At 43.0% G+C, this 140194-nt stretch overlaps 9 protein-coding genes and 1 long non-coding RNA gene across 12 annotated transcripts in view; 5 read left to right on the forward strand and 5 right to left on the reverse strand.

Moving 5' to 3' along the window:
- The first annotated feature begins 4071 nt into the window (after window positions 1–4071).
- On the forward strand, window positions 4072–10000 carry LOC138632917 (uncharacterized). The gene is made up of 6 exons (XM_069718815.1): window positions 4072–4150; window positions 4812–4930; window positions 7510–7555; window positions 8077–8184; window positions 8385–8406; window positions 9227–10000. The coding sequence occupies exons 2-6, from the start codon at window positions 4819–4821 to the stop codon at window positions 9776–9778; spliced, it is 840 nt and encodes a 279-aa protein (XP_069574916.1). The 5' UTR covers window positions 4072–4150; window positions 4812–4818; the 3' UTR covers window positions 9779–10000.
- A 4952-nt stretch (window positions 10001–14952) lies between these two features.
- On the forward strand, window positions 14953–36419 carry vps37d (VPS37D subunit of ESCRT-I). Its single transcript, XM_069718816.1, has 4 exons — window positions 14953–15166; window positions 20940–21111; window positions 31626–31708; window positions 35678–36419. The coding sequence occupies exons 1-4, from the start codon at window positions 15044–15046 to the stop codon at window positions 36221–36223; spliced, it is 924 nt and encodes a 307-aa protein (XP_069574917.1). The 5' UTR covers window positions 14953–15043; the 3' UTR covers window positions 36224–36419.
- LOC138632919 (uncharacterized) lies at window positions 26861–27327 on the reverse strand. Its single transcript, XR_011311841.1, has 4 exons — window positions 27261–27327; window positions 27135–27184; window positions 27023–27104; window positions 26861–26894 (listed from the first exon to the last, which is right to left on the reverse strand). It is a non-coding gene; the product is annotated as an uncharacterized lncRNA (long non-coding RNA).
- A 9872-nt stretch (window positions 36420–46291) lies between the features above and the next one.
- Window positions 46292–50937, reverse strand: LOC138632912 (ATP-sensitive inward rectifier potassium channel 1-like). The gene is made up of 2 exons (XM_069718807.1): window positions 50538–50937; window positions 46292–49279 (listed from the first exon to the last, which is right to left on the reverse strand). The coding sequence occupies exons 1-2, from the start codon at window positions 50552–50554 to the stop codon at window positions 48148–48150; spliced, it is 1149 nt and encodes a 382-aa protein (XP_069574908.1). The 5' UTR covers window positions 50555–50937; the 3' UTR covers window positions 46292–48147.
- Window positions 50938–53692: 2755 nt separating this feature from the next.
- On the reverse strand, window positions 53693–61267 carry foxred1 (FAD-dependent oxidoreductase domain containing 1). Its single transcript, XM_069718817.1, has 11 exons — window positions 60976–61267; window positions 60369–60589; window positions 60067–60177; window positions 59145–59263; window positions 58963–59057; window positions 58647–58748; window positions 58311–58387; window positions 56302–56462; window positions 55757–55886; window positions 55563–55667; window positions 53693–55038 (listed from the first exon to the last, which is right to left on the reverse strand). Exons 1-11 carry the CDS (start codon window positions 61130–61132, stop codon window positions 54784–54786), a joined length of 1533 nt encoding a protein of 510 aa, XP_069574918.1. The 5' UTR covers window positions 61133–61267; the 3' UTR covers window positions 53693–54783.
- Window positions 61268–63266: 1999 nt separating this feature from the next.
- Window positions 63267–85870, forward strand: LOC138632911 (F-BAR and double SH3 domains protein 2-like). The gene is made up of 20 exons (XM_069718806.1): window positions 63267–63374; window positions 66184–66281; window positions 68023–68068; window positions 72931–73007; window positions 73763–73907; window positions 75524–75657; window positions 76247–76301; window positions 76390–76518; window positions 76591–76713; window positions 77904–77999; window positions 80345–80461; window positions 81100–81198; window positions 81647–81799; window positions 81892–82026; window positions 82128–82211; window positions 82304–82487; window positions 82575–82798; window positions 83193–83403; window positions 83493–83557; window positions 83658–85870. The coding sequence occupies exons 1-20, from the start codon at window positions 63354–63356 to the stop codon at window positions 83739–83741; spliced, it is 2280 nt and encodes a 759-aa protein (XP_069574907.1). The 5' UTR covers window positions 63267–63353; the 3' UTR covers window positions 83742–85870.
- A 1076-nt stretch (window positions 85871–86946) lies between these two features.
- On the forward strand, window positions 86947–99188 carry rsf1b.1 (remodeling and spacing factor 1b, tandem duplicate 1). Its single transcript, XM_069718803.1, has 16 exons — window positions 86947–87101; window positions 88800–88891; window positions 88983–89075; window positions 89792–89997; window positions 90099–90205; window positions 90643–93602; window positions 93709–93984; window positions 94451–94555; window positions 94646–94725; window positions 95127–95181; window positions 95265–95377; window positions 95771–95838; window positions 96206–96419; window positions 96514–96719; window positions 97046–97225; window positions 97915–99188. Exons 1-16 carry the CDS (start codon window positions 86948–86950, stop codon window positions 98589–98591), a joined length of 5586 nt encoding a protein of 1861 aa, XP_069574904.1. The 5' UTR covers window position 86947; the 3' UTR covers window positions 98592–99188.
- A 5250-nt stretch (window positions 99189–104438) lies between these two features.
- On the reverse strand, window positions 104439–106443 carry LOC138632913 (aquaporin-11-like). Its single transcript, XM_069718808.1, has 3 exons — window positions 105852–106443; window positions 105380–105496; window positions 104439–104678 (listed from the first exon to the last, which is right to left on the reverse strand). The coding sequence occupies exons 1-3, from the start codon at window positions 106441–106443 to the stop codon at window positions 104569–104571; spliced, it is 819 nt and encodes a 272-aa protein (XP_069574909.1). The 3' UTR covers window positions 104439–104568.
- Window positions 106444–110142: 3699 nt separating this feature from the next.
- On the forward strand, window positions 110143–119616 carry LOC138632922 (glycerophosphodiester phosphodiesterase domain-containing protein 5-like). Of its 3 annotated transcripts, XM_069718819.1 has the most exons (15): window positions 110143–110355; window positions 111662–111765; window positions 112538–112631; window positions 112849–112908; window positions 114854–114952; window positions 115062–115155; window positions 115292–115437; window positions 115991–116073; window positions 116206–116356; window positions 116989–117213; window positions 117724–117881; window positions 118053–118200; window positions 118337–118419; window positions 118537–118616; window positions 119177–119616. In XM_069718819.1, the coding sequence occupies exons 1-15, from the start codon at window positions 110194–110196 to the stop codon at window positions 119257–119259; spliced, it is 1770 nt and encodes a 589-aa protein (XP_069574920.1). In that variant the 5' UTR covers window positions 110143–110193; the 3' UTR covers window positions 119260–119616. The 3 variants fall into 3 exon arrangements, with proteins under 3 accessions (XP_069574920.1, XP_069574921.1, XP_069574923.1); XM_069718820.1 differs by lacking the exons at window positions 111662–111765; window positions 112538–112631; XM_069718822.1 differs by lacking the exons at window positions 110143–110355; window positions 112538–112631 and having other exon boundaries at window positions 111669–111765; window positions 115296–115437.
- Window positions 119617–120160: 544 nt separating this feature from the next.
- The window catches only part of myo7ab (myosin VIIAb), a 30527-nt gene continuing 10493 nt past the window's right edge, over window positions 120161–140194 (reverse strand). The window contains exons 8-49 of the mRNA XM_069718818.1: window positions 140008–140150; window positions 139780–139893; window positions 139160–139313; window positions 138977–139053; window positions 138631–138750; window positions 137920–138062; window positions 137593–137803; window positions 137362–137497; window positions 136673–136779; window positions 134592–134729; window positions 134004–134162; window positions 133639–133731; window positions 133136–133230; window positions 132813–132897; window positions 132478–132696; window positions 130863–131180; window positions 130462–130686; window positions 129867–130046; window positions 129690–129779; window positions 129338–129465; window positions 129111–129237; window positions 128803–128922; window positions 127944–128117; window positions 127590–127817; window positions 127326–127496; window positions 127135–127252; window positions 126903–127029; window positions 126186–126355; window positions 125905–126095; window positions 125605–125729; window positions 125369–125526; window positions 125096–125249; window positions 124790–124945; window positions 124610–124715; window positions 124107–124220; window positions 123736–123823; window positions 123532–123638; window positions 123003–123188; window positions 122606–122722; window positions 122386–122469; window positions 122132–122251; window positions 120161–121543 (exon numbers count right to left, since the gene is read on the reverse strand). Coding sequence (XP_069574919.1) covers window positions 121451–121543; window positions 122132–122251; window positions 122386–122469; window positions 122606–122722; window positions 123003–123188; window positions 123532–123638; window positions 123736–123823; window positions 124107–124220; window positions 124610–124715; window positions 124790–124945; window positions 125096–125249; window positions 125369–125526; window positions 125605–125729; window positions 125905–126095; window positions 126186–126355; window positions 126903–127029; window positions 127135–127252; window positions 127326–127496; window positions 127590–127817; window positions 127944–128117; window positions 128803–128922; window positions 129111–129237; window positions 129338–129465; window positions 129690–129779; window positions 129867–130046; window positions 130462–130686; window positions 130863–131180; window positions 132478–132696; window positions 132813–132897; window positions 133136–133230; window positions 133639–133731; window positions 134004–134162; window positions 134592–134729; window positions 136673–136779; window positions 137362–137497; window positions 137593–137803; window positions 137920–138062; window positions 138631–138750; window positions 138977–139053; window positions 139160–139313; window positions 139780–139893; window positions 140008–140150 — 5969 coding nt within the window. The 3' untranslated portion in view covers window positions 120161–121450. The remainder of the gene's footprint in view (window positions 121544–122131; window positions 122252–122385; window positions 122470–122605; window positions 122723–123002; window positions 123189–123531; window positions 123639–123735; window positions 123824–124106; window positions 124221–124609; window positions 124716–124789; window positions 124946–125095; window positions 125250–125368; window positions 125527–125604; window positions 125730–125904; window positions 126096–126185; window positions 126356–126902; window positions 127030–127134; window positions 127253–127325; window positions 127497–127589; window positions 127818–127943; window positions 128118–128802; window positions 128923–129110; window positions 129238–129337; window positions 129466–129689; window positions 129780–129866; window positions 130047–130461; window positions 130687–130862; window positions 131181–132477; window positions 132697–132812; window positions 132898–133135; window positions 133231–133638; window positions 133732–134003; window positions 134163–134591; window positions 134730–136672; window positions 136780–137361; window positions 137498–137592; window positions 137804–137919; window positions 138063–138630; window positions 138751–138976; window positions 139054–139159; window positions 139314–139779; window positions 139894–140007; window positions 140151–140194) is intronic.

The following is a 140194-nucleotide window of genomic DNA, read 5'->3' on the forward strand; positions in this document are numbered from 1 at the left end:
TGGAAAGTAAATTTGGGTCTAAAGATGTCACATTCTGGGAAACTCTGATGGACAACTGAGGAGAAAACGCTGCATGTATTGTTCAACGTTTCTGTTTCTTTCGTCATAAAAGAAATAAAAATATAAACATTTATATCCCAGACATTTGTCTGTTAAGTCCATAACTTTGTGATGTAGTTTAGACTTTCAGGAGCTTTCAAGCAATATGGTCACTTCCGAAGCCTGAAGACTAAACTGACCTGAGTTTGCACCTGACTTCCTTCATCTCTTATTTAAAGACTCGGACTCGTGGAAACATTTACGAGCACGAGCGGTCCGGCACGACTCCACCGGCGGTCATGTGACGGCTGAACACAGATTCCATAACCGCACATTCACACGGGCTCCTCGTGGGCTTTAAACACGGCGAACGTTAAACTGAAGACACGTGATGCGCTTTACTTCCAGGGTTTAAAAAAAAAAAAAAAAACCTGACTGTCTGCCCGGGTGTGAAAACGTCAATCATTCAGGAGGGCACAAAGATCGCATGACTCACTACGTAAACAAAGGCGGCGACGAACCGACAGGCTGCTGGACACCAATTCAGTGAAGCTCAGTCTCACTTTGTTTTTCCAGCAGCTGACATCTCATATCATCAAGAACTGACTTCACCTCGGAGTATTTATTCTAGTATGGGTCATTTTTTTTAACAAATATATTCGGGCATGCTATAAGTCTCACACTTGCTGCGTTATTACCTGATTAAAAAAAAAAAAAAAAGGAACATTTTGGAGTAGTTTTATAGAGTTTCAACAGATTAGCAGTCAGTTTAATTGATTAATTGACAGACGGATAACTGCAGGAAAAATATACTGGAAAAACTAACGTAAAAAAAAAAACAACACCTATTTAAACACCATCAGTCTGTTTCTCCAGATAGGTTGAACTTCATCAATAAAGATCTGGGATTTAATCAAATCAGCAGCTTTCTTAAAAGTTATTTAACTGACGTAGAAATAAAGATATTTATAGAATAATCTTGAAAGAAAAATAATTACTCCGATAAGCTGTGTTAAATTCTGCTAAAACTACTACAAGAGGCTCCATTTCCAAATATTGATTGGGGGGAAAGCGCTCAGAAAACCTGCGTGTTTTAGGTTTGTGCGATGATACCACGGTGTACTGAAACATGCATCACACTCACTGAAAAATGATTAACAAACTAAGAGCGCTTGTCGGAGCAGAACTGAACTGCGAAGGTTAGGGAGCTTTTTAATGTTCGCAAAAGTCACTTAAAAAAAAAAAAAAATCACTTTAATTTGCAGTTTTCTCGTGTTTCACTGCACATTTAAATTGGGACCAAACCTGCATGTAGAAAAAGATCTTTGCTGCTTTTAGAAATTGCACGTTAAGCGGCAAAAATTAAGCTTATGAGCAAAATAATATTTCTTTTATGCTTAATACATAATTTGTCACTAAAAACGTCCAACGCCTTCTCATATCACCAACGTACACGGGTAGAAATTTGACGAATCTGAAATTTCTACCTGGAAGCTGCGACTATCCTACAAAATAAAAGCCCACAAGTAGAGTGACCAGATCTCAACAAACCATATATGGGGCATATAATATATATATATATATATATATTTATTTTTTTAAATGCAAACTGAAACTAAGTTTAAGTTTTCACACTAAATGTTCTTACTGTGTGACGGTTTAATTTCTTCACAGCCTTTTGGACAAAAGCTACATTTTTAGAAAAGTGTTCGTCCTGCAGGGTGGAAAACTAGAGCCGGTCAAAATGTGGGACGTCGTCTCAATATGTGGGACGCAGGACGAGGGAGCCGAACGCCGCACAGCTCCACATAAAGTGGGCCACTTGGTCCCCCTACAAATACATTCACTCCAGTACTGCACTTGTGTACAAATTAGAGGTAACTGTACTCTTACTTGAGTATTTTTATTTTATGCAACTTTTGACTTCCAATCCACTACATCTCTGATTTTTTTTTTATGATAAACTGAATGATTAAATGTTCCTCTATGGGTTGAGGAAATAATTATACTTCTTATGGTTAATTTAACTATTTAAAAAAAAAAAAAAAAGCTTCTTGGATCAGCTGGAAAAGGCATCGCTTTTAAATTTGAATGAGACGGTTGAAGTTGTTTTTTTTAGATATGTGTTTTTCGCAAGACACACGTGATGATCTAATAGATGATGTATTACTGTAGATTCAACTATCATAAAGTAATTCAAATTATATTAATCTTAAATAACTATAAGCCATATTCAATAGTAAAACACTGACACAGTGTGTATGTTTACATTTAGCACCTTAAGTACATTTTGCTGATAATACTTACTAATACTGTAGTATTTTCAGTGTGCTAGTAGTATTATTAGTAGTATTATTATTAGTATTAGTAAGAAGGACCTTCTTGCACCAGTAACACAAAAGATCAAACCTCACTTTAAGCTGCTGCATACGTTCCCCTGTAGGACCTCAGGAGGGTCCCCGGACCCCCGTTTGGGAACCAGAGGGAAAAGCCCTCCTGCAGGGGACACAGCAGAGTCCCCCCCCGCCCCCCTCCCGCACACAGCGCAACAGTACCGGACCGATAAGACCCGTACGAGCCGTGTTAAAGGGCTGGCCGAGCCGAGCCGAGCCGGGCCGGGCTACCGGAGGGAGGCCGGGGCCGACCTGTGCGTCCAATTAGTCGCGACTAGCCGAAAGCTAACGAGACAAACCCAGACACGGTTGTTATAGTAACGAGCGATTACGCGCAAGCTTCAGCAAAACGTCCCAGAAACGGAGAACCGAGCCGCCGCCGCGGAGAGAGTTTTTAAAACACTCTGTAAGGAGCCAGCGACACGTCGCCCCCCTCCTCCCCTCCCTCCCCCCACCCCCTCCTCCGGATGATGCTAACTAGCTCGTGTTGACAAGGATGCGGAGGCCCGCTTCGTTTCGGGGGCTCCCGGACAACCGACAACCTCCCGGCCGCCCGAGACGCCACAGACAACACGGTGTGGGGTGGGGGACGGGACGGGACGGGACTCACCGTCGTGTTGGGACGGCAGAGGGGATCCCGAGGCCTCCTCGGCCATGGTTTCCTGAGAGGGGGGCTTGAGGCTATTACCAGGGCGGCGGGGTAAAGAGCTAGGAGTGTCCCAAGAAAACAGGCTAACATCACAACTAGTGCTTAAAGCTGGCGACGGAAAAACAGTGTCGGCTTCCGGGTAAACTTTCAAAATAATATAAAAAATATATATAATTAAACGTTTGGTGGCGTTTGTTTCGAGTAGAAACGTGTACCGATATTACAATGAATATGGAATAATACAATGAGAAATTATAACATTTATAGCGACGAGTCGAGCGTTATGATGACATTTTTACACGATTTAGCATTTGTGGGCTTTTATTTTGAAGGCGGAAATCCTATTTCCTGTTATTGTTAAATAGCGCTAGTTAAGCGATTTCCGGTGTCATCTTTTAAAATAAAAGCAAAATAGAGAGACGCATTCAAATATATATATATTTTTCTTTTCAACACAAAAAATAGATAACATTGATTTTTCTCTAAAGCAAAACTAGAATATTTATTAACATAACACACAAAAAATAATTATCACGCACTTGCAGCTGCACGGTAATCTTTCTTTCTCATCTATTCCCTAAAGACTATGCAGTGATAAATTAACGAAACATGCAACAGTAAGAGGAACTGAAAATATGAGACACTTGCAGTCGAATGTAATGTTTAAACTGGGTTAGACGCAATTTACTTCACTGAGTGTCAGTTTTTGTGTCAAAACTGATTAAAAAAAAAAAAAAACGGATTAAAAAAAAACTGAATCATTTCCCACAAAGAAACCTGACAAATTTCTCAACGCTTTGTTCACACATGCATAAATTTAGTTTTGCTTATCTGACACTCCCAGACAAACACCCACATGTTGTGGCCGCTGGAGCATAACAAGGGGAGGGGACTGTGCAGCCTCAGCCTTCACTTTCTTTTAGTTTGCTAAGAAAATTAGTAGTTGTTATGCAAAAATGCAGTATGACTCCATATCTCGACATCCACTTTTGTCTTTCACTTGCTGACTTACTTCACATACCGCCTCGCTTTAACTCAGCCTCAGAGCCGTCAGCTGTTTCCTGAAAAGGTTAGAAATATTCAAAATATTTAGAAGTTGAAGTGTGGACTTTATATATTTTTCATTAATATGCCTCTATTTTTATTTAACATGAGAGAATTACCTTACATCAACTAAGCGAGTCGAATTGTTTCAGAAGAAAGTTTAATGTATGAGTTTTCTGAGTGTTCAAGTGCAAAAAAAACATTCCAATATCCTGCAAGGCTTCATGCTGAATCAGCAATATTGGTATTTGGAAGTTGACAGGAAGATGCCACAGAAGAGAGGATGTGGGACATAAAGATAAACAGAATAAAGAACGTTGATATCACTCTGCTGACAGAGATAAAGGTACAGAAATATGTCTTTTCTAGCTGAAATAAACAATTAATTTGACAGAAATTAAACGAAGACAGTCAAATTTCTATCATTGGCAGAGTAGGAGGTCAACTTCCTCACAAGAACACAGGTTACCGAGAGGCGTGTTAAGATTCTCAAAATGCGAATCTAAACACCAAAATAACCATAAGAATTAGTCAACGCAGAAAAAGAGGAAGTGGTGAGTGGTCCTCTTTCCGATCCACAGCTGTGTATGCTGAAAAGCAGTGGCTCAGATGTGCTCAAGTTGTGAAGTCAGACTTTAATTGGATTTCTTGTGTTTTTCTTTCTTTTTTTTTGTGCTGCAATCAAGAGAGCCCATGAGTCTTTTACGGAAATACATCTGGTTATGGGTGATAGTGGGGATGATTTTTGTGTCTGGGATCATCAGCCTCATCTTCATTCTCATCAACAAATGTCTATCCAGACGAGGTAGGTCGAACCAGGAGTTACTGGACAGTAGAAATGTTCTCTTCTCTCTTCTCTCTTCCTGTTCCTGCGCAACATTTCTACTTTTCTTTTTGTCAAAACTACTGAGATGAATGTTTAACGGTCAAAGATCTTCAGAGAGTTTCCGACAGTGTTTTCCTTTTAGCTTCTTGTACAGACTGGCACATTCCAGGCAGTGAGGATATTTCTTTAGACCATTTTATAAAGAAATAAAATGTCCATAAAATGTTGTAATATAATGAGGATTTACATTTTTAAAATGATGGGTTTGTAAAGTAGGAATTGCGAATTTATTTTCAACATTTAGGTCATCTTCTATAATTTTATCTCGACAATAAGTGTTGTAAAATACATTTAAGACTCAGTTCAGATATGACAGGTGTCGTTTGAATGAAAGCTAGAACAGAAATGAAAGTATTTTGTGCATTTAAGCAGTCAATCAAAAACAGGCAAAACACAGGATGTGCAATGAAATGCAAAGTAAACAATACACAGAATTATAATAAAATATTCAAAATACAGTACTCTTTCCAGTACTTCTTCCCTACATGTGGACAGTAATAAAGTACATATATAGTACAATATTTATATACTCTAAATTCTCCACTTTATCACACTTGTTCGACAGCTTTAGATACTGATGCATTTACAGATTAAGATTATCAATACAAATTTAAATATACCATACCAAAATGGCAAATTTGCATCGGTTGTACTTTTACTTTTGCTCTATTAAGAATAATTTTTAATGTAAATACATGGTGGTATCGCGACTAAAATATATTTCTTTCGCCACTGCTTTTTTTATGGTGCACATTTTTTTTTTTTATTAAAAATAGGAGGGCAGGAGGACTTTCCCCTCTGGTTAATTTAAATCCACTGAACTGACTGATGTGGCATGAAGGTGGCATGTCCAGAGGAGTACAGTTGACCTAATGAGTCATTGAGATAGAGGAAATGGAAAAAAACACAAGTGAATCAAATCTCGATCTATCAGCCAAAATGTAATCTAACAACTACAGGTTTAAAGGGTTATTTCACCTAAATCTTAACATGAACAAGTATGACCACGGGGTAGGGGGAAATAATTTAGTTTGGTCTGCATTAAGCAGTAAAACCATTATTATTGTTGTTCCTCTGTTTGTGTCTGTTTGTCCTGAAAAGGGGAATCCCTCCTCTGGTGCAACCACTTTTCTGATGAGTCAAAAAAAATTTCTTTATATTTATATTTTATTATGGCGTATTCCTTTTCTGTGAAGTGTATTGGGACCATACGTGTTGATGAAATATCATAATCCTCGTACGTTGGTGGAAATTATCTTCCAATGAAACTTTTTTAAAAAACAATCATAATTGTGAAGGGACTATTCTGATTCTTTTTCTTTAGTAAAATGTGCAATAGTCCAGTTTAAGGATACATCATTACAAGTCAAAGTTCAGCACTGAAAACATCACCAAAGTAAAAAATGCCGCCTGGTATCAGGGGAAAGCTTGAAATAGACACGTCGGTCCGCCACAGCAAAACATGAGATAGCCACGCTTTGCGCTTGCCAGGCATGAAAGTTACACATTTTCATGTAGGTTGAAAAATAAGAGAAGTCATAATGCAGAAAATTTGACTTCAGACTCTGATCCATCGATGTCTCGGAGGCCTTTTTCCTTTCAGACAAAGTGAATTATAGCTATTTTTGAATGTTTTAACAATGGATCGTGTCGTAGCTGTTTATATGCAGCACGGAAACACGTCGGTGCCATCAGCCAGCAGAAGATCAGCAGCATAAAGCAGAAACCAGCAGTGATACACAGGATCAGAACTAGAACCAGCAAAACCGCATTTCATATAAAAGAGTCAAACATGGTGAGCAGTAGGCACTGGTTTCATTTTCAACATCAATAACTACCCCTTTTTCTCAACCTAAAAAAACAACACATGCTTGTTTCCACTTGTTTCCAATGTCACTATCAAAGCATTGCTCCGAGGAGCTCGTGGCAAAGCAGAAAAAAAAAACTATTATAATTGTATGAATTGCTATTAATAGTGGCACCCTCTGGATTTGATTAGCTTAGATGAAACTTTAATGATCCCTGTGGGCAAAGTGAGCTGCAGAGTGAGGCTTCGTGCTGGTTTAGAGTGTGTGGATAAAACAAAGACCAAATACAGGGAACATAACACAAACACTAATCATAAGTAGCATGTGTAGAGATCAAAGGAGATTGTACATAGACTATGTGACTATTGTATGTTAAAAATTCATTAAATGTGCTTTGTCAAGGATTATAATTTTATGTTTTCATGATTTTGACGTACTTTCGCTTCAGGTAAACAAAGTCCCTGATAATATGGTTTTAAATAATAATCCTTGTTGGATTCATTTTCATTTTTTGTCCTCATTTAAACAATATATTCCAGTCCTGCTGAGCTGCTGATGAACTCACTGAAATAACAGCAGTCCAGTCACACAATACTCTAATTTTTGACACCAATTCTTAATTTTGTGAGCTATTTAAAGAAAAGAAAAAAAATTCAGCTTAAATTAACATGTTCTCTTTTGTTTTTACAGGCAAACTCCGACTTTTACAGCTTCAGAGATCGGACATCAAAACCGAGTAATACACAAATATACAATATATTTCTTCATGTATTTCTCAGTTGGATCGTAGTGTGCTTCAATTCTTAATTTAAATAAACTTGGCTTCTTCCGTTTCTTGTTGAGAGTTTGATGATGGATAATGGCTAAGCTAAAATAACTCCTTTTCCTTTCTTCCCCTCTCACCCCACATATCTGAACCCAGAGTAATCCAGTTAATATTTAATCATAATCATCACTTTATGACTCTAGAAACAGTTGTAGTTAAAATTATTATTTTAAATTTTTTTTTTTATCTAAACAAAGCGAAAACCAGGCTCACTAATTCCCCTGCTTTCTTGTCTTAAAGGAACCATGTACAATTAATAATAATTAATTATTATTAATGTATTAAGCTAGTGTATTAAACTAGAATTGTCTTGAGCTAATTCACATTTGCATACCTTATGCTAAGCTAAAAAGCTGATTGTATTTTCACAATGAAAAAACAGCTTCCTCCCATGTTACCCAAAAACTCTCACTTCAACATTTCTCTTCCAGGAGCAACAAATACCAGCAGACAAGTTGTGAAACTCCTCCTCTACCCCCTCGGACACAGTTTATCACAGCAGGCAAGGCTCCTTCTCTTCTTCTAAAGATACCTCGATCGTCCACTCACTTTCACACCATTTAGCACAAGAACTGAATCAAACCCTCTGATGATCTGATGTTTGACAATAACCCCAAACTTGAGGGCAACAATATATTATTTATATTTGTGGAAGCCAAACTAACATGATGGAAATTAGACTGTATAAGAGCAATGAAAAATCTCCCTCTGTGATCTTTTTCTTTTGCAAAACCTCAAGACTCAGATCCAACAGAAAAACCGCAAATTCTGATCCAAGCTGAGGTTTCTGAACCCAAACTTCATCAAATCCAGTTTTGTCAAAAGTTCAGATGTTATCTGTTCTGTCAGTGGTCGGACCAGAACAAGAAAAGTGCCAATAAGTTTTGCAGATCGGGCCATAACAAATAAATGGTTGGCTGCATAACTGCAGCTCTACCACAAACTGTGGAGCCTGTAAAGGAGTGACAGTCTGCTTTTCCTGCACTTTTTATGAGCAGAAATTCATTGAAAATGAATTGAAATAACATTTATAATGCAAAATCAGCTGTCAACACAAGTTCAATAAACTCAAGATATTAAGCTGAATCAACAACTGATCAGTCTTTCTGACGAACACGGCAGACAGATTTGCCTTTCATTTCTCAATTTGAATTGTTTCTTCTTTACTTTAGGTGTGGCGCCTCTTTGTACCCGTATCACTTCAAGGACATTATGTACTTGTGTTTAATTGCTTTATCAACTTAAATCAACAGTTATTTCAGTCAGACAATAGGTTTCCATCACGAATCGAGTTCTTGAAACTAAAAAAACCTAAAATTTTGCTTCGAAAAAGCATCGTGGGCATCTAAGATTTTCGAACAAATGAAACATATAACTCATTAACCAAGGTGTATCATAGATGTGTGAAATGAGAAGCTCAAACTTCCCACGGTTTTGAGAAAATTACGGAGACACCACACAGCCCCCATGTGGTATTGTTTCTCTTAACTGATCGTTCACGTCTTGCCGAGAAATATTATTGTCTTCTTGCAAGAAGCTTTGGTGGCAGATATAATAATACTATAATATTCTGAGAAACAGTTGTGGTATTCGTGGTCATCCAGTTTATCAACAGTTGAACAATTTGTTATTTCAGCAGCCCAAAGTTACGAGAACCTGGCTGAGGATCACGACTACGAGGAGACCACAGACCAACAGTCCAACTATGTGAAGGAGGAAAATAAGACCGAGATCCTCCGTCCTCTGCCACCCTACGACGATCCAGATCCAGACATGAAATTGGGGGTTTCCGTGGGCCAGAGCTACGAGAACCTGGCAGAGGATCACGACTACGAGCAGTGTACGGATGAGCAGCCTGACTATGTGAAGGTGGACAATGAGACAGAGATCCTCCGTCCTCTGCCACCCTACGACGATCCAGATCCAGACATGAAATTGGGGGTTTCCGTGGGCCAGAGCTACGAGAACCTGGCTGAGGATCACGACTACGAGCAGTGTACGGATGAGCAGCCTGACTATGTGAAGGTGGAGGCCGAGGATTCAGCGACAGACAACGTGTCCACAGAGGACTACGATGACATCGGATGTGAAAAGGATGACCAGAGCGAAGAGGACTACGACGATGTGAATTGAGACCGCAAGAGGCCGAGACACTTTAGACTGAATCCTGCTGAGCAGATATTTTTTATTCACCACAGATTTATTGATATTATTCATGAAAATAAAAATGCGTGAAGCACTTGAAGACGCTGAAATCTGCTGAATGGTATTGAGACGTCTGGTTTGATCTTTAAAGGCTTTGATTCTTCTCAATCTCATTTGCGGATCAGTACTTGGTGGTCTACCAAAATAAAATGAGGCTTTTAATGTTTTTGATTTAAAACGCTTTTATTTCATCTTTAATCTTTTAATGAATGTGCTAAATTTAAAGAAAATCTACCGAGGTGTTCCTGAGATATCATATTCAAAATAATATGACAGTCGTGAGAACAAAGTGACCTTCACCTTTGACCTTTAACCCCCACAATCTCATCTATTCATTCTTGAGTCAATGGAAATGTTTGGGCGTTCCTTGAGACATTACGTTCATGAGAATGAGGGCGGATGGGAAAGCACAGTGACCCTGACCTTTGACCTTTCAGCCCAAAACTCTTATCAGTTCATCCTTGTGTCCAAATGAATGTTTGTGCCAAATGACAATAAAGTGCCTCAAAGTGTTCCTGACATATCGCTAAGTGAGGTAACAGTGGCCTTGACCTTTGACCTTTCACTCCCAAGAATCTTATCACTTCATCCTTCTGTCCAAATAAATGTTTGTGCCAAATTTTAAGTAAATTCTCTCAAAGTGTTCCCTATGGTGCTCAAGAAAACGTGACGTGACAGTGACTTTTGACCTTTGACCTTTCACCCCCTAAAACGTAGGCTATTAGTTTATCTTTGTGGCCGAGTCAAAATGTGTTCAACCAAGTTCTATTTTATTTTCATATTTTTGGGGGATCATTGGTGACAAGGATGCTGTGAGGGTTTCTTTAAAGAATGATGACCAATGATCCCAAAAAATATAAAAATATAGAAATAAAATAGAACTTGGTTGAACACAGCTGCGGGTCATTTTGACTCGAGGACAACACGAGGGTTAAGTAAAAATGTAATTTTTAATGTTGAGTCATCACACCGACCAAAACGGGAACAAACTGCTGCATTACACCCCAGTTATGAATAATTCAAGTGGATAAAATTGGTTAATGATCCTTGAAATGTAAACTTGTCTCTTAATTATCAAGCTCTTCAGCAAAGATAAATACACGAGCAAATTAAAAAAAATACAATCTCCTCTATGATTAAAGAGTTTTGGGAAGAAGGACTCCAACTTCCTGTTCACGGCTGACTTGTCCTTGACATAATTCCTCAGTCGGCGGAAAACAACAAGAGCTTTGCCCACTGAAACCAAAAGTTTACGCTTGTTACCGCCGTTTGGCAGCAAAAGTCAGCAAAAGTGGCTGTTTGGGTCTCTTGCTGCCAACGATGATGCCAGAAACTAAACCTTGGTTCATTTCCTGATGGCTCAGAAAAGTCAAATGTGCTGTCAAACAGGGGATTTCTACGAACATGAAATCAGCGGTGGAAGAGGAACTCAGTGCTGCTAATGTCGACTAAACTGTCCAAGCGCTCATCTGCAGAAAAATGTGACCATGAGAGGAATTTATAACATAATGAGGTGTGAAAACTGATGCGTCAACATGTATGTCGTATTTTATTGGTGTATGAGGTTGAGATTGAGCTACTTTCAATTGCTATATGTGCAGTAAGATAGTCAAATGGTTCCCAAATAAAGGGTCAGGGCCTCAGAAAAGGTCACAATATATGTAATAAGGGTCATAAAATGATTTATAATCTAGGACAGAAGAAAATACAAAGAAAAGGTGAAGCAAAAGACTCCATTAACTGCAATTAGACATGTTTAATCACTTATAAAAGGGTCTTATAATAAAGTCGACAGTTGTATATTGATAAGTTCTTGATCAAAAAAGGGTTGAGACACTTTTCAAGGAGGAAAAATGGTCAAAGAGTCTGTTGGAGGAGTCTAAAATGATCAAATGAATGCAATGCTTGAGGAAGATTTGTCCACAACCTCGCAACCCCAAAACCAGTCTAATTAATGGATGTTATCAATGGTCTATAAAAGCATTAATAAAGCTATTAATTTTTGCCTGTACATAAATCAAGCAACAAATTGATATCCAAAAATATAGATGTACTTTTCTGGCTTTTTGTGAAATAATTGAATATTTTTGGAGCCTCTTTGAGTAATTTGTGTACAGTGATCCAAGTCCCTGTTTGTGTTGGGGGCCCCCTGGTGGCTTCAGTGGCCCTTCAGCTGCCTCCAGCTGCGGAGTCCAATAAGATCGCAGAGGGGCACAGACGAGGAAAAAAGAAATAATTTGAACCTCCCAAGCCAATAGTTTGGTGACCTACATACAGCTAATAATCCCTCATTCTGGCCACATAATAATATCTTGTCAGTCTTCAGTCGCTGCTCACTTGCGGCTGAGATGTTTCAAAGAAATAAGAGGATTTAAGAAGAAGAGTTGACGCAGGCTAAAAAAAAGAGTTTATAAAACCTTTGATAAAACAGCTCAGATGCATGAAAAGTCATTTTTATTATTTCTGCACTTGTAATTTCTAGCCTATTTTACTCAGCAGCTATTCACTGTGCAAGAATATATTGGAAGAATGAAATATCAACACAATACAGATTGTTTAATAAACCCAGCTATTGAGCATCTTTAAATAACATAGGAAGGTTTAATAACGGATATTCAGATATTTTAAAGTGTTTATTCATTTACAGAATAAGTCAAAAAGTATAACATCTCCTCTAAAGGCACATTTTATTTTCATATAATTGTACCTAATACAATAATTAATACTAAATCTGCTTACATCTACTTTGAAGTATGTTACAATATTCATTAAATGCTTAAATGTTGCTAGTAAATGCTAAATAAGGTTCATTACCATTGCTTTTTGATTAATTATTAGAATACTGTCAATGATATGTACATATTTCACATGAAAAATAATAGCTGTGTTATTACTATCAATGAATGGCTCTCAACATCTAGAGTTACACTGAACACGTTTTTTTCATGACAACTTTAATATTGAAAAGTCTAAAACGGAAGTCAAGCCAGAGCTAAAGTGGCAAGTTTGACACAGATAAAAAGCGACAATTTTTGAATAAAGAAACTCCTATTAGATTAAACAGTGGGAATATTCGATGATATTAGTAAATATGAGCAGACAGGAGTGTTGCAAAATAGAAATTAAGAAGATTTTATTTTAGTATCTAAAATGTATTGCTCATAGGACCTGCATGAACTGTTGATTTGAAGAAAAATAGGAGAAAATGTGCATGAAAAAATTATGCAAAAAAAATAAAGAGTCAAAATGCCCAGGGTTAAATTGTTGTTTTAAAAGCCACACAGTCAGAAAAAAAAGAAGAAAAAACCCACACAAATAACAGACCACAGAGTTGTCAAATTAAATATTGACTTACAAGATTGTTTTGGATCAGCCTTTAATCTGAAGCCTCAATCATTGTTTTTTTTAGTTTTTTTTTTAAAGACACACTCTCAAGTTCAAGGACTGGATTAGCAGCTGAGTGTCACGACTCACAGGACCGAGACGCACGACGGAGACGCAAGGCGACAAAAGAAACTTCACTTATGATTGTAACAAAACTAAACAGGAAGCAAATACAGAATCCAAGACACCAGGAAAGAGAGACAAGGTGGCTGCATGTGGTTTATATACACAGAGTGACTGATTAAAGAAAGGCCACAGCCTGTTTGTGGCTTTTCGATTACCTTTATTTAAGAATATGGACCACTAAAGCAAAGGTTAAAGGGGATTTCAGGCACTGATGAGACACAATCCAGGAAGTTATCACAGCAGAAATAATTCCCTTCAAAAGGTTAACAGTAGAAATATGGAGTTTGTGTTACACGGTGGTAATCTAGCAGGAATTGTTCTTGCACTTATTATCCAATACTTTTTTCTGGATGTCCTCGCATTGCATCACTTGACAAATTTTAAGCCAACTTTTTTTGCAGCATTACACCCTGCATTCTTTCCTAAGAGGCCTCCTGCGTCTGCTCCACTGCAGACAGCTCATTGAAATGAATGAAGGGGTGCAGCAGTTTTGCAAATGCTGGTGTCTGTCTGTCTGTCTATCTGTCTGCACACAGCCTGAAGGTGGTTTCCGCTTTATTTGCCTGATGTTGAAGCCAAGTGCTCAAGAAATACATCTTTAAAGGGAAATGTTGTGGTGAGATAAAACAAAAACAAGAAAAATGGCAACCAGGTGTGTGAGAAGATATAATCTCCTTTCACCACAGAGGACACTTCTTGCGACAATGTGCAGGCTGAGATGGTGCTTACTCCTGAATTAGTTTAATCAGATTAACACACTGCAACCCCGAGGCCACATTAGATTAATAATGTACATCATACACGGAGAGAGAGAAGAAGAAATGTAGGTTAATAAAAGGGTGCTAATATCCTGTTTAAAAGCTCGTTGTTTAGCTTTAAACTTTCACATGCACCCAAACTCCCCTGAATACAGTTTGCAGATTATTTGTAACTTCATCGGAGTCGACGTAAAAGCTGGAAGGGCAGAATATTATATTACCTAAATCTCTGTACACATAAAACATCATTAGCTGGTAAATTTGTCTGAGAATAATCACAGTTCTTTAAAGGATGCTGTGGGAGGAACCGTCAAGAAAACATCACAAGCAGCATTTGGTTTATTAATGGTTGTTGATGTGAGGTGGACAGAAATATGCAGTTTAATAACTTTAATATTATAAATCACTTTGAGTGACTCTGCAAGGAATACATTTGTGCACGTTTTAAATAGAAAACAATTGAAGACAATGTTGTTGCTAGTATTTACTGCTATATGTGATGATGATGATGAAAGAGTTTAATTACATTTTGATTTTATGTCCTGTTACTTTCTTCTTCTTCCTAAATGCATTCTAAAGTCTTAATCTCAAAAAAGATTAAAAATTTATATATTATATAATTTTTTTATATATAATTTTTAAAGCACATTCTGACTACTGCTATATAGACAAATATATAATAATAATTTCTGTAAATAAAGAGTGTTATTTCCACGTGTTGACTGCAAGTCCGATGTTTTGTCCGAGCGACGTTGCTGAGAAGAGCAGTGTTTTATTTTGAAGGCGTTGACAGGAAGTGTGCCGGTTGACCGATTGACGCCGCGTGCGGTCTGATCGCAGCGCATTCCAATGTGAGCGAGATGTAACCGCTGTGCGGACTTTGTGTCTCCAAAACCGTCTCCAGGCGCAATTTTGAAGGACTAAAATGTCCAAGTTGAAGGAGGCGAACACTTGTCCTGACGGCTACAGGGCTTTGAGCACCAGCGAGCTGCGGGAGCTTTTACAAAACGACGACAAAATGGACCAAATCATTCGACTCAATGAGAAGGTAAGGAAGGGATCCTCCGCTCCCCCCAAGAACCAAAGTGCCGTGAGGGGAACATTTGCGCTGTATTTGCGCTTTGTTGTGCGCAATCTCCTCTTTTATCGGAGTTAACGTGCGTTTTCTGGCTGTGCTTTTTTATTTTTTTTTTTCCTCCTCTCCTATTGTTGCTGAAAAATCAACGTTTAGGTGTTTCACGTTTGATGTGCAGCGTGTTGAGGCAAACATGGCTCATCGATTGTCTGCGTGGCGAGTGGTCGGATTTTCCAATCGGTTTCCATAAACCTCGGTCTCCCTAATATTCGCAGTGAATGACTCGTTACTTCAGCGCAGGTAAAACACCAAGTAATTGGTGCCCCGTGGTCCGGACGAGTGGTTCTTTCAGAGGACGAGCGGTCTCTTTGCGCAGGAGGCGCCGTGTCTGGGTGTCGAAGCCCCCCAAAACGCGCCGTTATGTGGTTTGAGTTCCAACACCGAACTCCCTTTAAAAAAAAAGAAAGAAAGAAAGCTGCCATTGTAGAGTTGCCTCATTCGTCTGAGGATCTGCAACCCAGTTAGAAGATGACTCGGTGGAGAGGAGGGGGGGGGGGGGGGAGAACATTTATGACCTTTTATTTAATTCGGCATTGCATTAATTTATCACAACGACACCTATCTGAATGAAATTCCAACTTTTATAAGCGGTCCACGGTCCTCTTCGCTCCGACGACACTCCACGGCGCAATTCCTAGTTGGACGTTAACTCTTCACTAAAAGAGTAAATTTACTGCAGTAAATTACGTCCTATCGTATTGTAATGAATGCCGAATTGAGTTGTGGTACGTGACCTTCAGAAAACACTGTCAGTCGCGCACTTTAGTGTGTGTTGGTTTGCGTGTAAACATGGCAAATCAAAATTGACACCCTTTTCGGATGGGATTCCGCGTGCCCTTTCTGCATGCCAGAAAGGCACGTTTCGAGGCTACGCGGTGACCTTCCTGGCTTCAAACGACACGGTATCCCTCTGAGTTATTCACACTCACACGCACACACACGCACGCACACACACACTCATAGAAACATACACCCCCGGTCATGTTTCCCTGACTTCAGAGGACATTACACAGACTGCCATTCATATCCTGGAGACTTACCATGACCCTAACCATAACTACTACCTCCCTGAAACCATGTCTTCATCATGCAATTTATTGATTTACGTTATGGGGTTTTGAATTTTGTCACACAGAGATGGGAGGTGTGTCCTGGGTTCCCAAACTTTTTTTGTTTTTTTGTTTGTGGTTTCACTGTCACGTTAACCAGATAGCGGCTCGTACGGGCCACGGTGAGACCAGGCGGTGTTCCTCGAGGACCATGTGCTTCATTGAGCAACGCAAGAGGTCACATGTGCAAACATGTGCAAAACGCCGTGGAGACAGCACACCACAACGGGACAATAGGACAGGGGAAAAAAGGACAGTGAGGCGCCGACCGGTGTCAGTTCTCCAGCTTTGCCAAGACGAGGTTTGCCTTCGGCGTCGCTCTTAAAAAGAAAAAGCCTCCGCCTGCTTCTGTAGAATAACAAAGCCTATTTTCCCGGCCATGGGTGGGGTGATAACAACAGTGTGGGCAGTGAAACATAACTAGGTGGCTCCGTCATACATGTTCCCACTGCGTGAACACCCAAGCAGTTAAATACCGGACCGGACCGGACCGGACCTCAGCCGTGTCATGTTGAAGTTCCTCATCACTCACACGGCAAAAAGCTGAATGCCAGGTGCTTCTTTTTTTCTTTTTTTTTTTTTTTTTTTTGCTTAGAAACAGAGGGAGACATTAGTTGACATTTTAAAACATGGTGCTGTGAATGAATTGGGGATGATGGAGCCAAAGAAGTTGAGGCTCACCAAGAGGTTGTACAGCTCTCCTCCTCCGTGGTGGTGGTGGGGGGGGCGGTGGAGGGTATTAATCTGTCATTAGCTAATAATGCAGAACTTGTGGTGATGTCGTTTACAATTTACAATCAAAACACGGAAAAGTCTTTGTGTTGTCACGGCCGCCGGGTGAAATTGACGATTTCGCAACCCACTTCACGTACCCCCCCCCCCCCTCCTCCTCCTCTTCCTCCTCCTCCTCCCGCCCCCGGGCTCCCCGCCCCTCCCAGTACGGGCTGTGGGGAGCAGCACGCTTCATTAATTCATGTTAATGATGAATGTTCTGCAAACCGCAGAGGTTAATCATGGATAATGATTCATTATCGTGAGCGCTGCAGCCCCGCTTGCTGCAGCGTTGCCGCTCTTGTTTGCATTTCCAACTCGGCTGCACAACAAGCGACGTGTCTTGTTGTGGCATTTTATTACACGTCGCCGCGGCTTCGAAACAAAATGTGACTTCAGGGTTGTTGTTTTTTTTTGGGTGTCGGTGTTACAGCAGATCCTTTCACTTCGGTGGGACCGATTGATTGATTGATTGATTGATTGATTGATTGATTGATTGATTGATTGATATCTGCGTGGAAACTCTGGTTTACCGGGAGAAAGACCTCGTGTGACCTCTCGGCAGCTTCGAGTGTGACGCTAATCTAGGTCATTCGAGGTAAATGGGATTTGGGGATTGTGATCGTACGGAGCTAACCGTTATTTACTTATTCTTTGAACTAATACATCTGAATTTAGCATTTTAAGGCTATTTTATTAAGCCAAAGTTTTATTTGTGTCTTCTCATATTTAGACGACATTTAAAGAAATAGATTTGTCTTTTTTTTCTGCGATCCGTGCCACATCAGCCACTTTGTGATTTGATCCATTATTATTTGACGAATATTGATCGCAGCCCCTTTAAAGTCCTCCAAAATGGCACGAGGAGCGAGTTTCCCTTCGTTTCTGGCGGTCGGACTCGGTCGGCGCCACACGGAGGATTCTCTTTCACAGAAACGACTTTTAGGCCGTCAATTTAACCCGAGACGACCCGTTAAATGAATACCTTCAGCCTCCTTCTACAGAGAGAAGAGAGAAACACCTATTTACTGCATCTCACGTGGCCAGAACCGCAGAAAACAACAGCGCTGCACCTCGTCTGGATCTCCTGACTCCTAAATGCTCCCAAAGTGCCATTTGTCGTGCGAGCCGAGGCAGGAAACCGATTGTCCGTTTGGATTCCTGTTTTGGAGGAAACGGGACGGACGAGTGTCAAACAAACCGTCTTATCAAAGACCAGCCGAGTGCCTTCTTCTTTTTTCTTTTTTCTTTTTTCCTGCGCTCAGACGGCCCTTCTTTTAACTACAGGGCACATTCTGCAGATTCCTCTAAACTCGGGACTCGTACATCCTTTTGATGACCCGGAAAATGTGAGACATATGCACCGTCCAGAACGCCGGGGACTCCATGAGATTTGGCCTTCGGGCCCGCGAGCGACTGACTGACTGCTGAAAGAAAGCAAGTCGAGCGAAGAAAAGCATCCGGGTCGCAGGAATGCCGAGACCGATGGAATAATCAAATGAGGATTCAGACTATTATTATTATTATTTATTTTGTTTTTTGTGCTTTGTGAAGCTCACAGAGTGCCATTGTGTCTGTCGGTAACGCCGGGACTGGATGGTAAAAAAAAAAAGAAAAAAAAGGGAGTGGCATTCATTTTAAATAATTTATGGCTTTTCTTATGGTCTGGTGACAGTGTCACATTCCCCCCCCCCCCCCCCCATACACCTAATCTCTCAATCCCTCAACAGCATGACGACTCCATTCAACAGCATGGTACAGAATGCTCTCTCTCCCCGTTATAATACAAACAAACAAACAAACAAACAAACAAACAAACAAACCTATTTGCTCCTTCAGTGGCATCTAAGCCAACCCCCACCCCCCCCCCCCCTTCCCTGCCTCATGTCTGCAAGGTGAGAGCCAAATTCCACAAATACAGAATTCAACTAGTTTCAAAGCTTTAGAAATAACAGTTTAAACTCAATTTTGGTGTTAACTTAAGCCAGCATGGTTTAGTGGACTTTGAAGCACGGCTTACGTTAACATCTTCCAGCTGTCAAAACTCTGCTCCTTCAAGTTTTTTTTTTTTTTTTTTTTAATATATATATTTATATCCTTCCTTACATCTGATGTCTCGCCTGTTTTTTTTTTTTTTTAAGTAACTACCTGTCAAAGCACCGATCTCACACCTTAAGACCCCGTCTGCTGGTCTACCAGTGTGCCACGCTACAAGACATTTTATTCTGACAAGTGTTTTGATCGGACTTCCTATCGGTGCCGGTGACCTCCTGCTGACACCCGTCCCTGTTCGTCAGCCGGAGGGTTGAAGTGTGAGGATCACGGCGACGCCACAGCTGATGGATGCTGACAACGTGCTGGCTGGCTAATTGGCGATCTGTTATTCAAGCTGTCATCCGTAGTGCAAGTTTTTCTTTTTTTTTTTCATTTGGAAGTTAAGTGTCTTGATGTTTTTGTCGCTAACGGGCCACCGTAACTCAGAGAGAGACCGGTGTGGGGGGGGTCGATATCCGGTTTAACCCCGAGGAGAACTGAGGACACCGATGTGGATGCCAGCACTGGCTTTGCTTGGCTGGGCTGGAGGTGGAAGATGTGACTTATTATTATTATTATTATTATTATTATTACTCCCCCCCCTTCCTTTCAGCAGGTACTCAGCCCCCCCCCTCTCTCCCAGCCCCCTCCGAGCATGTCACTTTAACTTCCAGGTGATTCTGCATTCTGTTCGGTTTCCATTTGCCTGCAGTGGAAGATAAGCCGGTCTGCCTTGAACAGCGATTGTATCGGGCAGCTCCAAATCTGGCTCGACTCAGAGCCGCATGAACTCGTGCAGCTGCACTGGCTCTAAACTCAGCATCGAGTCGTATGCGGCAAAAAAAAAAAAAAAAGGACCACCAGGACTTGCCCCTCAGCGAATTTCCTGCAAGACTTCCCATCACAACATTCCTGCAACTGCAGAGAAGTTGAGCTTTCGCGGGGCACGGCCTGTCATGCATAAAACGCTCTTATTTTGGCTCCGCAACAGCATTAACACAGTCGATTGAATGCACCATGCCAGACAACGTGGTTACTGTGAGGTCACACAGCGGCCCTGCAACACACTCTCTTTTAATCAGCAGATTTATGTATGAAAATAAATTAAACGCACAAAAAACACAACTGAATTTTACACTTGTTCTAAAATAACTGTCACGAACAGTAGAAATAAAGTGTGGATACTTTCAAATACGATGCCAGGAGTTGTTTTTTTGTTCATTTTACTTCATACGAAGTGCAGTAAATGGAATAAAAAGTGTAAATCAAATCAACATTTTCCTTTAAAATTGGCACTACACACTGTATGTTGCAGGATGAAGCCAGAACAGATCGGACGCCTCCGTGATGGTATTGCTTGGTGGATAAGAATCTAAATCTGAATTTGAATCTCTTTATTATTTTCTCAGTAAATTGTTTTGTCCATAAAAATATACAAAAACTCGAGGAGCTCAGAGCTCCAGGCGACGTCTTCAAATGTCTTTTGTCCAAACCCAGAGATATTCAATCAATGAGATAGAGTCGAGCACTGATGATCAAGATAGTTGGAAATTCATTTGGCCTTTTTTCTAGGAAACCATACGAAATGAAAGTCTCTCCCTTGTACGTTACGGGAATTTATAATCCTCTGTGCACAAGTCAGTGCAGCAAACGTTGCGCACTGTTTCCCAGCTGCTCCACATGCAGGACGGTCTGGTTGCCATGCGAGTCTGACAGAAACCCCATTATGCAGTTAAACAGCTAATTTGACATTTAAAGTTTTTGTTGTTCAGTTTCAGGATCTTCAAGAGGACAGGGAGACGCTGCTGACCTCCAACCGCAGCCTGGCGGAGGAGAGCCTCGCCCGGCGACCCCGCCTTAATAACGGCAAACTCCAACTGGCGGAGAAATACCGGGAACTGTCCAACCTGGCAACCGCCTGCTGGGAAAAGCAGAGTCGGCTTGGTGAGTTTACCCCATCGCTGAGGAGACAAAAGAGGGGGGGTGGGTGGGGGCCAGGGGTGGGCCGAGTCTGGTTTCCAATAGATTTGATGGACGAGGAGTGTGGTCGTGATGACAAGGTCACGGGTTCAGATTCCAAGACGGGAAGGGTATAAAAAAACCCAAAAAAAACGGCCTATTTTTTAATTTATTGTTTTAAGTGGAAGTGAAGCACTTTCTAATCAGGATTTTCTTTTCTTATCTGTCTGTGTGACCTTAAACTTACATACTTCGATTGGCCACGGAGGTTTTCAAAAGGTTCAGTGAAGACAACCAGAAGACGAAGTTGCTCCAAAAACCCAGAGAGGAGGCTGCGTCCTCACCACTTAAGGTTAAAACTAATTACACCCGAAAGCCCACAGTGGCTCCTCATCGTCTTCCCCTTTGTAATTGCAGTCACACACACACACACACACACACACACACACACACACACACACACACACACACACACACACACACACACACTCACACGATATTGCACACTCTGAGACATAGAAAGCAAAACTGAATTTAAGTCACGTTTGACTCGCTGGGACGCTCTCGCTGGTCCGGAGAACGAAGGGGAAACTTCACATCAGAGCACACACAAAAAAAAAAAAAAAAAAAAGCTGGAGTGTCAGACGGAGAGAGAGACGAGGCCTTCAGCCACTCGGTGAGAAAAAGCCTCAGCATGACTGGAGGTTTGGTCATGGGAACGAAATGGAGCATATCAAATGCCAGCAGGAAGCTAGCAGCAGTTGTCAAGGAATTTTTTTGGCGGGGTGAAAGGAGAGGGGGTCGGGGGGGTGTCGTCTTTGTTTAGGCGAGTCATGCTTTTGACGGAGCAGCTATGAAGGCAGCACCGGGAGGATGTCTTTCTAAGCCTGGGCCATAAACTTTTAAGCCTCGCGAGCAAGCTATAGAAATTCCTTACGGCGTGAGAACAAACCGAGAACAGGTGATAAAATAAATCCATAGGTAATGTCCGACTGCTACTTATTTATAAGTCCCAGTGTTGGCTTTTATGGATCAGACGCGGTGCTTGTTGTACTCTAATAAAAAATAAAAAAAAAGGCATTGTCAGATTTCGGCCTCAGTGATGGAAGTTGGCTGGAATGTTAAACTTCCTGTAAAAATGTGTGCGCGCACCGCACAGATGCTGTCCTACCTCCCCAGCAGACCAGGATGGGAGGAGGGGCGGGGTGGGGAGGGGGGAGGCATCCTTCCTCCGCACAAAAAACAACAAAAAAAACATCTGACTCTCATTTGGTGCAACAAGAGAGAAGAAAAAAAAAAAAAAAGATGAATGAGAATGAATTTTCTTGAGGCGAGTAATCGTAGCAGAGACAAACTGGAGTGGATCGAGGCAGACAGCTGTATTGTTTGGTACATCCTGCTGGTGGGGGTGGGGGGTGGTTGTGGTTGTTATGGTCCCCCAGGTGAAGCTGAAACCGTGAGTATTTCTGCTTCAGGCTGTTTCTCACAAATATTATTGGAGTGGTTTCCTCCTGCTTCGCTAATCGTTGCCAATTCGCTGACTGTCAAGGTTTTAAAGACAAAAGATTCTCAAAGTTTCACGCACAAGAGACTCTTCTTCTTCTTCTTTCAAAACAGCCTGACCTCGTACGATTCATGCCAAACATGTTTTGAAGGAAACTTAATTTTATTGCCGTGTTTTGGCACCAGTTTACTGTCCGTAGAGGAGGTTGGGGTGGAGGGGGGGGTGCACACAGCTCATGACTAAACAAGATGTTTTGGGCCCAACAAAGTCCTTCCTTCCTTCCTTTTATTCCACATTCACACCGGCAGGTCTGTCCTCTCTACCTACGAGCTTTTTAGCCTTCCCCTTCATCCAGAGCCGGCGGCCAGACGGCTTAAACTACCTGTGAAGTTAGGTACTTTCAACACATAAATGAGCCATTACTTCTGTGGCTATTCAGTATCATAGCAACCGAAATGGCTGAAAGGTCCCAGCTGGGTGTTTCCAGCACTCGGGCCCTGAAGGTTAGAGAAAGATCACGGTTTCATTTAAATGAAAAGTTAACACTTTGTTTGTCTGAACAATAAAACCTGTAAAAATATTTGTCAGATATATTCAATATGAATGTTGATGTCATGTGACACGTTAATCTCTAAACATGTCTTATTGTTGCAAATGAGCCGGTTTTAAATCTAATTTTGGTGGGCAGGGGAATAAAACCTCCTCATTATCAGACAATGACTGGCAGGCCGCGGTAACTACGTCTTGTTATTTCGGTTAGAGGTCTGTTTTTCTTGTCTTTATGGGCCAGATGTTGACAACCTCGCATCACTTGAGATATTTTTGGCTGCAGAGCTATTTATAACATCAACATGCAGACCTGCAACATGTCAGATATGTTCTCACTAAATATGAATCAAAGCACAGGAGCTGCTTTGAAGACTCTGCACATTACGGCTGAATGCATATTTAAATAAATAGGTGGGCTCATTTCGTTTGATTAATAGAGCGGCTCCTGGAAAGTGTCCAACGTATGTTTTCAGCTGTTTTGCCGACGGCGACCAGATTCGGTCGATCGCAGATCTTTCTTCTATCGCCTGTAGTCGGCATCCAAAACAACACGGCGTTGAGTTTTTTTTTGCGGCGAACTCTCTTCACACTCGCGACGAGCAGAGGTCAGCGTCGGACGGGACCGTACTCGCCCTCGTGTTGTTGCTCGCCTCGCTCGGTATTCGGGAGGCTGGGTGCGGTCATCAAAATGGGATTACGGGCTTGTTTGTTGCTATCGCAGCACACCTAAGTTGAATAGGAGCAGAAAAACTCGAGGCTTTTATGTTCCCTTCCTGTGAGAACCCGACTGAATCCAGCACCTCTGCTGCCGGAGAACAAAGCGGTGTCTGGTAACCAAGCCTTTTTTTGTTGTTTTTTGTTTGGGGCTTTCCATGTTTCAGATTTGAATACAAGTGATAAGGCCCTTTGATTTAAAGTCAACAAGACGGTTGTGGGTTGGAGCGATGTAAAAGATCTGACTGTTTCTGTGTGTGAAGGGAATTTAGATTTAGGCATTTATGAGGTGTTTTTTTTCTCTTTTTTTGGGGCTGTCGGGTCAGATTCACTTTTTATTTTAAATTTTGAGAGTTGGCTCGGCGTCTGATACATATTTCAGAGAGTCGGTGCGATAGAAGTGGCGTCGGGAGGATTCGCAGAGCGGGTAAAGATGCTGAGGGTGTTACTCACAGTCGGTAGCATTTACGATGAAGCTGTGAAACAGGACGCGGGAGGAGAGTTCCCAACACCTCAAAGAGCCGGCGTTGGACACGGACACTTCCAGCTCACTTGCCTGTGAGGATTTAAAGCTTTCAGTGTGTGTGTGTTGTTGTTTTTTTAAATGGTAGTCGTGTGGCTGCTCCAACACTTTTAAAAACAAATTATTATTTTTTTTTACTTTTTAGCGAGCAGCATCACCAGCTCACAATTTCAATCTGTCAAATACAAATACTGATTCATACTAATTAGTAACTGCTAGTTTTTTGCATTTTGCAAATGTTGGCATGCTGACAGCGCGTTCTCTAAATGCCGACTGCAGCGCAACTCGTGTGGACAAAATAGTGCCCCCCCCCTCAAAGAAAAATGTGTCTCGGTCCAAACCTTACATGGCTGGACGCTGGGTGAAACTTCCAGACAAAAATATTTTATTCATGTTATTATATATATATATAATATATGAGCACCTGTTTCTTTCCAGCTCAGTTTGAGAGTCTCTGGTGCGTTTCTGTCCTCTGATCTCTGTGTTTTTCACTGTGGGCGGAGCTTAAGTCTGCCCGACCCTCCTTGCGTAGCAGACGCATGTCGAGGAGAACAGTTTATCTTTTCTTTCCTTTTTACGTGATCGTAAGTAAGAATACACTTAGAAGTGTTGCTGTATTTAAAGCTTTACTTTGTATTTGTATAAAAAGAGATGTGGTCTATTTATACCGTTCAAAAAAACAAAACAAAAAAACCCGCAAACATTGTCCAGCGTTTATACTAGACCATCCTTAATGTGAAAACTGCCAAAACTCTTGAATTAGATTATAAAGCTGTGACGGGACGTTCTTCCACTTGGGTCCTGGAATTAGAAATCTGTCTTCAAGCCAGAATTAATCCCGTGAGCTGTGGCGACCGTGACTGAACAGGCTTGGAGAAAGATCGTCAACCCACAGAAACTCTTGACAACAGAAAAGTCTCAGGGAAAAAAAAAAAACCCTCCGATGTCACGCTGCTGAACTGGGTTTGATTGACAGACCGCACTGGGAAGGAAAAGACGATGAGGGAAAAAAAAAACACCAAAAAACTTTTGAAACTCGTATTTCTCTGAAAGTACCACTTATGCTGCTTCATGAAAACAGAAGGCCTCTCCGGCTCGTTGCGTCGGAGGAGACGAACATGAGGCATCTCGTGCTGGCGGGGGTTTCAATTCACCGCGGACTCTCTGGCTAATTTTCAAGCCTCGGATACATCCAGGCCCCATCTGTAGCACCGTGACCTATTTGTGTATAATCGGCAGCGGATCGCTCGCAGAGCGTTTATTCACTCGACTCCTCGTGCAGCTTTTCGAGGGGGAAACGATCGCGTTCGTCATGATGCGTTTGCGTTACTTCCAGCTGGCGCTCCCGTCGGTGCGTCTCGCCGACATCCGGCGCCGTCCGACCGCCGTCGCCGGCAGCTCAAAGCCAACGCCAACTATTATTTTAACTGACATTTCTCTTTATTTGGCAGCAAAGTCAAGTCCGCTTCCCGATTAGCATTTTTATTTATTTATTCGTGCTTTCAGGTTGAAGAATTTTCCAGTTGGTTTGTCACGACAGGAGCATCGATGAATATGCAGCAGGAGAAAAAACAACCCAGAACCGACGGAGGAATGTTTTCGCAAAAGACTATTCTTGATAAAAGAGCAGATTTTTTTGGGAGAAATAATGACTTGGATGTGAAGAACGAATCCAGTAAACACTAGATGCGTTTAAATGAACTGCGAGGGACGCCCACGATAAAAACCAAGCCCGTTAAAGATGTCGTGTTTACTGCGAGCAGACGAGAGATCGAAGTAGATTGTTTTTACGTCGCGTGTCACGAAGCTCGTTGAATTGACCGCTTGCTCTCCGCCAGGGAAAACCGACAGACGGCGTAACGATCTGCCTGCTGTTGAAAATCGATGAAGTCTTCTCCGTCGGGTTCATCGAAGCTGGTACATCATCTGAAGTCTGAGTCATTGTTTTTATTCGACTGCTTCGCATTTCTTTGATACAACTGATCAAAAAATTCACTGTTTCCTTGATTCGTCTTAATATTTTTTACAAGGCTGTTATTATTATTTTTACTATTTCACATTTCTTGCCGATTTTGTCTTCTGTATCAGGGCGAATGAGTGTAATTCATGTTTCCTTTGAAATGATTCTCATTTTAATTACAGTCGTGCATCCCTATTGTCCACGGCGGTTTTTATATCTGGTGAAAAATCCCTGCAGCAGGATGTCGATAAATCTTAACATCCAATTTGAGAAGTGCAGCATCAGAGCGGCGCGTCGTCGTCGCACCCGTCCGCCGCGTTTACCTCCATTAAATCACATGCAAATGAAACCAGGCTGCTGCAAAGTGACCACACACACATCCACACACACCTCCACACACACCTCCACACACATCCACACACACCTCCACACACACATCCACACACACCTCCACACACACCTCCACACACATCCACACACACCTCCACACACACATCCACACACACCTCCACACACACCTCCACACACACATCCACACACATCCACACACACATCCACACACACCTCCACACACACATCCACACACACCTCCACACACATCCACACGCACCTCCACACACACATCCACACACATCCACACACACACCTCCACACACACATCCACACACACCTCCACACACACATCCACACACACATCCACACACACATCCACACACACCTCCACACACCTCCACACACATCCACACACATCCACACACACCTCCACACACACATCCACACACACATCCACACACACATCCACACACACCTCCACACACCTCCACACACATCCACACACATCCACACACATCCACACACACCTCCACACACACCTCCACACACACCTCCACACACACATCCACACACACCTCCACACACACATCCACACACACCTCCACACACACATCCACACACATCCACACACACCTCCACACACACTTCCACACACACCCTTTTTTCTTTTTTTTTGTGGAGCGGTTCCTGAGCTTTTCTACATTACCAAATAAATAATTTAAAAGCTTGTAAATATGCAAATTTGACCTGGTTAATCGGTCTGTAAATTTCAGCTTCTTCCCCAATTCCTGATGCTCTCAGCACTTCATCTAGTTAATCTAGATTAGTCTCAAAACCACGCTGTCAGCAGATTTCATTACTTTTGGAGAAAGCAGCTCTAATGCTCTAAAACACCTGAGCGTACTCGACCCAAACCGAATCCTGCACGCTTCGATCCTCCCAGGAGGCATTTCAATTCTCATAAAAACCTGCTGTGGATAAATCATGTTCCCCAGAGGTTGAATCTCTTCTCCTGCCAAATGAACTTTTCGTTTTGTAGCCTGTAATGAAGATCAAGACTTTGAAAGTGTAAATCACCTCCAGCCAGTCCCCCTTTTAAGTCTCGTTCAACATATTAAGTGGCGCCTCAACTTTGTTCCCAAAGACAATAATAAACAATAATGATGCTTTCATGGCTTTTTTTCTTCCTTTTTTTTTACAGCAATGCTTCAGAAATACAGATCTTAACCGCAACAAAACAAAAAAAACAAGATAAACGCACTAAATTGGAAATAAATCACCATGAAGGGACCATGAAGAGGCTGTTTTTCTTTAAAAAAGAAAAAAGGGGATTTAAGAAGAGAGAGAGCGTTTGCTGCCTCGATAACCGCGGGCGAGTCGTTCCAACTCTACGAGCCGTGACGGCAAAATCTCCGTGTCACCTTTGTGTTTGTTTGTTTGTTTGTTTGTTTGTTAGAGCAAAAGAAGAGAAGTGTCTACAGAGCTCGTAAAACAACAGACGGGAACTTCAGAAAACAACAGAATTACAACCTGAGACTTGTAAAATGTTGTAATAGCCAGTTCAGAGATGCTGGACGGTTAAAACTCTCTTTGAATCGGCCGTGAACGTGGCGGAGATACTTAAAGTCGACTTTTACTTTCAGCAGTTCGATTTATCTTTCGTAAACTTCATCTAAACCGAGGCCGGCGATCGCAGATGATCACCGAAGATTCCCGCGCCGTGGGGTTACGTAAACGCGCCGAGACGCTCGAGAGAAGTGGAAACGCTGCGATTAGCATCTCCCGTCTTATCGCCGTTTAGTCGGCAAGAAATTCAGAGACGTCCGCTGGCGCGATGGCAGTTTTTCGGGAGGGGATTCGATTTAAGTGAGAAACTTTTTTTTTTTTTACAGCATCAAAGGAGATATATCCGAGAGAGATAGGAGTGCTTGGCGTGAAGCGGTAGCGGAGGGCCAGTTGATGAGTCAGTTTGGGGGGAGGGAACTTGATGTGGTGGATTTGCAGCATGCAGCATGCAGCAGCGCAACTTCCTCATCGTCTCATATCGGCTCCCAGATGAAATGTGTGACTCCATCGCCGACACCATTCACTCGTTAGTGCCGCTCTGTGCAGCCTCCAGGTCCGTCCGTCCCCTCCCATCACCCTCCATCCTTTTCCACAACCCCTAAAATGTAGGTCACATCCAGCTGCCCTAAGAGTGTTTGTTTGCCTGGCTGTCACCTCTCATTACACCCCCCTCCCCCAAACACTGCAGATGCAGGGGGGGGGGGGTGTCATCAGGAAGGACGGCCCGCTCCTTTTTAAAGCACGGCACCACTTCTCACCACGACAGAGCCGTTTGTTCACACAACGGTGGCCAGAAACACAGCGTGGAGCCATAGGTTATTAATGCTGAGGTAATAAAAAAAATAAAAAAAAGCAAACATACGGTGAGGTTTGTTTGTTTTTTTATGCTCAGAAATCTTTTTGTCCTGCAAAAAAATCGGAGTGAATGTGTGTGTGGCAGGTGTGGGGGGGGGGGTGTTAGAGATTTCCCTCGGGTTCAGAGTTATTAGAGTCATGACTGTGACCTTTATTTGCTCCTCAGTATCCACTGAACCCTGTCTGACTGGTGGGGGGAGGGGGGGGTGTCGCGTGGCATCTCTCGGAGGAACAAGACACACTTTGCAGTCAGCTGGGTCAGATCTGTTCATGCTGATGGCCGGCCGCAATCCCCGGGAGGTGAACTCGGTGTGAGAAAACTGCACTACTTCCTCGTCTGTCCGGCACGCTGTGACCTCTTCTGTTTGTGTTGGACGGTTGGCAGCGGCATTTTTTTTGGATATTACGTTATAATATGAGCAGAAATTCCATAGAAATGACCAAATAGCCAATCAGAAGTCGTATCTTTAAAGGGTCTTGAGTGCAACTGGGTTCTTATTTTCATTGTTTTGGCCATCGTTAATAATCCATCAGTCAAACTTTATTTATAGAGCACTTTTCTTATATTTTGGTGCAGTTTCAAAGTCAGTTGTGTACCCGAAAAACAAGATAAATGTGAGAACAAATTAAAAATAAGGTAATTTAAAAACCACTTTGAGACCAACGCACTTAAGACGATGGAGATAAAAGAAATGTGGCAGATAGATTAAAAACTAAAATGACAATAAGAATCAGAAACTAAAAACAGGTATAGAAATTAGTGCATTAAAAAGATAAAAGTTACAGTGAATCAGAAGGTGTAGATAAAACGGGAAATGGGAAAGGTGAGAGGAATTAAAAGTAGCTAGACGTATGATAAAAGTGTGGAGGAAATAGATAAAGAAGAGCAAATAGATAAAAAGAAACTTAAGTATAATAAAGATACTCGTCTTCAACAACACCGATAACTTGGAGACAGACGAAGTTCTTTTTAAAATGTATTTTTATTTTTTTTACTCCGATTTCTAAGCAGATTTAAGGAGTTATATTTCTCCATAATGAAATCCTCTGGCAGCAACAGTCACGCCGAATCTAAAAATACGTGGAACAAATCTTTGTGCTCGGTTTTGACTCTGGAGGAGCGTCATGTTCGATTCAAGTTGCGGCAGTCGGGGCTTTAAAGTACCCGAATTTACGCCGTGAGCTGCGTGTCACCACTGATGTTTTTGAGCAGGAAAAAAAATCATTGGGCCAAACTATAAGAACTAACTGGTAGTTTTTTTTGTTTTTTGTTTTTTTTTACTTTCCTGTATGTTTGCCTCATAACTCCTCGTCACACTTCGACAACAACAGGAAGTAAGGATGGAGCGAGGAGGGATAAAAGTAGTTCTTGGTCGACACCGAAGCAACGCGGCGCCTCGTTCGTGTCCCCGTGTGATATCCTTAAAAAGCACTGTTCCTTAATGCGCCTCGAGGCTCTGGGGAGTTTGTTTGTTTGTTTGTTTGTTTGTTTGTTCAGTCGTGTTGTGTTGGCCGTTATTTCCTTCTATAATTACACCGCTGCACTCGCTAAGTGAAATTCTGAAAAAGAGGTCCAGTGGGAAGTCGTCTGTTTTGTTTTTTTCTTCAGTTTTGCCTCCAAATTAGCGTTTCAGATAATCTGAGTAAACTGCTGCCTGACTTTAAACCTCGCAGTCTTTTACCTTTCGTGTGTTATTATTAGATAAAAATGATAAAAACCAGGGTAACGAACAGAAATATAAAACCTCAGAGACGTTAAAATGCGTTAAAAAATAAATATAATTCGTAGAAATCACTAAAACAACAAGAACAACAACCAAAACTTCAAGATCCAAGTTGAAATATACTGGATTTGAATTTAAAGTCTGTTTGCAAATGAATCACAACGTCAACGTGAGCCGTCATGTCGCTGTGTGCTCGTTGCTGATGTGGGCAGATTATATCTGATGCCGTCTTGTTTGGTTTTGTGAGCCTCGTCTCCTTTGTTTGAGGCTCGCTGCATTTTTTTTTTTTATCGCATTGACGTGGACTTACAGTGAATAATTTAAACACGCGTGTGCTCTCAGTATGAAGAAATTATTTGTTTGTTGAATTTAACTGGATGAAATCTGAAATAGCGTGTTTCAGCACGGTGGGTAACATGAGGAGAGAACGAGAACCCCGAACTGGATTTCAAATCTTGTGGTCGAACCAAAACGAAGACCAGCTTCCCAAAAATAGCTTAAAGTTGAATATTTACTGCCTCTGTTTTCCCCTTTATTGGAGCCAAAAACCGTCACCAGCGTCTCCTCGTCAGCACATAACCCCGAAAGGGCTCTTTTGTGATTTGGAAAAGAATTTTTCTCCTGCTGTGGTTTTTTTTTTCTCGGTTTCTGGATTTCTCCCTCCAGCTCCAGTAAAAGTCAAACCTCATCTTCCTCCATCCATCCATATATATATATATATATATATATATGTATATATACGCATTAATTGTGTTTCTTTTGTTGTTGCAGAGGCTCACGTCCAGAAGCACAGCCTGCAGACGGCGCAGAACCTCCTGCAGGAAGAGGTGGCACGTGCTGAGGAGCATTCAGAGGTAAAAAAAAAAATAACAAAAAGAAAGACTCACAAAAAAGCTCTTAAAATGGAGCCCTTTCTCTCTTGTTCTCGCTGGGAATCAAACGGGTCTTTTATCTCTCTGGCAGCACTGTTGTGGAGGATTGTTGAAAAGCCTGCAGTCTCGCTGACAGCCCACCCACTTATGTGCCATCTGATCTCTAAAGCCATGAGGCATACTATACATACAGTGCAGCGAGCAACCCACCAGCATGTGAACCAGCTTCATCACAGCGGCCTCTGCAAAAAACACACACACACACACACGTGTTTTTTTGTCTGTGATGCATTCCCGTTCTGCAATTGCTACTAAAAATGTATTTTCTGAAACAGCATTCGTTTGCGTGTCTCTGAACCACTAAATGTTAAAGACGCAGCTTCAGTCCATCTTTGTGGAAAACAAAACAACAACAAAAAAAACAGTCTGAAACAATCCGAGAAGGAAAAATGACATCATATTCTCTAATAAGAGCTCAGCGGCTTCATTTTAAAGGAATAGTTTGACATTTTGGGGGAAATCCTGGCTCACTTTGTTGAAGGTGTAACGGACTCGTCCGGTGCAGTAAATATGGAGCCGTCAGTCAGTTAGCCTGACTTAGCATAGCATGTCATCATGATCTAATGGTGCGACATTAAAAAAAAAAAAAATATATACGCATTAAGAATTAGCGCCTCGCTCCGGCAGCTCATCGGGGGATTAGCGGAGGATTTTTCGACAGGCCGTGTTTGTTAACAGGATATCAGTCATTTTTGAAGTCCAACTGAAATTCCACCGATTTGTTTTTGTCCCCTCTTCAACCGCTGCAGCACATTAACTTTATGAACTTAAATCCTCGTTTTCTGTCGGGCTGCATCTTGACGATCGAGCCACTAAAACAGAAATAAAACGTGACTTTTTAACACCAGTTTGCTGGTTAGATAACTTCAATTATCAGCTGTTGTACATTTAATATTTACAATCCTTCACATTTTTAGTTTTCATGGCAGCAATGAGAAGAATGTGTTAATAGCAGAAGTCCATGACGCATTTAGAGATGTTTTTTATTTTAATAAAGCAGAATATAATGTTAGTAAATCTCGGGGGTTGTGTTGATGGACGGCTGACAGGCTGTTCGGATGCTAAATATTCTTGTGTTTTGTGGCAGTGCTAGTTTACGCTACAGCTGTCAGTCAAACACGTACAAAGTCCCGCCCACTCAGGCTCGGCGACTAAAGGATGAAGGAAGTTTCATAAAGTCACGAAGAAGTACGAGAACAATGAGGATGTTTTTAAAGGGTAGTCACACCAAATACAGGTCTTTTATTTCTTTTCCTTTTTTTTATTAGTAATACTTCACAGTAAAAGTACATCAATTATCATGAATTCATGCATTACGTCATCATTGACGCCTCATGAATCATCGAGAAGTAACACGAGTTCAAACGTGTTTCATTCATGATCTCATGCATTAACAACACATGAATTATAAAGCCTGAACTAAGGTGAGTTGATAATTCATATCCGCCTGAAGCGACGCATTACTTTTCTGTTTGTTGGAAATGAATGAATTAAAACGTCAACGCTTTACTTTCGACGCCCGAAACGTTTTGGCCGTCTGTGTGCGTGTAAACACTTTAAAGGCCACTTCAAGGAGTCTCCTTGTTAAAGTGGAACAAAAGCAAGTTATCTTTTGGACAATGTGCCTCATTTATCTTTGTCCCGGCGGTTCCCCTGCAGCCTCGCAATAACTCATCACCTCTGCAGCGAACGTGACGCAATAACAAGTGGTTAAAAAAAAAAAAAAATCCTGCTGGTTTCTGAGGGAATCTTATTCACAGATGAAACCGCCTCACTGCTGCTCCCGGCTCGGATCGATCCTCCGGGTTCAATCACGCTCGCGAGTGCAAACGGTTCAACGCGGCGCGGTTTGTAATTACCGCAAAAATGGACAACACCTGAAAGAATTGTTTTGTAATGGACTCGAATCGATAGGAAATGAATTCCCCTAACCTCGTCTGGATCTCGAGACGTTTGGGATCGAGGCCTCGGAGGGTCGTCGGCGCGGCAGGAAAACCGTCTGGACGTTCGAGGTTGTTCCTCGGCGACGCTGAAGTTTTAGTTACAGTAATCTGCAAAACAGCCTCTTTCACAATCCGGGTTGATTCACTGTCGCCATAAAAATCTGGAAAAGCGTGTTTTCTTCTTGGCCGCCGTGTCCGAACGCAGCTTCTCGAGTCGAACATCCGTCCTCAGTAGGAAGATCGGCCGTCGGGTAGCAACACCAAGGAAGATATCTTGTTTTTTGTCTTCTGTGAATCGAATCAGCCGTCCGCCTCCGTCTCGGTGAACTGAGGAAACGCAGAACCGGCTGGTTTGGGGTTCACGCATCGTAAATTAGTCCCTCCAGGAAATCGCCTTCGCTATAATTAACGCAATTACTGCAAAATTCCCTGCGATGTTCCTACACCGAACTCGCTTCGTCAACAAAAATACTGATAATATAAAACTGTGATAATATCATAAGAATTACTCCATCAGGTAGTTGTTTCATCAAAATCGTTTTTTGATGTAAATGATCAGAAATGAACTCCCGCTGGATCTACCGTTTATTCTCCTCCATTAAAAAAAACAATAATAACCGAGTTTAAAATCAACAAAAGTGCAGAAATCATCCTAACGAGGCAGTAATGATCCCGTTGGACGCAGTTTGTTGTTATTTTGTCTCTCAACGGTTGCATTTTATCTGGAGGAGACGGCGGACTTTACTATCTAATTAAGTTGGACATTAATTAAATGCTGCAAGGCTCATTTATTTAGTCAAAGTCGCGGCTCGGCTTTTCACGTAACTTTATAAACGTGTGCTGCAGGGTCTGAAGCTGGAGATGGAGTTAAATACAGCTTTTGCTTGTAACAGCTGTTGCGTACATATTGTCATTAAGGTCATTATATTGTTGGAGACCTGAGGGTCGTGTGTGTTTACCGCGGCAGATGGAAAAGCTCGGGAGTCCCAGTGGGGGAGGACACGGTGGGTGGAAAACCTAATAAATCTGAAAAGTCCACCAATCGCACGGCGGCGAGAGAATTCACACGGCAACGAAACATGCGGTGGAAATTTTTTTTTTTTTTTTAACCCCTCGCTGTCCACAAATTTCACCAAACACCCAAAAAAAAAAAAAAGACAATTTAAAAAGGATCCGTTATTAAACGCCTCGTGTGGTTTCGTCCTCTGAGCCACCGAGAAAAGTACTGGAAAATAAAACGATATACTCACCACCGTTTAATTTGAAAGATCTACATCTTCAGGAAGGAGAAAATAACACCAGCATCATCTTTTAAATATAGCAAAAGTCCACCAACTTGAAACTCATTCGTTTTTTTGAAAAATTGTGTCAAAAATCGAGTTTTATTGACATACAGTTATGAACAGCAGGTCAGCGGCAACCACTTTAATAATCAATAAAAAAAATGTAAGTACATTTTAAAGTATGTAAAAGTATTATTCTCTGCGCCTCAAAAAAAAAAGGTCTTAAAAAGATCTATAATGTATTTTTCTCGCTTATTAAGGACAGTAACTTCAGTTAATGTTAAAGCAGCGGTTACGTCACGAATATATCGCTCGAGCAGCCGAGTCGCAGCTTCTCACATCCCGGGAACGTCTTCAACGCGGAAACATCGCAGGGATTTGCAGCTCCGCCAGACGCAACAGTTGCAGCCGACGGCCTCGTTGTTGAGCTGTGAAATGTTCTTTCCAGCGAGACGCTGCGGCCGAAGAGGAACTGGGCCAAAGTTCACGGGTCAACATCCCCAAGCTGATCAAATCCTCTTTTTACTTAAGAGGAGTTTGTTTGAACAATCCCCCCTGTGTGTTGTCCTGCCTGCTGATGCCGGTTTATTTGTCTCCCCCCCCTCCTCCTCCTCCTCCTCCTCCTCCTCGTCCTCCTCCTCCTCGTCCTCCCCCTTCCTTCACAGGAGCTGCTGGAGAAGTTCATGGAGGGGAACGTAAGCCTGGACGACTTCCTGGATTCGTTCCAGAGCTCCAGGAAGACGTGTCACGTCCGCCGGGCTCAGGCGGAGAAGATGCAGGAGGTCGCGCAGGCCAGGAAGCCGCCGGGCAAAAGCAAGCGGGCGGAGGAGAGCCGAGTGGCGGAGGTGAAGAAGGACTCGGAGGCGCCTCCGGAGCCGCAGCGGCCCAACGGCTTCGTGGCGCAGGGACCTCTCAGGGTCTTCCAAGTACGTTACGGCCTCACGCCGGCCATCCTCCTCCCTCACTACCCGGTGTCCCCCCCCGCCTCGGCTCCGCCCCATCATAGCGGCGGCACCCCTCCTCCCGAACCCCCCCCGCCGGGGCAGACCCACATCCTCGGCCCCGGCACGCCGCTCCCCGGACACGGCCAGCCGGTCGGCCTCAGGGTCATCGGACACCTATCGGGCGGCTGGCCGGCGAACGGGCGGCCGGTGCGGGTGCAGCAGCTTTACAGGCCGAACCCTCAGCAGCCAGAACCGCCGTACCGATAAGCTGGAGGAAGGGGGGGCGAAGGGGGGAGGAGGAGGAGGAGGAGGAGGAGGAGGATGAAAAGCCAGTTTGAGAGGTCTTCCAAGACGTGGAACCAAACAGTGGCTGTCACAATCATGTAAGCAAAGACCGGTCCAGAGACAGGCAGCACCGCAGACGGCCGTTTCTGTTCTTCATCCATGACACACAAAATGTAACCATGAGGGGAGGAGAGGGGGAGGGGGGCACTCGGGATGGGATGGGATGGGATGGGATGGGATGGGATGGGGAGGCGATAGCCAGTTCCACTTTGGATCCGGTAAACAAAACATTCATATTCTTTTTTATTTTTTTTTCATTAGCAGAGAGCCGGGGACAACACACACACACACACACACACACACACACACACACACACACACACACACACACACACACACACACACACACACACACACACACACACACACACACACACACACAGCTGTGTTGAAATGACCAGCTGTGGCTCATAAACGTTTATTTGTTGGGTGTTTGTTGAGCCAAAGATCAGAGTCTTCATGCAGGAACATCTTCACACTCTTATCAGAAAACTTTTTATTACTTTTATTTTCTGTCCATAAAAGTGTCGCTGTAAGCGCTCAAACTTCACGAACGACAGCTGCTCAGCGGTTTCATTCACGGAAAACGTTACCAAAGAAGAAATTCACTCCCAAAAATCTCCGTGATGTAATTAGAGGGCCTGAAAGAATTCAAAATATTTTTAAAGCACAGTGGAGGTCATGTGACAGTTAGAGATGTTACAGCCTGCAGCAGATGATGATGTCACTGTCAGGTGTTAGAACGGAGGAAGGTCATTGGACGAAAACCTCCAGAAAGATCCTGAAGCAACTACTGAAATGTATAAATTTGTACTAAATATGGCACCAAAAAAAAAAATCCCCCCAAAAATGTATTAATTGGCATTTTCCATGATAATAATGATTATTATTAGTTTTTCTTGAAGTTTATCTTAGTTATACGTTTTATTTCAGTTCATCTTAGTCTCATTTAACTTTGAGATTCTTTCAGATTCAGGTCTGATTCGTTGAATCCGAAAACTCGGATCCGTTTGCGCGAACTCTGTTGTTTGTTAGTAAAAAAAAAAAAAAAGAAGAAGACACCTCGTTCTGCAACACAAACCACGAGCGCATCGATCCTTCCTCTGCAGAAACGATCACCTCGCTGAACTCTCCTCGTTAGAGACGCGTCGGGAGTGAAGTACATTTAATTAACATTTCATACATTACGTCGCTCGTCTCGGTTTTTTAATGTTTTTACTCTAATTAAGCTGCCAGTGAAAGAAAAACCGCAGCGTCTCTGCGTCCTCAGCCAACAGAAGCTGAATAAACAGCTCTTGAGTTGTGGTGATGTCGGCTTTTATTTACCGGATTTAACGCTATCCCCCCCCCCCCATTCCCCCTCCCCCGCCTAGAAATGTCATTTCTAATTATTTTATTACATATTTTATATTTCACACTGGCGGATGTGAAGCAGAGGGGGGTCGCGGAGCACATCTACGAGGAACATGACAAAAGGTTCTCATTATTCACTCGTGCAGGTCAAGAGATGGCAGAATGAATAAAAAGTGGTGTTTTAATATAAAAGCTCTCGGTGACGTTCAGACTGATGTCCGATCACCGCCGAGCAAAAGTTCAAACTCAGACACACTGTAGAGCAGAGCAGGCGGTATTTATTCATAATTCCCACACCAAGACCTGTCGATATTACTCGCGGTGTTGTGTGTGTGTGTGTGTGTGTGTGTGTGTGTGTGTGTGTGTGTGTGTGTGTGTGTGTGTGTGTGTGTGTGTGTGTGTGTGTGTGTGTGTGTGTGTGTGTCACAGACCCCAAAGCCTTTCTGCCTTCCTGTGCGATTTCATTAACGGTGTGGCGGCTCACATCAAGCCAGCCATTTATTTATTCATGTAAATCCTATTTTAAATGGCTGACTTCAAAGCTTCTTGTTTACCGTGCTAAATGAGGAGCTGCTTTCTCTATTTCAAGGCAGCCAGTGTTTTTTTTACCCCCCCCCCCAATATCTCCCCCCATCCCTCCCCCACACCTCCCCCCTACACCTCCCACCCCGAACGGAGATGCAGAGTGAAGGCAATTTAATCTCTATGAGAATGCCAGCTCTCTGCGAGCCCACAGTCGAAACAGAAGGAGGGTTTTTTTTTTTGTGTTTGGGTTTTTTGTGTGTGTTTTTTTTCTCGCTCATTATCCGTCCTGCAGCATTTTAAAAAGGGAAGAAAAAAAAAAAAGAACAAAGATAGAAAGGTTTGGATTGTAGTTGTGATGATTCTGCTCTTGAACATACATGTCGCTCATGACTAATGCATGCTTTACACATGCTCCACAAAGTACATGAAAATGCCTTTTTAGAGGCCGGTGCCCAGTTGCTTCGACCGCGACTTCGCGTCATCAAACGAGCTCTGAGGGTTTATTTTAAAGGGAAGTTTTCATATTTAGTTTTATTTTACACCTCGGGTCACATTCTTATAGTTTTTTTCTGGGTCATCATTTCTGTCTAATAACACTCAGAAAGTCGGCTTCTGAGATCTGTGAACGCGTCTACATCAGTAAGTGGCAGGAGGCGCAGAAATTTGGGGTAAAAATAACCAGATTTGACCTGAAATCATTTCTTCAGCTCTGCAAACAGCTTCGTTATCGTGCGTCTCTTTCTGAAAGGTTTAAACCTTTTGCATCCCCACAAAGCAAAAAATAAGCCCGATTATTGATTGTGCATTACCTGGAATATAGATTAAAATGATGAGCTTAATTCGGGTGCATCTACGTGTCTATTTTGTGTAGATTTTTCTGGTAATTTATTGCAGGAAATCTAATAAATTGAACATCAAATTAGCTAAACTTTTTATTTTTCATTTTTAAGTGATAATTAACCAAACGCTCTTTTACCTGCTAGCTTGTTCACAGATCTTATTTTGGTGATCACTCTGTTGTTACGCTCATTAAAAGTAAAGGCTTGAACTCGAATATAACCTTAGTTATTCTTTTAAAGTCTGTTTTCAGGTGCACAAACATCCTCAACAATGAAAATAGAGAAATACTTTTACGGTACTTTTTTAATTTTTTGTTATTGGTGAAAATAGATGGAAGTGCGCCAAATAAAAAAAATAAATTAAAAAAAAGGGCTCTACCAGGTCAATCTCTGTTTGTTGACTTTTATCAGTCGTTTTATTTGGCTTGATTGTTATCTCATCTCATCATTGCTTTTTTGTTGTTGTTGTTGTACAGTTATTTTTAATTTATTTTGTCATATCTCTCAGCATCCCGGGACAACCTCACCCTTTTACTGTGCACATTTGGGATCCGGGAGATGGTTAGCTTAGCTTAGCATAAAGACTGAAAACAAAGGGAAACTGTTAGCCTGGCTGACGTCTTTGTTTAATCGCTGTTTCCAGTCTTTGTTGCTAAGCTAAGCTAACCGGCTGCTGGCTGTATTTTGCATATTCGGCGTGCGGATGTGAGCGTATCACGTGATAACGTTGGACATCTTCCTTTTTAAACGACAACATCGAGATCATTGCTATCTATGAAGTGATGTAACTGGGCACTGGCTCCAACCGAACATGCAGTTCTGCGTCCACTCAGGGTTTTTGGGGAGTTATTAAAAAAAAAAAAAAAAATAGTGCTGCCTCTGCAGCAGCGATAACGCCCCGGGGCGACGCCCATAAGGACGCTCCTACCATAAACACCAAAATCACCTCCGACATTCCATTGTAACGGTGAGATTTCACCGAACGAAGCTACGAATATTGTTATTTGCTCAAAGTGATTTGTTTTTATTTTATTTGTTATTTTTCACGGTGCTGTCTGAATCGCCCTGAATCCTTTTTAAGTTCAGCGATGACGATCCATGTAAGATTGGACGCTTCTGTGTTTTTGAAATATCCTTAAAAATGATGTAAAGTGCTTGTTTTTAATGCAGCTGTGGTTGTTTTTTTTTCCCCCCGTTTGTCCGGTCTGTTAAAACTGTCTCTTTTTTTTTTTTTTATTCTTTTTTTCTCGAACTCATTCCCAGCAGCCTTCATCCAGAGTAAAAAAAAAAAAAAAATTTAAAAAGAGCAGTAATAAAAGATATATGAATGTTGCTTTCGACATTAGACTTGAATAGAAGCGCAGCGCCTCACTGAGCCAAACACCCTCCAACGGTTCAGCTGAAGGAGCCTTCGTGGCCCGGGCATCCGTACCAGATGATTCTGGGCGACGTCAAAGCCGATCAGCGCTGCAGTGAGTGAAAATGAGCTAATAATATCTGGTTAACTCACTTACGGCCCTGCATCAGCTCGTGCTTACACTACAGTATGTATGACTGGGCGCATGTGGCTGTCAAAACCCCTCAGAATAACAAGAGATGAAATGTCAACTTTATGACCTGATTACACAAACGGGAGGGAAATAATCAGCAGGCTTTATTTTGGGCAGCTTTTCAAAATAAAATGACTGCAAGAGCCTGATATACACACTGTTTATGGATTTCTAACAAAATAATGGTCAACTTCCTTCACACAAAAATAATTTCAACAGAGCACAGTTAATGATTGAGATACTTGTTATGCATAAATTCATGTTAAAGGGCACCACGGCATAAAGACTCTTGACCTCTGGGAACTCCTGTGCCACTTATACAAACACATTTTGTCATCCGAGTCCGATCCAGTGTGGTAAAATCTCCAGAGTAGGTTTAGTGCCGTGCAACACAACGGCTGTAATGTGGCGTGACGGCGACTTTCCGACCCAAAATAATTACGCTGAACAATCGAAAGACACAGATTTGATATATTCCAGCCTCTTTAACCAAACGGCCCTCCACAGAGCTTTTAAAGATGGAAATGTTTCAGCAGCTTCTGTATTCATACACTCTTGTCAACAGCCTCCAAACTTGCGCTGAAGTTCAAACAGTTTTGATGTGATTGAGTGCCGAAAGTGAATTCTTATTTTTTTTTTTTCCACAATACCTTAAGTAGGTTACAAACACTCAGGAGAAGTCAGAACTGCGCAGAGGAACCAGAAAAACATAATAAAAATAAAAATAACTCCAAATAACTCAAAAGTTAACAACTGCGAAGCTGTATAGAAACTGGGGTGCCAAACATGTGGGTGGGAACCCCACAATGTGGCCACGGGATAAGTTTGAGGGGTCCTGAGATAATTAAAGGTGCACTGATCTGTTTTTTCTATATTTTTAGTTGTATAAAGCCTCTAAAAGGAGCCTGTGGATGAATTCTAAGAACTGAATAATGGACTAAAATGTCCCCTCACTTGAAAGAAAATGTTAAAAAATTGCTGCAGTACCGTGACTGACCAGCATTTGGCAGCCAGGAGGTAAAAGACTAAAAACAGAGCTAAAAGAGGGTAAATTGGATTTCTCCAGTGCTCTAAAAAAAAAAAAAAAACACCATTAAAATATACCATTAAAAAAAGGGAAAATCCATCTTCGGTTAAACTGATCACAACAAACTTAAATCAAACTTGATGAATCCCATTTTTTTTTTTTTGTGAGTTCAAACTATAGATCGAGACTCTACGTCCCTTTAGTTCAGCTTTCACAGGCAATAAATGTGTAATAGGGAAGATAAATGCACTAATCTTAATGACAGCAGGTGTGTGACTGAAATGTCACCGTCTGTCCTCCTGAAGTGGGTCGAAAACCAATGAAATTATTTATTAAACAGCCTAATAATGCTTTGATTTAAGAATATATTAAAGTAAATTACAGCCTTCAGCTAAATGCCAGTTTGAAACCAGCGACTGAGTAAGAATCATACCGAAATATTTATCTCGAGAACATTAGGCCATTCTCAGCGTCTCCCCGTTCGCTGGAGAAGCTGCTGAGACGTAAACGCGGTGAATCATTTTGCTGGCAGCTGACCAGCTGTGTGTGAACATCTGATTAAGTGAAACACAATGACTAATAACTGTGTGTGTGTGTGCTGAACCGTTCTCCACGAACACATCATTTCAAGGCTGATGGCGTCAAAAAAAAAAAAAAAAAGGGAATACTGTGCAAGATTTTCTTCATCCTGTCACTGAGAAATCAAACTTCCTTCACCACAGTTGGCAACATCTGGATTTAGCACACAAAACCCTTCGATGGACATCCACCAAAGCAGAAGCAGCTGCTGGGTGTGTTTTGTTATTTATTTTTTTCTGTACTGGTTATCTTGAAAATCTGTATTTTTAGCCACGTCAGCAGCTCTGGGGACGTCGATGTCAGCCGGTGGCGCCGGCGTGTTTTTTGCTCCAAAGTGAAATAATCGGGTCGACGACGGCTCCCTACTGGCTTCAATTACCGCTTTGCTTCCTCTCTAGCGCCACCGTGAGGTCGGCTGGTGGTTTCGAGTAGAGAAAGTGACGTTGGCGTGTCCCGCGCGATCAATTGCAACGTTGGTGATCCCTCATCGAGCGCCGCCATCAGATTCAAATACAAGATGTTGACACATTTCAAACACTACTTGGATGGGACATAATTGTACATAATATGGGTCAATTATTATCTGTGCCGCATAAAAAAAAACACCAGAACATCTGCACAACATCAGGCCGCGGAGACCGACGCTGCTATTATTGGATAAGAACACGTGATCGAAATACTTCTTCACAAAGTTTAAATAAAACTCGCAGTAAATGCCATAAAAATACAGTGAATTTTTGCCCGTATCACAAAATATCAACCTGAAAAATAATAGTTGTCATCTGTAAATCTAAATCTAAGCAAAGCAGGTTTATTTGTAAATCACATTTCAAAAACTAGGCAGTTCAAAGTGTTTCACATAAAAAAAACGTTAAAAGCATCAAAACATAAGTCAAAAGAAAATTACATTTAAAAACAATTAAGAATGGTGATTAAACATTAAATCTCTATAATCTTTTGCTCCCTGACATTTTACAGTTTTTTTGGTTTTTTTTTTTTTTATAGTGTAGTTGCAGCTGTGGTAGAGTACACCCATGAAGAAAAGAAAAGCGACTGGAAATAATCCTAAATTTATTGTAACCAGACTCAGATATTCATACAGTGAATTTTGTTTTTATGATAATTTCTGAAATGCTGCTGCTCAAACACAGCTGCTGCTACGGTGGAGACGTCTGAGGATATTAATTATGCTCAGCAGGAGTCCTCAACGGGTACAAAAAAAAAAAAAATCCCATTAGATAACATAACTTTAGCTGTTAGCGATACATTTACTGAGGTCACGTTCATAAAGTCGGAGGCGAGGAAATGAAAACGGGTACTGACGGTCTCTCGGTTTTATTGGAAGCTGAAGGTGCTGACTCAGCCCCCCCCCCCCCCAAAAAAAGGAAAATCACAGGTGTAATTACGCAGCAGAAGTAGGTCCTGACTGAAAGGGTAGCTCCCATTAGCTACACTAATTAATTAATCGTTAACAAGTTAATTAAAAGGCAGCACAGTTGCTCTGGTGTGTGCCGGCCCCGATGAGGAGGCTGTCTGACTGCAAGCTGCTCGTTCTGTTTCGAGGATTCAAGAGGCGTATTTACTGAATAATGTCTGAATCTGTCACCGTGACTTTGTCTTTTAAATGAATTAACACACAAATAAAGATTTTCATTCATATTTTTTTTTCTCTACAAAAGGATTTAAAAATATTTTGATTCCTGCAGGTGATGTCTTAATTGTCAATAATGAAAGAATATTTAATTTAAGAGGATATAAAAGGCAGGAAGTTCAGTTTGCTTACTTTGGGTGGTGTCAGCGAACACTGAATATCCCAAAACAAAAAGAAAAGGGATATACACAACACTGTTTATTTATGAGGCCTCTGTTGTTTTAAACATGATTAATCTGCAGGATGTGACTGAATAAATAAATAAATATCAGATGAAAAGAAAAGGCTCTGCTGGATGTCATGTCTGCTGTCTGACCCAAATCAATCAGTTGAGTCGGGTAGATGGAGGCTGCTGGGAAAGTTCTGATGCATGCTCAGCTTTATGTAAGCAAACTACTAATATGATCATGCTGCCATCGTGATGAAGAAGACTTTCAGTGGGAGAACATCTCTTGCTACAGTACGTGTCCTGCCAACATCCAAGTGACCTTATACAACATGTTTACATGTGAAATAATTTCCATTTGCTTCCCATGTGGATCCAGGAGTTGTCAATAAAATACATTTGCCACTCTGAGTGAATTTGTCCTTGATTTTTTTTTTTATTATGATTATGATTTATTATTTTATTATTATACATTTCTTTAAATTAAATCCTTAGTTTCATTATTAAAATATTTTGAAATCATTTTTAAAATCTCTGGTACAGAGATCTCAATTCTTATTTGATGGTTTTTAAATTTCATAATGATAAAAGAAAACTTTTTTTGACAGTTTGCTGTTAATGAAGCCCCGCCCCCCGGAGCAGCTGCTGTCCAATCACAGCTGTGCAAACCAAATCTTTGTATTTATAATTCGGATTAATTCTTTTTAAAACAAAAAAAAATTCAAGAGGAAAGATTTCATAACTGATTGACTTCCATACGTTCATGGTTTTGTCCACTTAAAAAAAAACAACAACATTTAAACAGTTTCTGTCCAGGCAGCCGGTGGACGCCATTTTGTTTGTTTTTTACTTAGTTTGAGTCAAAGTTGGAGGTTGGAAGTCTTCTGGAACAAAAACGGTAGGCCGCGTTTTTTTTCTGTAATATATATTAGTTTAAAACTTCTTTTCAAAAAGCGAACCAAAGTGTCCACGCTGCTGTCAGAGACGTCTTCGTGTTGTGCTGCTGAGATCTGGGTGCTCTAAACAGCTGTTGATGCTAACGGTGGCTAATGTGGCTAACAGAATGACGTAGTCGGCCACAGCAGCACGTGCTCAGTGGATGACTTTTAGGATTAGTGATTTTAGTGATTTTAGTGTTTTTAGTGTTTTTAGTGGTACACTGTTTTAACGAAATGGCTGCAGGAGGATCAGGGTGTCTTGTTACTAAAACAAAATCTGTCTGGTGAATCTGCACCGTAATCCCCTGTAAATGTGCAACATAGAGCTTGACAGACATAGCAACGGTAACTAAGGAGGACCGGGTGGAGGTGGGGGTGGAGGGTGGGGTTTTTAAGCAGCAGTTAATTCAAAAGGGATTGGGTAAATATGTTTGCTCATGTTTTCGTGGCTCTCTGTGTAATTATCCCCTCTCCATCATACAGGAGTGGGGGGTGGGGGGGGGGGGCTGTCAGTAAACCGTGGGGCGTTCAGGGGCGGAGGGGGGAAAGTGTGCACATCAAAACTTTGTAAGGGGCTGAACCTTTTCGAGTGTATGAAGGAGAGACTGCTGGCAGAACTGGGACAGTCTGGAGAGAACATCTTTATTGCAGAATTAATTGTTACACCTAATAATATATGAGCCTCCTAAATCGTGGCCGCGGCCGGCTGTCGCAGCTCCGAACGCAGCTTTGGGATTATGGATATAAAGAGATGTGACAAAATCATGCAAGTCTTATACTGTCAAAGTACTCAGAATAAACCCTCAACAGCTCTCGTATAATTTAACCAGGGTTCCCCGTTGGTCATGGAATTTCTGGAATATCATGGGAATATAAAAAGTCTACTCCAGAAATGGAAAGTCGGGAGATTTCATCTTTCTTTTTTTGTTGTTGTTGTTGTTTTGAAGGAATTTTAGTTGTCATTTATCAAAATATAAAATTTTCCGTGCAGTTATTTTTCTTTCTGGTGTTATTGAGCTTGTTTCTTGAGTGGTTTGATCTCCTTCCCGTTCGTCAACAATCACTTCAGTCGACGTGTGTTTCTTCCTGGAGCCGCTAACAAAGGAAAATACACATTTCAAAAGGCTTTGGCTGCAAAACAAAGAAAAGAAAAGCCAGATGTAAAGTTTGTAAAACTACTATTGAAATAATAAAATGTGGGAGAGGGAGCCCTTCACAGCTACCAACAGTAGGACCCATCGCTGCTCCGCTGCAGCCCAGTGGAGGAGAAGCTCCAGGCGGGGCAGCCCGAGGATTCAGTCATTTTGTTCTCAGCTTATTGTTTAAACATTTTTTAAAAAAACTTTCAGTTTTGTCCTGAAAATGCCTGGAAATAACGGGGCTGGGTTTTGTCTTCATGTTTTTATGTTCATAATGGAAATTTGACATTCGACTTTGAGTGGGAACCCTGTTTAATACTGGCAATAATAAAACAGCAGAACTATTCTTATAGTGAAAGTAGAAATGTGTTGGAATTGGATCCGTTAAGTCTGAAAAAAAAAACACGATTTATTTATTTTATCCCCATTTAAGTTAGCAGAGAGCTAAACCGGAAGTTAGCCGACTCCATGTTCTCCCCATAAAGAATGAACGATAAGTCAATGAACTGTGGAGAAAAAAAAGAGAAGAGGTTTATTCCAACTACAGTTGTTACTTTCCCTGAGAAGTTAACAGTGTTACACAGCACGATGTACAAAATGTAGACGGGTGGTCACACTTTAAATCATCACATTTAGCCGCTACGTTCCCAGTTCCCTAATTATTAAGGCATACAAGATCTGTCAACATGACAAAAAGCACCGTACAGTTAGTGTTTTAAGTAGGAATAATGAGCAAACTCAAAAGGCCTGTCCTACTTTTCCTTTAAAGCACGCAGTTTTTTCATTATAAAAGGCTCAGGCCCTAATCTCCTCAAGAACTACCCACTGTGCCATCCACTATTTTACTCCTTTCATTTTCTGTGCGTCAGAACTTCAATCCCTCTTCCACATATTACCAACACAAAAGTCCCAGCGGCGGTTTGATTGTAATGACCAGCCGCACACCCGCTCATATCTGTTTGTTTTGTGTGTTTTTTTAATCCAGTCAGTTTTACAGCTTTAAGCACACACACACACACACAAAAAAAAAATCAATGACAGACACATTTCCACTGATGGTACCGACTCTAATCAACTGTACTTGCGTTTGATATCAGGTACTTTTCTGGATTTCTTCTGCAGATAGTTTCCCCTCAAGCAGCAGGAAACAGCTCTGATGTCACCTTCGAATTCAATTCTACAATAAAACACAATAATAAAGTTTGGGCTTCGTGAGTCTTCTTAGAAATTCAATCGGAAGAGCACAACACCTCATTGATGGGGGAACAGAGTTCGACACAACTGGAACTGATTGGGAACCTGAGGACACTAAGCCCCGCCCACCTACAGCGGGAACCTGACTGCACCACAGGCCTGTCAATCAAACAGACACTCTCCCAAACATACCACTTTTAGAGGCCTAATATCTAATTAATGGCAAGATCATTTTCAGAAGAACTGCCAGAGAGCTAATAGGAAGGAGCGACTTCAGTGAACAACGCCACAATGACTTTTGGAATAAATGTATTGGCTTTGTATTTCATGAGAAGAGTTGAATGGGAGTCGATGGAGCCAGAACCTTCCTGGAGCCAACCCCTAGTGGCCCGGGGTGGTATTGCAGTTTAAGGCACTACAGCATTGGTCTCATTTTTCAGACCCGGAAAGCTACGTCCACTTTTATATACGGTCCACGGTTTGACTCGAGGTCAGCGTCAGTAGTAACACTTCAGCGTGTCCGAAGAAACGTGAATCAACCTGCGGCTAACTACGACCAGTGACGGAGGGACGGGACTCAAAGTTCCTCGAGTCTGCACCTACAAAGAAACAGAGTCCATCGCTTTGCTGAAGCTTGTGGTCGACTGCGTTTTCACATCACTTTCTAGTATCGACTCAGCTCGTGTGAAACGTCAACGGAGGCAATTCTGAAAATAGTACCAGATACTATTTATGGACAATGGAAAGACAAAACGAGTACGGTCGAGCTGAGCCGATCCGGTACCGTCACCGGAAAAAGGTGCTGATATTCTGATGTAAGGATGTTCAGGAAGCGCCTTATTTCCCCACATCCCGGTTCACTGTTTTACTCTCAGTCTGGATGGTTCACATTTTAGTGACGTCCACAGAGTCGTGAATGTCGATCACTTGGAACCCGGGGTTGTCGATCCCCAGCTTCTGCTGGTTGTTGTGGTTCCTCTGGTCCGTGTCGGTCCTGAAGCAGTGGACACAGTGCGGCGTGGTGACCCGGACGCTTTTGGAAAAGTTTGAGAAGTCCACGTGGTACTTTCCCGTCTTGGTGCGGGAGATGATGGGCAGGAAACTGTAGCCCCACTGAATCTCCTGCGGGATGTAGGAGGTCCGGACCTGGCAGAAGGAGCTGGTGGACTCGGCCGTCCCGTCCAAAAACACCACCAACTCAAAGTCCTGCTGGGGGAGGGTGTCCACCGACAGATCGTAGAACGGACTCGATCTGTTGATCACGTGGTAGAGCGTCAGAGGGCAAACGAAAAACAAGTTGTCCTTTCCGGCATCGACCGTGAAGTCGATGTCCACCTGGTCCAGGATGATGGTCTCTCCGTCCGGCGTGGTCGTTGTCCTCAGCAGCTTGCCGTAGATCTGGCTCCCGATCAGCAAGGTCTTTCGAAGGTTGGCCACTCGGATCAGGAGACACAGACTCCCTTTCTTCAAGCAGACGACGGCCGTGTTGCTGAAGGTGACGGTCTTCGCCCTTTTCTTGGGTAACGAGATCTTGGCCAGGACGACGCCGCACATGAAGCAGTTGATGAAGACTCCGATGAGAGACTGGACGATGATGAGAGCCACGGTGCCGGCACAGTGCCCGGTCAGCGCCCTGCCACCGTAACCGATGGTGGTCTGGGTCTCCAACGAGTACAGGAACGCCGTGGTGAGGCCGTTAACGTTGTCTATACACTGGACGTGTCCGTCCGTGCGGTTCTGTCCACTCAGGTCCCCGTTGCTCTTTGCGATCCAGTACCACAGCAGGCTGAAAATGAACCAGCTGCCCGTGAATGCGGCCACGAACAGGAGCAGGACGAAGCGCCAGCGGATCTCCACGAAGGTGGTCCAGAAGTCCAGCAGGAACGCGACGTGGTTACTGTACTCGATGTTGCCGAACTCGATGTTGCAGCGTCCGTCTTTGGTGACCAGGCGCGTCCTGCGGCTGCGGTGTCCGGCCGGCTGGATGTGACCCCGGAGCAGCTGGAACATCCTGGAGCTGCAGGAACAAACGCAATCTTACTGATTCCAGAATAATGACAGATTTGCTTTCCCTAAATCCCTAAATTTCCCTCAAAAGGCTTCACAGAAAAACAAGAAACCCACAAAGCTTCAACTTTGGGTTTAAAAGAAGGAATTTAACACCTAGTTGAGTCTCAGACAGACAAAATATTTTCAAATTTTTTGTTATGAGTGATTGATGATACCAGTTCATTTTAATGACCACATTTGTGTTTCAGTCTTTTTTCCCAGATGGTTTTTGCGTCCACTATATCATCTATTCTATATTTCTCTTACTAACAATAAATCCTGCGAAAAGACCAAAACCAACAATCAATTATTTATTCCCGTGTGCCAAAGATTTCCATCAATATCTTAAATCTCTTATAAGCACATCAATAAGCCCCACTGTTGCAGTACCATGAACACACACTGTCGTTTATTTAGCCTCAGTCACACACACACCATCAGGCTGCTGTACATGCCAACTACAGGTAATCTACAGCTGTAAGCAAGCCCACAACAAATGCACCATTTACCCTGTTTAAAAAAAACATTTGCTAATAAGTTCGGTGTCAAGCTGCTTTATGAACTTAGAGACTTTAAAAAATAAAAAATAAAGTAAATCTTAGCCACCGCTCCCAAGAAGCTGTGTTGGGTAAAGAGACTTCGACACAAGACAGAAAGATGAAATTCAAATAAATATTCAGCAGTTCAACTGTAGTGCAAGAAAGTTTGATCTGCAGGGAAATCGTGACTGCAAGAGAATGTCCTTCTTCATTATCAGATCGGAGATACAGCCGCGTACATTGAGGTCGTTATTTACCGGTTTGTTCTGTGCAGCATGAACCACGTGGTCCACTTCAAGTCTTGCATAACAACCGCTGATGACACTCAAGGCTGAGGTTCAAATTGGCCCTTATAATTCGAAAGATGCATATTTTTAGAATGACGTTTACCACACGTTAAGACTGTTCTTACTTAAAAAAAACTATTTTTATATCTTTGTTAACAGCTCCATCTCTTAGAGGCACAGTTTAGTTGTTGGGAAAAAAAAAATGTTTTCAGTTATTAAAAGTTAATAAGGATTTAAAAAAACACTCTTACCTTTAGCTTCCTTTAATTCTTTGTATTTTTTATAACATACAAACGTAATTGGTAAAGAAACTTGTTGTTTTAAAGATAACTTTCCGTTAAGAAACTGTAATCCTTCAGAGCAAAATCTGAAGAAATAGAAAGGTTTGGTTTGGACGTACCTGCTCAGCGACACCATGGGCCCCGACTGCTCTCTGGATCGCTGCTCGAACTCCACACTTCTTTTTCTTTTCAGCGAGTGGCCATGGAGGCGTTGGAAAGATTTTAATCCACAGTGAAATTTCCTAATCCCAGCCACATGCCACCGTGTACACTGGCCTCGTTGGGCCGGAGGAGCCAGCCAGAGAGCTCCCAGTGGGCGTCTGCGACCGGCAGCCCGACTCCTTTCATCGCTCGAACCGAAAAACTCCTGGTAACTCAACCGCTCGTGCTTCAACCGGGTCTCCGAGGGGCCGCGGGTCTGGACGGCGTGAGGAGGCGACTCCTCTGGAAGTTCGCCGTGAAGGAACTCTTTTTGCTTTTGTGTGGCAGAAGGTGCGTCTGTTGAAGGGGGCCGACGTGAGCACTCACGCTGTTTTTGTTTTCAGCCCTGAGAACATTTGGGATTTGCGTCGGGCCTCACAAAGAAATCCCTCAATTGCATTTCCCCTGATTCCCCCCGACCCCCGCCTCTCCCATCCGAACCCGTAAAAAGGCTGCCTCGCATTTGCATCAAAATGAAGAGCTGCGGGGACAAAATGTCTTTGCTGTGTTCTGCTGGCTGCAGAAGGACCATTTTCATATCCTATTTTCCTGATCTGCTTGGATGTAAGGGAGATATTGAGTTGGTGAGATCCCCCGCGGTGACGGACGCAGATGCCGTTAGCTGCATGTAAATGAAGAGAACAGGAGACGGTCGGAGATGCAGACGGTGTTCCTGTCGTATTGATTCTACTGCAGATATCCTGCAAAAAAAACAACTAAATCGTACAGGCCGTTGATGCAGCTTCACCACGACAAGGTCATCTCTCACACATTACAGATTCATTACAGGGATGTCTGCGAAGCCGTCCGAGCTCAGACCGGAGACGGAGGAGGAGAACCGGCTCCTCTCGTTCTCCATCAGCTCCTCTAGAGCTCAGTAATAAACTAATGGATCTTTTTTTTTTTTTTTTTGTCTGAACAGAAGCTTATCTTCCTCACAAAGTCAGACAGTAGTTCATCACAGTGCACTTTTCTTTTCCACCTGAGAATGATCCGACCTCGACGAACCGAAAAAGGTCACGTGACGAAGTAGGAAGGGGGGTGAAGTCCACGTGGAGGAGGAGGAGGAGGGAGGAGGAGGAGGAGAAGGAGGAGGAGGTCCGGAGCGGTTGGATGGAACAAACCCACGACTTTTACCCAGGAGACCCGAACCAAACATGGACCACGTTTAAGCCGAACCGTGATGTTGTCCTGACGCTAACCACGTTGTTTCTGGTGTCTGAGCGTGAAGCACACAGCGCCTCGTGTGTCCATGTGATTCTTCATGCCTGACTTTACCTGTAATGTCTTTAATAATCAATTTTAACATGTAGTTTTGATATTTCCCCTGACTTTGACATCCTAATTTTCTTTCTCATAGTGAGTTCTACCTCCACTGAGTCAGACTAGAGAGCAGTAACTACAAGGGAATAAGAGGGTAAAGTTTTACGGTCTTGAAGTTATTAATCGACAGCACAGACTTTGCACTAAAACATTTATTTAAATTCTGCACTCAAATATGTTCTTGCAGCAGCTCATATGATTTAACGAGCTCGTTTAAAAATTATCTTTCAGTCAAATAACTGATTTAAACGTTGCTTAATCAAATGAAACCAAATGAACCTCGATGCTCAGCACATTCAGTCTTCTAAAGACTCATTTTAACTGGCAGTTCATTTAACAAAAAGGTATAATTGTTTGGATTTTTAGGAACATCTTGTCTAAATTCAGATTTTTTTTTCTTATTGTATTTAACATTTCAGGACAGGGTTTGATGTTTCAGTTTTTAAAGCCATGATCGTTTCATTTTACAGTTACACACCGGAAATAACGACCCACCTCACGTCTCTCCTGCAGAGTGTGAGTAAGAGTCTTTCGTTCAGGGGCTTTTTTCTGATGAAGGAACCTGTTTGTGTTGTTTTGCTCTGCAGGTTTCGCTCTGCGCTGGAGCGTCGTGCTGCAGGAAGTCGAAGACGTGGAGGTGGCGGGTATGTGGTCGGCAACAGAAAACCGCAAATAATGCAGCCGAGTAGAATATCTAATAATCATGATGGAGTACAAAGTAACGTTTAAAGTGCATTCAGTCGAGAGTTTTCTGTGACTTTGGCACCTTTTTTTTTTCTCTGCTGTTGATGTCGACAGCTGCAGCGCAGATATCTTCGTCCTCGGGTTTTACAACGCAGGTTTTGACACGCCGTCAGGTGGATTTCGTCATCTTTAGAAGGAGCCAGGTTCACCGTTGCCCCTAATTTCAGTCTCTCGTCTTCTGCTAAATGTAGCCTCAAACAAACGTGAGAGTCGTGTCAAATATCATCTCAACTCTCAGCAAGAAAACCAATTTTTTTTCTGGATAAATTTTTTTATGCAAAAAAGAAACTTTAATTTGGATTTTGGTAGTTTTTTTTTGTGAGTTTTGTTACACTGTTGTATTGGTACTTAGTTAAGTAAAGTATCCAAGTACTCTACCACGGCCCTGTAATAGTCAGTATTCATTTTCCTCTTTGACTGACTGATTTTAGACTTTAGGCCTCGTATATAAACCAAGAATCTGCCTTGTTAATGACGTTAACATTATTGAGAAATGAAGCGTAAAAAAACACCCTGTGCTGATTTAATATGAGACGAATAAATATATGAGGAGTTACGGTATGAAACAAGACAGCTGAGTGCAACTTGTCAAAGCTCATATCGAGTGAATGACATCATCACTGTAGGAGAAATCAGTTTAATAAGCGTGCACCTCACTAGTGTATCTTGCACTTTAAAAGACATTAATATTATCGAGGTATCAGGGTTTTTTAATTACCTCCATGTTCGACAACAGTTTATTTTTGCCTCACCTCAGAGTATTACTAACATTTGCATAATCCAGTTTGAAAGGTTAATTTATTTTAATATAATTATAATAAGCAAACACTGTTCTGATCGGCACATTAAACCTGCAGTGTTATTAAGTTATTTTGAATGCGGCATTAAAGACTAATTTTAGTGCAAATTTCTCGCAATGAAAAATTAAGTTTGTAAGTAAAAATATATGAAGTGAGGATAAAATTATGTGAATTGCAAACAAATGATACTTTACAGTTTTAATGTTTTTAATCTAGAACCTCAAAATTTTGTTTATGAAACCTCTTTATCGCATAACAAATAGTTTCGATCAGCATTTTCTCCTCATTTTCAAACCTTTGAAACTCATCAGTGTTTTCTTATTCCTGGACTGGAACCATCTTATTTTAAGATTTCGTGTCAAGTAAAATAATCTCACTGCTATTAATTCATAATCTCCTGAAATTCTGTGTTTTTTCTTATATTTTGGCCAAGTTTATATATTAAAGCAGAGTGTGTGATGATTACAAGAAAATATACACGTGGCCATTCTGTTACTGACTTAAATAACCATCGAGCTTTGACTTCCACTTGTAAATTCTGCTCATGCAGTTTGTATTAAAATGTAAAGTAGGTTGATGATCTGACTTGATGCAAAAATTCACCCACAGAAATGGCTCCATCTGCTGCACAGTTTCCATACGGCACTTGTAACCTCAGAAATACCTGCAGTCATTTAAATAGCTAGTTAGACATGGACTCATTCATTTACAGCTCTGGAATATTTTACTTTGAGAAACTTTGTTTGAGCTCCCGAAAGAGACGTAAAGTGACAACACAACTTAACGTTTTTGTAATTTTTTTTTAACTTAATTATTGATAAAAATGTGTTTTACATTGATCAATATGACAAATACATGTCGACTGAATCAGAAAAGCGACTGCGTCATGACAGAATAAACACAACTTAAAATTTACATTAAAAAGTACCATGATGGGTACATGCTCATAGATTCATCTGAAAACAGAGCTGCTGCTGTTTAAATCTGAACTTAAACACTCCAACAGCACGCTGACCTCACACACCCTTTCAGAGGAAATGTGGAAAGTCAGTCAGGATTTTGGCATCACAACAAGCAAAACTTCACTATTTCCAAGAGACATTATTCCAGCGTAAGTATGTAGTATTTGGTTATTTTTGGAAATGATTATGTCTTTTTTTCCCTTGAGAGATCTCTTTCTTTGCTGTTTCTTGCCCCATTAGACTTTATTGTAGTGGTGATACCATTTGAGTAAAGTCCCTAAATTGCCAACTACAAAAATAAGACTCCCGTTGAATCAGTCCAGGCTCCATCTCGGCTACACGATGTTCCTCTCCAGCATCGGCTCCTGGGCCAGAATCCGTCTGAAGCTGAAGTTGCTCAGGTTCAGAGTTTTAAAGTCCCCGTCCAGGATCAGCTCTGCCACGGCGCGACCCACCGCGGGCGAGTGCTGCAGGCCGTGGCCGCTGAAACCCGTGGCGAAGTACATGTTGTTGATCAGAGGGTGCATACCGATGATGCCGTTCTGGTCGAAGGTGTTGTAGTCGTAGAAACCTGCCCACGCGCTGGTAACCTGATCACGAGGAAGAAAATAAAACCACTGAGACGTCTGCGGACATGTCTGATTATTATATGTTGTTTTTATATGAAACCTGCTGTAATATTTAAGTAATATCAACCTGAACTGACCGGGCCCTGACGGTTCAGGTTGTGAATTACAAAGTCACTGAACTATGTTCAAACACTTCAAACGTGGAATATAAAAATAAGGCTTCAATTAGAAAAGATGTCTCATTTTGTACGTGTTCATGTGGTTATTACTTGTATATCTACATGATATACTTGTTTATTTGCATACAGAGCAGGGAAGTAAGATCCGATCACCACTGGTCACTGCGATTTTTTTTTTTTTACTTGACAGAAACTTACTTGGACAGAGGGCTGAGACAGAGACAGAAATTATGAACTATTAAATCTAAACGGCTAAATGTGGACGTGCAGATGCTGAAGAAAGACCAGGACTAACTTTAAAATGCTGTAAAACCAGGAGCAGTTCAATGAAGGGGACAATTACAAAGGAAAGTATCCTAACTATACCTTTAGGTTCTCAAACGCAGGAACTCGACTGGCCAATTTGGGCCAAACCTTTTCCTCGAAAAACTGGTGGTCGACCTCCAGATTACTGCTGTCTGGCTCTTCAGCCTGAGGACACACAAACAGAAGAATTACTAAAATCACATGTTCAAGTGTTCAATGGAAATATAAGGAAACGGTTCAGAGATACAACAAACCTCCTCCGGTGACACCCCGGCGATGTAGTTCCCTCCTAAGCCCTCTCTTCTGAAGTAAACTCCCGAGTAATCGATCAGGAAGGGGGTGTCCAGGCCCGGACCGTTAGGACAGTGGACCACGTACACGAACCTGTGAAACAGTTCAGTGTCTTCATCCTCTTACATCCAATATTCTCTCACATCCATCCAAAAAAGCATTTTCTCCTGATTTCAATGAGTTAACTTTTTTATAGACCTGAGCCAGCTGATTTTAAGATTTCTTTTCAAGTAAGATTAACAAATTTGATCACTCAAATTCTCCTCAAATTGTTTTTTGTATTTTGGCCGAGCTTTTCTTTGCTGTGCTCATTGTTACAGTACTGAATTTATTCCGTTTTTATATAATAAAAGATCAAGGGGACACTTGAGAGTCGCTATGAAGTCTGAATAGAAGTGAAGTGCCCTGTATGAGGCACCGCCTTTCAAAGGACACTCTGACAGCACTCGTGTTGTTGTTGTTTTTTTGTCTTAAATGGGAAAATATGCCGCTCGAGTCGTTGGCTGACCTTTTCCGAGGCTCAACAGGCAGAGGAATTCCAGCGATGGTGTCTTTGGGTCCGGAGCCAATTCCCAGCATCTCGGTCAGTTTACCAGAAAAGGCTCCCGCTGCATTCACCACAATGGCACATTCAACCGGCTGGTACTCCAGGCTGTTGGGCATCTGCACCTGCTCGACACAAACCAGCAGCCCGTCAGCCACAACTAACACACACAGAACTACGGAAATATTGTTTTCAGTCATGGCATCTGATCCTCTAAAATAAACCAAAAATAAATATCTGAATGGACGGGATAGATTTAAAACCCCTTTTAGGTCATTTTAGAGAATGCAAATAAAATTAATATAGGGTCCGCATATTCCCGCTTGCAGTTTAAATTTTTTTCTCGACCTCGTTCCTTATTCTTCTTTTTTTTTTTTTTTTTTAAATACTTTTTTTGGCGACTTTAACATCTTCAAAAACTCATGAAAGTTGGTGCCTGACGCAAGTTTCATGAGGTTGGAGCATTGTTTGGACGACATATTTTTTTTAATCATATTTTGGGAGTATCATCTGACAATGAAAAAAAAAGTCACTATTAGACTTTTGCATTTTATAATGCTGTCTAACTCCTGGGAAGTTCTCAACCAGAAGGTTTGTGGTTCAATTCCCCCCTTCGTCATGACTTTAAAAAAAATCACAAGTCAGTTTTGACTTTGAAAATGCCTGTCATTTTTTGAACATGCAATAGCATGAATTTTGGGTCACTTTTTGGCCAACACGCCACAAGCACACCGATCAACGAAAACAAATTGCACAGACTAAATTTCAAGTTGGTCCGACAAAATCTGTAGGAGTTTGTTAAAGTACAACGTATGAATCACCAAAAATGCCGACTAAATTCACCAAGGTTGCTGTTAATGGTTCAAATTCCACCTTGGCCTAAAGACAATGCTGAAGATTGGTGGCGCAGTGGTTAGCACTGCTGTCTCTCAATAAGCAGCGTGAGGGTTCAATTCCCCCCTTTGTTAAGACTTAAAAAGAAAAATCATGCTATAGCATGTCATCTAAATTATTAAAAAAGTCATACTACAGCAAAAAGTGACCTAAAAGTCATTTTTGGGTCACTAATGACCTAAAAGTGACCTAAAGTGACCATTTTTGGGTCACTTTTTGGACTAAATTTCAAGTCGGTCCAACAAAATCTAAAGGAGGAGTTTGTTAAAGTACAACATGTGTGAATTGCCAAAAATGTCGACCAGATTCAAAATGGTGGACTTCCTGTTGAGTTGACGTAATGGTGCAATGCAACTTTTTTATACATCCAGGTGTGATACATGTCCACCGGATTTCGTGCATGTAGGTAAATGGAGCCACTGGGGAATCTGTTTAGGGGGCGCTAGCGAGCCATTTGGCCACGCCCACTCACGACTCCACTAAAATACAAAAATGTTTGCCTGGAGAGATGGTTGTACCAACTTTCAGGAGTTTTTGAGTATGATAAAGCCGCCAAAAATATAGTCGTTTACGGAGAATCATAATCGCTTGAATAAGAATAGGGCTTTCACACCTTCGGTTCTTTCTAGACTGGAACCAGATGATTTTAAGATGTTCTTGTCAAGTAAAATTAACAAATTTTATCACTCAAATTCTCCTCAAATTCTGTTTTTTTTTTTCTTCCTGTATTTTGGCCAAACTTTTTTTTACCTGAATCGGGGAACTAAAGACGGGATGTATAACAGATTTAAAACCCCTTTTAGGTCATTTTAGACGACACAAATAAAATCAACTTAATTTCATAAGTGCTAAATGGACCAATACAGCTTTTTCTTTGTATTTGTTGTGGTTGGGCTGCACACTTCAGTTTAGTTTAGAAACCATCTGACAACCGGACAGATTCTGCTTTAAAAAAAAATAAAATAAAAAGAACCTGCTTTGGCCGTGTTACATATGAATCTGAAGCTGCTGTGATATGTTAACTAACATTTAAAAGAAGAGTTCGGTGCCCCTGCATTCACACACGTTGACCGACTTACTTTGGCAGATTTAATTCTCCTCAGACTGACTTCTTCTCCGTCAGCGGTCACCATCACGTTCGTTGAATATTTTAAATCTGGAAGACAAAAAAACAACAACAACGATTATGATCAATGTCCAACGTAAAACTAAAAGACTCGTATTAAATCGCTTCAGAGCTGCTAGAATATTCCTGCTTTTCTTTTTTTAATATATGATGCCTGCGAAGTGAGTAGAAGTAAAAATCCTTCACTTTTATTTCTTATTTATCACGTTTTTTCATAACTTAAATTTGCTTTCCCAGATGTTTGACTGTTCGGTGTGTTTTTTTTTTGTGTCGGGAGGTCGAGACAAACCTGTGACTTCCCCGCAGCACTGAATGACTCCCATCGAGATGGCCTTCCTCCTGAAGGCGTTCAGCAGAGTCCAGGGGTCGAACCAGCCCTCGTTCTCCAGCCCTGCACGGGCGGAAATCTCACAATTTATTTCATCTCCTTCTTGCGGCTCAGTTCTTTTTTCCACATGGGCACCACAGTTTTAATGTCCAGCAAAAAAAAGCTGTAAGAACAGTTTAATAGTTTGTTTTTGTAAATGAAATAATGTCCTTCAAAATCAAATCTTTTCACCCTCCAGGAAATATGTTGTAAGTTATTGTTTTATTTGCACACTCACCGTACGAAGCGAGCGCCACACCCTCGGTGTTGATCCAAGGAAACTTCTCCTTCAGTTGTGTCGGCGAGAGAAGAGAAACTTTGGCTCCAGCGTACCTGGAATCACATCATCAGATAAATTGATCCGACACGTGACCGGATCGATAAATTCTTTCACGGGCAACAAAGAGAAAGTGCCGCCACCTCTGGGTGCTGTAGTTCTCCTCCATGATGTGCGCCACCTTCTCGCTGGCCAGGAACAGGTACCCTGATTGGTTGAACTGCAGGTCCACGGGGTCCTCGTTCAACACGCCGAGGTGATCCTGCCGGGACCAAGAGGAAAAAAGGGAAAGTTCAACATCTGGAGACAAGTTTAATTTAACTCTCATAACTTTCCGTTTAAGATAAAGCTGATTATTCTGTGTATTTCTAATCTGGGACCATCAGACATCAGGAAATTAATGATCCCAGCCAAAAAAATAAATGAGATACGTGTTAATTACTGAGCTTTAGCGGTACAGGAAGGCGGCTTTCTATTATGTAAGGAGCGGCTCTTTTGGCCTCCAGGTGGCGCTTTTTGTTCAGTGTAAGTCCACTACTACAGTGTGAAAGTCCTCCCACCTTATTTTAAGACCATTTTCAATTAGGTTGTAATATTTCCTGTGTGTAATTACAGAGATTATTGTTAGTATCAACCAGAAATATTAAGTTTTTGGTCATAAAACATTACCTCATAATAGAAAACTTTAGAGGATGCCATTAATTCTTATATTTTTAGCAACTTTATCGTCTGTTTGAATGGTTTGCAGCCTCTACACTAGTCTCATTCTACAGAAATAATCTCAAATGAATAAAGAGCAGAGTATGATGGCAGCATAAATAAAGACAGGAGTGAGTTTAGAGTTATTAATGCTGTCCTGCAGCAAATATTGACCTCAGCTTATCTAAAAAGATAAAGAACGTGGGCATAAAATTCAGTATCAACTATCAGTAGTGTCAATATTATCAGTCAATATTGATCAAACCTCAGCTGATGTACAAGCTGTTCTCGCTCCCATAATAAAACGCTCTGTCACATTCAATGATTTAAAGGGCCTGTCATTCATTTCCAGTGTGCAGCACCTACATTGATGTTCCTCATGAAGTCTGCGGAGGCCAGGGAGAGGTGGATGTTCTCCGGCAGGGAGAACTGCTGCCGGATCCCCCCGACAGACAGCACCGTGGAGGCCTGGGAGTACTGGAGGCAATCCCAGTGAGGAGGAAAGCAGTTAATCAATATGTAGATGTTTTGTTTTTGTTTTTACAGTAAAGTCGGATAGTCTGGGCATTTTTGAAACATTTTGGATTTACTGAATTGCAGAAATATGTACAATTGTGCATGTGAAACTATTACACAGCAGTAGTGATGACCACTGGGGGCCCCTTTACCGTCGGGTCCCTCTCCACAACCACGACTCGCACCCCTCCCCGCACGATCTCCTTCTGTTTCAGCCAGTAGGCGATGGACCAGCCAACCACGCCGCCTCCAACGATCACGATGTCGGCCCTCTCCGGAGGAAGGTTGGGGTTGATCTGCAGGGGACTCCAGCTGCTCCCAGGCAGAGCGTCCCTCGCCTTCTTCCTCATGGCCGCCAGGTGGGTCTCCAGGTCTGAGGCACGAAAATCACAAACTTTACTCTGCACCATCATTATCTTGCAGTTGTTGACTTGCACCTTAAAGTTGAGGGTGTTTCCTGACACTTTAGCTACTACTCTCCAATTCGGCATGCAAAGCGATTCACTTTCATGCAATTTAACATGCAAGTGGGCCAGCTTGGAAGTTTTCTGCCAAATCAGTCAATAGTATAAGTAACTATCAGTGCTTTTGTTTGGAAGATTAAATGCATGCCGAATTAAAGACAGGCTTCTAATAGTCCATTATAACGTTTTAGATAGGTCATAAAAGTTACACATTTATAAATAGATCTTTTTTTATATATAATTTTAGTATTTCTGAATGGCTTGTTGACATGCCCTTGCACTTCTCCCCCACCACCTTTAAAGAAGTCATTTCGGAGAGGTCTGCCGGTGCTCAAGCTTTGGCATCTCGTTGAATGTCCGTACGGCCATGCGTGTCGTTGCGTCTCCCGGGTGGAGGTGAGCAGTCCGGGGGCCGTCCGCGCCTTCACGTGCAGCCGCCGCCACGCTAACATGGCTCCGCTTAACTCGCGAGCTAAATTGGCCAGTCGGCTAATGCACACCCTGCAGACCAAAACAAGAGCAGTGTGGACATATGTTCATGTCTCCTCTTGTTATATGCGCAACCGGATCTGCAGCGAGGTCATAGAAAGAAAACACAAGTTAAAATGAACATTGAAAACCCAGAACGACCGGCTTAACGGCGCTATCCTTCAAAATAAAAGCACCAGTTTGGAACACCGGAGAGGTTCGTGAAATGAAAGGCACAAATTAGGGGTAAAATTAAAAGATAACTCGCATTAATGATTTAAAACAGAGAAAAGCAACACATTACTACTTTAACAATGAATGTAGTATTCAAATTGTTACAGATTGACTGTTATATAAAGTTATGAATTCGTCTTACATACAGTATATGTGTCAGAAATACAAACTGAGCCTCTTATTGTTTTTATCCTTTTATTTAATTTTAAGTAAATAGAATAAAAACAAATTTCAGCCCTAATATTTTTGTAGAGACATTTTTGTGGTTTAGGTCTTCCCGGATAACCACACAATATATAAAGATTATTCCTGTGTAATAATAATAAATATATGTTTGCTAAGGGACATGGGAATTTAAACGTATACTTGTTTTTTTTTTTTAAACTCCTTCACTTACAGATTACTTTTCTAGAAACACATTTTTATGATTTGATTCTTCATGATACAATTTTCCAGTCCTTATTTCCTCATACAGCCTATCTTTATGTCAGGTATTGCAGGTCGTGTCTTTGTCTTGATAAATGTTGGAGGACGATGAAAATATGGACGATGTCGGGAAATGAGTCCAAGATTTCACTGTTTAATCCAAAACTTTTACACGCTGCGTATTTATAAGTCTTTTACAACGTTTGAAATTACACCAAAACCAAGTGATTTTATTTTGAAAACTGCTGAGGAAACGGTAGTTATACTCCTTGTGACTTGGATTGGTTAAAAAACAAGAGGCAGCGGCTCGTCACGTGACAGACGAGCACCAATCAGAGAGGAGGGACGACCCAGCGTTTTCTGTTTTTATTAGCTGCCTCACTAATTATCAGGTATTCAAACGATTTTGTTGGATAATAACATAAAAATCGACCTTGTCACAAATGGGTTTGTTTTAAATAATCTAAATAGGCAAAAAAAAATAAAATGGAAATACAAATATATGTTATTTAAAATGTAGTTTTGTACAAAAACATACAGAGCGCAATTTCAGATTATCCAGGCAGTGCCAGTCTTTTATAACACATTTTTCAGACGATCACATGACATCTGCTTGCAAATATTAAATATTATTATTGTGTGGTCCACAAAGTAGATTTATTGATAAATCAGTCAACAGAAATTAATCCAATTAAACTATTTTCATAATCAAATAAGTCATTTTTTTTAAACAAAAAATGTCTGTCAATTCTTAGTTGCACTTTTTCCAACGTGTGATGCTTATCCCTTTTCTATGTCAAACATATTGGTAAACTGAATATTGTTGAATTTGAGAGTGTTGACCGGAAAAAAAACAAGACATCCAAAGACGTCTCCTTAAGATGTCACAACGACATTTCAAAGACTTAATGACTAAGTAATTAGTTGACAATATAGTGGCACATTAATGGATAATGCAAGTGATCACTAGCCGCTGTTATAATAACAACAACGACAAGAAAAACAAAACTCAAATAATAAAAGCTGTTAAATCTCCAAAGGGAATACAAGACTAGTTTAAAGGCATTTAATATGTTGCTTTAAAAAAAAAAAAAAAAAAAAATTGTATGGTTTATTCTCAAAAATGTTTGCAATTCAAATACACGCGTTTGTAGAAGGAGCTGCGCTTTTTTTTTTTTTTTTTTTTTTTTTTTACTTTGAAGATTGCTGGCGGAAGTAGCGTTCCACTTCGCCTGCCGCGAGGGGGCTGCTTTTATTTTGAAAGTTTGGCAGGAAGCGGGTCGTTTCGCGGCGCCGCGGTTGACGCGCGTGTTTTGTGTTCCCCGGGGCCACAGCGTTTTCAACGGGACTCAACTTACTACATACCGGACTCCGCCATGGCCGCTTGACCCGGGGGCTGAAACATCCCTCTTCTGTTAACCGTTTTTTTTTTTTTTTTTTTTTTTTCTTCCTTCCTCTTCTTCTTCTTCTTCGAAACATTTGCACAAACTTTTCCAGAGGAAAAACTTTTCGTCTTTCGTGTAGAGTTTATGTCAAGAAACAAGGATGCAACCCCCACCGAGAAAGGTGAGTTGTTGTTGTTGTTTTTTTTTTTTTGGTTGTTTTTGTTTTGTGCCGTTGTAGCTAAGCTAACGTTACTTCGACGAAGTGGTGCATATTTAATGGCTGGAAATTTACTGCTTTGTTTCTGGTCGCCTGGTTTTAAACGACGAGCCTCCCTTTTTCTTTTTTCTTCTTCTTCTTCTTCTTTTTTTTTTTTTTTTATATGCCGCAAACGTGTCCTCGCTTGTTGTCTTTACGAGCGGAATTTGACTCTGCTGTTTCTTTAAATAGAAGCAAAGGAAAGAAAACTTGTAGGAAAAAAAAAAAAGTCCCATGTGCCGCAATTTTCTTTTCTTTTTTTTTTTTTTTTTTAAATGGAGAAAAGTCCCGTTAACGTGCGCCGTTTCCTCTCCAACGGAGAAACGGTCCCGCTGAAGACGTCCCAAAGTGACAGCATAAATAGATATCGGAGGGGACAAACTTCGTACATTTTAGAAACAACTTATATTGTCGTAAGGAAGAAAAAAAAAAAAACTTTACCGAGGTGTTGTGTTACATCGGCGCACAATTGATCCATTAAGCGGCTCTTAAAGTTCAAGTAAATATAACTTTACTGGTCCGCGGTTATTGTGCAATAGCAGACAAAACACGTTTTTAATACAAATGAAATGCAGTTTGCGGTTTTTTGTGGATGCCGATTTTGAGAGAGGATCTAACTTTGTTAGGAAAGTGTCGAGTTAAGCCACACACTATGATATTATTATATTTGTTAACCCCGAGAATGTAAATTTACAAGTTTTAGTAAGTAGTTTGGTGAACTTTTTTTTTTTCTCTCTCTCTCTCACAACAAAGTCAGTAGGTGGGAAAAAGAGAAAAAAACCACTCGTTAAAAAAGAGTGTTTATGGCTTAAAACCCCAACAGATGTAAATGTTTGCTTTAGTTTGAAGTGTTTTGTTAGTGAAAGATAAGTAAAAACACAAATCTCAGCTAAGTTTGGTCCCTCTGCGAAAATCTTTTCATGTGGGATCATATTTCAATAACATGGCTCGACAGCACAGGCCATTTCTATCCCAACACGTTTTGCCGTTAACTGTACGAATATATATTATGGGGTTTTGTTTAATGTCAAAAGCTATGTAGACAGTTAAAGGTTGTTTTTTTTAAATTGTTTTTTTTTACATTTAACTCCATGGGGGTGTGAAGTAATACGTACTTTTTTTTTTTTTTCCTGATCCCATGGGAAAAAGTATTCATAAAAACAACAGTAATAGTAAACGCCACACTTCTCTGACCTACAGTTCAAACAGGATCACAACATATAATGTGAAAAACATAAATTTCCGCCATAATTACGTTGGATTCAATGAGCATGTATTGGCATCACTTATGGCACACACATTTCAGTGTTTACATTTTTGCTGCACGGTTTTTGTGTCCAGCTCCTTTTTGCGTGTTGTTTATCTACGTGGGTTTCTTTGAGGTCTTTTTCATCTACTGCTTTTACTGTATCTGGGAATGTTTAACTGAGTCATAGAAGAAATAAAATCGGACTTCCTTGTTGATAATGTTCCTCAGTTATCGGTAACCGCAGCTGCTCACCTCACTTCATTATTTATCCCACAGCTGATTAGAAACCCAAAGAGACCTTTAACTGGTGAGAGCTACTGATTAGTTTCTCACTGTCACCTAAATTTCGAAAGGCAGATAACGAAGGTGAGCCTTGTTTAAACCTCAAATGGCCACAAACTAAATATCCCAGATAAATGTACTGATTGAACTTCTAACACGAGCAGACAAGTAAAGTTGTTTGCGTATTTAATTAAACAGAAGAAAAGCGCCAAAAGGAGGTATTTTATTTTAATTTAGCACCTGCGCTATATTTTACACTGCTAATGGTTTAATTTCAGGTCTTTGGTTGTTGACTGCAGGTCCAGAGAGACCTGCTGGATTTGGTTTGAACCAGCAGACACTAATGAGGTGTTGCTGTTTATTCCTCCCGTCCTTCTAGTCTGTAGAAAGTATGATCTCCCAGTCAGCTAAAATATAAACTTCAGAGTTAAATCAAACAAATATCTTCATTATTGATTAATCTTCTGATTGTTGTTGGTTTCTTTAATCTGTTAAACATTGGAAAATGATGGAAAATGACCATCACAAATTTAAAAACCCCTAAATTATATCATCACGTTGCACGTTTTATCTGAATAAAAGCCCCAAATCTAAAAATATTCACTTCACCATCACATAAAACAAAAGCCACATTTTTAAATAACAATTGAATTATCACAAAAGTAGCAGATTATTTTTCTGTTAAAAAACAAATCGATTAATTGACTAAATTACTAATTTCTCACCTTAATAAAGCATTTCTTCCTTCATGCAAGACTTATTAAGGACGGTGTCATTTCATCTGCTGATTATTTTCTCAACTGATTCAGAAAATGTCAGAAAACGCTGAAATTGTTAGCAACTTCTCTGACCTCAACTCTCTCAATTCTTTGATTTTATCAATTTATAATATCACATGACAAAGCAAAGCATCGAATCTTTGTATGTATGTGATTCAGCATTTTGGTGTATTTTCAATTCTTTTTTAAAAACACTCTGTAATGAGATCTGGACATTTCAGAGACACCCAGAGAGACCGACTCCCACCTGTCCACAGCTCCAGCTCCATAATGATGGAGCTCCTGTTCACTCATACCAATTAGCTCAGCTGAGTCAACATTTTCCTGTACAGGTGCACCAGTGGGAAATATCTCTTCGTCTCTCTGCGTCAGCTCGTGAGTTGCGAGATTGTTTCTAATAAGGCGCGTTTTGTTCCCCCTTCAGGTCCGGGTCACCCAGGAGCTGAAACACACCCACGCCGAGCAGATGAACCGATTACAGATCAAACACCAGACAGAAATTGACCTGCTGGAAGATCTGAGGTGAGCAAACAAGAGGGCGAGCTGCCGGCGAGGCGGATCGAAGAGGTACCCGGTATTTACCCAGACGGCTCTCTGAAGGAAGTCTGTCCGAGGCCTCGTATGAGACGCTTCTTCTCTTGAACAAGTGAAATCAGTCGCGACGCCACTTCCTCCAAACAAAACATCAATACTTTAATTTGTCCTGTCAGACTCTTTGAAAGTTCATGACGCCACTAATTCCTGTTGGTCAGGGAAAGTCAGATTACTGTAACGTGCAGAAAAAGGTTTCTAACGCAGACGACAGCTTCTATATGATCTGTCTCGAGGTCACATCAGTGGATTCGGTGAATTGTTCTTCCAAATGAAAAGCTGTTTACGTGACAGTCTTGACTCCAGCTTCAGCACCGTGCGCGGTTGTGTCGGCATTTTGAAGGTTGAAAAGCCAAAGGTTGTGTTTTCAGCCTGAGTGTTGGGTTGACTTGACAGCTTACTGGCTCCCCACTTCCTGTCTATGGTTGGTGGCGGAGCGCCGGACCTCCAAACAGCTGGAAGTTAAGGTCACAGAGATCTGCCAGATGTTCTGACTGCCCCGAATTGTTCGCCGTGGGAGGCTCGGTAACTTTCCTCCGCCAGGAACAATGTGAAACTCGACTGGTACGAGGAACTCGCTCCCCTGATCGCGGACAAGAAATGATTCAGCAAACTGGAAACTGCATTTGTTTGTCAGCAAAAGCTGTGTTTGGGGGGGAAAATGACAGGAAGTGAGTGCGCGGGTCGCTGGAAGAGAGGCGGCCTTGGAAATGGAGAGAGGTGGAAGAGAGGGAAGCTCCCAGAGAAGTACAGCAGATTGTTCAGAGTCGGGGTGGAGCGTGGCGGTCGAGTCTCGACACGTTTAATGATTTAATGATGATTTTTTTTTTTGCTACAGTCGAGTTTTTCCCAGGCTGCTGACGTTTCTTCTTTGCTGAAAACTTTTGGATAAACTTGTTGTTATTTACCTTCCTATCGTTATATATCCACCCTGAAACTGTGAAACACCAGGATAGCCGCTATACCTGCCGTCATATCTCACATTTCTCAGCAGCTTTTATGATTTGTTTGTGTGTTTATAAAACCGGACGAGCTTTGTTCATCTGTTAAAGACATTTACAGGAAGAAAACAAACAAATGTCTGTCTGCAAGCTTTCAGTGAGCATCTCAGACAAAACCATCATGGAAAAGGCAATAAAAAAAAAAGTAGTCTCAGTAAATTGGACACTGTCTAGAATGTGTCATTAAAAATGTCCACGTTAAGCATCACGGGAAGAAGGAGGCTAGTAGAGAAAATAACAACACAATAATAATCAGTTTGAGGAGGAGCTGTAAACCAAAGAGTCATAGAAGAAAATGTGGAGTGTGTTTTTTTTGGACTGAACAAACTATAAAAACCTGTGAGATCATGACGATTGTTTCACAAAGAGCCAGACGAAGGCAGATGAATTCGATGTCTTCCCCACATATTTGATGTTTGGCTCTCGTCGATCTCCTCAGTGTCTTCTTTATCGTGGAATCAGACTGATCCCGCACGTCGACGCTAACGTCAACAACAAAGAATGAACCTTTTGTCTGCCACAAATCATTGCACGTAAACTATTAGTTCAAAATTTCAGGCGTGTTTATATCTCACAGCCCTAAGAACGGTAGATGTTTTGGAGATTGCTCCATAACACATTTATTATCATCTTCATTCGCTCTTTTTTTTTTTTTTTCCCCTCCTCCGCAGGACTTTCAGCCAGAAAAGGGCCGCCGTGGAGAGGGACTACGCCCAGGTAAGTAAATCTCTGTCGTCTTTTTGACACCGCCGCCGCCGATGCTCGTTAACGTCGCCGCCGCGCCGCCTTGTCATTTGCGCTGCTAAAAATACGTTCATTCTTTTTTTACAATGCAACCCCCTCCGACGAGACGCCACGTGACAGCGGGGGACGAGGATGTCGCCCTGAGAACGCTTTTTTTTCCGTTCCCATGTGGCCAGATAACTCACGGATGGTAAAACGGCCGCAGAGAAAAACACCACAACAGAGGGGAGGAACGACATCCACCAGCGATCCGCTGGCTCGTTTCCTCCTCGCCGTGTTGTGTTGTGTTTTTTTTTTTTTTTTTTTTTCTGCCCGCAGCTTCCTGGAGACGTCAGCAGGACCGTCTGAAAATCCCCTCTCTCCTCCTGGGCTCTGTTCGGGTTTTGCAGCCCTGTGAGGAATGTCCACCGGCGCTGTGAAGGGGCGGGGAGGGGAGGGGGGGGGGGGGCACGTCTGTAGTTATCCAACGAGCAACCTTACATGTCTGTTTGCTCGTGTGCATCTGGTGCCGAGGGAGATTTTGTTGTGAGAAGCCCGTCGAAATAGAGCCAAACAAACTGAACCGGGATTAATCCGTTTCACGAACCCAGCCGGGAGCTGAAGGGATCCGACTCGGTTTCAACCGAACTCGGGGAAAGTTGTAACCGAACATCCAGAAAATCTGCTCAAGATAAGCAAAGGAACTCCTTTTATTTATTTTTTTTTTCAATCCTCTATTTCACACTTAATAACTTCTCATCTGAACGTTACAGAACCTTCGTTAAAGGCTTAAATGGAATATTTTTTTTTTTTAAACATTCATAATTTACTCGAATGCTCCGCAGAAGGCTAATTTGAGCCCTGAGTTTCTGACAGATGGTTTGACCAGCAGTTTGAAGGATGTCAAAACACCTGACAGTTCACCTGAGCGAACAGCGATTGGTTGGATTTCTGGCACATGTGAAATTTAGCTTCATTGTCTTGTGGTTTTCACAGTTCAGTAGAAACAAAGCAACACATTAAGGCCCATTTCCCACTGACGGAATTGGATTAGCTCGTTGTTTTTGTTTTTTTATAGCTTTCCATTTTCTGAAAGAAAGAAAGAAATTTAACACACATGATTTAAAACATTAAAAAACATCAGGGGCAACAGTTAAAAGACCAACGTAATGCTAAAAGTGCAATTCAAGAAATAAAAGACTGGATAAAAGCAGCAGCAGATCAGTGTTTCTTCCCACTTTCTGACATTTTGCACCTGCTGAGTATCGTGAGTGAAACTGGTGTCGTGTCAAACTCCGATATGTGTTCCTCTGAAGCCCCGCCCACCTGAAAACAAAGAAGTGGACGCACGTTTCAAAGCAAAACTTTGCCTCCAAAGCGTCGTGCTTGTATGACTGAAGTCCTAAGAAGAGTTCTCAATTTCTGTCTGTGGGACGTACTGTTGATTTTGTTGTTGTTGTTGTTGATTTTGAAGATGACTTCAAAGCAGTTTTGTGCAGATTTGAGGTTGGGTGAACTATATGAAGTGGAAAAAGGAGTACCTGATACCAAAAGCCAGTAGAGTTGAGTAGATTAGATTTTATCATCAGTGGAAATGTGGTTTAATTGCACCTTTATGCATGAACCTGTTCACAGTATGGAAATAAAGAGGAACTGTTGAGGAGCTGAAGTAAGAGCTTCAGTTTCATAAGCAGTTTAATAACAAGCATGAGAAAGCATTTTGTGATGAATTAGGACCAACCTTTTTTTTTTACAGGAAAAGAATTATCTTAAAATAAGCCTGACTTAATGAAATAAACCAGGTTTAAATGCTAATCTCGCTCCTCACTGAGCCTTCCTGCTGCCGATGGATGTCTCTGTTTGTACATAATTTATCTGGCTTCTCCGGGTCCGTGTTACGTCGTCACCTCGCATAAAAGATTCACTTCGTCTCAGAACAAGGACGGAGAAGTAGAAGCTCTACGCTAAACTCTGCACGGGAGAGAACTTCCCAGAGTATTGGAAAAACTTTCATTTCAGGGATCCTGCAGAATAATGTGCCTGTAATCATTTCCATCGGTTGAACCAGCCTTTTTTCTGGACTAAATTCTGATTGGCTACATGCTCCATTTAAAATTGTGAGCATGTGTTTCAGAGCTGAATTATCTGTACACCGAAAGAAAAAAACCAATACACCCTTTTAAGATATCAAAGATTCTGCAGTGTCAGCATATTAACAAAGCGTACAAGCGATTCTTGTATTTACATGTTATTTAATGATATTTATATCTCGTTTTTCGGACTGTCTGAACACACAAATGCAGAGAGGATGTGGAAAAAAAAGGAAGCGTGAGGATCCAGCGGCGGGTCGAGATCTGCAGCCCGCAGGCTCACTTTTCTAACCCGGAGCATGTGTGTTTTATTGGACATGCATGCCGCATTGTTTTCAGAGTCAGGTTTGGACTTCACGTGTTTAATAAATGCGCCGAGACTTCTGCAGCAAAGGATATCTGGTGGAAACTCATCTCATCAACTCTTAGAGCTCCTTACAGAGCGAAGTAAATAATTAGTTGTAATTAATTGACAGATTCTGTTCTCACTCACTGGTCCGACAAAAGAAAATAAACTTCTGACATTTCATTGACAAAACGATGATAATCAATAGTGATAATCTTTAGAATAATTGCTGATGATCATATTTAGTAGCTCTGAATGGAAGTGAATGTCTTCCCTTGGTGCCTTGTTAGTTTGAAAGGTATTCTGTGTGTCTGTGTTGAGCTGCCTGTTCGTTATGCGATCAATTAGACACCCGCTGCCAATGCTTGAATCAAAGTGGGTCAGAGTGTCTCTGGAACAGTTCGTCCTCTTTGGTAACACCCCCCTCTTCTCCTGTTTAAAAAAAAAAAAGGAAAAAAGTCCTCTCTTTACGCCTTTTTCTGGGTCTCTTACACCTGCGAGCTGCTTTAGCCGTTAGCCGATTGCTATTCCAATCACACGGTGTGATAAAATGTCCTCCTCTGTGCGGCTCTTCCTCTCCATCCCTCCTCCTCCTCCTCCTCCTCCTCCCCTTCCCCTTGTTCCCATCGCACTATTCAGGCGTGTCCGCTAGGCGAGCTCTGTTGGCGAGTCTCTCTCTCTCTCTCTCTCTCTCTCTCTCTATCTGAAGCCCACAATGGCCGGGTCTGTAGCGGCTTTGAAGCGTTGGCACCGGGATCACCGAGACCAACGGGTTCAGAAGGCCGGCCGAGGCGGCCACAGGGCCGCATAACAGGGCCATGTCTCTTCACAGGGCACAGAGGAAGGATAGACGGGCTCGTTTCCTCGATGGTCGCCGTCAGGGTCCGAAGCACGAGCCACAAAATCACATTAAAAGTGGTGTCTCTTTTTATTAATTTTATTTTGTTTAAAGAATGGCAACATGAAGTTGAACAGCAGCTCGTATCTGGAGCGACAAATCAAATAAATCAGTTATTTCTATGTCCACTAGAATAAACACGTAAACCTCTGACCTGTGATCAGTTTTGTTTGTTTCCCAGTTTAAGTCCTGTGATTTTCTCTCAATCAGAATCCGAAGGAACACCGTGTTCAACACCGAGAAGTCTTCGGATTCATTTCAGATTAAAATGACTCTCCTACATATATCTCACCTTCTGTGTTTTGTACAGAATAAAATCATTTCAATAATCTATCCAACACAGTAAAAGAGCCCGTTTTATGTTGTTGAAGAGATTTGTTTCATGATAAATCAGTTTCCAGTCATTACAAGGAAGATTTCCAGACGTAATTCTCTCGGTAACTAAAGCTTTAACTGCAAAACACGTTTGAAAGTTCGTCTCTAACAGATCGACCGAGCCGGAAACAAACTTTGTACTTGTTATATCTTTTACTTTTCAACTCACTGCTTCACCGTTTTGCACAAATATCACATAAATTGTCTCTTCCTCTAAACGTGCTGTCGTGTCTAGAAAGGACTTTAAAAGCACTGCAGCATTTAATACTTAGAGTACTTAAAAAAAAAAAATGAACAAAATAAGTGCAGCAGCGGTGTTTATGTTTGAGCTCCACTTCCTATGATAAACTCCAAATAACCTACAATTCACATGTTGACACCATCTCTTAAACTACACACTCGCTCCACTGTGACGAAGCCTTTCTGTCTCGCGTTGATCATTTTAGTTTTTGGCTTAAAACCAAAACAACTTGCTTTGAATGTGACTTAATGAGTCTGTTAGAATTTGCTCGGTGCTAAAAGACATTCAGATTTTCTATCCATCACTTTGTTCTCGCTGCAGCGGCAGTTCGTCTCCCTGACATCCCAAACGTACACATTTTCCTCCCGCTGTTCACCCCGTCCCGCTATTTTGGTTCTTCAAAGGTTAACCTCACTGCTGGCCGACGTGCAGGAACCTGATATATCTCCAAGGGCTGAACGCGGTCTAAATAAATTACATTTTTCTTCTAAAAAATGAGCCTACGTCAGCAGAAAAGGAGGCTGAGCGAGCCAACATCCTCCAAACCGGGCTGCGGCTGACAGGTGAACGAGTCCACGCTGCGCTGAATGAATCGCATTGAAAATCTCTCAAAGTAACCAGAAAGTACTTTTTAATGAGTGTGGATTTTTAAATCGGAGTTGCTGCTGCGGTGTTTTTTTTTTGTGTGTTTTTTTTTTTTATCAGAAGTGTTTGAGGAGAAGTTATTGTCTGCGTCTCCGTTCACGCTCTGGCTGCCCGGTGGTTTATAGGACGAGGTCAGGGAGGGTCGCCGTCTTCTGAGCGTGCTCCATGTGAAGATGAGACACGTGAAATGTGCACTGGTGTCAAAGGTGAAAGGTCATCCCCCCCCCTCTAACCACTCCCACCCTCTTTTGTCTCTTCCAGGGGCTCCAGAAGTTGGCAAATCAGTATCTGAAGAGGGACTGGCCGGAGACCGCGACAGAGGAGGAAGCAGATCACAGGTGAAGTCAAAGAGAGGCTTGTTTGGGCTTTTAATTTTTGTTTATAAGTCACAAATCCAAAAATGTGCTGCTCATTTCTGGTCAAAATACGATTTTTCAGTCAGAATTTGAATCTCAATCTTCTCCAGCAACCCTTTTTTTTTTTTTTTTTTTTTACAGTATTTAGTGCAGTCTGTATTGTCGTCAATCCTCAACCGCAGAGGTTTGATTATCAGTCGATGCTTTCTGTGACACAATAAAGACGCTGGTTTCTCAAGTCTGAGACCAAAACCAACTAAACTGGAAAAGCTGATTTGTTTGCAATCCACATAATTTTCTCCTCAGTTCATATATTTGTACTTACAAACTTAATTTTTGATTGCAGTGCCAGAAATCTGCTCTCAAAACTGTCTTTTAAACTTAATAATAACAAAAAGACACAAAAGCGACCTTCTTTAATACTCACATTAATCCTTAATGAGATGCTGTAGCTCTGCGTGTCGGCTTTACGTGAGCGTTCGAGGTCTCTTCTCTTCTTCCTCACATGTACTAAAAACATACTTCCAATTGTTGATGCAGCTCGGGGAGAAATTAGGAGCGTTTGTTTTGATGCAGCGGGTCACCCCGTGACTATAAACACGGCACAAATGTTAACACACAGAACCGAGTTCACAAAGAGGCCCGGGTGGAGATTGTGATCGTACTTTGTTTGTGCTAATCACTTCATTAGCGAGAAGACGCCTCGCCGTTAACCGTGTGTTTGCTGTTGGGTTTAGGAACATGTATTGTGTATGGAGGGCCTACTTGGAGGGCACAGTCCAGGCCACCCAGTCCAGAATCAGCGCCTGCGACAACTACAAAGTGCAGGTGGCCGATCCGGCCAAGACGGCCCGGCTGCAGAAGGAGCAGCAGCTGAGGAAGGTAATGCAGGTCGACCGCTTGAACTCTGCTCAGGTTTCGGCCTCCCCTGTCCTCACAACTTGTGTGCACATCCCCGCTGATGTAATCCAGAGCGTCTTCAAGGGACGGACGGGAAGTACGTGTAAATCTGTCGTCGAGACAAGATGTGCGGAAATTTCCCAGACCTCTCGATGGGTTTTCTCAGAGTCTGATTTGCGGTATTTGAAGCCGCAGACACCAAATAGGCTGTTTACATGTCGCACCGCAATGCATCCTGGGGAAAACCAGGTGCACATGGATCGTAGAAACATGCTAGGCAAGATTAAAATCCAACTGAGAGAACCGTCTAAACACGTATAAATACATGTTCATTTCACTACATCAGAAGGCGCTTTGTGGAAGTGACGCCGCCCGTCAGCTGCTGTAATGTAATCTGAAGTGAAACAGAGATCATCTGTCTTCCTGCTTCATCCACACCAACAAGAACAAAGTGGCTTTTTACCATTTTCACACAGAAGGTGAAACTCAGGATGTGTTTCTCATTTCCACACGTGTCTGTGTCTGTCGTCAGAACTGTGGTGTCATCACATACTGCCTGTTCATGAGAAGCTGCTATCAGGAGGCCGTGCCGGTTGGTTTTATTACAGAGATACAGTTTAATGATGACAACTCGGCTACACTGACCTTTAAAATGAGCGATCGTCTTTACTTCTCTGATTTGTTTTACTTATGTCTGACGCCGTGCAGCGCTTCGGTCAACTCATGTTGTGTGTGAATGTGCAATACAGATCAAAATGAGTTCACTTTTCATAGTTGAGAAGATGCTTTCGCTCCCGTTTGGCTGCAACCACCAAAGTCCTGAAACTAAAAACAGTGAAAAGGAAAAAGTTAGAGAGAAATAGACCGTGTTAAAAACAGAGTAAACAAATACACAGAAGTATTTCTTCTCCACTACTGTTATCTTTTGAACGTTGCTTTAGTAAAGCTTTATGGATACACGGCATCAGTTAGCTGTTCATGTGTATTTCTTTCTGTGAAAATGAGGGAAAAACAGCTCAAAACTTTGTGTATCGTACGTGTTTCTTGTCTCAGACCCGGAGTGCAGCTGCATCGTGTTGTTACTCTCCACTGACGGATGTAATAATGATCATTGTGAGCAGCAGCCATATTCACATGTTCACTACCCAGTGGAAACTTTATTAACGCAACAACTCTGTTTCTGATAAACGGTGTAATAAACAGTCTGAAATCTGAGGGCAGAAGTCACGGCAGCATCTCCTGTAATCATGAAGTGCTGCTATCAGTAACTGGGAGCGCTGAGCGTCGGGAGGCGGAGTCTGTTTCCTGATCGTAAGGCCTCGGTGCTGAAGTGTAACCAGCTCTGCTCTGTGGCTTTTCTGCTGCCCACAATGCTGCTCTTGTTTGCCCTCACCTTTTGGGAGATGCCTTTATAGCTCCTGTGTGTAACATGTGCCATGACGTCATGACTCACCCTCTCTGAGATACAGGTTGGAGGCATGTTGCATGTTTTTTTCCAGGTGGTGCATTGCAGGAACGATGATTTGCATACATGTAAAAGCTCCCTCTTGTTTTTTGTTTTTTTTCCTCTTGGTGCCTCCGACCTGAACCGTCCTCAGTGCATCGAGCAGCTGACGGTGGTCCAAGCCGAGCTGCAGGAGTCGGTGAAGGAGCTGACGAAGAGCAGGAAGAAGTACCAGGAGGCCGAGACGATGGCGCAGGCCGTCCGAGAGAAGGCGGAGCTGGAAGCCAAGTAGGATCCAACATCACTCCTCTGTCTTTGTTAGATGGCGATCGTGTTATTCAGACATTCACAGCCGCAGACAAAGTGGGAAGTGTTGTAGCTGCTTGCCTGTGAAACACCACATCTTGGTTATAAAGCGTTTCTTTTTTTTTTTTTTATTACATTCAGCCTTTACTCTGCAGGTAGATGGATGTTCAGTCAAACTCTGAACATTCATTATTCTGCACGGGGAAGGTCAAACGTTCACGTGAAGTCACAACAAGAAAAAAGATTTAGAGTAGAGAAAATAAATAAATAAATGAAAGCAGTTGCTCAACTCCACATTTTGTCTCCGACTCGCCACATTGCAGACATTTTTCTGCTCATCATGAAATTTGATTAGCGAGCTGAGGCTGCGATGCTTGGAAGGGATTAATAGCTGGACTGGAACTCGCTCTAATACTGTAAACACTGCGTTTTTCAGGCAGAAAAAAAAACACAAGCTGCTCATAAACAGTACAATAACTTCAAGAAATATTACCAATAAATACCGTAATGCTGAATCTTTTAGTACTAAAATCACGTCGGACATTAGATTGTGTTTATTTCTTCTGCTCAGGTCCAAGTTAAGTCTCTTCCAGTCCAGATCCAGTCTCCAGAGGGCCAGCGTGAAGGTACGACATCTTCACAACACAAACATATTCTCTAAACTTTAGTGACCTCTTGTTTCCATCAGCTGTGAACTTTTTGTTTTCCTTCCAGCTGAAAGCCAAGAGGAGCGAGTGCAACTCCAAAGCCACCCACGGCAGGAACGACTACCTTCTCATGCTGGCGGCCGCCAACGCTCACCAGCAGCGCTACTACAACACGGACCTCATAGACTGCATCAAGGTGAGGACACGGGTGGACGGATGGGAGACGGACGTTAATCTAAAATAACACTTCTCCGTCTGGTGTCCGCAGGTGTTAGACGGCAGGATCTACGAGCAGGTAAAAGACTACCTGGTCTCTCTGTGTCAGACTGAGCTGGAAACTTACCGGGCCGCCAGCAACACCTTCAACCAGCTCCTGAACAGCTCCAACGGGGTGAGTTTTTAAAACCTGCAGGACAAACAGCAGTTTTGTCCACGATTTCTCCGCAGCTTTAAGTTGTGGAAATTCCTCTCGAGTCGTTGCGTGGCGGTTGACCGGTTGTTGAATGTTAAAATGGGAGCGGATCGGCGTCGGACGTGTCCGAACCTTCGGCGTCCTTCTTTGTGGACGTCGGGACGAGCTGCGCTCCGCCGCCTCGCCGGCTGCTAATTAATTGAGGCGGTTCGAGTTACCTCGGCGCTCCTCGGTTTCATTCTCCTTCAGTCGTTCACTCGTTCAGGTCGTCTCGCCTCTCCGGTCCCGAGGAGGCATTTTGTTTCTGCTTCGGCCAGAATATGAACAAATCATTAGCGAGGGAAGCGGCGGTGGGGGCGGCGGTTGTTCAGCGGAGCTCACGTTTCAGCCCGTGTGCTTCCTGTGTCGACACAGAAACAGATCTGGTGTGTGCGAGGTGACGTTTTGATTTGACACGATAAAGTTCTCATGAATGTTTTATTGTTTGTTTGGTGATCTGAGGACGAAATAGAGTTTAAAATATATCTTCGCCGTTCTTCCCCCCGCTGGATCTTCTGGTCTAACGAGAGAAACCTAACAAGTTATAGTTTGTTGGTGGTGAATTTGGCTGAGTGTGTTATGAATGCGGCGCCTTCTCTGTCCAGCTGTGACTGCAGTAGCTGACAAACAGCTGGCAGTAAAATCTCGTCCACGTTATCCGTCGAGTTTCTGGACGCGATTTCCGGTCTGTTGAATTTATTTAGTGATACTATATAATAATGCACATTTTGTTTTGCTATTTTCTGGCATTTCATAGACAAAACACTGAGTCAACAGATGATAATGGTTTATGAAATATTTTGTGTTGTTGCTACGCAGATTGTCGTTTTTACCTTTTCGGTTGATTTTGCACTTCTTCCAGGGGTGAAACTGGAAGCTTCTGTCTTTCAAAGGGTTTCAGTCCAAAAAATATCATTGAAAACTGAAAAATGTCTGAGCAACAAGTAGCAGGAAAAATCCTTTCACATTTTTGTTGTTGTCACATAGATGCATACTGACTGTGATGAAACAAACAGCTGATGGTTATTGTATTAAAAAAAGCTTTGCTGAACTATAATAATGTAAGAAGACGTTTCTCGACTGTTCAAAGTGTATTTCGTCTTTTTTTTCCTTTTCAAACGCGTCTGCAGGTTCTGCAGGAGTTTCACCAGCAGCTCTTTGTGGAGAAGAACTCCACGTTTCAGAAAGCTGCCGACTTCTCCTACCAGCCCAGCGACTCGGACACGGTAAAAAAAAAAAAAAAACACGACTTTTTATTTTTCTATTTCTTTATTGCTGAATGTGAACGGTGCGACACAGCAGCGCGGCCTCAGCACTTAATACAAATCCTTCAGCGTGGAATAAAATCCGGTTTAAGTGATGCTGCTCAACCTGGAGGCCTTCGTCATCCGTCATCATCATTTTACTCCGGCGGTGTTCGTTCAAAAGTATTTCGCGGTCACCGTCCACGTTTTTATCGTACGTTTTTGCACACAAACAGAAAAACACGTGTGAGTCTGCAGTGTTTTAACATTGTTTCAGTACAGAGACAGAAATCTTGACTAGTGACCATTTTGTAAAATGCTGTATTTTCTGTTGTTCATTCCATCAAAATTATATTCTTGTGGGTGAATATAGAGTCAACTCGTTACGACATCATACGACGAGGTGCTGCTTTAATCCAAAAGCTTGTTAACATGAGTAACGCAAGTCTGACGTTCACCTGGTTGTCGCAACACAGCTGATAAAATAACAGCGGTGTGATAACTTTACAGAGTTGCTAAACCCTCCAAGCGCTCGTACACGCCGACACACTTTCACATTTGAGGACGCATCAGTGAAACTGGAGTCCTTCGATGTATTTCAGTGCTGTGGTCAGAATCTGCTCTCCCAGCTGCCTCTGCAACACTTTGGGTTATAAACGTGGAGATTTGTGTGTAAAATCTTCTCCCGACCACAACCTGTACACGTTTGCAAATCCCACCTGACACATAAAACGCTAATTCAAGTTGAATCTGCAGCTTTACACACCTGTTCATGAAGCCCTCAGTCTCTCTGAGAATCTATTTCGGATCCTTTTTCCGCCCGCTCTCGACATTTATTGGATTTTTTTTTTTCCCCCTCCGTAAAACAAACATAAATGTCAGCTTCGTTCCAAAAATATGTTACTATCAGCCTTTGAGATGACCAAAGTCATCCGCGACGGCTCCTGCGTGGATGTAACGCCGCCCGACACTGCCGGTCCTCTCCTCCTCCGCTCCGCCGGACAACACTGGACAATTTGTTCAAGCTGCAAACGCTGGCGTTGTTTTCATTGGAAGTCAAACAAGCAGCAGCCTGTTCCTAAAGAAAACATTAGTGGTGGGGAGCCTGCACCCCCCCCCCCCACCCCATACCTCCCTCCCCCTCACTCCCTCCCCACCCCTCCCATACCACTTGCACCAGACAGGGGGATCCGGTAAGGAATAGAGCTGAGCGGGGAGGGAGGGGCAGGAGGTAGGCCGGGCCCTGTGAACGGCCCATCTGTGAAAAGGAGGCATTGTGAGTGGGCCTCATCAGAGTGCACTGACCCCACCACCCCACCCCACCCGGCCTTTTCCCTCACACACACACACACACACACACACACACACACACACACACACACACACACACACACACACACACACACACACACACACACACTGTTGATGTCATGTGGAAAACGCCTAACTCTAATTTTTAGGCGTTTATTTTAAACTTGATTAAGACAAATATTAAATCTGAAGACACCTTAAAGTCACCAGAAGTATAAAGACCTGCTTCATCGGACGTTATCCCACGTCACTCGGGATGTTTTGCTTGAACCGGTCAGCAGCGATTGACGTGTCAATTCCACCGTCATCATTTACAGTCAATACGGAAATCCACCCGGCACTTCTTACGATCAGGTAGCTGAATTTTTTTTTTTTTTTTTTTACGACCATGGAAGAAATATCCTGATTTCAGATTTTTCCGGCTCTGGCAGCGGACGACGGCGTCCCCATTCTTAATGCCGCCCACAAAGCCGAGCTCGGCTTCGTTGTTTTCCACCCAGAGAAACAGCTGTCAGCGAGCACAACACCAGATCGGACATGTGGGCAGCGATTCAGAAGTCTGGGAGCGTGCCAAGTGGGCGAGGGAAGGGAAAAACTTGACAAAAATGAAAGTTACTCCTCAAAGACTAAATAGTCACAGCAAGTACACAAACAGAAAACAAATCAATAGCGTTGTAGCATCTTTCAGCTTATTATTTTGGCCCAGAGCTTCTGGTTCTGTCTCAATGCATGTGTGAGCTCCGTTGTTGTTTTTCTTTGATTAATCCTCTTTTCCAGGGTGATAGGCGATTGGTTAGCGGCACAAACCACATGGGTGTTAGTGCTCTGAGCAGACAGTCACCGGTTCGAATATTTACTGCATGTCATTTCCCTGTTCTCTTCTTTCATTTTTTTTTTCAGACAAATTGCAAGTTTGCCAAAGGAGAATCATCCTCCCTCATATATTAGAATTTTGAAGTGCAGTATCTCTGTTAAATATGGTTTCCTTCATCTCCATCATCTTCTGTCGTTCGCAGGTGATGCAGCTGCAGAAAGAAAGCGGAACGGCGGAGGAGCACAGTCTGGATAAGGAGGCGAGGAAATGGGCGAGCCGAGTGGCCCGAGAATACAAGAGCATCATCCACACACAGAGGGTGAGGACCACATGAACACACACTTTGTTGCCTGCAGGCATCAGGAAGGAGACAACCATATTATATAATATAATAATATAGATATAATAATATCCTTTGAAACTTAAATTCATACTGAATCTAAAGGAGCTTTGACTCACACATGGAGGACAGATTTTGATATAAACTGCATCTCCTGCCTCACATCTGTCCCCTGAAAACCTCTGTGGGAAGTGTAGTGAACTGTAAGTTAATGTGATGGCTGAATATCTTCCACTAAACTGGAGTTTGGCCTTTATTTCAAGCAACAGGGTCGGTCAGTTTGATAATAATAAACCCGGAGATCATAAAATCGGCCACAACAGTGATGAAATAGCACGACGTATGGTATGATTTCCTCACCGTCACCTCACATCAACCTCTTTTCCTTATTTATTGTGAGATAAGTGACTGCCAGCTCCATCGGTGACGTGTTTCCAGAACATCGGGATCAAATGGCCTGTTTCCAGTCACCAGGAAACGAGTCACTTTGTTCATTGAAGCTCAATCCAATGTCCTCGATTTATGACTTTATTGTTGGGCAGTTTCCGTCTATCTCGTGTTCCCTTTTGTTTACATCCTTTACTGTAAATGGGAGTTGATTTGCAATGTGGTTTCAGGCCCTGGAGGAGTACGGGACGCAGGAGTCATCGGAGCAGAACAACAGCGAGCTGGAGACCAAGATGGAGGTGGCCCGGCAGAGTCTTCGGAGGGCAGAGGTAACGTTTGAGTTTAGGAGTCAGAAGTGGGTTTCTCTGTTTTCTCAATCAGCGTCCTGTGTCAGCAGCCTCAGGGCTCCACCTGCTGGTGAGACAGCTGAACTGACACGTTGCAGGGTTTAATAATTGTTCTGTTCTTGTGACACATACAATTTGCATTAAACGGAAAATGTAAACTCATCTTCAGTTTTTGTTGATTTTCTGGACCGATTTTTTTTAAATATATTTTTTTCTTTAAAGCCTGTCACTTTTTTCTTTCTTTCTTTCTTTCTTTCTTTCTTTCTTTCTTTCTTTCTTTCTTTCTTTCTTTCTTTCTTTCTTTCTTTCTTTCTTTCTTTCTTTTCTCTGGGTTTTTGCTGGGGCCGTCTTATATTTTAACGATTAGACAATACCGTGTTCAGAAGATTACAGTTGCATTGTCGTATGTTTATTTATTTCGTATACGCAGACGGTCAAAGTGAAAGCAGAGGCTCGCCTGGACTTACTGAGGGAGGCAGGAGTAGCTGTTGAAACGTGGCTGAAGAGCGCCATGAACCAGGTGATGGAGGAGCTGGAGAACGAACGCTGGAACAACCTCAGTACCCACGATCCTTCACTCTCTGTAAGAGCGATCAAGAAACCGCTGTTGATTCAACGATGTTCTTTTTTAATGTATAATAAGTTCTCACAGAGTATCTTGTCTTGTTTCTGCAGGGAACAGCCGATCTGGAGCGAGAGGACGAGGAGGAGATGGAGGACAGCGGCGAGGTGTTGGACGACAGCAGCTCCAGCCCCTCCAGCACCTTGAAGAACTACCCGCTCACCTGCAAAGTGCTTTACTCCTACAAGGTAACAGCAGGCAGCTCGTGTGACTTCTTCCCTTCTTCTCGTTCCACGCGTCACCTTTTCATGCAAACAGAACTCGGACTGATCGGGTTCCTTGTTTGCAGGCATCTCAGCCAGACGAACTGACCATCGAGGAGCAGGAAATCTTGGAGGTCATCGACGATGGAGACATGGAGGATTGGGTCAAGGTGCATATCCACACATACGAGCTTTCAGTATTTCAGTTTGTTGGCGGTTTCCAGCATTCGTCACCAGCTGCCTGTATTTTCTGCATTTCCAGGCCAGAAACCGCAGCGGACAGGTGGGCTACGTCCCGGAGAAATACCTGCAGCTGCCTTCCTCCAACAGCCTGCTGAGTATGCTGCAGTCTCTGGCAGCGCTGGACGCCCGATCTCACTCCTCCAGTAACTCCACCGAGCCTGAAACCGAACTCCCCACCGGCTCCATCAACGGAGACTCCAGCGGTGAGAAAGAGACCTCGACCTCACGAATACCGCCGTTTCCTGTCCGGCTTTGTTTTAGTTCCTCATCGTTTCCTCTCCGTATCGCAGTGTCGTTTGCGAAGGCCTTGTACGACTACGCGGGACAAACGGAGGACGAGCTGTCGTTTCCCGAAGGCGCCATCATCCGGATCCTGAGCAGAGAGACCCACGAGGACGACGGGTTCTGGGAGGGCGAGTTCAACGGCGTCGTCGGCGTCTTCCCTGCGGTTCTGGTGGAGGATCTCACGGGTGCCGGCGAGAACGGAGAGGGACAAAGAGACGGCAGCGCTCAGGTGCAGCGACAGGCTGAGAAATTAAAAACTATTTTAAAAGATGACGCAGGGCTCAGGGAAAAACACTTCGGTGGACACTGAGGCCCTCTAACCGTAAGTCTTATGGGACTCACGAGGAGTATTGAAAAGAAAAGTAGAGGACCTCAGTGATCTGGCTGATTGAAAGAAGGTTTTAAATAAGGTCAGACTTTGGCGATATTCCTGAGATGAATGTTTTAATGACCTTGTTGAACATTAAACAAATCCACGTTCCTTCATGCAGGTTTTATTACAAACGCATATCATCGTGTCTAAAACCTGCTGAGCCGCTGGACGTTCAAATATTGTTCTCTCTGATTCCTCGAAGCTGCATTTATTATCTGTGTGTAATAATCCGGTCTTTGTCGTGATCAAGGCTTCCCCCTCCACTCCGGCCCAGTGCGACCGCTCCCCCCGCAGTCCCTTCCAGCCGGGGCCCCTCCACAGCAGCCCCCTGCAGACGCCCACCATGTCCTCTCCGGTGTCCAGTCCCTGCAGCGCCACGGCCTCTCCCATCGGACGGCCGCCATCCTATCACAACGGACATCACAGGCCGCCGCCGGCTCCGCACAAAAGCCCCTTTCACAGTAAGTAATCTGCTGGTTTTGAAGTCGTGACGGCTGTGAGGGAAAAGGCAGATGAGTGATTGTAATCTGCGTCCGCTGCTCCCTTTCAGGTCCGGCACAAGGTTCCCCTCAACCTCCCAAATACCCCGAGAGCGGCTCCGGCACCATTCGACCTGTGAGTTTTTTTTTTTAAAATAAAAAAGTGTTGAAGTGAGCGCCCGATTGTGTAATTTATGTTCTTTTAAATTAATTCGTTGATTGGTGGACGTCTGCAGGTCCGCGCCGCTCCTCCGCCACCGAAGCAGCATCCTCGTGGGCAGGTGAAGCGGCGGGAGGAGGTGGAGATCACGCTGGTGTGAAGGCGGCGCCCTGGTTCAAACCAGCTGGGACTTAATGCACTCCCAAAGGAAAAATCCGAGGAAACGTAACCCCACCCTCCACCCCACCCCAACCCCAACCCCCCCGAAGACACCTGGAGGCAGGAGAGGCCCGACGCTGACCTCTGACCTCACAGGGTCGCTGTGCTGCGGAGGAACATTGTGCCTTTCTCGTTTAATTTCAGTTTTCTGATCTCTCACTTTGCTTTAAAGTTTGTTGATAAACAGGCCGAGTCCACGTCGTCCAGCTTCTTCTGCATCTACGTGAATCATTTTCAAAAATACATTGAATATTGACAGAAGACCCTTTTACCCAGAGTGATCGACGACAACAGGCACATCATGTGACCTGTTACGGTGTAATATGATGTCAACATGATGTAACCTGACATAAAAGGTCACATTACTTTATCCACTAATATTAATCACTTCAACGGGACAGAATTGTTCAGTATTTTGGGAATTTATTGATGTCGGATGTACCGAGGGCTAAAGCCTGAAAACAGGGAAGCAGCTAGCCCGCCTCACTGAACGCAAATAAAACACCTGGTCAAACTAAAATTTCAAGCAAAGCCAAATAAATTTATTTCAACGGAATTGCAGCATTAAGTTTAATCAGTTTCCTCGTGGGGCTGATTTATCGTCCTAATTAGTGAACTTCAGAGGTGTCAGTCGGTGTTATGACTTTCGACCGAGCCACGCTAGCTTCGTAAGCTAAACTCTGAGCAAAAAAACCAACAAGATTTCCAAAATGCTGAACTGTTTTATTGATTATAGTCTGGAGCTCGTTCTCTATACATGTTTATTGATCAACATCATCATAAAGAACACACTGATGACTCCGCCCCGTATCCTCCGAGCTGTCGAGAAGTTTAGGTTGTTTTTTTTCAACATTGGATCCCTTCTATGCAACAGAGCTGCACACGTCGTGAGCTCGAAGCTCAACACAAACCAAAAGTCTGGTTGTCTCCACGCTCGATCAAAACCGCCAGCAGGGGGCGAGGCTGGTCCTCTCCGCCGACACGCAAACAAGGGAAAAGTGGCAATTTTAGTTGTTTTGTCAGTAGGAATGATCAAAATAATGGATCCTATTATTCGTTTATAAAACCCTTCCTTCTTCTTCTTCTTCTTCTTCTTTTTTTTTCCGTGTTTAGTTTTCTTTGCACCAAAAAGCGAAGAAACAGCTTGAGGGAGAAAAACAAACGTAGCGCGTACACAGTTTTAGTGTAAGTTTCTGTTTTTTGTTGTTGTTGTTGTTTTCTCCTGTTGTAAAATACAGATTTTTAGAGATGTTATTACGACACTAATGACGCCAGTTGCTGGTGAGAGCGTTGGTTCGCAGAGGAGAAGGTTTGCAGTCGGTGACAGTTTACACTGAGGTCATGTGCAGTTTGAACACGCCTTTTATTTTTTAAGGAGGAAACCATCCTGAGCTGCTAGCTGTCCAATTTAAAATCTATACTGTCATAGTTGAAGCACTTTCTGATGTCTTCTTATTCCTTTTCAGTATTGTGGATGCTCCGTTGTTCTATATTTGTTCTATATAGCTGTATTGGTATGAATACTTTTCTTTTATTGCGTTATTTAGCCTTAAATAGCCATCGTAGTGTCTTTGACTTGAGATTGAGATATGACCTTTTGTTTTTAAAATATCAATAGTTTACAGAGAGCTTGGAGATGGATATCTGTACAAATAATAGCACAGCTTTTGTTCCTTTTTAAAAAATTTTTTTTTTAGATTTAGGATTAAAAAAACAAACTATTAAACCATAGTTCAATTTGATCAGAGGAAAAGAGATATCTGTCAGCCACGTTGCTGTGTTCTCGTTGATCTCCTTGAGATCTGAATGACATCAAACTTATTTTTGAAGTTTGCATTTACCCTGTTGTATTGAAAACAGCAAAAACAAAACAAAAGTCTCTTTTCCACTAGAGAAGTTATTGTTAACTCGCTACTTGTCCTGATTCTACGTCAATCTGAAATTCAGTGATTTAAAAATCCCACGTTTCACGGCGTCAGGCTGCCGAGCGTCGTATTCACACACCAGTGGATGTTTTAACTGTATTTATTGTGTACAAATAAATGTGAAATAAAGATAGCTTAAGTGAAACGAGACTCCACTTGAATCATGTCAACTTTGCACTCAGTTTAATTTTATTTACAGTGTACGATCACCTTGAAACAAGCTTCCGATACACTTTACAAACACAAAAGTACGAATTAAAATATCAAGGAAACGTTAAAAAAAAAAAAAAAAGTATAAATCCTGCATCTTTCTCAATGACAAACTTTGTGCACACAAGATCTGCAGTACTCATTAAATCTGTTTGCAGCAGGTTGTGTGTGTGTGTGTGTGTGTATATTTCGGTCCCTACGGGCACATTTAGCTTGTTTTAATTTGAAGGTACAACCGCAGCACATCCGGTTCGCTTCACCGGAACCTCTGTGACTTTGCCGCGGTGCGTTGTGGGTCCTCCGGTCCCTTGTTTTGTTTTCGCTCCAAAAACTCAGAAAGAAAAACAGCAGAAATCAGTCGATGTTACTGACTGGAAACCACAAACCGTGTCACATGAAACCTTTTGTGCATTTCCACAAATGTTTCTGGCCTGTTAAAAGCGTCATTTTTTAATTTTTTTTTTTTTTTTATTAAAGTAAAAAAAAAAAAAAATTTGGAGTGATTAATCATTTTCGCAGCTTATATTAAATTCTAAATCCATAAATCGATTTGGTTTTAAAGAGGCGAGCCTTTATTTTTGCAATAATGAATGAAAAGAAGAAACTACATGAACCGAAGTGTTTTCATCTCCACCTGGAGCTGGTGTAGATCAACAAGCTGTTAGCACAGAAATAACATGATTAGATATATAAATATATTATATGCACACCTATTAATAAACTAGTATTTTAAATATAACTAATGTGTTTTTAAAACAAAGTTTTTCAGACTTTATGCAGCCGGACTGCAGCTAAAATATAAAGAAATAAAAAAATAAAAATAAAGTGGATGTTTTTAAGAAAGTGACCGTCCAAACTATTTCACAGAAGCTGCCGTGTAATATTTTAGCGTGTAGTTTTTAGGACCGATTATTTTTTATTATTTCCCCCCTCTCTCTCTACTTTTATTTTTTTACTAACACCGGAAGTCGTGTATTTAATTCCGGCTTGCTTGACGACTGGTGTGAAAAAGATGGCTGCTTCGGCGGCAACGGCGAGTTCTTCCCCGGGTCCGGGTCCAAATTACGCCGTGATTTGCTCGTTCCTGGAGCGGTACGGAGCGCTGTTGGACCTACCGGAGCTGACTTTCCCTCAGCTGGAGAGATATCTGCAGGACACGTCCTCAGGTGGGACAGAAACACCCCCCCTCCACCCCCCTCTGTCTCTCTCTCTCTCCTCCCCCCCCCCCCCTCCCTCCGCCACTGACGGGGAGGAGAGACATTAATGTGCTAGCGCGTTAGCAGCTAAGTGTTAGCCACTTGTGTGTTATTGTTGTTGTTGTTTTTTAAACCTTCTTGTTTACTTAAATTAAAGTTTACTTCGCCCCGGAGTTTGCTGTTCGAAGTAAAAAAAAAAAAAAAAAAGGGGGGGGGTGATTTATCCGAGGTTCACTGTCACTTTTCTTTTAGCTTTTTGAATAATTTTTTTTTTTTTTTTTTTTTCCTTTATCCGCCGTTAAAAAAAACAACAACAACAACAACACGGGACGGCGGTGTCTCCGAGGCGGTAACCATGGTGACGGCTAAGCGCCCGAGGACGCGCCGTGGGGAGTTTTTGATAAATCGTCGGTTCGCGTGAAAACGGACACGCGGATTTGTGCACTTTTATTTACAGTTAAAATATTTCGCCGTGGAAGTGGAAGCGGGTCGTTTCAGCGTCCGTTAACGAGCCCCGCGACGGCGACCACATCCGGCCCGGGCTTTCAAAATAAAACAAAACAAAACAACAAAAAACACGCAAACCCTGCTACTCCTAACTTCTTTATTATCGTCTGAATCTGGTTTTTGTTGTTGTTGTTGTTGTTGTTTTTTAAAACTATTAAATGCAACCTCGTTTTAAATCCCGCACGCAACGCAGTGAAACTCTCAGCCTGCGTCGAATTAAAATAAATAAATAAAATCGTTCCACTTCCGCTTTTTCTGCTTGTTTGCCGGTGACTTGACCTTTTTTCCTCCTCCAGCTGCGTTGATGTGCGCATGCGCCCCGCTGTCCGAAAGTGTTCCTGATCGAGTGCGTTAATTTCCGCCTCACATTAACATGTGCTGTCACCTCGTGTGTTGTGAACGCCAACATCATTTATTTTGGGTAATCGAGCCTTCCAGCAGGCGTCAATTTCAAACGTTTAATCTTTTATTTTCTGCAGGGACTTCTACAGATTTGTGACGTGTATTTGTTATTATTATTATTATTATTATTATTATTATTATGGGACACAATGTCAGCCCCCTCTCGAATCATAATAACTGTTTTAAGGTAAATGGAACAGTTAAATTATAGGAGATGTTTGTGTATGTATGCTGATGATCTGGTTGCCAAACAAAAACATTAAATAATACATTTCATATTTCCAAGTTGTTGTTGTTTTTGAAGTTACAAACACTCTGGATCAGGATGTTATTGATTTAAAAACGTCTAATGAGTAGCAAACATATCTGCCTGCTATCTTTGTTCGTTGTGAAAAAAAAATTGTAGAGCTTCAATAATTAGTCTGTGGTCACCTTCAAAGTAAAAATTAAAAATATTTGCGGTTTCTAATTTCTTTAATGTGAGGATTTGTCGTTTTTCTTTGTCACCTGCGATAGTAATGGACATTTTAACTGTTTATTTAGACCAAATAAGACGATTAAAAACATATGTGGGAACTTCTATCAGGCATTTTTGAAGATTTTTTTTTTTGTGTGTGTACATAAATCAATGAATTATGTTTAACTATCGAGTACAGAAGCATCTCGTCGACAGGCGTTGATTCTGATATCTGTATCTCTCAAACTGCGCCTGACAGATTTAAACATCTTTTTTTTTTGTTGTATTTGATCTTTCCTCAGTTCCAAAGCTGCTCGTCGATCTTCACATCAAGTTGCTGAGGAAGATCGGCAAGTCGGTGTCGGCGGACCGATGGGAGAAGTATCTAGTCAAGGTAGACACGGCTCCCGTTTTGAAAAGACGTCAGCTGTGTTGGTCGGCGTTGTTGGAGTCGAGACGCTTTAATGATCCTTTTCGTTTTTCAGGTGTGTCAGGAGTTCAACGCGACGTGGGCGTGGGAGCTCGAGCAGAAAGGATACAAGGAGCTGACGGTGGAGTGCAAGACGGGGATACTTAAAGTGAGTGTTTGTTTTTGGATAACACTTCTGTTATAACGGCGGTCTGGTTCCTTCACCCGTCTTCATGTTGTTTCTTTTATTGGAGCCTCAAACAAAAGACTTTCAGGAGGAGAGAAACTTGTTTGCCTTGTGACAGAATTATTATTTATCTGCTATAAAGGGCTTTTTATTTACTGCCAGATGTGACATGTTTCCTCGATAAACATCTGGGCGCAGTTGTGGACTCGGACCTAAATTTCAGCAGCCACGTAAGGAAAATGATAAAAATCTAGTTGCATTAAGGCAAGAATCAAAAGTCAAAATAAAATACTGAAAAACTTGTTCATGAGTTTGTTTTCAGCAGGCGAGACTCGACTCCCCTAAATGATCTTTTGGCATAAATACATCCGGATCCGTCCGGTTGTCCCGGACCGGTTTCACCCGAGTTCCCAGAATCAGTCGATTTAGTTTTTGTGCTTCTCACCTGTGGAATAAACTTCCTGTTTACCTGAAGTCGTCTCAAACCGTCAGCTCATTTAAATGACAGGTTAAAAGAGTTTTTACTTCAGCTCACCAGGAATATTCAAACCACTTATTATTTACTTGTTTTAGCTTTTAAATGCACTTTTTACGGCTTTATTTTCAATGTGTTCCTCTGTGAAGCACTTCGAACTCTCTTGGAGTCTGACTTTGTGCTCCATAAATAAACGCTCCCGTCTCCTCTCTTCTGTCTCCAGCATCTGTGCGAGTGTCAGTTCGACGAAAACGTGAAGTTCAAAACCGCCATCAACGATGAAGACCCGGACAAAATGCGCCTGCAGCCGATCGGCCGGGACAAAGACGGACAGATGTACTGGTTTCAGCTGGACCAAGACGACAACGTGCGCGTCTACCTGGAGGAGCAGGACGACCTGGACGGGTCGTCGTGGAAATGCATCGTCAGGTGAGCGGACTAATGGAACGTATGAAATGAAAGTTGGATGACGATGATGATCCTCTCGGTGGAAGCTGTGTTATTTATTCTCGTTCTGTTCCTCCCCGCAGAGAAAGAAATGACTTGGCCGAGGTCGTCGCTCTGCTGAAGACGCAGATCGACCCCGAGCTGCTGAAGAAGAAAGACCAGGAACAGGAAAACAAACCCGACGGCGAAGGTCAGACTTTATAAACGGCTTCTTTATTGTTTATAAAGTTTTTACTTTTGTAATATTGTACGTTTTTAATTTTCAGTTCGGTTGGTCATCTTTTTTATCGTCATAAAGGCAAAAGACTGAAATGTTTTCACTTTAAATGGTTGTTTTATTTGAACTTTTTGAAATATAAAAGCTATAAACTCCCACACTTTACAACATATTTGTTTTGTTTGACTAGAAAGTGACTTTGATCAGCTCGTTTGAACCGCTGTTAAGTTTTCACACTGCAAGTACAGATGATTTTATCACCCGATATCTGGGCTCATTTTACACATGATCCAGCAAAAACTGATTTTCTTCTTTTATTTATTCGGTTATTGTTTCTGAATCCAGTCGTGACGACAACAATCCAAACTGTGAGCCGTCATCTGACCTTTTATTTCATATCTATGTGGCAGGTGACGCTAAAAAAACCGAAGACACATCTGATGAAGACAGCAAAGACTCCAGTAACAAGGCGGTCCCACCGAAGACGAAGGACAATGAAAAGCAGAACGACGACGTGAAATCGGAGTCCTCGGAGGCCAAATCTTCACTGAACGGCGTCGTCGAAGAAAAAATGGAGGCTGAGCTTAACTCGGAAAACATCAGCACGAAAGGTCAGAGCATCAAAGAAGAGCCGATGGAGGCGTCGGACACGAAATCCAGCACGAGCGAACCGACGCCGGCCTCTGAGACGCCGTGTTTATCAGTGAAGGCGGAGAAAGGAGACGAGATCAAGAAGAGCGGCGGAGACGAGATCGAGAAGAGCGGCGGAGACGAAGTCAAGAAAAGTGGAGACGAGATTGAGAAAAGCGCCGGAGACGAGATCGAGGAGAGCGCCGGAGACGAGATCAAGAAGAGCGCCGGAGACGAGGTCAAGAAAAGCGGAGACAACATTGAGAAGAGCGCCGGAGACGAGGTTAAGAAGAGCGCCGGAGACGAGGTCAAGAAGAGCGCCGGAGACGAGGTCAAGAAGAGCGCCGGAGACGAGGTCAAGAAGACCAGCGGAGACGAGGTCAAGAAGAGCGCCGGAGACGAGGTCAAGAAAACCAGCGGAGACGAGGTCAAGAAGAGCGCCGGAGACGGGGTCAAGAAGACCAGCGGAGACGAGGTCAAGAAGACCGGCGGAGACGAGGTCAAGAACAGCGCCGGAGACGGGGTCAAGAAGACCGGCGGAGACGAGGTCAAGAAGACCGGCGGAGACGAGGTCAAGAAGAGCGCCGGAGACGGGGTCAAGAAGACCGGCGGAGACGAGGTCAAGAAGACCGGCGGAGACGAGGTCAAGAAGAGCGCCGGAGACGGGGTCAAGAAGACCGGCGGAGACGAGATCCAGCAGGCGATGAAGAACGACCAACAGGCGAAGATCCCGCTGAAGAAAAGAGGCATGAAGTTCAGCGAGGACTTTGAAAAAAGCAGCGCTGTTATCGTTCAGAAACCGTCTGTTTCTAACCTGAAGGAGGCTCCGAAATCTTCGTCGACTCCTGAGCAGGCAAAGAAAGCTCCGAGCGTGAACGATCACGTCAACGGCGAAGTTCAGGAGGCGTCACCAAAAGACGCCGTCGGCAAGGAGCAGCAGAGCCGAGCGGCTGCAGGTAAATCTGGAGACGCCAGAGAAAAGGACGCTCCGGCCGCAGACCAGGACGCCGTCAAAGACAAAAAGGACAAAGATCGCAGCGCGGAGAAAGTCTCGTCACAACCAACCGACCCGGAGAAGAAAACTCTCCGTTTGAAGGAAGAAAAGGAAACAGAAAAGAGTGAAGCGCACGAGTCTCCTCCGCCGCCGAAGGAACCGCCGCCTTTACCTGAACACGTAAATAATGCACCAGAGAAATCCTCTAATCATGAAGAGCAAGAAAAAACGAAAGAATCCAAACCAGCAGAGATGGAAAAGGAGTCGCGAACAGAGAACGAGGAAATCGCATCAAAGGAAAGCGATAAAACATTAAAAAGCGACGAGTCCGAGAACCTGAAGTCAAATCATGAAGTCACGTCCAAAGAAGCCGAATCGAAGGAGACAGAAAAATCAGAGGAGAACGCCGACTGTGCGGAAACGGACACGACGGAGTCGAGCCGGACGACGGAGGCAAAGAAGTCGGTCGCAGAAACGAGCGACGCTAAAGAAACGGAGACGTCCGAGGCGACCGTAGAGAAGTCCGACAAGGAGAAAGAAGAAGGCGTCAAAACGACGGAGAAAGATCGTCCGGAGAAACCGGACTCCCAAAACGCAGCGTCGCCGCCTGTCGTTAAAGAAGCCGACAAAACTTTAATCAGCGAGAAATCAGAGAAGAGCGCCGAGCGTCCAGCAGACAAATCACAATCACGTAAACCCGCCGAGGAGAGCGACGACGTCAAAGACGCAGAGATGACTCCCGAGAAAGACGAGACGAGGACGGAAAAGACAACCGTCGACTGCGAGCGTAGTTCAACACACGATGTCGCCGCGGTAACGGCCTCCAAGTCCGTTGAACGCGATCTGACGAAGACGCAAGAGGATGACAAGACTGAAGCACACGAGACGACAGAGGAAGCGTCTGAAGGAAGAGACAAGACGTCCGGGCCGGAGACGGCAGACGTCTCTGAAGAAACCGATAAGAAACCAGGAAGACAAAGGACGGAAGAGGAGGAGGAGAAGAGGAAGAAGAAGAGGAAGAAGTCTGAGGAAGAGGCGGGAAAGATGGAGGCAGAGCGTCCGTCGTCAGAGAAGAAAAAGAAAGAAGACGAGAAAAGTGAGCCGGACGATAAAAAAGTTTCTAAAGGAGACGAAGACGAATCCAGGACAGAAAAACTCTCAAAAACCGACGAGACGAAGGACGACGAACAAATTCAAAAGGAGATCGAACCCGCGACCGCAGCGGAAGAATCCGGACGCCACAATAAGAGCAAAGAGCCCGAATCTACGACCGAACCCGGAAAACATCCGAGTAAAGAAGCGGCCGCCGACCCGCCGGCGGAGACGGACGGTCGAAGCAAAAGCGACGAGTCGGCGGCGAAGACGGACGAGGTGGCGAACGGCGGCGACGCTCCGGCGGACGTCCCGGAGGCGCGCCTCCGACGGAGGAACCGGCGGCCGGCGCACCGGAGGAAAGCGGCGCTGCAGCGGGCCGAGCGGCGGCGAGCCGACTCCGACTCCGACACCAACACGGGGAGATCGCTGCGCCGGTCACCGAGGATCTCCAGGCCGACGCCGAAGGCGGTGGAGATCCACGACAAGAAGATGGAGAAGGCGCACGCCGCTCCGCCGCCTCCGAAGGACGACAAGGAGGAGAAAGAGGACGAGGAGGAGGAGGAGGAGGAAGAGGAAGAGGAGGAGGCGAAGGCCGTTGAGAAGAAGCCGAGAGAGAAGAAGGCGGATCAGGAGGGTCAAACCAAACCGAAGGTAAACAGACTAAATATCCGTCGACACGCTTCATCCGTCGTATTTGGACTTTTCTAACAAACCGTGTTGTTGTTGTTGTTGTTGTTTTTGTTGTTGTTGTTTTTAGGGGAGAAAGAGGCGGAAGGTTCGGTGGTCCAACACGCGGACGCGCCGCAAAAAGAAAGACTCGGAGGACGACAACAGCGACGAGGAGTCCAGCGAGGAGGAGGAGAGCGAGGAGGAGGACGACAGCGACGAAGACTACAAGGTGGAGCGCAGCAGGAAGAGGCGGAGCCGGAACCGGGAGAGGCGGAGCTCCGACTCCTCGACGTCCTCGGACGACGACCTGCCTCCCAACGACGACCCCTGCAAACACTGCGGCCTCCCGAATCACCCCGAACTGGTGAGCAGCTGACGACGTTCACCGGCTGTTTATATCAGAAGAAAAGGGAACAAACAACGTCGTTCTGAACCATCCGCGTTTTACTTCCTGGTTTGATCACGTTTCCTTCCTTCTTTTTTTTTTGTTTTTCGTGCTTCTAACACGTAAACGTCGACGAACGGTTTCTTCTTCTTTCTTTTTTTTTGTGTCCGTTTTGTGTTTATTGTTTTTATTTCCTGTTTTGTGCTGCAGACAAAGTCAACAAAGTTATTTTAGAACTATTACACGCATAGTTTGTGACGTGCCGGGGGGGCGGGGAGGGGGTTTATTTTGAAAATTTACCGGACGCGATGCGCTTTCCTGTCTGACTTCCTGCTCCGTTCAGCTTTCAGTCAAAACTGGACTTTTTGTTTTCTGCAAGTAAACACAGAACGGCTCCACCTGAACGGATCGCGTCGCCGTTAACCTCCGTCTTTGTCGTTTCCAGATCCTTCTGTGCGACTCGTGCGACAGCGGCTACCACACGGCCTGCCTGAGGCCGCCGCTCATGATCATCCCCGACGGAGAATGGTTCTGCCCGCCCTGCCAGCACGTACGTACCCGGCCGCGGCGCCGCACATCAAAACGTGTGACGAGACGCACGGGAACGCGGCTTCACGTGTTTTTGTGAATCCCTCTGCAGCTGCAGCTCTGCGACAAACTGGAGGAGCAGCTCCAAAACCTCGACGCCTCTCTGAAGAAGAAGGAGCGCGCCGAGAGGAGGTGAGACATCCGAGGCCGGGCTGTTTTTAGGAGCAGTTTGTTGGTCCCGACTTGGGGATCGTTTCCCTCCAACGAGTCTACGGATGAATCTGAGGGGTCTCCGAGCAGCGAAAGGGGGAAATTGTTTGTTGTTGCTTTTTTATTTGTTGTTTTTTTAATTTTTTTTGCACCTTTTCAAACCTCTTAAAGTTGTTTTTATAGGAAACGATGCGCTAAAGAAAACGATTTATTTTGATAAATCTCTCCACTTCCTGTAATCACAGCTTTTACTGTGAAATCACAGCTCCTTCGCAGTAAAAGTGTTGCATAAAGCCATTTGTTTTAACAACAAGTAGTAAAACAAATATTGCCTTTATTGATATTAAAATGAGGCTCTTTTAATGTGTCTTTATCTCCTCCAGGAAAGAGCGTCTGATTTACGTGGGCATCAGTTTGGAGAACATCATCACGCCCTCCGTAAGTACGCCGAGAGACGGACGGAGACGCGCTCGCTCGGCCCGCCGACGCCGCTGCCAACTAAACTCTGGTTCCTCCTGCAGGTGGAGGCGGAGGAGGAGAAGCCCGAGATCGTGATCAAGGAGAAGAAGGAGCCGAAGCGGAGTAAGAGCTGGGGTCGGAGGTCAACGAGGACGAAGAAGAACATCAGCTACAGGTTTGAGACGGCTGCATGTTCAGGCGACCAATCAGCAGACAGACAGAAACGGGACCGTGCCAACGAAAAGGGACTTTTATTTGTGTCTTGAACAAGATTTCGTTGTATGCTGATGAAATAAAAGCAGCTAAACAAATATAAAAATGCTTCTTTAGTCGGTCAAGTTTAGCTTTACTTGTGATTTATGCCAGTTAGCGTGTGATTGTTCTTCTGCCAACTTTTTACTACTTTACATTTTTGTTTCGTACATCCTATCGTTTCTTTTAGCTGAGCAGCACTCTGGAGAGATTTAGCTGTTCTCTGTAAGCAGACGTACAGTAGAAGCACGACGTGATTGAACATTTAATGAAATCAGATTCTTGTCCGGCTGATTCATGATCTCATTTTTTACAGATTTGATGAATTCGACGAGGCGATCGAGGAGGCCATTGAGGAAGACATCAAAGAAGCAGAAGGTGGAGGTGGGAGGACACGAGAGTTTATTATACTCTGAATTATTTAAAGCAATAAAATGACATTTTTGGGGGTAATTTTCCTGTTTTCTATATAGATTTGGTTCTCAGGATTGACACCACAAGCGCCTCTAAAGCTCATTTAACTTGTCATATCTTCTTTTAAAGTGTACAAGCTGGAAGAAATAGCTCATCTCATTGGTTATTGAGAAAAACCATCTGAAATATTTCTACCTATTTTCCCTTCCTTAAAAAAACAAAATGTTAAAATGTAGTTTTTTGTTTTTGTCAACAGTTGAAAAGATGGACGACTTTGTGACGCGATTCTAAATAAAGAGGAATATTTATTGAAAGAGCGTTACGTGTTTTTGTCCAGGAGCCGGTCGGGGTAAAGACATGGCCAACATCACCGGCCTCCGGGGGAAAGACATGTCCACCATCCTGCAGTCGGAGGAGGGGAAGGAGAACGGCCAGCCGCCTCGACCGAGCGTCGGCCAGCGCAGGAAGAAGCGCCGGCGACTCAACGACCTGGACAGCGACAGCACCGTGGACGAGGAGGAGAGCGAGGAGGAGTTCCGCATCAGCGAAAGGTATTTTCGTTTAACCTCCGAACCTCTGATGAGAAGAGTTCGCTTTTACCGGAGATCCGGAGAAACGTTTTGCGTCGTTTCGTTTCGCACGCAGCTCGGAAGAAGAGTTCGTCGTGTCGGGCAACGACACGGAAGCGGAGTCGGAGGCGGACGACAGCGACTTCGGGAAACATCGCACCTCCTCGCGGAGCAGGAAAGCACCGAAACGCAGACGGAGCTCCCGGAAGAGGCGGAGACCGAGAGGGTACTCGGACGATGAGGAAGAAGAGACGGACGAGGACGATGACGAAGACGAAATAGGTACGTTGGCTGCGGTGTTTTCCAGAGGAACTTCTTACTCCACTTCCTGTGGAACATTTTCTTCATCCATAAAACATTTGCTGCTTCTTCTTCTTCTTGTTCTTTTTTATTTATTTTTATTTAAACTTTTATAGCTCGCTGTCTTTAAAATGACAGTAAACTTTATTTACAGGAATCTCAAGTTTTCTTTTAACACTAAAGCGAGTTTTTTTTTTTTATCATGAATTAAGTCGAATTTAAAAAGCAGCACCACATACCGTCTTTTTTTAAATTCAAGTCTGCGAATATTCCGGTTGATTTAAATGTTGTTGTTTTTTTGTGTCCAGTGACCGAAGGCTCCAGTGAGTTCAGCGACAGCGACCTGGATATGAGCCGACGGCGGTCCCGGCGCAGCCAGAAGAAGCAGGTGAACTACTGCGAGACGTCCGAGTCCGAAGGCTCTCAGGCAGAAACCAACCGGGTCAAAATGAAGCCCAGACGACGCCAGGACAGCTCCAGCAGCTCCGGTCAGTCAGAAACACACACACACACACACACACACACACACACACACACACACACACACACACACACACACACACACACACACACACACACACACACACACACACACACACACACACACACACACACACACGATGTAACCTTTAACACCAAGAGCTGCTCCTTTTGTCTTCGGTACAGTCATCCAGTTATTTCACAAACTAGTTCTTTTGTTCGATCGCTGCTTCTGGAAAATCTTAATTGACCCAGTTGGAGGACGATTATGTCTTTTCAGCACCACGGACAGCGACACCTGATTTGAAGCGAATAAACGGCAGCTGCCGGAACGCTTGTTGTCCCGAGCGTGAATGTGGCTTCTTATAAAAGCCACAATTTGTTATTTAAGTCGTGTACGAGTCTGCAATTTTAAATTTGTTAGAAGAAAAATAAAATGATGTCTGTTTTCTGCGCATATCGAACACCTGCATGTGTGTATGGACAGAAAACGGAAAGTGTTAATGTACCAGGGAATGAAGTTATCGCCTGCAGGATAAATTTAGTTGGATCGTAATGTCACGCTGCTGAGTTTTAATCAGCCGTTTAGAGAACAAGAAGGACAGGAGGTTATTTTTCCGTCGCTCGTAGCAGCTGTGTTGGTGAATTTAAATGGAACAACAGGCCTCTAAAGTCGCCTCGTTTTTTTTTTTTCCAGCGAGTTCCTCCAGAGACTCCGAGGAGTCGTCGAGGGATCGGAGGCCGAAGAGGAGAGCCGACTCCTCCGAGGAAGATTCACGGCAGCGGCGCCGGCGTCTCGCGCTCAAACGCAGGAGAGCGTCCGAAGAGGACGACTCGGACGACGACTCGGACGAGTCCTCGGAGGAGGATCGACCCGTCCGCAAACGGGTGAACCGCATCGACTCGGACGATGACGACGAGGAGGAGGAGGCGGCGGCGAAGGAGGCGACGAAGGAGGAGGCGAAGGAGGAGACGGAGGAGGAGGCGAAGGAGGAGGAGAAGCCGGAGGAGAAGCCGAAGGAGAAGAAAGCGGAGGAGGAGGAGTCAAAGGGAACAAACCCATCGGACAGCAATGAGGCAGAGCTGCCGCCTACCAACGGACAGAGCCCCATAAAGAGGCCCGAGGGCAACATCAGCCGGCCCGCCGCCGCTCCTGCTCCTGCTCCTGCTCCTGCTCCCGCTCCTGCTCCCGCTCCCGCTCCGGGCCTCAGCCCACATCTGGAGCCGCCCAAAAACATCAGTGCCACGCCAGCCGCCGCCATAGCACCGAACGGTCTGGCGGGCCAGGAAATGCCGGCGCAGGAAGATGACGAAGACGACCTGTTAGGAGTCACAGACCTGGTGGACTACGTCTGCAATAACGAAGCGTTGTAAAAACAAAACGGTGTACTGTTTCTTTTTTTTGTGGTATTGTATTTTTATATTGCTTAACTTTATTATTATCATCTGCTCCTCCTCCTCCTCCTCCTCCTCCTCCTTTTTAGTCCCGGAGCTTGAGTCTCTACAGTCTCACCCACAGTAAGAACTGGATCGCTGCCACCAGTCTGACGCTGTGCGACCAATCAGGGCACCGACATCGTTTCTCCTTCGTCTGGTTGACCTGCGATCGGCCCGCCACCTCCAGCTCCACTGCCAAAAACCTTTCATGTTCCTCGAAACCATTTCACTTGTTCTTCTTTGTTTTTCTTTTCTTTCTTTTCTTTTAAATGATCACATCTAAAGTTGTTTTTTTTTTTACCGGAAATTCGGCACCAAAACTGTTGGAACTCGTTGAAGATTGTGTGTTTTGAACACTAAATGACTGAAAATTGAAAACATCATTCCATAATTGAGTTTTGGGGCATCTGGTGACATTTTATCCCGGAAAGGAAAAAGTTTCACGTGTTAAGAAAAGCGCTTACGAGAAGTTTGACACCTCTGAAGCGACAGCCATCAGCTAGTTAGCTTAGCTTAGCATTAAGAGTGATTTAACACTCTACAAGCTGCCAGACGGCTTTGCCGCGCTAACGCGAGCTAGCCGGTGTACCGAGGCGAGTTTCCGGATGCCGAGCTCAGTTTCGATATCCTATAATTTCTATTCTGTTCTTTTAAAATTATTATTATTTTTTTTTTAACCTTTAACGAATCAGAAATGCATCAATTGTGAGGTTTAATGAAAGCCGAGGCAATCATGAACTCTTTATTCGGACATTTTAACCGCTTTGTAAAACTCACGGATCCTTTATATCCCGTTTGTTACGTTAAGGCTGCTCATTTACAGTCCGTTAGCCGTTTCCGTTTCCTTTGCGCTAACCTCGGCTCAGCCGGCCGCTGGCTGGATCTTGTATTTATCGTACAGATGTGAGTTTTGCTTTAAGCTGACCTGCCTTCGTTGTTTTTGTTTTATTTCTTACAGCTTTAGATGAAACTTATTTATTCTGTTTGACGATCAGGTCTGCTTAGATCACGTATTCAAACACCCCAGCTGAGCTACATGCTGGAAAATGTATCCCGTTATTCCCAGTTTTGAACCCTTGATGTTCAGCCATCATGCGTGTATATATATATATATATATATATATATATATATACTACATCTATATATATATATATATATATATATATATATATATTCAACCCCTTCGCATCGTGTGAATGTTTGTGTCCAACCTTCGTTCCTCGGTCCTCTTTAACTTTTATTTTGTCTTTAGTTGAATCATAGAGTAGCTTTTGTATATTGTATACATATATAATTATTTTAACTATCTGTCATCAGCATCAGCGGCGAACTCTCCGTTTTTAGAGTTTGTTCCGGGAAACAAAATCAAAAGGTAAAAACTTCTCGTCCCTCCGAAGCTTCAGCTCGAGTCCAGCGTCGTCTTCTTATTTTTTACCTTGTGATTTGGTTTTTTTTGAATAACGATGTATTTTTTTTTTTGTATATCTAAACATTATTTGTTGTCGTCTCTTCGAGCGAAATGTAAAGTGTCTTATTATTATTTTTTTGTACATTGTTTGTCATAGAAAGTTCAAAAGCCTGCAGACGTTATTATTAATGAAAAATAACGCGCGGCTCAAAAACAAACCCTTTTTTTGTTGTTGTTTTTTCTGTTCTTTTTTTTTTCCTTCGTCTGTTTCCCCAAAATCTTCCTGCGTACAAAACCAACGAGTGTTGACATCCTCCGTTTTCATAATCTTGAGCTCACGTTCGGGTTAAACAAATTTGACGTCAACCCAGATTAAGATTGTGAAAATGAAAGCGTATTAATAATTTGTCGGGATGCAACTTTTTTGTTGTTTATTTTAAACCGGGGAAGAGACCGAAACAGAAAAACAAACCAATGACTTCACTGACCTCTGCTGGAACCAGTCTGTGTGTATATCTGTAGTTTTTGCTGTAATATATTTAGAGGCATTTTTTTAATCTTGAAAAAATATATTGGGCAATTCTTTGGGATTGCATGAGTTTCTAATAGTTTTCTTTTTTTTTTTTTGTAGGGGAAACGATATCGGCACAACAGTGTTTTTTTGTAACAAAATCCGAAAACCTCGGGCATGTTTTACAGGACGTCCGTCATCTCCTGAACCCGTTGCTTATTAGCGCCGAAGGACTTTCGGCGCGGACGCCGCGGGACGCCTCGTCGTCTTCACCGGTGCGAATGAGGCGCGTCGCGGAAGCTCGGGGAGAAACGGGACCTCGTCGTCGTGGAAACTAAAATCTTCGAACGGCTGCGATCTGATTTTAAAAGAGAGGAAACGAAGCCTGTTTGTAAAAATATTTTGTAAATTAGCCTCAGCATGGTCTTCAGAGGATAAACCACTCTATTTATCGTACCGTTTTTTGATACCGGCCCGCGGCCAAAAACACGACTTCCAAGACAGAAAAACCTTTTACGTGCTGCCTGCGGTTCACACGACGTACGCTGGGCTTCTATACACCATATTTAGCTTTTAGATTAGCTGGACAGAATATAGCAAAAAAAAAAAAAATGTATAAAAAAAAACAAAAAATACTAAAAACATCCCCCCGATTCTACAGATGTTCCAGAGGTTGTGTGTGCGCGTCTGTTCTGGCGGGTCGAGTCGGGAATGTGGACGTCCGTGTGCTGTATGTAAACCCCGTTTATATTCTCCGCAGAGATTAAAGGAGAATATTAATATGTCCCTCACGGTTATGAAATAACCAGTAGCACGACCCGCGTAGGAGCGACGAGGCCTGAAGCGAAAAGCCGGCGACGGGAGGAGGTTCAGGGAGGACGTCGGTGCCAATGACTGAAAGTGTTAACAGAGTTTTCCTATTTACCTCATGATGAATCTGGGAGGAACGACACCCTGTCCACTGTGTATAGATCCTAGTAGACTGGTTGTTGGTGTTTTGTCTGCTCCTTTAGTTTTTTTGTTTTTTTTTGTTAACTTTACTGTTATTTCTTATGAATTTGATCTTGTACATTTGTCATAATAAAATGGGTTTTAAGCCTCACGTCGGGAGTTCCCCGTTTCTTCTTTTTTTTTTTTTTTTGTGCGTCGCTATGCAGACGATGCGGTTGTCGGCTTCGTCCTTTTTGCGAGAAGTTGGCTCCGAGGTTCCTGCCCCGAGGAAAAGAATATAGGTAAGTAAACGGAGTAAGTATGAAATAAAAAATAATATTAAAATGGAAAAAGCAATTAAAAGCGTCGAATTTTCATATTTTAAAAACTCGACAGAAGTTTCTGGTCTAATTTGTGATACAAACTTTTAGTGCACCGTATTTATAAATCCTTCACTACTAAACCTCAGAAGAGACGGGAACATACTCAAAGAAATAAAAGCTGCTGAGCCGTTAATAGACTTCAAAACAAGTACAAAACCTTTTTTTTTTTTTTTTTTTTTAAATCAATCCTCAATTTAAAAAAACAACAACCAAATAATCGCCATCACGGCACTACCGGTACATACCGAAGAAATGCTTCTCGATTGATGCGCTCAAATTTGATGGTAATTCATTCAATAGTTGTTGAGATATTTTAGACCGAGTGACATTTGCATCTAAAAGTGGTCGTCTACCTCGACCTTTATTTTATGAACTGTAATAAACTCAACCTCCGTCGTAAACACTTCTGAAGCAACTCAGAGCTCGATAGATAGATGATAGATCGATAGATCGATCGATAGATCGATAGATAGATAGATAGATAGATAGATAGATAGATAGATAGATAGATAGATAGATAGATAGATAGGTAGGTACTTTTTAATCCTGCAAGGGGAAATCTTTTTGCTCCAGCAGCATTTATAGATCCAGGGCAAAGCAATAAAAATGTAAAAATGAACAATATATATAATAAAAATAGAATAATAGTAAATTAAACTAAACTAAACTAAATATAAACAGCAGCCAATGCAAATATTACACAGTTATACCTTCAACTCTGCTGGTATTGACAACATATCTCAGTTTAAGTGAGATCATGTTGTTTTTTTTCCAGTCAGTCCGCCAGCAGAGGTCGTCGGCTCATTAATGCAGCTGTTTTTACGAGCTCACCGAGAGATATAAAAAACAAAAAACAAAACAGCTCCTCGTGCATTCCTGTTAATCTGTCGGTGATACGCCGAGTGTTATCTCTGCCGAGAGGAGCTCTTATCCGGCCTTCGGTGGAGTCGGACGGTTGTTGAGGAGAGGTCACGTTGTGTAACAGATACCACGCGAGCTCCGCGGGCCGGCGGGGTTTTACAGGCTTTTTCTGTCCGGGATAATCCAAACATCAGCGAAGAGATTAACTGTCATTTGGCTCCGATTTTGTCGGGTTGAAGTGTTTTGATTTTAAGAAAAAAAAAATATGTATTTAAATCTGCGACATTTAGTTCAAAGAAAAATCCACTGGAGACAAAAACTCTCTGAGCCACACATAAATATTATTGTCCAAAGAGTATAACATATTTATATGTATCGTTCACACCAAAAAATGTGTTTTTTTAAAAAACGTAACTCGGCACACGTCGTTACGAAGGTCGAAGGTCACGGTGCTGCGCGTCGTTCACAGGAGCAGTCTCTAAACTTTTTTAAATCTGCGCTCGTATTTTTTAATATATCAAAAGAAAATTGAAAAGCTTACAAGTAAAAAAAAAAAATCAAAAAAATGAGGTGATGAAAGAACAAACTAAAAGTAGCTTTCCAAAGTTAAAGGTTTTTATATGGTGATGACGTCATAGTAGTTATGACACGACTTCTAACATGCGGTATAATGTTTTCCATGTTCACCATTTTAGTGGAGTTTGTCAAAATGGTTAAAATTGATCCTCTTGTAACCACGAATGTCGGCTGAAACCTTCTTTGCAGTCCGTTCGAGACTTAAAGACACTAACAAACTTTATAAACATAAGAAATGACAAACATACATTTTTGCAAATCGATGTTTTTAATCAAAATATCAGGAGATTATGAATGCGTTAAAATTGCAGCGCTGTAAAAAATCTGTTGTCTAAAAACATATTGCACATTTCTTTCAGAAACACAAATCATCATCATCATCATCATCCGGACTGTCGAGGTATTTCAGGATGTAAATGATTATTTATGAGCTTCATGACTGAATAAAAACTACAGATTTGACATCGAAAGAAATTCAGTAAAAAAATAAAATTATGCAGCCAAAACTGTAATAAACAGCCGCCAATGCAAATATCACACTGGTCTCTCGGCTGGTATCAACAATACAGTGAATTATCAGCTGGACTGACACACGTGGTCAAATGTAAATCTTTGGTCATCTTAAAAAAAATTTCCTACAACTGAAATCCAGTTTTCTTTACCCATATTTTGATCTCAAGTTGTAGTGAAAATACTTTGATTCGATTAAAAACACACATTAATGAAACTCAAATAAAACCCAACCACCAAATATTTGTTCACTTACCCTTCAAAACACTTTCATATTGTCTGTAATGTGAATTATATGGTTATAATATGGTTTTATGGCATTTTTGAAGCGCGTTGTTTGGCGACGGCAGCGGCGAGCCTCAATTCAACAGCTTACAGTCACCGTGACGATATAATGTTGTGCTTCTCCACATTAAAACATTTGGTCAAAATTATTTTAAGTTCCCAACATGCTTTTGGGCACGTAAACAGGAAGGAGAACGGGTAAAAGGGTAAACAATTTAAACTACAGTTCAACCTGAAGACCAGAACTTTCAAATCACTGAATAATTCACGTTTGTGCCTCTTTGTGAAACATATTTTTGCCGACTGACTGAAGCAAACTTCGACCTTCGGTCGGACCTGAGCGGTTTCAGACTCCTTCTTCCCGCTGCCTTCTTTAGAAATCTGATTACAGTCGTGCGATCTATTCGATCTGGACACGTGGACTAAGAGCAGAAGCGGCCTTTCCCGCCTCACTGGGTCTTCTGTTTCCGGGCCGCGGGGACGCCGTCCGGCCCGACGCTGCTCTTCCCCGACAGGAAGGGGAGGAGCTTCTCCAACAGCAGCATGCAGCTCGTCACGCCTGCAGACACGCGGGGGGGGGTTTATTTCTGAGGTGTGTCGGGTACGAGGCGTTTAAACAAGCAGTGCGTGTCGACAAAAGAAATGAAAGCCGGTTTGGAGGCGTCACGGCAGAAAGATTAGGCGGTAAATACAATAAATGTTATAAAACAGTATCTGTTCGACTGATAATATTCCCATTAGAGTCGTTATAACCAGACAAGGCCGGAGCTACGCCTCGTTTACTTTATTAATATTCAGTACATATGAACATGTTCAATTTTTATTTTTACTGATGTATATTTTTACATATTCGAAGTTAATCTATGATTTAATATGAATTAAGTGTTATTTGACCTCAATAAATCCCGACCAAAGGAAAAACGCAATGTAAAACTTGAAAGTTTATTATATTTCTATAATGAATTAAGCTGATTAAATGGTTCTAGATGGACTCTATTTGGTTTGTAAACACCATAAATATAAATAAATATATATATAAATATATATATATATAGTAGCTGCAGCCCTTCGAGTCAGCTCCTGTGTTCTTGTTTGACATTGGAGTAAACAGTGAGATGAGAGGATCAACACCAGTCTGGAGGCTGCGAGTTAAATATGAAGCTGAAAGATTAGCTGACTGGAGTGGGGGGTGCGATGACAACAACAACAACAACAACAACAACAACAACAACAACCAGCCCTGCTCCGTCCGCTCCTCACCTAGCACCGGTCCCAGCCAGTACACGAAGCAGTACTCCAGGTAGGTGTGGCCCCTGCAGGGGAACTGGACGGAGAAGGCGAGGACGGGGTTGAAGAAGGCTCCTGAGACGCTCCCACCTGAGACCAAACACACCCAACAGCTGATTCTCTTCACACTGACACAAAGACACTTTACTGCTCCTTAAACTCTCCCTGCAGACTGCATGCAGCATCTCAAATGTACATATTTGATTTAAAAAAAAAAAAAAAAAGAAGTTTGTAATAGTAAAATAAATGTCTTTGGGTTTTGAGCTGCTGGTTGGACAAAACGATCCATCTGAGGATTATAACCTGAGTTTTTTTTTCACTATTTTCTCACATTTTATGGAGCAAATAATGACGTGATTCTTCCAAGAAAATAAATGTCCGATAATAAAAGTTTGATTTCATTTGACATGTTTGACTTCCTGCAGTACCCCCCCCCCCCCCCCACCTGTGTAAACAGCAGAGGTGATGACAGCAGCCACGAAGTGAACCCGGAGCTTCTCGTCCAGCTCGCGCGCGTACATGGCCGCAGCTTGCACCGTGAAGGCGCAGACCAGCTCCACGACCGCGGCCTCCAACACGGTGCCGCCGAGGGAGTCGAGGCACCTGAACCCGAAGCTCCGGTGCCGGACGTGGACGTCGGACAGACCCAGAGACCACACGGAGGCGGCGAAAGTTCGCGCCGCGACCGCCGCTCCGAACTGGCAGGCGACGACGGCGCCGGCCGCCCCGACGCTGCTGGTCCCGCGGCAAACGCTCCCCAGAGCCCCGTAGAAGTTGCACGCCGCTCCCCGGAATGTCAACGAGTGGATGACCGTCACGGTGTAGGTGAGGGCCAGGCTGACCGGCAGCCCGAGCCGCGCCGTCTCACCCAGCAGGACGAGCTCGTGCGTGCAGCTGCAGAGCTGGAAGGTGGACGCCGCTTCCAACAGGTAAATCCGGTAAGCTGCGGGGAGGAGGCGCGCCGCCGCCCGGCGGGTCGCCTCGCTGAGGAGCACCGCAGCGCCCAACACCGCCACGGAAACCCACAGGTCGGTCATCTCCCCGGTCGCTCCTCGCGATAAGGGCAACTTTATCTCCCGTCAAAGTCCAGTTGATTCGCGCTGCCGCGGCCGCGTCAAACCGCTCACTCTGAAACAGGAAGCGGCGCGGCGCAGCCTTCAAAGTAAAAGCGCAGGCAAGAGTCGCTCGAGGTAACAGCTCTCCAGGTCAAAAGATTTGGCTTTCCTAAATAAACAACAAACAAAAAAATAAATAAATAAATAAATAAAAAGAAGAAATCACGTACTCGGTGGTGTATTTAAAAAAAAAATTTTTTTTTGTTTTTTTTGTTTTTAATGAATGTGAGATTTGAAGAGAAAGAATAAAAAACGAGATTAAAAACTGAACAGAGGTGGAAAAATAATAATCTACAAGACTGGGACATTATTTCTAAGAGATCTTGCTATTGACTTCAATTTAACAAAATGAGCCTCACAAACAAAATAACAACAAATAGGCTAGATCTAAAACTCTGGCCTCGGCAGAACCGGGATGTTATAGTGCAACACGTTTAGCGGTATGAATATTTGTCCTTTCGGATAAAGCGGTTCTCAGGTCATTGTGCTCAGCTAAGATAAATTGTCCTTGTTGTTGTAGACTCATAATACTGAATCTTTCTTACCTCGTGTCTTTTTTTAGTGACTAAAGTCAATAAGTTGCAACAGTTCGTAAATCAGGTTTTATTTTGGAGGATGAAACCGGAAATGAGGGTAAATATTTTGAAGCTGCTTTGGCACTTGACCTCGTTTTGGGGGGCAGAGCCCAAACCTGGGGAGCGACTGGCTTGACTGGTAAAAAAAAAAAATGCTGCTGTTGCACAACTTTTCAAAGAAGACGGTCCAGTAGGGGGCGCGATGTTCACAGCAGCACATTTTATTTATCACATTTTATTTATCAACAGTCCAGATTCCTCTCGGAGTCCAGCAGTGTGTCACTCTGTGTGCATTGTTGTCTTTGTTTGCTGTTTGTCTGATACGGAATTTCCTGTTTGTGCAGAATTGCTGGTATTTGCAAGTATATTTGGGCAAATCTGTCCTGCAGCTGCAGCTTCTCCCTGGAACTGGATAAAGATGGAAACTGGATAAAGATGTAAACTGGATAAAGATGTAAACTGGATAAATATGGAAACTGGATAAAGATGTAAACTGGATAAAGATGTAAACGGAATAAAGATGGATAAAGATGTAAACTGAATATCTAGAAAACTCAAGAGACTCTCAATCCAAATCGATTAACTTCCAGCCTCACGTTTTGATATTGAAAGTACATGGTGCAGTTCTTGTCTGCCATGATTGTGGATGTTTAAAAAAAAATCGTAGTTTTCTTTCTTTATTCCTCTGCTGGTGACCTTTGAACTTTGGCAGAGCTGCTGACGTTGCAAAAAAACAAACAAACCTACGTCTTTATTAATTGCGGCATTTCCTGACTTGTGTATTTAGCGCCTTTCTGCAAACCACATTTCCTAAAAAATTTTGGGCTCTGAATAAATTGCAACTATGCAATTATACAATATAATTTTACAATTATTATTATCTGAGCAAAACAAAAAAACAACCCAACATGGTTCCTGCTGCTGACACCTGATAACGGTGACAGGTGTAAAACTCACCTGCTGACGTCACGGTGGTTGCGTCACTGTGGCAACACGTGGCAGCGGGTGGTACAGAGGTGCAGGGCATCAACAGGACTCCGTGTAAAGCAGTAAAGATATAACTATCTATCAACTCCCGCTTTAATTTAAAAAAAATAAAATCTGAATTTGAGTTTAAAGCTTATTTTTCCAATACAATTTGTATTTATTTTGCATAAAGGGCAACAGATTCAGGAAATTCTATTTTCTTTTTGTTTCTTAAATGTCCTCTACATTATAATTTGCCAGATAAAATGGGGGGAATAAAGGCTCAGAGGATTTAAAAGGGTTTAAAAACCTAAAATCCTGTGTTGTATATTTTGGGGTAAAGCATTTTTGCTTCCGGTTTCCGTGTGGAACTCCGACGTGACTTCACCATCCGAGGCCACCTGCTCTCTCAGCGATAACCGAGGGAGAGCTGCGCACTGCGGCTTCTTCGCCGCCGTTCACCGGGAGGCAGAACCGGCCTGGAGGTAGGACAGCTAGCGTCACATGTTGATCCTACAATAATAGAATAAAATGAACGCTGTTTTTGCATCGACGTGTTTTTCGTGATGATCATTCAGGCTTGAACTCTGTGTCTCGTTAAGGTCCCGTTCTTTGTTTTATGGAGAGTGGATGACCAAGACTGCATTATGAAAATCAGTCATTTTAAAATGATCACGCTCTCTGGCAAAAGCACATAACGGAAATGTACACGATGAACAGTGTTTAGCATTAATTAGACGCCAGGCTTCAATTCGGCTCAGTTGCAACAGAGGAATGAAGGCGCAAACTGGATGTACAAAGTGAGAATGCAACATAAGTTTGACGCTCATATACGTGAAGAATTTACCAACATAATGTCAGGTTGCTCGTCTTTAGTTTTGTGCTTTTCATGCCGTTTTTGCAAAGCAACGTGTGTTGGATTATTGATTTAAAAGTCGGCAGGTTTTTTTTTGTTTTTTTTTCAGCCTTTGAACACCTTTTATTGCAAGGTGTGACACTACAGGTAGCTTTGTTTTTCTCACCCTGCCAACACCTCTGGTACACAAGAATCCAATTAACACTTGACAGAGTTGGTGTTATTTTTTAACTGCTGTTTCACCGGTGATGAGCTTGTATGTAAACTGGTATTATATAAGTCGTGTTTATGATGCATAGCAGGTGTCATCATGGAGGACTGGAGATAAACAGGATCTAGTATAGAAAATCACAATATTCCTCATTTATGTCATCATATAATTTGTACAAAGTAAATAATCACAAGTTAATTGCATTATAAAATAGGGCTGCAACTAATGCTTATTTGCATTATAAATTAATTTGGAGATCATTTTCTATTTCTTTAATATTTTTAAAGTTGTTTGGTCTTTAAAATCTCAGAAAATGGTAAAAAAAATGTTTCCTAAAACCCAGAGTGCACCCTGAAATGTTCCATTCTGTCCTGACAACCAGTCAAAAACCCCAAAATATTCAGTTTCTTATCATGGAGGAAAAAACAAACCATAAAATCCTCACATTTGAGAAGCTGAAATCAGAAAATGTTAACAGTTTTGTTTAATAAACCACTTTAAAAAAAAAAGAATTGATTATCAAAAGAGTTGGTGATTAGTTGCCTGTCGATCAATTTATTGATGAATCGACTACCTGAGCTGTCCTTTGTCCTCCAGCAGAGATAATGAGTTGCACAAGAGCTGTCATATCTGAAGAGGGCTGACAGTAAAGGACAAAACAAGCTGCTGAGGACTGAGCGCAACCGTAACTCGACCTCTCTTGGAACTGCAGCTGGAAAACTTCAGATCATCTTCTGTATAAAAGAACCAAAACAAGCTGTAAAAACAGTCGACAGAAGCAGAGCTTTGCCTCCGTTAAACCGAGTTTGGACAGATTTCCTTCTGACATTTGGAAACTGAGGTCGACTGTTGTAAAGAATCCAAGAACAATTTATTCTAAACCTTTCATTTGATGTTGATTTATTTCTCTTGACATGATTTGTGTAGAAATCAAGCACAGAAATATGATGCGGAGCAGTCAGAACTCACAGATTGACTCATTCATACGATGTGACTTGTGATTTCTGTATTTCCCGTTGGCTCAGGCGCGCGTGAGCAGGATGGAGGCAGCGTCGGAGTGAGTCATGGCGTCCACGTTGTCCCGGCGGCTGCGTGCTCTTCGTGCTCAGCTGCTGCGGCGTTACGAGCACCGGCGCTTCGTGTCCTGTCTGTCCGGTCTGTACGGCTGCCAGTGGAGACGCTTGGAGAGGAGCGGCGCTCAGCCGGGAGGCTGCTGCTGCAACAAGGTGAGACGACCGGCAGCCGCAGGAGTCGGTCAGTGGGATCACAGTTCACTGCACGGTTAGTGGATCCTACACCGGACGGCTTCAGTTTTTATATTTCACAGGATGTCCGACTTCACCTCGAATAGGAGAACTTTAGTAGCGCTTAAAATGGCACTTACTTTTAGCATTTTGTAGTTTGGCTTTCTTGAAGAAATTGTATTTTCTTGATTCTTGTTTGTTCTGGTTTTGTACCCTCATGGTTGAAATGCACTTATTGTAAGTCACTTTGGATAAAAGCATCAGATAAATGAAATGTAATGTAATAAATGTAATGTCCTACCAAAGTAAAAGTCTGGAGATAAAGGACTAGGCATGGAACCTGATTTATTAAAGAAATCTGGGTGAGAGCAGAATTGGAGGAAATATTTGCTTGAATATTTCTACGCCACATTGGGACCCAATCCGGTGTAGAAATACTCCAAACCCTGACTTCAAAATAAAAGCACAACGATGCCTTTTAGTTATTATTATTACTGACGAAACTCAGGAAAGTTGCAGCATCACTGCGCTCCGTGGTCCACTCTTTAATCCCCCCTAGGAAATGTGAAACACAGTTTAAGGCATCAGTTATATTATTATAATCTTTAAATATGTTTTGATGCTAATACTTAAAAAAAAAAAAAAAGTGCTTCGTTGCTGTCATACTGCTGCTTTTACTTCTCAGTATCCGAGAACTCCTTCCACCACTGCAGATGGAGCTGTTTTTTATAACTGAAGGAATAAACTCATGTTTATTTATGGAGTCACAAGCGAGAAAGGTTGAGAAACGATGTCTTAATAAATACACAAAGGCCGTAAAACGTCTTTAAAACAACCTGGGAATTGAAGTTCAATGTAATAACGACCTGATTTATTTTTTAATTCAGGCTTTTAAAGACGGTGTTTAAATTAAATATACAGCACAAGTTTTACGCACCATGTAATCAGCAACATAGAAACAGAAACAATCAATTAACGAGTTCCTGTGGTTGGAAATGAATCAATAACCGGCTGGAAGAAGGCAAACTAATCAATAAAACAACCGAAAGGAAGTTCAGTTTCATTGCAGGAGCTTCAATTCTTTCTTTTAAGGGTCGATTTTTACAGTCAGCTGAGGGATAAATAGTTCTCAAACATGACCGATGACAGAGCGCCTCTGTCCCCACGAAGGTCAAAGGTCAGTCCTTCATCTCCACAGAAACGGGGCAGTAAATGCGAAGAGGAAGAGCTCGCTGTGTTGAAGGGCGGAGCACCGAGCAGATGTTTGTTTTTTGTCTCTGCTGCTCAGGCGGAAGGCGCCAGCTTCGCTCTGCTCGTGGCGGCTTTCTGCTTAACGCTGGTGTTTCTCTACTTCTGGGGACAAGCAAAGAACGACTACAATGACTTTGACTGGTGGGTTGAGTCACTTAACACACGCAGCACAGTCACCAGTGAACACACGGCAGGCTGCATGTTTTCCACACGCGTGACTAATGTACACATTAACCTGCTGCAACTTCACAGGACAAAGGTGCTCCCACTGTATACATGATGTATGATCAAAAAGTTATGTTATAGCATGTCGTCCAAAATGGGATAAAAAAAAGTCATACTATAGCATGTGCCAGCAACTGTAAAATTGTGCTGTCTTTATTGCATGTTTGTCTGACTTTTACGACTTATATGGCTTTTAAACATCTTATTGGCGACAGAGCAGTAGTGTAGTGGTTAGCACTGGTGCCTCCCAGTCAGAAGGTTCCAGGTTTGATTCTTGCCTTTGACCTGGTTTTTCATTTAAGTTGCTAATGTCGTCCTTTCCAGGGCGAGTCTCGAACCTGGAACCTTCTGACTGGGAGCCAACAACACCGACCGCTGCACCGCTGATTGCTCTCCCATAGCATCTTTAAAAGTCATATAAGTCAGACAAGCATGCAATAAAAGCAGCAAAATAGTGCAGTTCCAAGCCAGTTATTGTTTTTGCAGGAACATGCAAAATCCATGTAGAAAGTCCCAGGCGGGAAGGTCTTCAAAAATCAGACTTTCATCTCATCTTCTCTGCTAACTCTCTCTGCACGTTCTGGATTTCTGACTCTCTTTTGGTTTATCGTTCCATCCTGGTGTCCTTCTCCATCCATCACTAACACGTCCTCTTACCTCTGTCCCTGACATGTCTCTGGGTGTGAAGGTTTAACTTTGGGAACCTGGGCTTCTGGTTTCCCTGGTCGGTGGTGCTGCTGGTCGTCGCTGCCGGCTTCTTCACCTACGTCACTGTGCTCGTGGTGAGACACTGTAGCTACAGGAAACATGCAGCTGTAATGTGTAACGCAGCTTTCTTTTTCTTAAAGTGAACTCGGTATCGAAGTGGATATCATTGAGGAACTGTTATTGAAGTCAAAGCATCGGTGTTGAACATTTTTGACACATATAAGTGATAAAGTGTTCAAATATGTGCTGTGGAGATCAGACTGAACTCATCTGTGTTTCTTCTTCGTGCAGCTGCTGGCCGTGTGTTTGTTGTCAGAAGGCCAGAAGCTTCATTTACACTGGAGTCACAAGGTAACTCATTGTTTAATTTGTTTCAAAGTTTCGACCTCCTGCAGCTTTCAGACAAATTTGTTTCTCAGCCCACATTTTCAGTCACAACATCAGATGCCAAACTACCCACGAGTCCCGCTTCAAGGTGAAGTGCGCACAAAATGAGAGCGAGACGACCTTTGTGTCTCCACCGACGGGATGCTCGGTTGAAAAGCAGAGAGGAATCTAAACTCGGCTAACGGTAGTATTAAAAATTAAAAATAAGTGTAAAAAAAGCTAACTCTTAAAGCTAATTCTGCTAAAAGAGATGGTAGGTAGGTAGGTGGGTATTTACTTCATTAATCCCCGAGGGGAAATGTTTTCGCTACAGCAGCATACAGAAGCAATAAGATAATAATAGAAATAATAGAATAAAATAATAGAATAGAATAATAGAAAAGCAATAAAATAGCAGTAAATAGCAGTAAAAAATATAAATATAAAATATAAAATGCACAGTATATACAGTACATTATATATCTATATATATTATATACAAACAAACCAAGAAACGCAGTCAACATATATATATGTATATATATATACAGTACAGTATATATCTATATATATTATATACAACAAACCAAGAAACACAGTCAACAGTGTTATTGTACTGTGATGGATTTTGCCAGAGGTGAGTTATTGTACAGTCTTATTGCAGTGGGCAGGAATGATCTCCTGTATCTGGAATGATCTCCTGTATCTGGAATGATCTCCTGTATCTGGAATGATCTCCTGTATCAGGAATGATCTCCTGTCTCAGGAATGATCTCCTGTATCAGGAATGATCTCCTGTATCTGGAATGATCTCCTGTATCAGGAATGATCTCCTGTATCAGGAATGATCTCCTGTATCAGGAATGATCTCCTGTATCTGTCCTTGTGACAGCGTAGCTGGAGGAACCTTTTAGAGAACGTCCTCCTCTGTCCCTGCAGCAGGTGGTGGAGAGGGTGGTCAGGATTATCCAATATGGACAATAGTTTCCTCAGCGTCCTCCTCTCCACCACCTTTTCCAGGCTGTCCAGTTTGTAGCCGATGATGGAGCCGGACTTCTTCACCAGTTTGTTAAGTCTGTTGGTGTCACCGGCTCCAATGCTGCTCCCCCAGCAGACTACAGAGAAGTACAGTTCACTGGCCACAACAGATGGTAGAACATCTCCAACATCTCGCTGCACACATTGAAGGATCGAAGTTTCCTCAAGAAAAAGAGTCGACTCATCACCTTCTTGTAGACAGCGTTGATGTTGGTCTTCCAGTTCAGTCTGTTGTCATGGAGACACCAGGTACTTGTACTCCTCCACCATGTCCACCTCCTCTCCCAGAACTCTCAGCGGTTGTGGAGCCGTCGTCTTCCTCCTGAAGTCGACCACCATCTCTCTGGTCTTGGCCATGTTCAGGAGCAGGTGATTTCTTCCCGCCCACTCCACAAAGTCCTCCACTACTGCCCTGTACTCGTCCTCCCGTCCGTCCCTTATACATCCTACCACTGCAGAGTCATCAGAGAACTTCTGCAGATGGCAGGACTCTGAGTTGTACTGGAAGTCAGTTGTGTAGAAGGTGAACAGGAAGGAGACAGAACAGTTCCCTGAGGAACTCCAGTACCACTGACAGATGTTTCCTTCTTCGGATATTGAACTTTATCCACTGATCTCGTTGGTAATATGATCGTAGTTAATGACACGTCATCAACCTGTTAATCTCCCTCTAAACTCTCTCACGTCAGTTTGTTTCCTCACTCTGATGACATTTTTCACGTTACAATAATAAATGCCCATAAATTCAACACTTTTCAACAACAGCGTGAACAAAGTGCTTCACGAAATAGGAATAAAATGCATAAAACGTGATTAAAAACAAAATATAAAGACACATCAGATTGATACCGGTCGATCCAAGCGGAACCTTGACTCGTTGTCCTCTCGTCAGATCGGCATCCTGGTGAGTCTGACCTTCTCCGTCGCCGCCACCGCCGTCCTGTCCGACCTGTGGAGCAAAGAGTGGAGGACGTTACTGCTTTCCTTCCAGGTGACCTTCTTCTTCTTCCTCCTCCTCCTCTTCCTCCTCCTCCTCCTCTCTGCGGTTTCCGCCGCTGATTCCAGACTCTACCAGATGTTTTGTGTCCTCTTCTGACCAGGTAACGGCTCCTTACCTGCACGTGGGCGGAGTCTTAACGCTGACGTCGCTCGCTTGGCCGGTGGCTTTGCATTTCTTTCGCATGAACAGCAGAGGTGCGGTTTTTCCAGCTTTTGATATGACGTGCGATGTTTTCTAACTCGTGTCGGAGGTTTTGAATTTGGTTTCGCGTCCTCGGATGCTTTCAGTCTCCCCCGTGTGCGATTCTCACGACGGGTGTTTGTGTTTCAGTAAGGCGGGGCCTGATCCTGGTCGTGTACCTGAGCGTCCTGTCGGCCCTCTACCTGGTTCCCCTCGGTTTGTACTCTCCTTGTATCAAAGAGGGGGGAACCCTCGGCCCCGCGCCGGCGCTCATCAGCCACAGAGGAGCGCCGATGGTGAGCGGGACCCTTCGGACGGTTACAGGAACGGGAACTTAATCACAGCGGAAGATGTTAAGTTTGACTTTTCTCCAGAAACGGAAAACAAATTTGAATTTCTGGCTGCAACTAACATTTAATTATTGATCACAGCCTGAAAAGTTATGAGAAACGGCACCTCACATCTGCAGAGAGAACATTTAAATTGACTGTCTCACATTAATGGAAAAGCAGCACATTGTCACATCTGAGAGGCTCAAACTGGAGAATATATTTTTCTGCTGTTATCAAATCCCTTGCTCTTTGTAGAAAAAAAATAAAAAACATGAAAGTCTGCATAAGAAGCCAAATCTGAAGCTTTTCTTGGACCCTCTGTGTTTTCATGAACAGCACCCGTCTTTGAAACGGGAACTCTGCTCACATCCTTCCTATTGAGACTATTTATGATTTAGCGGTTTTATTGCAGGGATCAAAAAAATATTCACTCTACCAAGTAAAACATGAACTTTTATGTTCCATAAACTCAACGACCGCACATGTAAGCGTGTGAATGTTCATTATGTCGCTGCAGCTCGCTCCAGAAAACACACTGATGTCCTTTGAGAAGGCGGTGGAGGCTGGAAGTGACGGCCTGGAGACGGACGTCACCATCAGGTCGGCCAGCTGCTGCGACACGTGAAAATAGACAAAAGACTAGAAACGAATAAATCCCAAACGAGACGTGGAAGCAACAAAACGAAGTCGCGACAACGGTATTACATTTCCGATGGTGTCGTCCTGTTGCAGCTTTGACGGCGTTCCCTTCCTGATGCACGACCACACGCTGCGACGGACCACCAACGTCCACCAGGTTTTCCCCAACCGGACCGACACGCCGGCCGCCATGTTCACCTGGACTGAGCTGGAGAGCCTGAACGCCGGCGCCTGGTTCCTCTCCGTGAGTCCCGATCTAATACTTATATTTTACTAGATAATGCAACTAAATTAACCAAATTAATTACATGAATCCATCGTTTCTGCTTGACGATCTGAAACGCATTAAGAAACAACTGCCTGCTTTCAAACTCTTCTTTCATGTTTTTAAAAAAATAAATAAATTATTAAAATATTTTCGGGGCAAAATAAGAGTTTACTTTGTTATTTAGTTTGTTTAAACTGAAGGATGTCTTTTGTAAATAGCTCATAAAAGTCATAATTTGTGCGGCATTGGAGTCAAAACATTCAAAATAAAATATTATATTACAATTTCACTTCAGTTTGGTGGAACAGCTTAAGAGGCCTCGGGAAGTCAAAAGACATTTTAGAACCACTAGATTATGAATCTAAGAGGGTGTCTTCATCATTTATTTAGAAAACCCAAATAGATAACCTGTGCACCAAATTCTTGTTTGTTTTTTTCTATTAAAGATGAATGTCGTGCACTCAATCTGCCACAGAAAAAGCACAACATTTCCACGACTGTCCGTTAATTTGTAGTCCGACATGACACTCAGCTGGCAGACGAAGAACATACGGGCCTCCGTGTTACGTCACCGTATTAATCGGTGTATCTGCGGTCGTCCCTTCCAGCACAACCCGTTCGGTACGGCGGGCTCTCTGGGGGCGGAGGAGCGGCGGCGGGCAGGAAACCAGTCGGTCTGCAGCATGCAGGTCTTCCTGCAGCTGGCAGCGCGCACACACAAACTGGTGATCTTCGACCTCTACCGGCCGCCCAGAGGTCACCCTTACCGGGACACCTGGATCCAGCGCACGCTGGACGTCATCCAGAACGAGTCGTCCATCCAGTCCTCACAGGTGAGGCAGCGGGACGATGACGTTTAGACCAGCAGGAAGTTTTATTAATAGAAGTGCTGGATTATCTCTGTTGCTATTTAACTGTTTATTATCATTTTTTGGTTAATCAGTGGTTCGTTTTTATCCCGACAACCTCAACATTATCGTGAGCGCACACGTAACGACATGAAACAAAAAATATAAAATGTCCATTTTTATTTGTTAAAATCCAATTTCTGAATTGTCATTTGTTGTTTTTGTCAAACTGAGTTGAGCTGTAAAAGCCTGCTGCACATTCTGTCCTGTTCGCTCTCTTTTAAAGTCACACCAGACTCCATTATAAAATCCTGCAATTTAAACGTTGCGTCGTTTGACAGTCGACGTGCTCATGACTTAAACAGGGAAGTTATTGTGAACGAGTAGTGGGTGTGAACGTGACAAACTCTGCACTACTTTCTACCTGAGTGTGTGTGTGTGTGTGTGTGTGTGTGTGTGTGTGTGTGTGTGTGTGTGTGTGTGTGTTCTCGCCAGGTGCTGTGGCTGCCCTCAGACCTTCGATCTCTGGTCCGGGAAATCGACCCCGGGCTGCGACAGACTTCAGGCAGTCGGCTCCCTCTAGAGGAGCTGCACAGTCAGCACATCGTCAAAGTCAACCTGCACTACAGCTCCATGTCCATGGAGCTCATCAGGTGTGTGTGTGTGTGTGTGTGTGTGTGTGTGTGTGTGTGTGTGTGTGTGTGTGTGTGTGTGTGTGTGTGTGTGTGTGTGTGTGTGTGTGTGTGTGTGTGTGTGTGTCAGTCAGCATTAAGACTCTGACGTCCTCCATCCCGGTGTTGCCGTGACGTCTCTCCTCTCTACAGGGAGTACGCCGCAGCGAACATCACCACCAACCTGTACGTGATCAGCCAGCCGTGGCTCCACTCTCTGGCCTGGTGCACCGGAGCCCACTCCGTCACCACCAACGCCCCCCAGCTGCTCAGCACCGTCACCGCTCCTCTGTTCCTCATGGTGAGTTCAACAAGTCCTCCGCCGACGCCTGAGGCCGAATCGTTTTTATTGTAATCTATTTTTTTTTTTTTTGAACGCGCTCGTGTGATTTCCACCTCGCTGCTCCCCGACTGTCTCTTTTATTTCTGTCTCTCAGAGTCCGCGTGAATATAACCTGATGTGGATTCTCACCGATCTGGTGTCCTTCCTCCTGATCCTCGTCATCCTCTTCTTCCACTGGTGAATCATTCGGATAAACAAAGCCGTCCCACCTTCCCTCCGCAGCCGGGACTGAAAGTAGAAGTCCGATCCGAGCGGGTCGAGGCGATAAATCAAAAGTGTGTCGTTTGCTTCCAGGTGGCGAGAACGTCGACTGGCTTTCTGCTCCGGCGGCAAAATCACGATGGACAACGGCACTTACAGCAAATTCAAAACAGGTAAAAATAAAAAAAAAGACAAATATGAAATATTATGAAGTAGTTGAGATGTTTCACTGCGGACAGTTTAGAGCCGCTTTGAATCCATAAAAGTTGTAAATTATTGGAACGTTATTTCTATTTATAGTATAAAATTGAAAAAAAAAAACAGGTGCTAAAACCCCATGAAAAATCAAAGTCTATGTTTATTACGACAGAATCACAGATTTCCATTTTCTGATCAAATATTGACGACATACTGATATGTGCATTATAAATCAATCATTTTAAAAGCTAATTAGATTTTAAAATTTTCTTTTTATATTTTGCCATAAAGTGTTTTTATTTCAGTGCATAAAACATTTTAGATTTGTTTTAATAGTTTAAACTATTTAATTTGAGGAATTATGATATATTTATTTCAATTTTGTCGACAACATTTATTGTTCAGTTACATAAAAAAATTCTAAATAAATTGCAGCCGTGTAATCAGTTTACCTGCAGGATAATAATATCTGTCCTTCACGGCTTCCCTGTATTTGATTAATTACCACCTTTCTGACTCTGACCTTCTCTCGTAGAGATGAGCGATATCTGGTCGGTCTCCAGCGCTAACTCCCAAACGGTGACGACGCTCAACCCGGCAGCCGTAACCGAGCACTGACATCACCGTGGCGACGCCGAGCCGCACACTGCCGACGCGTAAGATCTCAGAGAAACTCTTTGTCTTAATGAAATAAAGTGACAGAAACCTTCCCTCACTTTGTTTTATCAACATCCTACAGAAATCAAATTCTCCTCTCAGGTTTGATGTTCACATGTAAACATGTTGGATCTCGTTCGTTAACTTGTTTTGTGTGTCGACGGTGTTTCCACCTGATTTTACAAACCTATATTTAATGCTCAATAACTTTATGTAAACATGACAGAACCGCAGTTAAAGTCCAACTGAAGATATTTGTATGATTAAATGTAAATGCATGAAGTATTTAATTTTTCAATAAAACTAAAATCAAATTGATTTTTTTACTCGTTTTTTTTTTTTTTTTACAGTGAACCTATTCAAATTTAAATACAAAAAAATGTAAAATTTTATATTCCCTAGTTCCTAAATTTCTGTTTGATGTATATAAAAGTACGTCTGTAAAATATCTATATGAATTAAGAAATTACAAAATGTTAGCATACATTTTGTCCCTTGTTTGTAGGTTGAGTGACTAATAATTTTGAGATCTACGTTTGTGTGATACAGACTTTAGTTTTAGTTAATGAGCAACACGCCAGCGTCCAGACACCAGGTGTGCATGATTATAATGAGTTCCTCCAGGAAAACGCAATAATTAATGAATATTTAACCGAATTCCAAAAATCAAAAACCCCAAAAAAGGCATAAATTGCCGCAAATTCTATCGAATTTCTTTTATTTTTTAAAGGGCTGCAGAATCGAACTTTCTTTGATCGCAAAAAAAAAAAAAGACTGTTCCTGGAGGGACCAATTATTGAACTGATATAGATTTAAAGTTACTTGCATGTTGGTGCAGTTCTCTGGCTCATAAAGATGTTGAATAGTTTTAAATAGTTTTAAATAGTTGAAATGAAACGAATGTGAACGTGCACTTTGCAAAATGTAATTTATTCATTGCTACTTAAAGATATGTGGTCACATCGTGGATGAAACAATTTCTGCTTCATAAACATTGTCCAAAAACAGTATTGTGATTATGACTAGATGCTTAAAAATCAATGCTAATTCTTCATATATTTAGAAAAAAAACAAAAACAAGACAAATGAGAATAAAATCATTCACCATCTACAGTTCACACGGAGACGCTCTGAAAACAAACTACTGTGGATCGACTCAAACAAAGATGGTGTTTGAATTTGGTGGCAAAAAAAATTTGGGCTGTTACTTTGCACGTGCACGACTAACGATGCAATAAAATACAAATACAAATTATTCGTAATTCCTCCACACTGAAGCTACGTTTAAATCCAGATCGTAACTCGAAATTCTTTTGTATTTGATTTGGTAAATAAACTGCAACGGTTGATTTTTCTTAAATATTTTGAAGTTAGCTGGATAACGTTGGAACAACTCGAAGGATAAATAAGGAGCTACTGAACAGACAAACAAACAACAACAAAAAACAACAAGAAAACTTTTTGGGGGATTTTGGTGTGACGGGACTTCGCAGCTGTTTCAGGAATCGTTAGTTTTTTTTTTTACAACCATCTAAAGCAGCAGTTTGAGATTAAGGCTCGTATTTATGAAGCGTCACAGAGTCACTCGCGAAGGACTTGAAAGTATTTGGCAGCTTTTTTAATTCATTGATTATTTTTCTTCTTGCAAATGTGCCAAATTTATTTTGTATGGTTTTCAAAGAAGAGAATTTGTCTGAAGGATCTTTATTTTTTTTTTTTGTACCATTTTCTGATTTATTGGGAATATAATTGCGGCTTTATAGGAGTCATTTGGACCAATTTCCTGCTCTGAAACACTCGATAAATACGGGCGGAGAGATTTTTCTGCTCAGCCGTCTCATTTTAGAAAAACATTGCGACATTGATTTCAGTCTCAAGAAGTCTGCGAGTCGTTGCACTGAAAGTTCAACGCGTAAAACTTAAACCTCACTGCTAATGTAATGACACACGACGCCGCGTAACATGTGGCGTGTTGGGAAAAGGTCATTTAAAGGCAAAAAGGTGAGTTTTAAGACAGGGCCAATGCATAATAACAGAAATGAAAATGTTGGCATCACAGCGCCGACGTCCACCAACACGTCTGTTTGCATGTTTACAGACTCTCTGTGTGCGTGATTGATTGACAGCGATCGATGAGTTTCCAGTCGCCTGCTCAATTGCTGTTGCCCCGGGCGGTTCGCTGTTTGGTCATTGTCGTCAGCATCTGGCTGATGTAAGAGGTCAGGAGGTCGTCCATTTTGTAGCCCTGGAAGATGAGGACAGGTTTGATTATTGTGATGCACTTTTCACAGAACAATGTATAATTTCCAGATATTTTTTTTTTTTTTTTCCGTTTGATCAAAAGTTTTGCCGTGAATTTATAATTGCTGCTTCCTGGGAATATATTGCTCTAAATTCCGGTTTATATTTCTTAATTTTGTCTCCCGCTTCTGTCGGTGATTGTGTGCTGCCGCGACAGAGGTGAACTACACTCAGTAATGTCCCTGAACGCCTCATGCCTTGAGAGATGGATGTAGGCTCACCAACCACTTTAATAGGAACACTAGCGTGCTCTAATGCATTTCCCTCAAGCGTTTTAAGGGAGGTGGACAAAATAATAGGAACACTACTATGTCAATAATAAAGCTGAATTTGTAGCAGAGCTAGATTGCATTAGAGTTCCTAATAAAGTGCTCTGCAGGCGTAAACCTGAAGCTAACGTGTTGCGTTCACTGCACAGGTTGCAAAATATGCCATTTTGACATATCTAGACTTTTATTTTGAAAGTTAATGACCCAGACTCTTATTTTCTACTCGTTCTGACCGGAGTCGGAGGAAACCGAGGCTCTCTCACCAGTGAGGTTTCACACAGCAGCTTGCTGCCTCGCACCAGGTTTCCGATGGTGATGTGGAAGTACGTGTTGCCGCTGCTCCAGTTGGAGATTTTGGTGAAGAGGTGAGTGGTGAGGATGTCCTGCAGGAAATATAACGAGTCACAGATAAACACAGATTCACAGCAAAGTCCTCTTTCACACCTCAAACACCCCCCAAAACTGATATTTTTAGATTTAAATATTAATGTGTACAAACGAATTAAAGCGCACCCACCTTCGACTTGGGATCGATCAGACTGACTCCATGTTTGTTGATCGCTATCAGGAGGGTTTCTGGGTAATTTGGATCCGTTGTTTGCTGCAGAAAAACACACATTTTCACAGTGTTGTGTCACTTTCTGAAATTGTCGCAGGAGGAAATCGATGAGCGCAACAGCCCCTCTTATCGTATTCATGACGAGCTTTTATAAATTATTACGGCCTAACGTCGTTACCTTGACTTCAAAGAAGGCAGAACCGAACGTGGGCCACTTGTAGATGATTTTCAGGAAGGAGAGTTTGGCTTCTTCGCCAGTCTTCCCTGAGTGCTTGTTGAAGAGAGACATGATGGACTGAAAACAGGAAGATGACACATTAGTTTATACACTTCCACCATCTCAGACAGACATTAAGTGGGAGTGCTTTACCTCTAGTTTGTCATGTTTTATTCATATTTGATTAACTATCGATCCTTGGTGTATTTTTAGAGGACCAAAGTACATTAAAGTGAAAGACAGCATCCACCTATGAAATCTTAAATATGTGATTTGACCTTAAAGAAAAGGTTTTAAAACTTTAGTGAAGAACATATTTAGATTTTGTGTGGAGACGTGTTTTACTGCCGCCGCTCACCCTCTTCCAGTCGTCGGGGGACAGATGTCTCATCTGGTCCTGAGGGACGAGCTCCTTCAGGATCTTGGACATGTTGTGGAATTGGGATTTATCGTCCTCGAACTTCACCCTGTAGATCAGCGCCGCCAGCTGGTGCACCTCTTCCTTCGAACACTTGTGGTAGCCACGCAGATACTTAGGCAGCTCCTGTAGAGAGAAAAAACAGTCGCTGGTCAGAAACTGCATCATTTATATGTTGTTTTTTTTTAATTTTTTTTTTTTTTAAGCTGCTCAGTGGCGCTAAATTAAGATTTTTTCATTCTCAGACCCACTAACATTGTCCCTAAACTCAAACAGACCCTGAAAGTGGCTTTAAAATAAGGCGGCGTCCAGTGCCACATACAGTATCTACACAAATCATTCCTACTCTTATTAAGACTGTCTCCATTTAGTTGTTTTTTTTTTTTTAATTTAATGGTGTTTTTGGTGTTTTTGGTGTTTTTTGTTTGTCTCGGGCCAAAAAGTTTTGTTAATTCAAGCTGAGACTCACTTGGTAGTAGTGGAAGATGGAGTCGGCCATGGAGTCTTTTCCCGGCACGGTGTTGGTCCACAGCTTCTTCATGAAGAACACCTGATAGGTCAGCGAAGGCATGACACCTGCGCACCCACCACCAACCGGGACACGATAAACCGTTACGGCAAGAAGTTATCAGCGAGAGGACGAGCTTCGAAAGATAAAAGCTGATGGTTTTACCGTCTTTTACATGTCTGGCTTTCTTGATCCAGTCGGTCAGGTGCCTCACAAAGTCAAAGAAGAAGTCGCCGTCCGGCACACTGATGACCTGCAACACCAGAAAAATCACAATGAAAGACAGGAAGTTGTCTGCAAGCGTGCCTAATCTCAGACAATCAGATTGTACATCGGAGGTAACTAAAGGATGCGGGAAAAGTGACCGCAGCTACAGAACCATGGAAGGTTTACTGTCGGGGCCCGAGGGGTCGGGGAGCCCCTGGTCCCAGAGCCTCTGAGGGAAGTCACAGCTAACATTGAAAATAAAGAACAACAAAGAGACGCAAAACAACAGAATTATACCATTATAATTAGGCCACAGATCAACTCGTCACCTTGTCAGTGATCTTGACGAAAAGACTGAAGCCCTCGGAGGTTTTGAGCAGAAGACGTCCGGAGATGTTGTGGCAGAAATCTTTGGCCTTCGTGCTCGACTCCACCTCGAACACCTGCGAACAAAAACGCCAAAATGAACGAACGACATGAAACTATGCAGAAAAATGTGAATTTGGATTTTTTTTTAAATTCCCTGTAGAAAGTTTACAGAGGATTCAAAGAGTATATGATGTATATAATGTACTTAAAAAGTTGATACTGTTCTATACAAGTATAATTTTATAATATTTTCGGACCAATTAAATAATGCTTCTTTACACAATTAAAAGAGAATCTGTGTTAAAGGAGCAGCGTGCAGGATTTAGTGGCATCTACTGGTGAGCTTGCAGATTACAACCAACTGAACTCGACGTAACAGCCCCAAATTCAGCACCAGGCACAAACTCACAGGAATAAAACGGGATATAATAAATGTGCATTTTGAACTTTAGCGGTCACCGACCTCGTCCGAGTCGTCGGGGAAGTAAACTTTGTGGAAGATCTGAGTGGTCTTGTGCTGAATGGCCTCCACCTCCACCAGGTGAGGGGGATACTTCCTCGATCCGTTTCTACAACAAACGGCAGAGAGATGAAGCGACTGCCGGGCGAGCGAGACGGAGGAAGAAGGAACGGCGCGTGTTACCGTAAAGCTTTCTGCAGCCGCTGCATGCAGTCTGGAGCCAGAGGATAGTGTTTCTTGGCCTGGAGGAACTTCTGCACGTGAGGCAGCAGGATGTTACTGGGAGGAAACAGACCGGTGCAGAGCCACAGCAGCTCCCAGCCCTTCTCCTCGCTGTACCTGCACACAGACACACCGACGGCGGTCAAACAGATGCGTATTTTGTGGCACGGAGAGATTCACGACCGGAACGTGTCGGGGTTGTTTTCCGATTCACGGTAAAATACGTAAAAACAAATCTTTGCCGATTTCTGCGTGTTTCCGACCTACTTGATGTGATTGTCTGTGAGCTGTTTGAGAATCTGACAGAAGATTTCGTCTTTGAGCGGCTCGGCCTTCAGCGCTCCTTCGAATATCTGATCGGTGAGCTCGTTGACCGAACGCACTCGTTTGGACGGGTAGTCGCCCATGTACTTCATCACTGGTGCACGGACACGGTTAAGGCCAACAGACATAACAACATTTCTGCAATTTTTGTATGATTTCTCTAAAAAAAAATTTTTTAAATCAAACGACCTGTTTAACCTCCGCTAAAAAGGATATATATGAAGGCCACGCAGGCCTCCTGGGCGAGCTCCTCGTGAGCCAGGACTTTCTTCAGCAGCGGCTGTTTGAGAGGCTCCCTGGTGCAGCTCCACAGACGGTCCTTCCCCCGGGCTTTGGAGATCATCACCCTGCTCAGAGTGCTCTTAGGAGGCAGCCTGGAAACATGCAGCGGTGGTTAGAGGAGACACATTTTCACATTACAGTTAATGAGTCCCTCCAGATTTTGTTTGCACCTGAAGTAGTCGTAGGAGAACTCCTCCAGTGTGTAGGCCTTCGCTCTGTCCTCTTGGTCAGACGGGTTCAACTGGGACAAACTGATAGACTCGCGCCTCTGATCAGGAGTCATCGTCACGAGAGCCTGAGACAGAGTCAAACAGACGGTGGCTTCACTTTCCCCAGTTAGAGATCCAGCCCTGACGTGATTCCTGAAATCAACACTGCACTGAAGAACAGCGCCCTCTTCCCGTTCTGCGCTGTAAAACCGAGCCGAGTGCGAACAGAAAAAGCTGATTAATGTTGTGACCGACACTCACCACCAGGTCGTACTGCGGCTTGGTGATAGTAGGCAGCACATAGACACAGTCAGCCGGGAAGTCTCCTCTCTGCCTGGTCTTGTCGTTGATGCCGTGAGCCCAGCCGGAGTTCATCACGTGCTCTCCGTCATGTTCGTCCAGGATGATCAGATCGCCTTTGGAGAAACTCAGGAAGGTGGAGTCCACCCCCGCTGACGGATGGAGATTTAAAAAAAAAAAGAAAAAGTTCACGATTCAGCTGATAAATGTGCAGTTTTCGGTTTCCCATGACTGAATCTCACCGGGGTTCGGACAGTCCAGCAGTCCCACCACGTACTTGGACCTCTTCCTCAGACCATCGAGGAAAGTGACCACCAGGTCGCGGATGTCCTCTGCGTTGTTGGAGGTGAACGTGTACTCGTCTCCTTTGATGGTGGCCAGAGTAAAACTCTGGCCCTGGAGTTTACCCCCTCTGGAGAAGAAAAATGTTAGTTTAATCCACGCTTTTCTGGCCAGTTATTCACACGTTAGTTTTCCTGTAAATTCTCTAAAGAAATATCGTATTTTTGTTGGAAAATGAATCCCTGGACCGAAGAATAAAAATGTTATTAGGTGGAAGCAAAGCAGCTTGTAACCAGTTTATTCTTAATCTAAAAACCGAGCAAGGTCTGTTGAATCCATGCGAAGTACAACATAAATAAAATGATCGTCATCCCACATGTAGACGAGTACATCGTCGGCATACGGTCAAATACGGCGCACTGCTTGAGCTACTTCTGAGAGAGCAGAATGATTCTTGTGGCGTCAATAAGACAAGAAAATGTTTTGGTAGTTGCAATTAAGGCAATTATACAATACATATTACATATATAACAAAACATGAAAAGTCTATATTTTGTAGTAAAGATGAGAGTGGGTCATTTTTTCAGATCTCACCCTCAGATACATTTCATACATAATCTCGACGCCGTGTTTTATTTCTAATCGGAGTTCCTCGGAGGACACGCTGCCTGTCGTACCTGCTGCTGGACACCGCGGTGATCTCGGGGAAAGACAGCTCCAGAAGGACCTGCTCCTGTTCGTCCACAAAGTAAACCCCGGTCCAGTTCACCGCCACGATCACGTCGTTCTTGGGCAGACTGGGTCCTGTGAACAGACGGCGTCACGGTACATGAAAAAAAAACAAAAAAAAAACGTACTTCAAAATGAGATACAGTGTGTGTGGGCTGTTTGAGCCTTTGTGGCGCCAACCTGAGAATTTGAAGGCCTCGTAGAAGCGTGAGAAGAGTAAAGGCCACTTTATACGAGCGAAATCCACCACGTCCTCCTTCACCCTCTGTGTGTTCAGCCTCCTTTTAGTGTGTGATCCCTGCACGGTGAGTTACAGTTAGTTAAACAGCAAAAAATAAAGGACGAGTCGGGTTTATGTGAGCGGCAGACACCTTTTTGTGGGCGCAAACGATGAGCTGAACCCATTTCTCTGCAGTCTTGTTGGAGTTGATCTCTCTGTCGGGGATGTAGGACGAGATGAGGCTGAGCAGGCGGTCCTGGAGGACCTCGGAGCCGTAATCCACGAAGTACTGCTGAGAGGCCAGCTCGGCCAGGTCCTCCTCCTGCGGGAGATGCGAAGGGACGGCGTGAAGAGACGATCGGGAGGAAACAAACCCAACACCCGCCCGATCGACACACAGCGCACGGCAGCTCACCCTCTCGCAGCGGTACTCTCCGAATTTCACCCCTCGCACGATCTGCTGGTAGATGAGGTTGGTGGCGATGCAGTCCTCGCCGGGGTTGTGCCAGGGGTTGAAGATCTCCTTCCTGAAGAACAGCCTCCAGGGGGCGTTCCTCTCCTGGGCGCCCTGCTCCTTCGCGTACTGCTCGCACTGCGAGACGGCGTCCATGACGTGGTCGCTGCCGCTGCCAAGCGACGACACCTGACGGAAAAACAAACAAACAAACAAAAAAAAAAACGGTTTATACCGCCTCCATCATATCGGAGAAAACTGACTGTGTTTCTTTTAAGGAGAGGCTGATACGGCGTCCCACTCAGGGGTTTTTACCTTGTCAAACAGAGCGATGTACAGCGAGAAGCCGAAGCGGTCTCTCAGGTTGATCTTTTCGGCCAGCGCGTTGCACAGCTCGCTGGCCGTGGTGGCCGAGTCGGCCAGCAGCGTCTTCGTGGTGCCGTCCATGAACGTCACCGGCAGCATGATGGGCTTCTTAGACTTCGTGGCCTGGCGGCAAAACAAAATCGGATTCAAGCATTTTGAAAACAAACTGTAGTCTCATTTAAAAATAAAAATAAGTAGGTTGAGAAAATATAAAAATAATTTTATGACTTATTTCACTATGTTTCAAACCGGACTAATTCATTTCCACCTCAACCAGGCACAGAAACAAACATATAAAACGTATTAATTAAACGTGAAGCTATAAAAAAAAGAAAAACATGTCTGAAAAAATAATAAATACATACAAATATAATATAATTTTGTCACATGAACTGAGCAAATATTGCAAATATTTGGTGGAAAAGCAGTAGATATGTTGAGGAGTTATTTATTACAATATCAAATTTTCTTTCAGCATTTCTGAACTAATTGTATTTTTCATGATATCTAGTTGGAGACGGGTGTACAGATGGAATCAGTCAAAGGAAATGGAAGTCAAAGTTGTCATGTTTGGTGTATTGATTGATTTACGATGTCAAATCGAAGCCCGTTTTGATCCGCTACCGTTTGCCCTGTTAAAGTTACTGCATTACTCATTAATACAAAACTCCTTAAAACTTCCTGTATTGTTTCAAATTAAAAGCCCCCCGGAGTTTCAGTAGCAGCAAACCCTTCATTTCTTGACAAGGCTTTTATTTTGAAACATTTACAGGAAACCTGTCGTCACCGAAGAAGTAACGCGCGATACCTGCAGTTCCAGCCAAGATGGCGGCTGCGTCCGTGTGCGGTTGACAAACGTCCTCCTCAACCTTTCCTCGCAGTACGGAGCGTAACCCGGAGGGCCGTTGACCAAAAACGTCCGTAAATACTGGAGAGAGAGGAATAAAAGAGTTCGAGAAAACTTTCATTAAATCACAATCAAACATGAAAGGTGGAAAATGACAAAGAAATCAAACCACATTCACATTTTTTGGAGACAAAAGAAAAGACATCACAGAGACATAACTATGAAATGGCTGCAGCAGTTTTTGCATCGTGTGATTTCGGGTTTCTTACTTTGACAAACTTCTCGGAGGGGGCGAAGCAGCCCACGCAGAGCGACAGCAGGATCCACCCGCGGGCGTGGCTGCTCTTCGACGGGTTCTGGGTCAGCTGCTTGCAGATCTGACAGTAGATCTCATCCCTGAGACACACAGGAGAACGACAGCTCAGCAAAAAACAACAACAACAAAAACAACAACAACGGTGACGTTCAAAAAAAGAGCTGAGATCCTCTGAGCGACCTGAGGGCCGGCCGCAAGATGCCGTTGCCGATGATGAAGTGTAGTTTCTCCAGGTTGGAGGTGGGTCGTTCCTCCAGCATGCTGTTCCCCTGGAGGCCGTAGTCGCCCTCCGTCAGCCGCCGGGTGACCTGCAACGGTCGGGAGACACTTCATTGGAAAAAGCTTTGTGGTTTCTTGGGGTTAAAATTCACAGGATCCTTTTTTTAAAATTTTTTATGAAGACGGAGGAGGTTTAATTGTTGTTATTAAATTCCTGTTTCTACACTTCTGTTCACTTTAATGTGAAATATTTAAAGTATTTTGCTGTTTTTCCAGCTAAATGCTGAAACAAAATTTCTGATTTGGGTCTCACCTCCTCTGTGATCTTGGATTTCCTCTTCAGCGTGAGAGACACCAGTTTGTGTCTGACGCTGTTCCTCTTCTGGACGTCTATGGAGCTGTTCTGTAGACACAAACGTGGGAGGACATTTTGAACGAGCGCCTCACAGATCTCACCGTCAGCAGCGAACGACGACGAGCGTCGCCTCACCTCTCCCTCCACCACCTGCAGCTCCAGCAGCTCCCTCTTGTACGTCCTCTTTCCGAGGGTTTCGTAGATCTTCGTCATCACGGGGATTTTTTCGCTGCCGTCGTTGATGGTCATCTGGCATTTGGGCTCCGGGAGGTCGCCCATGAACCTCAGCACGGTGATCCACACGGCTAACGCTGCCTGGAGGACGACAGGGAGTTTAATTACAGCGTTAAACAATCGCTTTACAGTAAATCGTCACCGCGTTTTTCAGAAAGAAGAACAATTTTAACAAAACAGCAGCCTCTCTTCTGGCTCACTTTATACATTTGGTCCAATTCTAAAGCACGAAACAGGAAGAGAGCGAGATTTCCAGCACCACCATTTTATGAAAGCACACATCTACAAAAATGGAAATGTTAAGAAATATTTCTCATGTTTTTTTTTCCACCCAAATCATGTTTATAATGTATCCATGAAAACATAATGTGAGGTGGAGAGGTCTGGTTCTGTCGGAGGTTTTTCCTTCCAGCTGTCACTCACGTGGGACTTGTTGAATTGTGGCGCTACATAGGTAAAACTGAGTTGGACTGAAGGGGTCAGAGGTCAGCCTCACCAGCTGGTCTCCCTCGTCCTCGTGAAACAGCAGCGGCTGTTTGAGCGGCCGCCGGATGTAGGTGTGCGTGGAGACGCCCTGGAAGTACGTGGCGGAAAACTTGGAGAACTTGTACTCGGACAAATCCTCCTCTTCCTCCTCGGGTAACGGCAGAGCTTCGTGCAGCTCCTCCTCCTCCTCCTCCTCCTCCTCGGCTTCCTCACCACGAGGCGTGTTTTCCAAATCCTGAAGAGACACAACGACATGCGAGATCGCTTTCTGCAGAGACGGTGGAGACCAAACCAGAGCTAAAAGGAGGGTGAGGATCATTTGAATTTGTTTAACGTTATCGACATCAGTACGTTATATCGGGGGATGTGTGTCTCTGGAGTTCTTCTGTCCCTAAAGACATAAACACATACTTCAAATCCAGCTGGTGCTTGCCCGTCCTGGTTGGGCAGCGGCCCGGAGTTCCCCAGGAACCCAAACACGCGGTCGACCATGTCGGAGTGGTCGACGGGCTCCTCCTTCTCCCTCTCCATCTGCTCCAGCAGCTCCTTCTTCCTCCTGGCCTCCTCCTTCTCCTCCCTGTCCCTCTCCTCCTGCTGCTGCACCAGCTGGACCAGCCGCTCTTGGTGTTTCCTCTCGGCCTCCACTTTGGCCCGCCGAGCCGTCATCTGGTTCCGCAGCTGCTCCTCCTCGGCCCGCCGCTGGCGCTCGGCCTCCAGGCGCCGCCGCCGCTGCGAGGGGAGCAGAGAGAGGAAACAAAGGGACGAAGGTTCACAGAGGCAGGAAGGGTGTTACACTTATTCACATTTTACTCCTTATCGGTCTTTTTCTGACTATTAGTTTGTTTTAAACTACAGGAGAGGAGCTGAGGGGAAACATGAACATCTGAATCGACAACAACAGTCAAAGAACGTCAACTTTTCTTGAACACAACTTTAAAGTGCTTTTACCTTTTAACACTGTCTGACAGTAAAAGCTACAAAAAAAAAAAAAAAAATCTAAACTACCAATAAAAAACAGTGCACATGTCAAAGTCACGATGCTCTCTGACTGACACATGTGCATGTATGACATTGACAACATATAAAAGTCTCCGGTCCGTTTCAGGTCCACCAGCTGCTCCACCGACGGGCTCCCAGAGAGAGATCACCCTCTTCGCTGCTGGATCTCAGGAACCGCTCAGGAATTACTATCCAAAAGCTCAATTTAATAACAAACCGAGATTGAGCGAACATTTACAAAATAAAATTATTTATTTAGCAGAACAGTAAAAATAAAATGGCATTTTTACCCAGAACAACAACAAAAAAGGCTCACAAACATTTTTGTGTTTCACCAACAGACATGCCAGCAAATGTTATAAAAAAAGGTTTTAAGGTGACATATTTTAGGCCCAAAGTGTTCAATATTACATAAATAATTATGCAAAACAAACCCCTTGTAAAATAATTTAAACTCCTGATTCAGACACTAACAAAAAGCCCAAACAAAAAATTGTGTATTTAAAAACTCATCTTCTTCACGTATCATCTGACTGATGTTGTGAGGTTGTGACTTTTTTTAGGCAACTATGTTGGCAAAATATTCGAAAAAGAGATAAAGTTTGATTCTGAATCACCTTTTATTCTTTGTATCCTACCTGAAAATAAACCAGAAAATAATTTAAACTATTTATATACGGATCATTTTCCTATCTATGTTGGATAATATTGAGGATTTTGCTCTTCGTAGCAAGAAAAGGATCACAGTCAAGTACCGAGCAGTGGAAAGAAAAAAAAAAAAAGAAAATATGAAGCTGGAGCCAGCAGATGGTTAGCTTAGCTTAGCATAAAGACTGAAAGCTTTCTGAAGTTAACAAACATCTAATCATGGCATCACATGAACAAAATAAGGTGTCAGTTTCTTTTTGCTCAAATCAAATACGGGACACTTGAACTTCTTTGTCCTCCCTCAGCACCAGTAGCCCTCTCTTTCTGGCACATTAACATCGTCATGCTGGTAGCAGTAGTAAACGTGATAACTCTTTACCTCTGCCCTGAGCCTCTGGCAGAGGCGTCTGGCTATCATGCCCCTGGTGTAGGCCTGGAGGGTCAACACGGCGCGGTGACGCCGCCCAAATGTCTGCCGGATGAGGTAGCCGCGGCAACGGGCTTGGATGAGAGTGACGCAGAGGCGAGTCGTCCGGTAGGTCCTGTAGTGCTTCCTCGACTTGTAGAGCGCCTGGAGGCGCACGAAGCCCGACTGCATCTGCAGCACGGAAACGCGTTTTACAGGTGAGGCATGATCATCTTTTATTTTTTGCGTGTTAATTATGTGGAAAAAATCTAGAAAAACACGACACGTCGACGGGGAGACGGACTTACAATTTGGTAATTCTTCCTGCATCGATAACCCCTCCAGACCTTCTGAATGACGGTCACAGCGCACCTCAGTCTGAGGTAGTTCGTCCTACGAAGGAATAAAAGAAAAGAAACTATTTAAGATTTCAAACCTGAAATCCTGAAAATCCATCTTTTAGAGCTAAACAAGAAAATCTACAAACATATTCAGACGTGGCCAAAAATATTGATATGCTTCCATTATTCTCTGTTCTTATTTAAAAGAACAGATTTTTTTTTTTTTAGTCTTGCTGGACTTGAGGACCTCCAGAGATGATTATTGAAGTCTGTCCTAGAAGGTTTCTGACCTCTCTTTAAGTCCTCGCACGGCCTTCTGGATGAGGATGACCTTGTCGGTGATGGCGTTGTCCCTCTCGATTTCCAGCTGCATGTCGTGGTGGTCCTGACGGGGAACAAAACGAGACGAGGACAGGGGTAAGGAAGCAGGAAGGTTCAGAGAGACGGACGAACACCGCAGGAACTTTTTCCTGGTGTTCTCTGAACATTTTGAGGAACTCGGTAATAAGTTGACAATGTTGTTGACAATCACACCCTTTGCAAAAGTGTTTTGCAATGCAATAAATGTGTAATAAATAGCTCCCATTAAAACTGAAATTTGGGTTAAACTAAGAAACGTGAACCCCGAAGAGCGTATATTGCAGCTGGGAGGATTGTTTGTATGTTGACAGGCTGGTTTTTGATGTCTTTTGTTTTCATTTTTTTTTAAACTGAATGAAACTGACGCAGGATTCAGAGACACGATGCTGAACCAACACCTAACACAACTCCTCTTTTACACGAGAAAAATAACCTTTAGGAAAATCTTGGTCTTTCCGATCTGCCAGTCGTCGTGTTTCCCGAGCCGGGCGAAGACGATCCGCTGGCAGGTTCCTCGTAGGTCCTCCTGGAGGGAGAGAACGGTGTCAAAATGACCACTCCCAGACGGTAAGGATTTTTTTTTACTTTGATGTAGGGCTCAACGTGACAGTACACGATATGGAAAAAGGCGGGACTGATATTTTCTTATTAACGACAAAAACGTCAGGAAGTTGTACGTTAAATGTCAAAATGTGTCACTGTGTAGTTTGGGTGAACTGGTCCTTTAATAATAAAGCTACTAGCTCCTCTAAAAAGGTCTAACCGGGACAGAGCTGTAACAGAAGCTGTGCTGTTGACCTGTATGTGAGCAGGTTTGACGCCGGGCATCAGGACTCGGTAACGCTCCACAAACTCAGCGAAGCTGTATCTGATGGGATACCCGGCCCGCCGGATCCGGATGGTCTCCATCATGCCGGAGTAGCGCAGCTGACGAATACACAGCTCTCTGTCAAATAACTGAGAAACAACGCACAGAAACAGAAGTTCAATGTTAGAATCAGAGGTTAAAGCTTCTCTGCAGCGCCCCCTGGTGGATGGATGAAATGATGCGAATTAAGAAAAATGAAGGTTTGTTTTATACGAGTGGATCTCTCAATCATTGGCAAACTTATAAGCAACAACTATGTGCAATTGGAGATTAATCTAAATTACTGTTGTTTTCTAATTAATGAAAGTATCCTGCAAATAAATCTTTATTTTTGATTAAAACTGAGTGCGACGTGTGCACAACAATTAAGAACTTATCAAATATCAGCCTGACATTTTTTTTGTCAAAGAAAATTGTGTGTTAAATTACCTTTACTTTCATGGGAAGAAAATAAATGAAATAATCTATGAATTCATGCTTCTAGATTAACATAAAACGCAGCGACAGACGACGCTCACCATCGGCTTTTTGAGCTCGTTGGGTTTTATGCAGCGAACGAAGAACGGCTGACACACGCTGAGCGTCCTCATCAGCATCTCCAGGGAGCGTTTGAACTGGCTGCTCAGGGTGGGAGAGCGCTTCCTCGTCTCAACGCCCTACAAACACACACACAAACACACTGTTACTCACACACACACACACACACACTGACTGACTGACTGACTGTCCGTTACTGACCAAATAACAACGGCTCTACTTTCACACTTGTATGAAAAAAGTTGGCGAATATTTTGGTCCAAAACTTTTCAATATGATGCAGACTAATGATAAAAACACACACTAGATCAACATCATGACAACAAAACTGCGCTGAAAGAATACGCTTATATTTTCTAATATTCTAATTGTTGCTGTCATTACGTTGGAGACGACCAGCCTTTCTGTTTTGTCACACACCTTAAGGTACACAGTGCAAACACAGGGGTGCACAGGTGCTGTTTCTACTGCACAAAACAGAACTACAAAAAAAAATAAATAGAAAGAGGTAACACAACCCCCCCCCCCCATCAACACAAGGTTCCCCCCTGTGGTTTCTGCTACAACAACCTGTGGAATAAGAAGAAGGGCTTAAGGAGGCAAAGGGATGCCGCTAGGTGCATCTGTTAGAGCAAACACACACACAGGGGCGGGTGGGGTGGGCGGGGGGGTGGGAGTGACCACGTGGTGCTGAAGGCTGATTACCTTGGGGGTGGGGGTGCTGGGCTGCTGATAGCCACACAGAAACTGATGTCAGAGGACAAGAACGGAAGAAACAGAGAAGAGACAGCAGAGTGAGAGGAGCGGTGTAGTACCGTTAGTACGACCCCGTCTCCAAAAGAGCTGGAAACCGCCGGGTGAAATGTCAATAAAAATAGAATGCGATGATTTGCAAATCCTGTAAACCCATATTCAACGGACGATAGACAACATGATAGACAACATGCCGAATGTTGAAACTGAGAAATTGTATTGTTTTATTGTTCTATGTATTGTTTGAAACATGTTGCTAGCCGTCAAATTTAAAGTGATTAAATTTGACGGCCAGCAACATGTTTCAAAAAAGTTGGGACAGGGGCAAAAAAACAACAATTGGAAAAGTTGTTTAATCCTAAAAACAACACCTGGTGGAAGATCTCCCTACTAAGTAGGTTAACTGGCAACAGATCAGTCACATGATTGGGTATAAAGAGAGCATCCCAGAGAGGCGGAGTCACTCAGCAGTGAAGATGGGGAGGAGTTCAAAACTCTGGAAAAAGCGCAAGAGTTTGTGGATTTCATCCTCTACAGCACATAATATCATCAAAAGAGAAATCAAGGGACAAAACAGAAAACCAATACTGGATGGCAGTGATCTTCAGGCCCTAAAAACAGACACAATTCTGTAGTGGAAATCACTGCATGGGCTCAGGAACTCATCCAAAAGCCACTGTCTGTGAACACAGTTCATCCCTGCATCAGCAAATGCTGGTTAAAACTCTACCATTCAAAGAGGAATGTATAAACATGATCCAGAAACACCGCCGCCTTCTCTGGTCCCGAGCTCATTTAAGATGGACTGACGTGAAGAGGGACCACTCAGCTCGTTATCAGCGCACAGTTCAAAAGCCAGTATCCGTGGGGGACAACATTTTACTTTCAAAACTCCAGCAACTGGTCTCCTCAGTTTGCAAACGTTTACTGTCATGTTGTGAAAAGAAGCGGTGATGTCTTGCGGGCATCAAATAAAAAAAAAATAAACAAAGTTTTTCATAGAACGATAAAAGTTCTCACATTCAAAATCTGATTTCTTCCATTTTCAATGAAATATGACTTTACATGATTTGTAATTCATCACGTTCTGTTTTTAATTTAGATTTTACACAACGTCCAAACCGTTTTGGATACAGGGTTATAAAAGCCAACGCTGCGAGGAGAAAAACTGAAGGGAGGCAAAAAAAAAAAAAAAAAAAAAAAAAGTCACCAGTGACAACGGCAACACCTTAAACAGCAAAACAAGAGAGAAGAACGCAGCGACCATGTGTGGTAAACTAACGGTTACCAACACATTCGTCCGTCTCACCATGGCCACGTCAGCCTGGAAGATCTGCTTGATGAACTTGTTCTTGGACGAGTGGACGAGCTGGATGATGTCGGTGTGGAGGCTGTCGCGGTTTTTCTCCAGGAACCCTGCAGGACGGACGTGGAGAGAAACGCTGTGAGGACGCACGCTGACTCGGACAAAAGACGGAGCGGGTGATGCGGCCCGAAAATAATTCTGCGATAACGATATTCTCTGAGAATATTACGAAATTACAAATATTCAGTAAAAAAATAAACTGGTTGCTTGTTATGAGGCCAAAAAAGAACAACAAAAGATGTGAAAGAACTGATATACTCAACATAATAAAAGCATAAATGCGACTAAGTTTATGCTTCTTTACACATTTATACTTTCCAATGAGGTAATCCTGCCCTGCACTTAGAAGAAGGCTGAAAGGACCTCGCACCTCTTTTTTGTGTTTGTTTGCAGTTTTCTCATCTCGGTTTTCCGTGACATTGATGTTTGAATATGGTTGTTTTTCTATTTCCTTTGTTTGTAAAGTGTATTGGAACAATGCTACATGGTGATTTAGCAGTCCAAAAAAAAATTCAACTGAATTGCAAAATGACATTTTGACCAATTTGGTCAGTATTTTCTCTTCAAAGAGCCAAAATGGCAGCAATAAACCATCGCAAATAACGCATGATGTCTGGTGAAGGACAACGTACCTTTGGTCTCGTAATTCACCACTCCGGCGAAGTGTTGGATGCCAAACTGGGTTTCGTAGCTGTTTTTAGGAGGGATGTAGTTGGAGTTGAGTTTGTGCTGCGAGTTGAGCTTATACAACATCGTGGCGTCACTTCCCTGACAAAAGATGAAGAAGCAGACGTCACCAAAACTACAGACCATCGCTTCATTTATAATCAGGAACTCTCTTCGGTGACTCTCTTGCATCGTACCCTTGGGAACTTGCTCTCTTCATCGATGAGGGAGATGATGTTCATGGGTTTGTTGGCGATCATGTCCAGTGCTTCCTGGTTGTCGGTGAACTCGATGTGCTGCCAGTTGATGTCCTCCAGGTTGTACTCCTCCTGCTCCAGCTTGAAGACGTGGCGGACGAAGAACTGCTGCAGGTTCTCGTTGGCGAAGTTGATGCACAGCTGCTCGAAACTGCGGTGAAGAAAGGAGCGAAAAGGAAGGAAAATAAATCAGCAGGAAGTTAAATAAATGGATAAAAAAAACAACAACAACACAGACTTCTGATCAAACAGCAAAGTATTAACGACCTGTTGACGATGAAGTTCTCAAAGCCAAAGATGTCCAGCAGCCCGATGGACCTCCACATGGTGTTACTCTCGCCGGAAGGAGGCCGGTATATGGCGGCATTGATCTTATCCACTATCCAGACAAACAGCCTCCCGTAGATCCCCTGAGGACAAAACAAAGAAAAATACAAGTTAAGTTTCTGATCACCACCCGCTGATTGTGTTTCTCCTTCAGCGTCAGTGCACGGCAAATATCTCCAAGGAAAAAGCCCCCAGAACATCTTCGTTATTACTTTTGTTGAAAGGGTCCATCAAGGGGAGATTTTCTGTAAATGCTTGCTCTTCTAAATTCATCTGTTGTTTAACAATTTAAAGAGACATAACAAAATTACAATATTTACATTCTTTCATCTGTTTCTTAAGAAAGTTACACAGAAACAGCAAAAAAAAAAGAAGAAATATAACTGAAATTAAAAAGAAGAGAAGAAACACAGTATTTAATAAAATATTAAAGGAAGATGAAAACATAAAATATCCAAAGTGTTGAGATGCACACAAAATCGAAGGCTTTAAATAACGTTTCAGATGTGATCTCGATAGAAAAGTGTGGAAGCACTAAGTGATATGTTTGGGAACAAGCCTTTATAACAGTAAAGTTTTACTCTCTATAACAAAGACGCCTCTCGTGAACCTCGACATCGTCTGCTGTCAGGAGGGGTAACCGACGGTTACCTTGACGAAGGCGTCCCTGACGTCCAGGCCTTGTTCCACACTGAGAGGCGTGGAGACACTTTCACCGCGTGTGATGAGGGTTCGTGTGGTCAGACACACCATGACGTCTTTAGGCTCCACCTACGGAGCGAGACAAGGACGTTGGCGGACAAAAAAAAAAAAAAAAAAAGATATGATGGTGGACTTCAATGTAAAGCACACACACACACACACACACACACACACACACACACACACACACACACACACACACACACACACACACACACACACACACACACACACACACACACACACACACACACACACACACACACACACACGGTACGGACACCCCGGTACACACCTCCATGAGTGACGCAGCGGTCAGCAGGTCAGGAGATCTGACCACCACACAGGCGTCCAGGTTGTCATACGTACGAGCTGAGAGGAAACCAGAACCATCATTTGTTGTTTATTTAACTACGTGACCTCTCTGATGGATGTTTTCTTGATGATTTTTTTTTGTGGATCTGTGTCGTTCACTCACCTTCGAATCGCAGGTTGCCCATGTGCAGGATGGCGGCCAGCAGCTTGGAGATCTCCCAGTTCTCTGTTTCAGTGAACATGAGGATCTTCATGGCTGCCAGGATGCTGGAGTAATCGCTGAGGTCGTCACGACCGTCGCACCTTGTGCAGTTACCCTGAGATGAACGGGACATAGAGGACTTTAGGTGAGCACTTTAATTAGATAAGCTCGCACCGAGGCTCCAGGAAACACAGCGTTGGTGAGCGGGTTGCTAACGTCCCTCCATCTGGAAGCAGCTGCTCTTTATTGGAGTGGAGAAAGTTAAATAAGGATATTCACCAAATACTTATTGAGGCGTTTTATATTTGACACACACTGACAGTTTCTTTGGATTCAAACCAAAAGTGTGGCATCTTTTAATGAACATGACATCACATTGACGTCTCGAGCATCATTTTACAGATATTCAACACATATCTGGTAACTTTGACATTTGCACTTGAGTTTCAACCCGTATTTTTGTTTTCACTTTTTGTTTGTGGTTTTAAAAGATTTCTGCATACACAACAGAAGTTTGCAGAAAGCGGTTAAAAACCCGGCGCTCGGCACCGAACCGCAGACAGAGACGGCTGCAGACTCACCATGGTGAGGTAGGAGTAGTCCGTGGCGAGGCCCAGACCCAGCTTCGCCTTCATCTCTGCAGCCATGCCCCTCAACATGCAGTAGAAGATGTGGTAGTTCCTCTCATCTGGAGCCTGAAGGAGGAAGAAATCCATCAGCGCTGCGACGACTGCACGTTAAATATAAGGTGAAGATCTGCGTTCATTGTTGTTGCATCACATATCATCGTCGTCCCTCCGTGATCTCACCTGTCGACACACACGGGACTTCTCCAGCAGGTACTGCTCTATCTTGGCTCCCTCGATGGCGCCCCGCTTGCTGAAGTGGATGTCGACGTACTTCCCGAAGCGACTGGAGTTGTCGTTACGAATGGTCTTGGCGTTGCCGAAGGCTGAACGAAGTGACAGATCGGACAGCGAGGTGAGAGGAAGAAGC

Source organism: Brachyistius frenatus, unplaced genomic scaffold (genome assembly GCF_029030835.1).
Source record: "Brachyistius frenatus isolate BFR_SWC_R1_liver_20210118 unplaced genomic scaffold, ASM2903083v1 Contig_200, whole genome shotgun sequence".
NCBI lineage: Eukaryota > Metazoa > Chordata > Actinopteri > Embiotocidae > Brachyistius > Brachyistius frenatus.

Coding starts and splice junctions, on each gene's coding strand:
- LOC138632917 (XM_069718815.1), top strand. CDS start 4,819: ATGAGTCTTTTACGGAAATACATCTGGTTATGGGTGATAGTGGGGATG. Junction 4,931..7,509: donor CAAATGTCTATCCAGACGAG/GTAGGTCGAACC, acceptor TTGTTTTTACAG/GCAAACTCCGACTTTTACAG. Junction 8,407..9,226: donor TCAGATCCAACAGAAAAACC/GCAAATTCTGAT, acceptor TCTGAGAAACAG/TTGTGGTATTCGTGGTCATC.
- vps37d (XM_069718816.1), top strand. CDS start 15,044: ATGTCCAAGTTGAAGGAGGCGAACACTTGTCCTGACGGCTACAGGGCT. Junction 21,112..31,625: donor GGAAAAGCAGAGTCGGCTTG/GTGAGTTTACCC, acceptor TTGTTGTTGCAG/AGGCTCACGTCCAGAAGCAC. Junction 31,709..35,677: donor GTGCTGAGGAGCATTCAGAG/GTAAAAAAAAAA, acceptor CTTCCTTCACAG/GAGCTGCTGGAGAAGTTCAT.
- foxred1 (XM_069718817.1), bottom strand. CDS start 61,132: ATGTTAGCGTGGCGGCGGCTGCACGTGAAGGCGCGGACGGCCCCCGGA. Junction 59,264..60,066: donor ACTTCATGAGGAACATCAAT/GTAGGTGCTGCA, acceptor TGGTCCCGGCAG/GATCACCTCGGCGTGTTGAA. Junction 58,388..58,646: donor GTGCTGCGGGGAAGTCACAG/GTTTGTCTCGAC, acceptor TTTGTCTTCCAG/ATTTAAAATATTCAACGAAC.
- LOC138632911 (XM_069718806.1), top strand. CDS start 63,354: ATGCAACCCCCACCGAGAAAG. Junction 68,069..72,930: donor TGGAGAGGGACTACGCCCAG/GTAAGTAAATCT, acceptor TGTCTCTTCCAG/GGGCTCCAGAAGTTGGCAAA. Junction 82,488..82,574: donor CATCAACGGAGACTCCAGCG/GTGAGAAAGAGA, acceptor TCCGTATCGCAG/TGTCGTTTGCGAAGGCCTTG.
- rsf1b.1 (XM_069718803.1), top strand. CDS start 86,948: ATGGCTGCTTCGGCGGCAACGGCGAGTTCTTCCCCGGGTCCGGGTCCA. Junction 94,726..95,126: donor AAGGAGCGCGCCGAGAGGAG/GTGAGACATCCG, acceptor TATCTCCTCCAG/GAAAGAGCGTCTGATTTACG. Junction 95,839..96,205: donor CAAAGAAGCAGAAGGTGGAG/GTGGGAGGACAC, acceptor GTTTTTGTCCAG/GAGCCGGTCGGGGTAAAGAC.
- LOC138632913 (XM_069718808.1), bottom strand. CDS start 106,443: ATGACCGACCTGTGGGTTTCCGTGGCGGTGTTGGGCGCTGCGGTGCTC. Junction 105,497..105,851: donor CACCTCTGCTGTTTACACAG/GTGGGGGGGGGG, acceptor GTTTGGTCTCAG/GTGGGAGCGTCTCAGGAGCC. Junction 104,679..105,379: donor CTGGCTGGGACCGGTGCTAG/GTGAGGAGCGGA, acceptor GCGTGTCTGCAG/GCGTGACGAGCTGCATGCTG.
- LOC138632922 (XM_069718819.1), top strand. CDS start 110,194: ATGGCGTCCACGTTGTCCCGGCGGCTGCGTGCTCTTCGTGCTCAGCTG. Junction 116,357..116,988: donor CCGGCGCCTGGTTCCTCTCC/GTGAGTCCCGAT, acceptor CGTCCCTTCCAG/CACAACCCGTTCGGTACGGC. Junction 118,617..119,176: donor TTACAGCAAATTCAAAACAG/GTAAAAATAAAA, acceptor CTTCTCTCGTAG/AGATGAGCGATATCTGGTCG.